Source organism: Nycticebus coucang, unplaced genomic scaffold (assembly GCF_027406575.1).
Source record: "Nycticebus coucang isolate mNycCou1 unplaced genomic scaffold, mNycCou1.pri scaffold_43, whole genome shotgun sequence".
NCBI lineage: Eukaryota > Metazoa > Chordata > Mammalia > Primates > Lorisidae > Nycticebus > Nycticebus coucang.
In genome coordinates, this window is record NW_026515577.1 from 143,056 (window position 1) to 284,052 (window position 140,997).

Genomic DNA, 140,997 nt, shown 5'->3' on the forward strand with positions numbered 1-140,997 from the left:
ATAACGGTAAGTAGCTGGATTCATCTCTTGGTTCTCTATTCTGTTCCAGACATCTACATCTCGGTTTTTGTGCCAGTACCATGTTGTTTTGATCACTATCGATTTGTAGTATAGTCTGAGGTCTGGTAGCGTGATTCCTCCTGCTTTGTTTTTATTTTTGAGTAATGTCTTGGCTATTCGAGGTTTTTTCTTATTCCATATAAAACGAAATATTATTTTTTCAAGATCTTTAAAGTATGACAGTGGAGCTTTAATGAAGATTGTGTTGAAATTATGTATTGCTTTGGGTAGTATGGACATTTTAACAATGTTGATTCTTCCCAAACATGAGCATGGTATATTTTTCCGTTTGTTAAGATTCTCAGCATTCTCTTTTCTTAGAGTTTCATAGTTCTCTTTATATAGATCTTTCACGTCCTTTGTTAGACAAACTCCCAAGTATTTCATCTTCTTTGGCACTACTGTGAATGGGGTAGAGTCCTTAATTGTTTTTTCAACTTGACTATTGTTGGTATATATAAAGGCTACCGATTTATGAATGTTGATTTTGTAACCTGAGACACTGCTGTATTCCTTAATCATTTCTAAGAGTTTTGTAGTAGAGTCCCTAGTATTTTCCAGATATACAATCATATCATCTGCGAAGAGCGAAAGTTTGATCTCTTCTGACCCTATGTGGATACCCTTGATCGCCTTTTCTTCCCTAATTGTGGTGGCTAAGACTTCCATTACAATGTTAAAGAGCAATGGAGACAATGGACAGCCTTGTCTGGTTCCAGATCTAAGTGGAAATGATTCCAATTTAACTCCATTCAATATGATATTGGCTGTTGGTTTGCTGTAGATGGCCTCTATCAGTTTAAGAAATGTCCCTTCTATACCAATTTTCTTAAGTGTTCTGATCATGAATGGATGTTGGATGTTATCAAAAGCTTTTTCTGCATCGATTGAGAAAATCATATGGTCTTTGTTGTAATTTTCAATTTTTCAGAGATTTTTTCATCTTTTCAAATATTATCTCTACTTTTCCCTTAAAAAATTCTTTTGTTGTAAAAGAAATAGAATAATCTGCCAGTCAGTGCATTAATATAGAAAAGGTCAAACATTTTTCCATGAAAATGTTCAGTCATTGTGTTCTTTGTTCCTGAGATTCTTCTGAGCAACAATGAATTCAGTTAAAATAACTCTAAAGCTGTGGATTTTCATAGATCATAACCTTTCTTTTTTCTTAATTTTTTTATTAAACCATAGTTGTGTACATTACTATGATCATGGGGCACCATACACTTGGTTCATATATCGTTTGACACATTTTCATCACATTAGTTAACATAGCTTTTGTAGCATTTTCTTAGTTATTTTGCTAAGACCTTTACATTCCACATTTACTAGGATTCACATATACCCTTGTAAGATGCACCGCAGGTGTAATCCCATTAGTCCCCCCTCTTCCGCCTCCCTCCCCCCTCTCTCCCCTCCTTTTCCCCTTTCTCCCTATTCTTAGGTTATAACTGGGATATAGCTTTCATGTGAAGGTCCTACATTAGTTTCATAATAAGGGTGAGTACATTGGATACTTTTTCTTCCATTCTTAAGACACTTTACTAAGAAGAATATGTTCCAGCTCCATCCATGTAAACATGAAAGAGGTAAAGTCTCCATCTTTCTTTAAGGCTGCATAATATTCCATGGTGTACATATACCACAATTTATTGATCCATTCGTTGATCGATGGGCACTTGGGCTTTTTCCATGACTTAGCAATTATGAATAGGGCTGCAATAAATATTCTGATACAAATATCTTTGTTATGGTGTGATTTTTGGTCTTCTGGGTATATGCCCAATAGGGGGATTACAGGATTGAATGGCAGATCTATTTTCAGATCTTTAAGTGTTCTCCATATCTCTTTCCAAAAGGAATGTATTAATTTGCATTCCCACCAGCACTGTAAAAGTGTTCCCTTTTCTCCACATCCACGCCAACATCTCTGGTCTTGGGATTTTGTGATATAGGCTAGTCTCACTGGAGTTAGATGATATCTCAAAGTAGTTTTGATTTGCATTTCTCTGATGATTAAAGATGATGAGCATTTTTTCATATGTCTGAAGGCCATGCACCTGTCTTCTTCAGAGAAATTTCTCTTCAAGTCCCTTGCCCAGCCTGCAATGGGATCCCTTGTTCTTTTCTTGCTAATGTGTTTGAGTTCTCTGTGGATTCTTGTTATTAAACCTTTGTCAGAGACATAGGAAATATCTTCTCCCATTCTGAAGGCTGTTTGCTTGCTTTACTTACTGTGTTCTTGGCTGTGCAGAAGCTTTTTAGTTTGATCAAGTCCCAGTAGTGTATTTTTGAAGCAGCTTCAATTGCCCGGGGGGTCTTTCTCATAAAAAACTCGCCCAACCCAATTTCTTCAAGGGTTTTCCCTACACTCTCTTCTAGTATTTTTATAGTTTCATGTCTTAGGTTTAAATCTTTAATCCACTGAGAGTCTATCTTGGTTAATGGTGAGAGGTGTGGGTCCAGTTTCAGTCTTCTACAGGTTGCCAGCCAGTTCACCCAGCACCATTTGTTAAATAGGGAATTTTTCCCCACTGAATTTTTTTAATTGGCTTGTCAAAGGTTAAATAATGGTAAGTAGCTGGATTCATCTCTTGGTTCCCTATTCTGTTCCAGACATCTACTTCTCGGTTTTTGTGCCAATACCATGCTGTTTTGATCACTATTGATTTGTACTATAGTCTGAGGTCTGGTAGCGTAATTCCTCCTGCTTTGTTTTTATTCCTGAGTAATGTCTTGGCTATTCGAGGTTTTTTCTGATTCCATATAAAATGAAGTATTGTTTTTTCAAGATCTTTAAAGTATGACAGTGGAGCTTTAATAGGGATTGCATTGAAATTATATATTGCTTAGCCGGGCATTGTGGCAGGCGCCTGTAGTCCCAGTTACTTGGGAGGCTGAGGCAAGAGAATCACTTAAGCCCAGGAGTTGGAGGTTGCTGTGAGCTGTGTGAGGCCATGGCACTCTACCGAGGGCCATACAGTGAGACCCTGTCTCTACAAAAAAAAAAAAAAGAAAAAAAAAGAAAAAAGAAATTATATATTGCTTTGTGTAGTATAGACATTTTAACAATATTGATTCTTCCCAGCCATGAGCATGGTATGTTTTTCCATTTGTTAATATTTTCAGCTATTTCTTTTCTTAGAGTTTCATAGTTCTCTTTATAGACATCTTTCATGTCCTTTGTTAGATAAATTCCCAAATATTTCATCTTCTTTGGCACTACTGTGTGAGGCCATGGCACTCTACCGAGGGCCATACAGTGAGACCCTGCGTGGCTGTATTGTCACCAAAAGACAGCTGTCGCACTGTGCCTCAGGGAACTGCCACTCCGGTGCAGTCCCCTCTCCGCCTACCGACTGGGACTGGCCTCCAGACCCCAGTGTGAGACCCTGTCTCTACAAAAAAAAAAAAAAGAAAAAAGAAATTATATATTGCTTTGTGTAGTATAGACATTTTAACAATATTGATTCTTCCCAGCCATGAGCATGGTATGTTTTTCCATTTGTTAATATTTTCAGCTATTTCTTCTCTTAGAGTTTCATAGTTCTCTTTATAGACATCTTTCACGTCCTTGTTAGATAAATTCCCAAATATTTCATCTTCTTTGGCACTACTGTGAATGGGATAGAGTCTTTAACTGTTTTTTCAACTTGACTGTTGTTGGTATATATAAAGGCTACCAATTTATGAATGTTGATTTTGTAACTTGAGATGCTGCTGTATTCCTTTGTAGTAGAGTCCCTAGTGTTTTCCAGATATACTATCATATCATCTGCGAAGAGCGAAAGTTTGATCTCTTCTGGATACCCTTGATCGCCTTTTCTTCCCTAATTGCAGTGGCTAAAACTTCCATTACAATGTTAAAAAGCAATGGAGACAATGGGCAGCCGTGTCTGGTTCCTGATCTGAGTGGAAATGATTCCAATTTAACTCCATTCAATATGATATTGGCTGTGGGTTTGCTATAGATTGTCTCTATCAGTTTAAGAAATGTCCCTTCTATACCGATTTTCTTAAGTGTTCTGATCATGAAGGGATGCTGGATATTATCAAAAGCTTTTTCTGCATTGATTGAGAGAATCATATGGTCTTTGTTTTTTAATTTGTTTATGTGCTGGATTACATTTATAGATTTATGTATGTTGAACCAGCCTTGAGATCCTGGGATAAAACCGACATTCCGGGAAGGAGACAACATGGCTGATTGAAGCCAGCTTTCCACAGAGGCTCCTGTCCAGAAGGAGATTTAAAGGACAAAAATTCAGCAAGTAACCTGGTGGATTTGAGCTGCACTAAGAGAGAAGGTTGTAGAACACACGTCAACCCCGCTGAGGTGAGCTGCGACCACAAGGATACAAACCAAAGGTACAGAATCCATCACCAAGTGTACGGGAGTCCCCTCCCCCACAAGAATGGCTCAGAGTGCCCCACAAACAACCGGGCAGAGATCAAAAGTCCTCCCACTACACTCTACTGGAGAGACCCTCTAAAAACTGGACCTACCTCCCCTACTAGGGTGCCACGGCATCCTCCTGCCAGGCATAAAACTGTATAAACTTTATATAGTCTCTACCTGGAATTCTGAGCTCCCAGCGCTTCCCTTCGCTCACACTGGGGTCTGGAGGCCAGTCCCAGTCGGTAGGCGGAGAGGGGACTGCACCGGAGTGGCAGTTCCCTGAGGCACAGTGCGACAGCTGTCTTTTGGTGACAATACAGCCACGCATAAAACTGTGTAAAGCTCTGTGTGTTCTGTGCCCACAACCCCAGGCTCCCTGCACTCCCCCGCACTCCCCTCTGCTCTCGCTCCAAGGTCTGGAGGCCTGTCCCCCAGGGGTCCAGACTCTTGGGCGATTGCTCAAGGGTTGTATACAGTGCTGTGCTGCAACCTGTCTGTGCAGACTCTGGGGTACGGGAGCGGAGAGAGGACGGTTGGCCGGAGGGGAGCTATACTGGAGCGGCCGTTGCCTGAGCCATAAAGCAGCAGCCCTCTTTTGCTAGCAATACGGCTTACTACCAAATATTCTGAAGCCACACCACCTGTCTCCCTGGGCAACCAGAGACTCTGAGTTTGCCTGAGGCAACTCCAACTTGCAAACCAGGGAAACTCCCAGGGCGGGGCTGACCCAGAGTTCCGCTTTACTAAACCTAAGACGCACCTGGCCCTCAGGGGATCGTCAGCCTATACACAATACAAGAGCAAAGACAAGCTGATTTGGAGCTCAATTCAGCTTCTCTTCTGCAAGGGAACCGCAGAGTTGTTCTGTCCTGTTCTGTCAGTAACATTAATCAGGGGCGAGACTGGACCTAAGTGAAAACCCCTCAACCTTCATCAAGCGCCTGAGGTTTTTTTTTTTTTTTTTTAATTAACAAAAGGATAAGGGAGAAATAGCTGAAAGATATTTACCTTCAAAATGGGTGTCTTTTGATTATTGGATTATTTTGCATTGATAATGCCATTTATTTTACTCTTATTGCTGGTGAAAGATAATCTTCATTCAGGATCCAGTGCATTCATCATATACTACTAGATTATTTTGAAATAACTAGAGCTCCGGAGCATGATTAAAACATTGTTAATATAGTTTTCTTGCTTTAGTTTATCTAACCTGCTTAGTACATTCTTTTCATTATAGAAATGTTTTGTACAATAATGTTTTTTAAATTTTTAATTAAAATCATAACTGTATACATTTATGGGGAACAATGTGTGATGATTTGATATGCAATGTAGAAGGCTTAAATCAGACTGATTAACCAAGGAGGAAGGGAGGGGAGGGCAGGGAGTAGGATGGGCGGAGGGAGGGTGATTGGTGGGATTACACCTGCTGTGCATCTTACAAGGGTACATGTGAAACTTACTTAAATGTAGAATATAAATGTCTGAACACAATAACTAATACCAGAAAGGCTATGTTAACCAGTGTGATGAAAATATGTCAAATAGTATATAAAACCAGTATATGGTGCCCCATGATTGCATTAATGTACACAGCTATGGTTTAATTAAAAAAAAAGAAAGAAAGAAAACCCCTTTGACCCCCCCCAAAAAAAATCACAATTACCTCACTCACTTATTTTTTGTGGTAAGAAATTTTAAATTTTGTACAGTAAATTTTTATTAGAAATTATACTTCTGAAATTTTGTAGTTATAAAATTTTATATGCATGTTAAATTCTAATGAAGTCAATTTTTCTATGATTATAAGGGACAATCCAATATTACAGAATTTTGAAAGATTAAAAAGAAACCCGTATTTGTAAGCTTGCCTGCAAAATCTAAAATTATAGTTTTTTAGTCATTTATCAAATTTTACATATGCTGGTATACATTTTGATGTGCAAAAAAAGATCATGTAAGTGTGTTATATTTATTTAATTATACTCCTGTCGTAGATTATTTTACTTTTTTCACTATGATTACTCAGCAACAAGCATGTTTCTTCTTATAACCTCACTCCCCATCCCCACCATATTTTGAACTATTTACTTGGAAATGATTCTTTGAGGTAAAATTTGATGGGTGTTGCTATATGGGAAGATATAATTGCAACATTGAAGAAGAGGCTGTCAGTTATTATTACCTATTAATCATGATCCTATGTATTGATACAGCTGTGAGGACATTTGATTTATTATATTTTTTCTATTTATCCATTTATCTTGCCTATCTCATTGTTCTTATCAAGCATAATATCTGAAATGTAGGTAGAGACGAGACTGTTCCTACCATAGGCAATTTCCATTACATTTCTTCAAATAAATTGTCACATTCCATTTTTATTAAAATAAATAGCTTTATATGTAGTGTTGCTTATGAGTTGAATTCTATTCCCTTAATAGAAATATTGAAGTTCCAATTTTTGGTACTTCATGATGTGAACTTATTTGGAAATAGAGTCATTACACATAGATAACTCCTTAAGAGTGGGTTAGACTAAAGTGATGTGCTTACAAGAGGTGAGATCGAGGTAAGCATGCAGGTTCCGGGCACCATGTCATAACAAGGACAGAGACTGAAATGCTGCAGTTAGTTACAGTCAGGCGATGCCTACCGTACCTTGCAAAACCCAGAAGCAAGAAAGGGAAAACATTGGAGATTTCAAAGGGAGCATGGTGCTATTGATGCCTCTATTGAAGACTTCTAGCCTCCAAAACTGTGAAACAATAAATTTCTGTAGTTTTAAGACACCAGTCTGCAATAATTTGTTATGGTACCCCTAGGAAAATAAATTAACAAAGACTAGGGCGGCGCCTGTGGCTCAAGGAGTAGGGCGCCGGTCCCATATGCCAGAGGTGGCGAGTTCAAAACCCAGCCCCAGCCAAAAACCACAAAAAATAAATAAATAAAGTAAAAATGTTAAAAAAAAATTAACAAAGACTATATTGTAAGTAATGGCAAGATGTTATAGGGAATATTGATGTGTAGCAGATGAATAATGTGAGAAGCTAAAAACCTGCTTTATTCTCCTTCCCGACTCTCCCTCCGCATCCCTTTAAGGATTAATGAACAATAATTCAAATTCTTACCTGTCATGTTACAAAGCACCTAGCACAGATATGAAAGTAATGTGAGCCAAAGGACTCACCAGCAACAGTAAGATTCTTTACTTTGATTTTATATTTTTGAAATGATTTTTTTTTAAATTCAAGTTATCATCGGATAACAATTTAAACATCTTGCATTTACATTTAGATGGCCTGGTTGATGTTAGGCATGATGATTGGCCTTGGAAGCATTTACTCCCGTGGGAGCGTGTATAACAACAAGCTGACGAAGATCATTTAGCCTGGTGACGGTATTTGTAAAAGCAGCATCTTATGTGTGATGCTTTTTGCCATGCATACGTCTGATGCAGTTGAGGAGCGCGTGAACATGACTCATGAGCTGGCCAAGTCCCTTGTGTTTACAGAGTAGTGAAGCGTGACAATCCACGTGCTATCTTAGCCTTTTTCTGTTATCTTTAATGACAGCATCACACAGCTTGTCTAGGTTCAACCATTCCCCTGAAGAAGGGCTGAGTGGTAATGATGCCTTTCCAATTTTCCACCAACCAATTCTTTGGTAACTTGAGTTTACTTTTATTAATCTAAAGGTTTCTCCATTTGTTTAATTCTCCCAAAGTGTGTCCAACTTTCTGAATTCAGCAAAATTGATGGAATGCAGTCCTGTACATAGTACAACACACTTTGTAAGATATCCTTAAAAGCTTCTTCACCACTTAAGGAAAATTAATACTGCTTGATGTGGTTTTGTGGTTTTCAGTCTTTTAAGCAATAAATTTAACTTGATCCATTGCTATCAGTAGTTTAGAGTTGTGGTTCAGCCATCTAACTTGGTCCATCACCTGTTAGAATTGAGGCGACCTGGGGTCCGATAGCCCTCTGAAAGCAGTGTGTCAGAATTTTGGTGATATTTGGGAAATTTTCTTTTATAATATTCTCTAGTATGGCTTCCATTCCTCTGGGGCATTCTTCTTCCCCTTCTGGAATTCCTATAACTTGTATGTTGAAACACTTCATAAAGTCCCATAATTCTGACAGTGAACGTTCTGCTTTCTCTCTCTTCTTTTCTGCCTCTTTTACTATCTGAATTATCTCAAAAACTTTGTCTTCTACCTCTGAAATTCTTTCTTCTGCATGGTCTAACCTGTTGCTGATACTTTCCATTGCATCTTTAAGTTCCCTGATTGACTGTTTCATTTCCTTCAGCTCTGCAATATCCTTTTTATATTCTTCATATCGTTCATCTATGATTTAATTCTGTTTTTGGATTTCCTTTTGGTTATTTTCCACTTCATTAGCAGTTTCCTTCATTGTTTCCATCATTTCTTTCATTGTTTTCAACATGTGTATTCTAAATTCCCGTTCTGTCATTCCTAACATTTCTGTATAGGTGGAATCCTCTGCAGTAGCTACCTGATGGTCCCTTGGCGGGGTTGTTCTGGACTGGTTCTTCATGTTGCCTGGAGTTTTCTGCTGATTCTTGCTCATGGGTGATTTCTTTTATCTGTTTCCTTGCTCTAATTTTCCTTTCACTTCCTCTTGCTCTTTAAGTTCTCGTGCCTGTGGACTAAGGGTTACAGGACCAGAAGGGTGAGAAGGTTGAAGAGCAAAAAAGGGTGAAAGAAAGGAGGACCGAGTGATAAGGAAAAAAAAAGAAAAATAGAGAAAGGAGATGGGGTGGGTAAAAGGAATATTGACAAAAAGAAGAGAGGCACAGAAAGAGGGAGAGAGAGCAATATAGGTGTACAGTAGGGTACTTTGATACAACCTTAAAAAAAACCCACCTTCTGGGGGTGCCCAGTTGGGTGGTTCCCATGAGGTCAGCAGCTCTTTGCTAACCTGATCAGACACAGTACCCCACCTCCACCAAGTAGAGAGGAAGGACAAAAATGCTATAAATCAAACCAAAACAAGCAAACAGAAAACTTTACCGGATAAAATTGGCTGGAAAAACCAAATAATAGTGGTAGAAACACTAACAAAAATGAAGTTCTAATTATTGAAATAGGCAGCAATGGGAAATTATAATTAAACTAGAAAAATTGAGAAAGAAAAAGGATCTGTATGGAAAAGGTTGAACTTAAAAAACAAAACAACAATCCACAACATCAAAATAAACAAAAAAAACAACCAAACCAAAAAAAAAAAAAAAACACAACCAAAAACAAAGCAGTATGTATATGTTATTGAATATTGTCTGGGCAACACGTGGTCTTCTGGGGTATGTGATGTTAATCACAGTTCTGATACGACTAGAGGCTGCTAGTTTCTCAAACCCCAGCAGGTAGACACCCTAAATCTCTCTTCAGCCCACTTAAAAGGCACTTTGAGGGCAGCGCCTGTGGCTCAGTGAGTAGGGCGCTGGCCCCATATGCCGAGGGTGGCGGGTTCAAACCCAGCCCCGGCCAAACTGCAATAAAAAAATAGCCAGGCGTTGTGGCGGGCGCCTGTAGTCCCAGCTGCTCGGGAGGCTGAGGCAAGAGAATCGCGTAAGCCCAAGAGTTAGAGGTTGCTGTGAGCCGTGTGACGCTCTCTACCGGAGGGCGGTACAGTGAGACTCTGTCTCTACACACACACAAAAAAAAAGGCACTTTGAACTTGTTCACTTACTGAGCAGAAGCTTTCTCAGGGAAGTGCTTGTCACTGGAATCACTGCTGAAGTGGCTATCCACTTACCCTGTGTGTCAAAACTGGTCTCCCTCTGCCCCAGAGGGTTAGGGCTGCAAGGCGGCTCAGACCCCACCCTTAGGCTACTTGGTTGCTGGGTTACCAGCTCCCACCCAATTCCAGCTCTGCGACCCTGAGGGCGGAGCTTGCCGGGGCAGATCGCTCACAATGTCTGCCTGTGACCCAGAGCCAAGCACTATTAGCTCCGTCTGGCTCAACGGCTCAGACTGGGGCCCTAGAAAAAGGCCAAAGTTCTCCGCACTCCCACTCAGGCTCTCCCCAAGGAAGTTCAGCTGAGTGCCAAGTCCAAAGAAACCAAAACAGTTCACAGGTAAGGCCTTTCTGGTTTGCAATCTCGCAGCTACTGAACTTACAGTTGCAGGCGGGTTTAGACGGATTAAACACACGCGACCACTTGCCGGTTTTCCACTGTTTTAGTCCTCCTCTTGGGGTCCAGAAGTCTCTCGCTGACTCCCTGTATCCTCTCAGCGGTGATGATAGGCAGATCCCACCAGCCAGAGATGCCTGGAGTCCTATATCCCCAGACTCAGGTGCCAAGATGCAAGGAAGCTGTTACTCGGCTGCCATCTTGCTCCGCCTCCCTTAACTCTGTTATTTCCCCTTTAATCATTTCTGATTGAGGTTACTAGAGATTTTACTTTTTCATTTCTAGTTCGTCTAACTAAAGGTTTATCTATTTTATTTATTTGTTCAAAAAACCAACTCTTTGTTTCATTAATTTTCTGAATGGTTCTTTTGTTTTCAATTTCATTAATCTCTGATTTAATTTTGGATATTCTTTTCTAATTCTGGGTTTAGGCTTAGATTGTTCTTCTTTTTCCAATTCCATCAGATGGCTTGTGAGTTTGTTGATGCGTTCTCTTTCTGTTTTGCAAATGTAGGCTTCTAAAGAGATAAATTTTCCTCTCAGGACTGCTTTTGCTGAATCCCATAGGTTTTGGTAACTTGTGTCTTCATTGTTGTTATACTCGAGGAAGTTAATGATTTCCTTTTTTATTTCTTCCCACAACCAGCCGTCATTCAGCATAAGTTTGTTTAACTTCCATGACTTTGTGTGGTTGCGCATTTTTTTTGGAGTTGAGTTCCACTTTTAGTGCCTTGTGGTCTGAGAAGATGCAAGGTAGAATTTCAATTCTTTCGATTCTGTTGAGGTTTGTTTTGTGACCTAGGATATGATCAATTTTGGACAATGTTCCATGGGATGATGAGAAGAATGTATGTTCTTTATCTTTGGGATGGAGTGTTCTATATACATCTCTGAAGCACAATTGTTCTAGGGTCTCATTTAAATCTCTAACATTGAAGATGGCGGCTGAGTAACAGCTTCCCTGCAACTGGGCATGGTGAGTCTGGGGAGATAAGACTCCAGGCATCTCTGGCTGGTGGGATCTGCCTATAATCATCCCTTTGAGGATACAGGGAGTCAGCAAGTGACTTCCGGAACCCAAGAGGAGGACCAAAACAGTGGAAAACTGGCAAGCGGTTGCGTGTGTTTGATTGACCTATTCCCGCCAGCAACTGTAAGTACAAGCAGCAGTGAGACTGCAAACTGGAAAGGCCTTACCTGTGAACTGTTTCAGTGTTTTTGGACACGGCAGTCAGTTGAACTGCCTTGGGGAGAGCTTGAGCAGGAGTGCAGAGAACTTTGGGCATTGTCTATGGCCCCAGACTGAGCTGCTAAGCCGGACAGAGCTAATAATATTTGGCTGTGGGCTGCAGGGAGCCATTGTGAGAGAACTGCCCTGGCAAGTGCAGCCCTCAGGGTTGCAGAGCAAGTATTGAGCGGGAGCTAGCAACCTAGTGACTGAGTAGGTGGGGTCTGAGCTGCCTTACAGCCTTTAGGTGGGGACTGAGCTGCCTTACAGACTTTATCCTCAGGGGCAGAGTGAGACCGGTTTTGGCACACTGGAGCCTCAGACAGTTGCCCTGGGTAGAGGACTGTGGCATCACAGCTCATAGCAACCTCAAACTTCTGGGCTCGGCACCGCCCAGACCTCCATTACAGCTGCACCAGCTGGGCCTCTGCATGCCCTGATCAGGAACCGTGGGAACTGCACAACCCCGCCTCCTCCCTCCTGTACCCTCCCTGTCTCCACACCGGCTCGCTCATCTGGCCAGGGACACTGGTAGCCGCGTGCCCTCCGGAGCCCTCCCTGTCTCTGTGCAGAGCCCTTCTCCTGGCCAGAGACTGCTGGAGCCTTGGGATCTCTGTGCCAAAATCACTGGGTGCCAGGTACTCCCAGAACTGTGCGCACCACCTCCCACCCTGTTGCTGGATATGGGTGTGTCACACTCTGGAGCTGCTTCCACAACCAAAACTCCCTGGCTGGGGCAACTGCAGAGGAACTACACAGGGTAACTCCCCACAAAGATCCAGCAACAATAGGGTGATCTCGCTGGGAGAGACACCTCCCCAACTCTGAGGAAGGCCACAGGCAACTGTGAAAAACAATCATGAGGCGAAATCAACAGAAAAACTCTGGCAATATGAATAATCCGAGTAGATCAACTCCCCCAAGGATCAATGTGGCAGACACAGCACAAGATCCCATGCACAAACAAGTATCTGAGATGTCAGAAATCGAATTCAGAATCTGGATAGCAAATAAGATCAAATTAGAATTCCAAGCAGTAACCCAAATGATATCTCAAGAATTCAGTGAATTCAAAGACCAAATGACCAAAGATATTGACACATTGAGACAAGAACTTGCAGCCCTCAAAGATCTGAGAAACACAGTAGAATCCCTCAGCAACAGAATGGAGCAAGCAGAAGAAACAACTTCTGGCATTGAAGACAAAGGTTTCAAATGCTCCCAAACTCTCAAAGAGGAAGAGAAATGGAGAGCAAAAACAGATCACTTTCTCAGAGAGCTCTGGGACAAGTCAAAGAAAATCAATATTTGTCTTATAGGGATCCCCAAAAGCGACAAAGTGACTTCACAAGGTACAGAATCTCTTCTCCATGAGATTATGAAGGAGAACTTTCCAGACATGCCATGAGATTCTAAAGTTCAGATAGCAGTTTCTGAACTCCAGCATGAATCAACCCAAATAAGACATCCCCCAGACGCATCATAATCAATTTCACTAAAGTTAATATGAAGGAGAACATTCTGAAAGCTGCCAGATAAAAGAAAACCATCACCTACAAGGGCAAGAATATTAGAATAACTGCAGATCTCTCTGCTGAAACCTTTAAAGCTTGAAGAGGATGGTCATCGACTTTTAATCTCCTAAAACAAAATAACTTTCAACCCAGGATCCCGTACCGAGCTAAACTGAGTTTCATTTATGATGGAGAAATTAAATACTTCAATGACATTCACATGTTGAAGAAATTTGCCATAACTAAACCAGTTCTCCAGGATATTCTCAGACCTATCCTCCATAAAGACCAGCATAATCCTCCATCACAAAAGTAAACCCACCCAGAAAATTTTGAACAAATTCCAACTTCCATAGTCACAAAAGGATTAGAAATGTCCACCAGACTCTCAAAAGGCTTATCAATATTCTCAATTAATGTGAATCGTTAAAATTGTCCTCTAAAGAGGCATGGGTTCGCTGACTGGATACAAAAACTCAAGGCATATATCTGCTGCATAAAAGAATCTCATCTTACATTAAAGACAAATATAGACTGAAGGTGAAGGGATGGTCATCTATAGCCCAGGCAAATGGAAAGCAGAAAAAAGCAGGCGTTGCTATCCTATTCGCAGATGCAATAGGCTTTAAACCAACCGAAATAAGGAAGGATAAGGATGGACACTTCATATTTGTTAAAGGTAATACTCAATATGATGAGATCTCAATTATTAATATTTATGCACCCAACCACAACGCACCTCAATTTATAAGAGAAACTCTAACAGACATGAGCAAGTTGATTTCCTCCACTTGCATAGTAGTTGGAGATATTAACACCCCTTTAGCCGTGCTGGATAGAGCCTCCAAAAAGAAGGTAAGCAAAGAAACTTTAGATTTAAACTTAACCATCATAATGGTGGTTAAATATTCATTTAGTTAATATTTTAGAAATCTGGTGCATAAATATTAATAATTGAGATCTCACCATATTGAGTATTACCTTTAACATCTGAACTTAACAGAACAGAACTCTACAGAACATTTCATCCCAACAAAACTGAATACACATACTTCTCATCAGCTCACGGAACATACTCCAAAATCGACATCCTAGGCCGCAAATCTAACCTTAGCAAATTTTAAAAAATAGAAATTATTCCTTGCATCTCTCAGACCATTATGGAATAAAAGTTGAACTCAATAACAACAGGAACCTGCATACCCATACAAAAACATGGAAGCTAAACAACCTTATGCTGAAGGATAGATGGGTTATAGACCAGATTAAGAAGGAAATCACCAAATTTTTGGAACAAAACAACAATCAAGACACGAATTACCAGAACCTCTGGGATACTGCAAAGGCAGTCCTAAGAGGGAAATTTATAGCACTGCAAGCCTGCCTCAAGAAAACAGAAAGAGAGGAAGTTAATAACTTAATGGGACACCTCAAGCGACTGGAGAAGGAAGAACACTCCAACCCCAAACCCAGCAGAAGAAAAGAAATAACCAAAATCAGAGCAGAATTAAATGAAATTAAAAACAAAAGAATTGTATAACAGATCAATAAATCCAAAAGTTGGTTTTTTGAAAAGATCAATAAAATAGATAAACTTTTGGCCAACCGAACCAGGAAAAAAAGAGTAAAATCTCTAATTGCACCCATCAGAAATGATGACAATGAAATAACAACAGACCCCTCAGAAATTCAGAAACTCCTTAACGAATACATGACACTCTACTCTCAGAATTATGAAAATCTGAAAGAAATCGACCAATACCTGGAAGTACGTCACCTACCAACATTTAGCCAGAACGAAGTGGAAATGTTGACCAGGCCTATATCAAGTTCTGAAATAGCATCAACTATACAAAATCTCCCTAAAAAGAAAAGCCCAGGACCAGATGACTTTACGTCAGAATTCTACCAAACCTTTAGAGAAGAACTAGTGCCTATATTACTAAACCTCTTCCAAAATATAGAAAAAGAAGGAATATTACCCAACACATTCTGCGAAGCAAACATCAGCTTGATCCCTAAACCAGGGAAAGACCCAAGAAAAGAAAATTAGAGACCAATATCACTAATGAATATAGATGCTAAAATACTCAGTAAGATCGTAACAAACAGAATCCAACAACGCATCAAAAAAATTATACACCGTGACCAAGTGGGATTTATCCCAGGGTCTCAAGGCTGGTTCAATATACGTAAATCTATAAATGTCATTCAGCACATAAACATACTAAAAAATAAGGACCATATGATTCTTTCAATTGATGCAGAAAAAGCTTTTGATAATATCCAGCATCGCTTCATGATCAGAACACTTAAGAAAATCAGTATAGAAGGGACATTTCTTAAACTGATAGAGGCCATCTACAGCAAACCCACAGCCAATATCGTATTGAATGGAGGTAAATTGCAATCATTTCCACTTAGATCAGGAACCAGGCAAGGTTGCCCATTGTCTTCATTGCTCTTTAACATTGTAATGGAAGTTTTAGCCACCGCAATTAGTGAAGAAAAGGTGATCAAGGGTATCCACACAGGGTCAGAAGAGATCAAATGTTCACTCTTTGCAGATGATACGATCGTATATCTGGAAAACACTAGGGATTCTACTACAAAACTTTTAGAAGTGATCAAGGAATACAGCAATGTCTCAGGCTACAAAATCAACACCCATAAATCTATAGCCTTTGTATGTAGCAACAATAACCAAGCCGAAAAAAGAGTCAAGGACTGTATTCCTTTCACAGTAGTGCCAAAGAAGATGAAATATTTGGGAGTATACCTAACAAAGGATGTGAACCATCTTTCCAAAGAGAACTATGAAACTTTAAGGAAAGAAATAGCTGAAGATGTTAACAAATGGAAAATCATACCATGCTCATGGCTGGGAAGAATCAACATTGTTAAAATGTCTGTACTACCCAAAGCAATATATAATTTTAATGCAATTCCTATTAAAGCTCCATAGTCATACTTTAAAGATGTTGAAAAAATAATACTTTGTTGTATATGGAATCAGAAAAAAATTCAAATAGCCAAAACATTACTCAGCAATAAAAACAAAGCAGGAGGAATCATGCTACCAGAACTGAGACTATACTATAAATTGATAGTGATCAAAACAGCATGGTATTGGCACAAAAACAGAGAAGTAGATGTCTGGAACAGAATAGAGAACCAAGAGATGAATCCAGCTACTTAGTGTTATTTGATCTTTGACAAGCCAATTAAAAACATTCAGTGGGGAAAAGATTCCCTATTTAACAAATGGTTCTGGGTGAACTGGCTGGCAACCTGTAAAGGATTAAAACTGGACCGACACCTTTCACCGTTAACTAAGATACACTCTCACTGGATAAAAGATTTAAACTTAAGATATGAAACTATAAAAATACTTGAAGAAAGTGCAGGGAAAACTCTTGAAGGATTTGGCCTTGGTGAATATTTTATGAGGAGGACTCCCCAGGCAATTGAAGCAGTGTCAAAAATACACTACTGGGCCCCGGTCAAACTAAAAACTTCTGCACAGCCAAGAACATAGTAAGTAAAGCAAGCAGACAGCCCTCAGAATGGGAAAAAATATTTGCAGGTTATACCTCTGATAAAGGTCTAATAACCAGAATCCACAGAGAACTCAAACATACTAGCAAGAAAAGAACAAGTGATCCCATCTCAGGGTGGGCAAGGGACTTGAAGAGAAAGTTCTCCAAAGAAGACAGTCACATGATCTATAAACACATGAAAAAGAGCTCATCATTCTTAATTATCAGAGAAATGCAAATCAAAACTACTTGGAGACATCACCTAACCCCAGTAAGAGTAGCCCACATCACAAAATTCCAAAACCAGAGATGTTGGCGTGGATGTGGAAAAAAGGGCACACTTCTACCCTGCTGGTGGGAATGCACACTGATACGTTCCTTCTGGAAGGATGTTTGGAGAATACTTAGAGACCTAAAAATAGACCTGCCATTTGATCCTATAATTCCTTTACTAGGTTTATAACCAGAAGACCAAAAATCACAACATAACAAAGACATCTGTACCAGAATGTTTATTGCAGCCCAATTCGTAACTGCTAAGTCATGGAAGAAGCCCAAGTGCCCATCGACCCACAAATGGACTAGCAAATTGTGGTACATGTATACCATGGAATATTATGCAGCCTTAAAGAAAGATGGAGACTTTTCCTCTTTCATGTTTACATGGATGGAGCTGGAACATATTCTTCTTAGCAAAGTATCTCAGGAATGGAAGAAAAAGTATGCAATGCACTCAGCCCTACTATGAAGCTAATTTGTAGCTTTCACATGAAGGCTATAACCCAACTATAGCACAAGACTATGGGGAAAGGGCCAAGGAAGGGGAAGGGAAGGGGGAGGTTAGGGTGGAGGGAGGGTAATGGGTGGGGCCACACCTACAGTTCATCTTAGAATGGGTACAGGCAAAACTTACTAAATGCAGAATACAAATGTTTACATACAATAACTAGGAAAATGCCATGAAGGCTATGTTGAACATTTTGATGAGAATATTTCAGATTGTATATGAAACCAGCACATTGTACCTGTTGATTGCACTAATGTACACAGCTATGATTTAACAATAAAAATAAATAAATAAAGTGAAAATAAGAAAAGTTGAACTCATGTAACAAATCACAGGGTAACTTATTATAGTGCCCCAAATTATTCAAAACATAAATGAATACTTTTGATTCCAGTTCAACATATTAATAATATACAATTACAAAATATTTTAATATTTCATATTTGCAACAACTGTGGTTGTTCAAGAATAGATCAAGGGTGATACATCAAGGCACTCTTGTATATGTATCTATTACATGTGTAAAATGATTAAATCAATAATAAAAATTAATAATTGATAAAAAAAATCTCTAACATCTTTGTTTAATTTCTGTTAAGAGGATATGTCCGTCTCTACGAGAGGTGTATTAAAGTCCCCTGTTACTGGGATGTTAGAGGATATCATATTGCTCAAACTAAGCAAGGTCTGTTTCAAGAATCTGGAAGCATTTAAACTGGGTGCATAAATATTTAGAATTGAAATATCTTCTTGTTGTGTTTTTCCCCTGACCAATATAAAGTGACCATCATTGCCTTTTTTGACTTTAGTTGCTTTAAATCCATATGTATCTGAAAAGAAGATTGCAACTCCTCTTTTCTTCTGAATTCCATTTGCCTGAAAAATTGACCTACAACCTTTAACTCTGAGTTCTAATTTGTCTTTTGATGTGAGGTGTGTTTCCTGCAGATGGCAAGGAGACGGCTTGTGTTTTTTAATCCAATCAGCTGATCTATGCCTCTTCAGTGGGGAATTCTAGCCATTGACATTTATTGAGATAATTGATAAGTGTGGTAGCATTCTATTCATCTTGTTTTGTGAAAGTCCATTGCTTAGTTTTGTCTTTTGCATCATTGTGGAAACTAGGTTCTGTCCTTTAATTTCTGGGTGTTTACTTTTCTGAAGGTCCATTGTGATAGTCAGTGTGTAGAAAAGGTTGAAATATTTCTTGTAAGACTGGTCTTGTTGTGGCAAACTTCCTCAATGTTTGCATATCAATAAAAGATTTGATTTCTCCGTCAATTTTAAAGCTTAGCTTAGCCGGATGTAAAATTCTGGGGGCTGGAAGTTGTTCTATTTAAGTACATTAAAGACAGATGACCATTGTCTTCTGGCCTGAAATGTTTCATTAGAGAAGTCTGCGGTGACCCTGATGGGTTTGCCCCTTGCAAATTCTTTAATTTTCTCTTGACTTTAGATAGATTCATCACAATGTGCCTTGGATAAGCTCTATTTGAATTGAGGTGACCAGGGGATTGATATCCCTCTGAAAGGAGTATGTCAGAACATTTGATGATATTAGGGAAATTTTCATTTATAATATTCTCTAGAATGGCTTCCATTCCACTGGGGCATTCTTCTTCCCCTTCTGGGATACCTATAACTCGTATGTTTGAATGCTTCATAGAGTCCCATAATTCTGTAAGTGAATGTTCTGTTTTCTCTCTCTTCTTTTCTGCCTCTTTAACTATCTGAGTTATCTCAAGAGCTTTACCCTCTACCTCTGAGATTCTTTCTTCTGCACGATCTAATCTGTTGTTGATACTTTCTATTGCATCCTTAAGTTCCCTAATTGACTGCTTCAGTTCCTTCAGCTCTGCTATATCCTTTTTATGTTCTTCATATCTTTCATCTCTTATTTGATTGTTTTTGGATCTCCTTTTGGTTATTTTCAACTTTCTCAGCAATTTCCTTCATTGTTTTCATCATCTGTATTTTAAATTTCCCTTCTGTCATTTCTAACATTTCTTTGTAGGAGGAGTGCTCTGCTGTAGCTACCTCACGATCCTTAGAAGGGGGTTACTCTGAACTGACATTTCATGTTACCAGGATTTTTCTACTGATTCTTCTTCATGAGTGCTTTTTTGTATCTGTTTCCTTCCCCTAATTATTCTTTCACTTCTTGCTCTTTAAAGTTTTTTTTTTTTATTATTAAATCATAGCTGTGTACATTAACGTGATCATGGGGCAACATACACTGACTTTATATAACATTTGACATATTTTCATCACACTGGTTAACCTTTCCACACTGGAAAAGCCTTCCTGGCATTTTCTTAGTTATTGTGTTAAGACATTTATATTCTACATTTAGTAAGTTTCACATGTATCCTTGTAAGATGCACCGTATGTGTGGTTCCAACAATCACCCGCCCTCTGCCCATCCTCCCCCCTTCCCTTCCCTCCCTCTCCCCATTCCCCATATTCTTAGGTTATAACGGGGTTATAGCTTTCATATGAAAGCCATAAATTAGTTTCATGGTAGGGCTGAGTACATTGGATACTTTTTCTTCCATTCTTGAGATACTTTACTAAGAAGAATATGTTCCAACTCCATCCATGTAAACACGAAAGAGGTAAAGTCTCCATCTTTCTTTAAGGCTGCATAATATTCCATGGTGTACATATACCACAATTTATTAATCTATTCATGGATCCATGGACACTTGGGCTTTTTCCATAACTTAGCAATTATGAGTTGGGCTGCAATAAACATTCTGGTACAAATATCTTTGTTATAATGTGATTTTTGGTCTTCTGGGTATATCCCTAGTAGAGGAATTGTGGGATTGAATGGCAGGTCTATATTTAGATCCCTAAGTGTTTTCCAAAGATCTTTCCAAAAGGAATGTATTAATTTGCATTCCCATCAGCAGTGTAGAAGTGTTCCCTTTTCTCCACATCCACACCAACATCTCTGGTCTTGGGATTTTGTGATATGGGCTAATCTTACTGGAGTTCGATGATAACTCAAAGTAGTTTTGATTTGCATTTCTCTGATGATTAAGGATGATGAGCATTTTTTCATATGTTTGTAGGCTGTGCGCCTGTCTTCTTTAGAGATGTTTCTCTTAAAGTCCCTTGCCCAGCCTGAAATGGAATCACTTGTTCTTTTCTTGTTAATACATTTGAGTTCTCTGTGGATTCTGGTTATTAAACCTTTGTCAGAGACATAACCTGAAAATATCTTCTCTCATTCTCAGGGCTGTCTGCTTGCTCTACTTACTGTGTTCTTGACTGTGCAGAAGCTTTTTAGTTTGATCAGGTCCCAGTAGTGTATTTTTGAAGCTGCTTCAATTGCCCGGGGGGTCCTCCTCATAAAATACTTGCCCAGACCGTTTTCTTCAAGAGTTTTCCCTACAATTTCTTCTAGTATTTTTATAGCTTCATGTCTTAAGTTTAAATCTTTAATCCAGTGAGAGTCTATTTCAGTTAATGGTGAAAGGTGTGGGTCCAATTTCAGTCTTCTATAGGTCACTAGCCAGTACACCCAGCACCGTTTGTTAAATAGGGAGTCTTTCCCCACTGAATGTTTTAATTGGCTTGCCAAAGATCAAATAATGGTAAGTAGCTGGGTTCATCTCTTGGTTCTCTATTCTGTTCCATACATCTATCTGTCTGTTTTTGTGCCAGTACCATACTGTTTTGATCAGTATTGATTTATAGTGTAGTCTGAAGTCTGGTAGCGTGATTCTGCCTGCTTTGTTTTTATTTCTGAGTAATATCTTGGCTATTCAAGGTTTTCCCTGATTCCATATAAAACGAAGTATTATTTTTCCAAGATCTTTCAAGTATGACAGTGGAGCTTTAAAAGGGATTGCATTAAAATTGTATATTGCTTTGGGTAGTATGAACATTTTTACAATGCCGATTCTTCCCAGCCGTGAGCATGGTATGTTTTCCCATTTGTTAACATTTTCAGCTATTTCTTTTCTTAGAGTTTCATAGTTCTCTTTATAGAGATCTTTCTCGTCCTTTGTTAGATAAACTCCACTCGTTAAAGTTTTAATAAGTTCTTTTGGTAGGGGACTAGAAGCATGAGAAAATTGAAGAGTAAGAAGGGAAAAAAGATTTAAGAAAACAGAGAAAGAAGAGGTGGTGAGTAAAAGGAAATATTGACAAAAAAAATAAAGGAAAGCACTGAAAGAAACAAACAGGAGTAATATAGTTGTATAGTAGTGTACTATGACACAACCTTGAAGACCCCCAACCTCTGGGGGTGCTGGGTTGGGTGATTCCCTTGAGGTCAACAGCTCTTTGCCAGCCGGATCAAAAACAGTACCCCACCTCCACCTGGTAAAGAGAAAAGCCAAAAATACTGTAAATAAAACCAAAACAAACAAGCAAGAACCCTAATGGGGTAACATTGGAGGAAAAAAAACCAACAACAAATAATAGGGGCAGACACACTGGCAAAAATGAAATTCTAATTGTTAAAGAAGGCAAAAATGGAAGATTGTATTTGAACTAGGATAGTGAAAAAAAGGAAGAATATATTAAAAAAAAATTGCAATCAGTGTAACTGGCTTATTGTACCCTCGATGAATCCCCAGCAATAAAAAAATAAATGAAAAAGAAAGAAAAACACCAGGGAAAAATGTTGGAATTAAGAAAACAAACAAATAAAAAAAGAAAAACCCCAACAACACCCCCCCCAAAAAAAACCCCTAAAGAACCAAATACTATATATATTTTACTGAATATTGTCCGGGCAACAGGTGATCTTCTGAGTTATAAGATGTTAATCACAATGTTGATACAGCTGTACAAGATGGAGACTGGAGGTCTCTGCTGACCTCTCAGACCCTGCAGGCTTGGGAGCCCAAAAATGTCCTCAGCCCACTTAAAAGACACTCAAAACTATGAACCTTGGCCAAGCAGAAGCTTTCCAGGGAAAGCACTTATCCCTGGGATCTCTCCCAGTGTGGCTGCCTGCTTATCCAGTGCACCACGTCCAGACTCCCACTATGCCCCTGAGGGCCAAGGCTGTTAATCTGCCACACTTGGAACTCCACACTTCCCCAGTGTCTCAGTGCCCTCCTTTGGGCAGCTCAGTCACTAGATTTCTCGCCCAAGGTCTCCCGGCTGATCTCCGCGCTGCAAAACACAGGGGCAGCTCTCCCACAGCAGCTGTGCAGGCAGTCCAAAGCTGAACGATATTAGCTTCCTTCCGGCTCAGTGTCTCTGACCTGGGCCCCAGACAAGGCCCAAAGTCATCTTCACACACAGCCCAAGATCTCCCAAGGCAGTTTAATTGAGTGCCCAAGTCCAAGAAAACCCAAACAGCCCACAGGTAAGGCTTTTCCTGCGTGCACTCTCGCTGTTGCTATGGGTGCAGCTGCAGGCAGCCTCTGATTGAACAAACGCACCTACCACTTGCCAGATTTTCCACTGCTTCTGTCCTCCTCATTGGGTCCAGAAGTCTCTCACTGGCTTCCTGTGTCACCAAAGGGAAGCCTCTGGGCAAAACTCACCAGCCAGAGATGGCTGGAGTCTTCTCTCGCCACTCTCACTGTGCCTGGCTGCACAGAAGCTGTTACTTGACTGCCATCTTTTTTCCCTCCTCAAGTTCTGTTTTCTTTTAACTAGCAACTGGCATGCTGTCTCAACAGCCACCAGGTCTGTCAGAGCACAGCAGTGAGGATGCCACAAGAGAAAAAAGAAGAGAGGAAGAAACAGCTGAGCAGGGTCACAAGTGAAAACAGTGCACTCCGTGGATTAAGAGGTGTCCCTGTTAGTGCAGACGAGCTGCACTAAGCTGTGGTTTGGGAAAGTCTTCTTTTTTGTTCTTGACGGTTCTAGCACTCTGGGAGACTAGGTGGGAGGATTGCTTAAGGTCAGGAGTTCTAGAACAGCTGGCGCAAAATCAAGACCCTGTCTCTACAAAATAAGAAAAATTGGCCAGGAATGGTTGAAGCCAAGATTTGAGAGTAGGCTGGACATCATAGCAAGGTCCCAGCTCTATAAAAAGTGTAAAGAAATTAGTTGGTCACAGTGGTGAGTGCCTGTAGTCCCAGGTACTCAGGAAGCTGAGGCAGGAGGATCACTTGGGCCTAGGAGTTTGGGACCGCAGTGGGCTATGATTTAGTCAGTGCACGCCAGCCTGGTAGTGGAGTTATGCTCTGCCTCTAAAAAAATGAAATAAAAATGAAAACATGAGGAGACTTTTTTGAAGGTTAAAAAAATCGTTTTATATAAATTGTGGTATAAGGAAATAGATTATGACAATACTTTTTATTTTTGATAGGGTTACAGCAAATAACAAAGAGAGAAACAGAAACAAAACCCAGGACCTTGAAGGACCAAATGATTATCTTCGAACAGTGTGGGTTTAAATTTTTTTTCATTTTTTGTTTTTGTTTATTGCCAAACTTCTAAAACATGGATCTTCACCATCATGGAGAAAAAGCCCATTTGAAGGTGTCACTGTGGTCTAGTGAAGGTGATTTTTAAAGAGGACAAATCAGGTTTCCTCAGTTGCTGAAATCAAAATATGAGGTGGTTTTACTTTGTGAGCAAAAAGTATTTGAAACCAACTCCACTCATTGCATAAACAGTAATAAGGAGACCAAACATTTTGTTTTAAAAGTTACTTTCCAAATTTCAAATCTTCTCATATACCAGCAATTCAACCTGTGGGTCGCAACAACCCCTTGTAACAGTGAAAATACATCCTGCATATCAGATCTTTACATTATGATTCATGGCAGTAGCAAAATTACAGTTATGAAGTAGCAATGAAAATAATTTTACGGTTGGGGGGTCAGCACAACATGAGGAACTGTATTAAAGGGTTGTGGCATAAGGAGGCATCAGGAAGGTTGAGAACCACTGTCATATACAGACATGATATTCAAGAGCTAATCTAGAAGAAGGGGTGTCTTTGTATGTTAATAAAAATACAACAGCTTCGGGATAATTTGCTCTATTTTGCACATAGTACTTCTATGCCTCTTCAGCAAAAACTCGTTTATGGCAGATTTCAACGAGGCTGTGATTGAATTAGAGAGGCAAGGTGATAATACGGTAGGAGGGACCATCTGTGTAAAAGCCCCTGGCAGGTGGATCTCCACATCTGAGCTACCTTCAGAAGCAGCTGGAGGACAGAGAAGACTCTCATGGAAATGAGGCCAATCATTTCTTTTTTTACATCTCAACTTTGTATGAGAGGTAAATGTAAAAGAGTGAGGTTTCAAGACTGGAGTAATTGATATGGCAAGTGCTGACTGAGGCCAAGTCAGTGCCAGGCACAGTGTGTGCACGTAGGGCCACTAGGCCCTCTACTCCAGAGCCGTAGGCAGGACTAGATCCTTCATGTCAATGACCAGGTGCAGAATAGTCTCAGGGGGACTTCACTTCCTTGATATAGAAAACCACTTGAAGCCAAGGATGCTGAAGTTCAAAGTGAGGCTCTGTCCTACCCAGCCCTCTCCATGAAGTCCCCAGAAAACGCAAAGTACAAAAGGCTCTCCATTAAATATAGGAGTTAGCTGATTCCTGGCACCTAACACTCTCCAAGCAACACTAGTTCTCTGCCCTGAGTATAGATTAGAACCACCTGGATATTTGAAAGGAACTATAATATTTAGGTCCTGCCCTATATCTGTGCTGTCCAAAATGATAGCCACTGTGGCTAGTTAGCACTTGAAATGTGGCTATAGCCAGGTAGGAAAATGGTAATATTTTTAATGCATTGGGTCAAATGAAACATTAAAATTAGTTCGTTGGTTTCTCTTTATGTTTGATAATATGGCTACTAGGAACTAAAATTACACTTGTGGTGGCATCATGTTTCTGTAATGGGAGCACTGCCCTATGGCTTTCCAGGCCTGGTGTTTGTTAGATGACCCTGGCTCTTTTGAAAATGAAGATTCTGATTCCACAGCACTGGGCTGGCCTGAGCATCTGGGTTTCTGACCCAGGTACCCAGGTGGTGCTGCTGTAGCTGCTTCCTGAATACCTGCTGGGTAGCAAGACCTACACCAGCTGCATCTGGGGTTCTCTCTGGCTGCAAGGCCCTGAACGTGTAAAGGCACCTGGGTGGATTTTAACCCAGAGTCCATCCTGAGAACCAAGCAAAGGCTGGTAAAAGTGCATGTGACTGTTGATCCTGTAGACTGAGGTTGGTTGTAGATTCTGGCACTGAACACCCTATCGTGTGCCAAGCTCTAAAGTATATAAGTGCCTGATTCAATGTCACAACTGAACTCTACCCCATACTTATGACCTGATTTTCAAAAGGTACACAGTGAATTGCTAGAATGCAACTGTATCGCCATTGTGCTAAATGTAAGGAGACAGGCCTCACCTGCCAGAGTCCTGGATCCAGACTCCGCTGAATGTGCCAAGTCCTCCTGCTCCGTCTTTTCCCAGTGTCTACTATAGGATGCCTCATAGAATCAATGGTGGCTGTGCTGGGTTTGCTTATGATGAGATATACTTTAGCTTATATGATAGTACACAGAATCAGTCACGAGGAAAACAAAATACTATACTTTCTAAGTGAGCACACTTTCATTTGGGGTGATAAAACACTTCCCAAACATTTTTGGTCCTTTGCAACCCTTGTATGGGCCAGGACAGACTCAGAACCTTCCAAGGTGCTAATTGAAAAGGAATCCTGGGGAAGTAATTGGTACTTGGTCCAAAGGGTTTATTTCTGTGGTTACCATTGCATCCATCCACTTGGCCTCATCAGAACAAGCAGCTCTGTGCTGTTATCCCAATAACTAAGAATTACTGGAAATGTTGGCAACCCAAAAAGTCACTGGTTCCCAAGTTCCCCTCAACTCTAAACAGTACTACGTGTAAGTTCTGGATCTCAGTGCTGCCAAAATCCAAAGATATCTCAACTCATGCCCAAGGGACTCTCTTTGTCTATCGGGACTTGTGCAATGGTAGCCCAGCTCATCTTAGAACTCATTTTGTTATCACCCTAGTAAAAGGAAGCTTTGCGTGCAACTGTCTAGCCAGCAGGATGAGATGGAAATGCAAGGAAACAAGTGTTAAATTTCTATATTATTCTGCAATAAATAAAATTTTGTTTTCTTCAAAGTACATATGGAATGTTTATATTTTGATAGGATGTATATCTGAGCCATCATATATATTAAATTGGAAAGCAAACAATGTCCATAGTCCCTGCCCTATGGATCTTACATGTTAAAGAAAAAAAAAAAAACTTTAGATAATGTCATTTGCTATAAACAGAAAGCCTTGCTATAAAGGAGACAAATGTACAAAATCTTTCTGGTAGGATAATGGCCCTAGTCAGGAGTTCAGGAAAGATTCACTAGGAAGATTTCTGATTTAGGAGGAAAGAATTAATGAAGTTTAAGTGAATGAGATGCTGGAGCCTTTGCAAAATGAAGAGTTCATCTTCAGTCTGCCCGTTTCCTGAGCCATTCATTTTTCTTCCACAGCAGATAGGACCTTGGATGTTGACAAAGCTAATGAGGTCCTCATCATTTCTGATGACCTTTGGAGTGACCACGATGGGTGTATCAAACAGGATCTGAAAGGCTACGCTGAGAAATTCAGCTTCCGAATTTGTGTCCTGGGCTCCCCTAGGTTCACTCTGTCAGCCATTATGAGGATGCGGATCTGGGAGTTTGCAAAGAATCTGCTTCCCAGTGAGGACAGATCCAACTGGCTTTAGAACTTGGATTCTGGACACTGAGTTCGATAAAGGGAATTCAGCCAGCACTGTGCCTCCACCTGCACTGTGGGTGAATCTCTGGTTACACGGAGTAGGGATTTTGCTGGATATGGGCATCACAAATATGACTTTTTGTCACCTTAGTAATGGACCCACGTCTTCACATTGAGCAACATCTCTCCAAGCATCTTATTTCTCTAGCATAGCCCACAATGGGCCAGTTAAACCAAGAACACCAAAAACTATTATTGGAAATTACTTTTTATTCATGTTTATGAGCTTTTCCACTTAGTAAACATTTTCTTCAAAGTAACCACAGACAATTATGGGGCACTTTATAAATCACAAGCATAAATAAATAAGAAATTAAATTATATTATAAATATTAACTAAAATCATATTCATACTCTTTTGGTCTCAGGCTTATATTTCTTTTACTGTTAATATGTTTAAGCTCCCAGATTAATTTTTATTTTATAATAATAATAACAATAATTTTTTGGAGACAGAGTCTCATTGTATTCACCTTGGGTAGAGTGCTGTGGTGTCATAGCTTATAGCAACTTCAACTCTCGGGCTCAAGTGATCCTCTTGCCTCAGCTTCCAGAGTAGCTTGGACTATAGGCTTCTACCACCATGGCTAGCTAGTTAGTTTTTCTATTTTTAGTAGAGAGGGTTCTTGCTCTTGCTCAGTCAGTTCTCAAACTCACAAGCTCAAACAGTCCACCCACCTCAGCCTCCCAAAGTGCTAGGATTATAGGTGTGAGCCAGTGTGCCTGACCCCAGATCAATTTTTAAATAGTTTTCTATTTCTGTAAGATAAACTTAGTTTGTTTGGGAAGTTATGAATTAAACTAACATTAGGATATCAGATTATGTAATTTTCTAAGTTACAGGGAAACAGTAACTTTTATTTATAGCAAGAAGGTATGAATGCATAAACAGTAGAGACATGGATCAATCCCAGTATAATATCCACAATTGAAAAGACAACACCCATAGCCGGGCGTTGTGGCGGGCGCCTGTAGTCCCAGCTACTTGTTAGGCTGAGGCAAGAGAATCGCTTAAGCCCAGGAGTTGGAGGTTGCTGTGAGCTGTGTGAAGCCACGGCACTCTACCAAGGGCCATAAAGTGAGACTTTGTCTCTACCAAAAAAAAAAGAAAAGACAACACCCTGCATGAAATATCTTGGGCTGCATACAACTTCGTAAAGGACCCAACGTTGTTGCCCCAAACAGCCTCCTCCAACCATCTGCCGACGCAATAAAACTATTTATCAAAGAACCCCTACAACCCCTAACATCCTCATCCCTACTATATGTAATTGCCCCAACCCTAGCTTTATCCATTGCCCTTATCATATGAACCCCACTACCAATCCCATACCCCCTGATCAACATCAACCTGGGCGTACTATTTATCCTAGCCACATCCAGCCTAGCTGTATACTCAATCCTGTGATCGGGATGAGCATCAAACTCAAAATACGCACTAATTGGAGCACGACGAGCAGTAGCACAAACTATCTCATATGAAGTAACCCTGGCCGTCATCCTACTATCCATCCTCCTAATAAGTGGAACATTTACACTATCAACCCTGATCCTAACTCAAGAACACTCATGACTCCTACTTCCATCGTGATAAATGCAGCAGTAGCACATGTGGGTGTGTGGAGGGTGACAGAGGCTGGGCGGGTGTCAGGAGGGTGGTGGGACTTGGTAGGCTGCAAAATGGGCTAAAGCCCAGTGACAGATGGACTCCATTCTTTAATCCTATGTAGCATGTATTTTACTATTTCATCTTTGGAGATTGATTATTTCTTATTGCTTTCATATACCTTTACCTGGAGAGCCAAAGACTTGTTCTCGCTGCTCTTCTCTTCCTTCCTTGGTCCATGAAGGAAGGTGGGGCAGAAGAAGCTGCCTCCATGCTTGTCAAACAGCCACATCCATCTACTCTATTTTTTTTTTATTAAATCATAGTTGTGTACATTATTGCGATCATGGGGCACCATACACTGGTTTTATACACCATTTGACACATTTTCATCACACTGATTAACATAGCCTTCCTGGCATTTTCTTAGTTATTGTGTTAAGACAATTTCATTCTACATTTACTAAATTTCACATATACCCTTGTAAGATGCACCGCAGGTGTAATCCCACCAGTCATCTCCCTCCACCCACCTCCCCCCCTCCCCTCCCTTTCCCCCATTCTTAGGTTATAACTGGGTTATAGCTTTCATGTGAAAGCCATAAATTAGTTTCATAGTAGGGCTGAGTACATTGGATACTTTCTCTTCCATTCTTTTTTTTTTTTTTTGCTTTTTTGTATATGCAAGTAGTTTTAATATAGTCCACAAGCTCTTTGATTCTTCTTTCTCCGAAAGGTGAAGTCTAAATTCCCTCCCCTTGAATGTGGGCTGCATTTAGGGACTGACCTCTATTCATGTTATGTGGCAGAGGTCTTCTGAGGCTAGGTCATGAAAAGGTTAACTTCTGCCTGGCTCTGTCTCTGTCTCTTAGACCACTCACTCTGGAGGAGGCCCACCATCAAGTCATGAGAACCTTCAATCAAATAGCGTGTGCACAGGCCCGTTGGAGGAACTGAAGCCTCCGAGAACTCACCAGTGTGTGAGTGAGTGAACTACCTACAGTGTGTGAGTGAGTGAACTACCTAAAGACGGATCCTCCAGCAAAATTCCATTTTCTTCAAGGATTTTCCCTAGGCCATGTAACCTTCTTTCTTCCGAACCGCTACATTTCTTTTCCGTATTATTTTTGCTCTAATCATATATTGCCTCATTTCTTCATCTGTTATAAAATTTCTCATTTCTCTGACAGTTTTCATAGGAATCAGTGAGGATTTTCATTCATTTAGTAGCTGTTGGCCTTGTGTCCCCCTCTCTCTACCTCTCAGGTCTCACTGAAGAGCTGGGCAAAGTAGAATCTCACTTTGGGGAGTTTTAATTTAGAAGTACAGTAGGGGGTGCGCCAGCCCCATATACCGAGGGTGGAGGGTTTGAACCCGGCCCCAGCCAAACTGCAACAAAAAAACAGCCGGGCATTGTGGCGGGTGCCTATAGTCCCAGCTACTCGGCAGGCTGAGGCCAGAGAATCGCCTAAGCCCAAGACCTGGAGGTTGCTGTGAGCTGTGATGCCATGGTACTCTACCAAGGGTGACGAAGTGAGACTCTATCTCTAAAACAAAAAATAGAAGTACAGTACGGTAGCATTTGAGGTTAACAAGTATTGTACAAAGTTGAGATAGTGTTTTACGTAAGTCTCACTTTGTGTACCCAATTGGAAATAATGTAATTGTGACAAAATAGGAACCTGGATTTGCCTGGAATCCTGGCCCAGAGTCTGGGAGGCCCAGCAGTACAAGATCTCTAGTCTTGGTTTACTGTTAGCTTCCTGTTTATGTCCAACACTCATAACACCCCACGCCCTTGCAGAGTTTGAGCTGGCATGTGGCGTTTTGGTCCTTGTGACTTAACAGTGTAACTAAAGAGCTTTGTATTATGCTGGCCCAAGCTGGTGCCTAATAAACCGTAGCAGCCATCATCCCCAGTATTATTGTCATTGTTGACTCTTCACTGGCAAGCACGGGTTCTACTTCTCTATCTCCCTAGACCAGGCGTTCTCAAATTGCGGCCCGCGGGCCACAAGAAGCGGTGTGATTGTATTTGTCCCCGTTTTGTTTTTGTACTTCAAAATAAGGTATGTGCAGTGTGCATAGGAATTTGTTAAGTTTTTTTTTTTTTTTAAACTATAGTCTGGCCCTCCAACCATCTGAGGGACAGTGAATTGGCCTAGTAGCTATCCAAGGGTTGAGATTTTTAAAAAGAAAAAACCAACAAAAAAATTTTTTTGAATTTTCCACCAGATTTAAAGGGTAAAGGACACACATTCACGCATGAATTTGGGAGCATGGGAGAAAACAGAGGACTTGATGCAACAGTGCAGGTCGGCTTAGTGATCCAAACATTTCTGGCAACCCCACCCACCCTCTGAGAGGTGGCAGCAGGTGGAAGGTCCCCTCAGGGCAAGAGGTCAAGTATGTTGTAAAGGACTGGTTCTTAATGGACAAGGGGAGAGAGCCCCAGAACAACTGTATTTGATTTAGAAATTGGCTCCCTCTCTCCAGGATGATGTATTTTCAGCTTCCCGGAGACTGACTAGACTGGGAAATGAGGTGGGAGAGCCCCCGTGCGTCCTCTGCCCACAATGCCGCTTGTGGAGGTGTTGGCCAGCTTGACAGTCTCTGGCTTCAGTCCTGCTTTTCTTTACTCTGGCCCTTGTTTTGCGTGTATAAATATTTAACTATTAACATTTAAGTTTCTTACCAGCTGGCTGGAATTGACAATAGACTGTATACATTTTTTGTGTGTGAATAATAAGTATCTTACAAGAAATGCCGAGATACCAACATTAGAAAGTACAGTTTGCAGGCGGCCTTAGGCAGGCTGGATCACTCTTCGTCCTCCCCTTCTGGCGCGGTCTCACTTTCCTCACCACCTTCAGCAGCCGAATCCACAGGTGTTGCTGTTGATATGCGCTCCCTGGTATAGGAAGACAATGGCAAGGCTTTTACTCTTAAAAGGAGCAATTAACTGGGTTATAGCTTTCATGTGAAAGGGAAAGGGAGGGGAGGGAGGGGCATTAATGGGATTACACCTGCGGTGCATCTTACAAGGGTATATGTGAATCCTAGTAAATGTGGAATGTAAAGGTCTTAGCAAAATAACTAAGAAAATGCTACAAAAGCTATGTTAACTAATGTGATGAAAATGTGTCAAACGATCTATGAACCAAGTGTATGGTGCCCCACGATCATACTAATGTACACAGCTATGGTTTAATAAAAATAAAAAATAGAAGAAATAGGAGCAATTAAACTTCTCATTATCCCCTCATTTTAGATAAGATTTTTTGTTGAGATGGAGTCTGGCCTGGCTAGATGTTGTGAGCAGCTCATAGTAACCTCAAACTATGGGGTCCAAATGATTCTTCTGCCTCAGCCTCCCAAATAGCTTGGACTACAGGCACCTGCCACAACACTCGGTTAATTTTTCTATTTTTAGTAGAGCTCAGGATGGCTTTGAACTCTGAGCTCAAGCAATCGTGCTGCCTCAACTTCCCAGAGGGCTAGGATTACAGGCGTGAGCCACCGTGCCCGGCCATTGTAGATGAGATTTTAAATTGTTCCCAGTCATTTACCCTGCATCCCTCTTGTAAATCTCTTCCTCATCAGAAGACTCCTTGTCATGAAGCTTCTGGGCCATGTTTTTCTTGCGTGTGGCATTGAGAGGTCTGTACATATCCCTAAGCCAAAGTGGACACCTTAACCAGAAAAAGCCCTCCTAGAAAAGAGAAAGGCAGGTATTAATTCTGCATTTCTCCTGTTTTCTCTGGCCACAGCACTGAATCTTCCTCAAATTTACCTGGCTTTCACTCTGCGATGAGCATCGCCTATGCAGAAAGTCAAAAAAGCCCCTTGGGAAAAAACACACACACGAGACAATTAGTGATTCCTGCCATTTCCCAGGTCTCCCACGATGTACACCTCTCGTTTTATTGGGACTAAATCTGTGGTTCGGTCCATAATCACAGTGGGCAACATCATTATGGACCTGGAATCCTGAAAATCATTTCATGGAGAGACCTCCAGAAGCTCTCCACGTCTGTTTAAGAGGGCCCCGTAATGTCACTGGGGGGACCTTTGCGTAAGGCTTGGTGGGAGGTACAGGGAGGATTTTCAGCCCCACTTACCCCATTACCAAGTTCCCTTGTACAGTGAACAAAGTGTACAAACACACAGGCCAGAAGTACTTCACTCTCCAGAAGCATTTTACATCAGTCCCTTTCAAACCTAGTACCACAGATAGCCTTTGCTGGTGGGTGAAGGATAAAGTGCTTCTATTCTCCTAGAAGCTTTATCCTATCAGGCGAGTCCCGTCAAGCAAATGCCTGGGTCCAGCTAGAAAAATTATTTTCATACTGCAGGCTATTTCATACTGCAGTAGTTGTAAAATCAGTTTAAAGGACAAAATATCCTTTTTGAATATGAGCAGAATAGACAAAAAATCAGACTGTTTCCACATCTACTCATGTCTACACAGCATGTGCCTATTGAATTGTGATATAAAATGTGACTCACAGCCCAAGTAGAGAATAATCAATGGAGAAGTTCCCAGCTGGAAAGGGACCACCCTCTTTCTGACACTAGCACTGGGACCATGGAGCAAGGTAATTTCCTTTTCTCTGTCTCCGTTTTCTTATTATAAAAGGAAGAGGCAAAGTATTATTTAAGGTCTCTTCTAGTTAAAATTCTCTGACGTTTGGATAAATAGAGAATGGAGACCCCAAAGCAAGTAGAATGAGAAGGTAGGTTTTCCTGCCACTCTGGAGGAAGGATTCATATATTCTTGAAGGAGCCTTGAAGGAGACTAGCTCCCTTGCCCCTTCCCCAGAGCCTCCAAAAAGGCCTCTGGCCTGGCCCGATGCCCGCCACCGGAAGGAACAGGCACAACTACAACCCCCGCCCCTGCCTTCCCTTGAAGGACTGGTGGCAGCAGATTCGTCCTTGCCACTCCTGTCCAACTCAGCTTTGTCTGGGGAGCTAATTTTGCTGGATCCAGGCAAAGCACTAAGGCAGGTAAGTATTCTTCCTGCCTCTGGCAGTTTCCTCACTATAAAACGGAAGGATTGAAAGAGATGAGTTCTAAGTTCTCTAGTTCTAAAATTCTAATTTAAATCGCCAGACCAGTATTTACCTCCTTGGGACTGAGCCTGATTCTACATCTGCCATTGCTGCTCTTCTATGAGAATAAATCTGTTTTGGAAGAAAACAATCATGATTATCCATCATAATGACCAGTATCTCCAAATCTTTATTCATTCCTTTCAAGTCTTACCTACCCAGTGAGACAACTTCTATTTATCTATCTTTCCTTTCCTTTTTTTTTTTGAGACAAAACAAAAGGTGTCACCTGGGTAGAGTACTGTGGTGTCACAGCTCACAGCATCCTCAAACTCTTCGGCTTAAGTTTTGTGGCAACCTCAAACTCTTGCCTCAGCCTCCCAAGTAGCTGGGACTACAGGTGCCCACCACAATGCTTGGCTATTTTTTGGTTATAGTTGTCATTGTTGCTTGGCGAGCCTGGGCTGGATTCGAACCCCCTCCCAGCCACCCCCACCCCCACCCCCCAGCTCTCCTGTATGTGGCTGGTGCCCTGGCCGCTTGAGCTACAGGTGCCGAGCCAGCTATCTATAATTTTTTATTAGAGATAGGGTTTCACTCTGTCACCTGGGGTAGAGTATACTGGTATGATCATAGCTCACTGTAGCCTCAAATTCTTGGGCTCAAGTAAGCCTCCTGCCTCAGCATCTCAGATGCTCAAGGCAGCATCTCCTGCCTCAGCTACTAGTTCCTAGTAGCTGGAACTACAGGTATGCACCACCATGTCTGGCTAAAAGATATATTTTCTGAAGACATAAATTATTTTTCTGAGACAGTCTCACTCCGTTGCCCTGGCTAGAGTACAGTGCCATCACTATAGCTCATTGCAACATCAAATTCCTGGGCTCAACCGATCCTCTTGTCTTAGCCTCTAGAGCAGTGTTTTTCAACCTTTTCACAGCACACTCGAACCTACAGTTAAACTTTGGCAGCACACTTAAATTATGGTGATCAAATAAAAGAGTAAAAAGAGAATATACTTACTGTGCTTTGAGCTTCTTTTGAACATAATTTAATAACGCCCTTTAAAAAGTTTTTCACGGCATACCTAAGATCCTGCCATGACACACGTGTTGAAAATCATTGCTCTAGAATACCTGGAACTTGAGGTGCACACCATGACCCCTGGCTAATTTTTCTTTTAGTAGAGACGAGATCTCGCTTTCACTCAGGCTGGTCTCCAACTCCTGAGCTCAAGCAATTATAATCCTCCCTTATAATCCTTAGGATTATAAGCATGAGCCATCGCACCTGGTCTGAAGACAGAAATCCTATCCTGTTTAATGGTTCTTTGGCTCTTTCCTTGGTATCTGCAGGCAACTCATTCCAGGATCCACTCCCCTCAGCCTAGCATACCCAAATCCAAGGATGCCAAAGTCCCTGTATTAACAGGTTGATTATCCCTAATCTGAAAACCTGCAATCCAAAATGCTCCAAGATCTGAAACTTTCTGAGCACCACAATGACACTCAAAGGAAATGCTCACTGGAGCATTTTGGATTTTAGATGTTCAGATTAGGGATGCTCAGCTGGTTAAGTATAATAAAAATATTCCAAAATTTGAAAAAAAATCTGATATCTGAAACACTTCTGATCCTGAGCATCCAGATAAGGGCCACTTAATCCGTATATCAGCCAGGTTCTGCTCCCATCTGATAGACCAGGAGCCACTTGGTCCACACAGCTCTCCTCTGCTTCATTCTGTCCTGATCTTGGGGTTCTTTCTTGGATAGCATCTTTAAGAAAATGGTTTGCCACATTTTTAAGTTCTCAGGGGAGGGAAATTGCTTCACCATATCCTCCAAGAAATGGTGAAAAACCTCACAGAGAGACTAGGCCCAGGCAGGCTGGAGTATTCAGAGAAGGCATCAGAAAGAAAGACGAACTTGAATTTGAACAGAGTCACAGGATTTCCATGGGCAGAGTTTAGTAAGAGAATTCTGGATGGGTAAAGGCACAGATGAAAGCAGGGATACGCATGATGTGACTGGGATATGGTGTGGGCTGCTTTGGCTAGAACAGAGGGTTGCCACAATAGAAAAAGTAAATCAAATAAGGTAAATTAGGTTGGATGGTGGGGTAAAATCATGATTGTCAGCTTATTAAACCATTCTTTTAATATGCTAGCACCTACATGTTGGGTAAAGTAATAGGCCATTATGAAATGGCCTATTGAACAAAAGGTAAACACAGGCAAGCGCCAGGAACAGGCCACTGTAAATATGACACACTTTGGAATAGCCAGGTGCAAGGTTTAGCTGAGGTGCTTTAACTGAACCTGTGTAGACAATGCCTTGCACAGTGGAGAAGGAGGATGCTACCTGAATCTAATGAATCTATAAGATGACACCTCTATCTCTTGCTGTGTCCTTTCTCCCCAGGGTGATGACAGCTCCGTGAGGGTGGAGATAATACATCTCTTGTCATTTCAGCAACAAGGAAAGAAATCAGTGGTAGAATGAGAGTGATTGGTGAGTACATAAAATTATTGACAGTTTTGGGTTGGAAAAACTTTCCTATCACTTCAACTTTGGCTTTCTTAAACTTAATTTCTCCAAATAATCTAGTGGTTTGTTATCTTGGTTTCAGTTCTATAGTGATCTCCTTGGAGAGGGGTTAATTTAAAAAAACCCTTGGTATATATTACAGTAAAGAACAATGCATACCTTAGTCGTAGTGACTGAAGAGGAATGTCAAGTAATAGTAGGTGGGATAGTGGCTTTGATTTTCAGTTCATGAGTACTGAATCTATTAGCAAGGATGTTATTCTGGAAACCTGAATGATTGTCCTTACCTCAATAAGACAGAAAATTATAATCAAAATCATCACTATTACAGTCACAGATATCGCCAAGATGAGTTTGTTGTTATAGCCATATCCTGGAACTCCTTTAGTGAGCTAAAAAAGGGAAAGAATAATTAAAAAACCACCAAAGAGATGGAAAGAATGAGATCTAACTATTCAAAACTCCACCCTCCCAAGTAAGTAGCTTATAGGTTCTTAAAGAACAAAGCAAATCTAATGTGTTACATAATCTTACTATTAAGTATTTTGTTCTACATCTTCTTTATCTTGAGTGTTCTGTCTGCTTCATTCTCTAAATGAGCAAAGTGGGAGATCACTGTCATGGCCAAAATTACATGGCCAAGATAAAATATGGACTTGTCTACCTGGGCCTTGCTGCATGGATGCTTTCATGGTATATTCTAAACCAAGGGTATCCAACCTTTTTTTCCTCTGCCACACATGGGAAGAATAAGAGTTGTCTTAGGCCACAGAGTAAATACACAAATACTAATGAAAGCTGATTAGCAAAAAAAAAAAAAAAAAAAAAGGAGGGGGTGTCTGTGCATACTTTTCATGATATCTGACACCACATATAAGTGAAAAAAAAGTCCTCACAAAATCATCATGCGGCCCACAGGCTGTAGGCTGGACACCCCTGAACTGATGGAAAAGTCCAGGTCTCATGTTCCCGTAGTCATCCTTACCTCACTTGACTCCTGCTCTTTCTGTTCAGCCTGGGCTTCTGTGCTCTCCTTGATGTAGTTCTCACTCTTCCACTGATCCGTATCCCATTCTGCCTTGGATACTTTTACTTCTTGCTGCTCACTCAGAAGCTTCATCAGGAGACCTGTTCTAGAGATGAGCTTGGCACAGGCCAGTTGCACATGGGTCTCAGAGCAGTCCATTTTCAAAGTCCGGATAACGTGAGAAATGAGCCTTCTCACGTCGTTGTTGGGGATGAGGGATCGGAGCTGCTGGTTTAGCTGCATTTCAAATTGATCACCCGGGGACGCGAGCAATGGGTAAGTGAAGCTTTTTTCCATGTTGGGTAAGTCAGTGCCCGTGTTGTGGTATTCCCACAGAGTTTCATTGATTTGTTTAACAGTCGGTATTAAGAACGCAGTCCCAGTGGAATCTATAGCGGAAGGATTCTTATCATTTGTACTTTCAGAGATAGTTTCTTCAGGTATAGCAGTGTTTTCCATAAAACTGTTTTCTTCAATACCATTTCCTAGAGGGGATACAGTAGTGATTTCTGTAACAGATTCTGAAGGAGCAAGTGATTCTGGAAAAGGATTCTCCTGAGGACTCAGCTCTTCTGAAGGTGGAAAAACCCCATGTGACGGGGAATTTATAAGGCTCCTTACTGCAGAGAATGGAGGCCGCTTTACAGGCATCTGTCCATGGAACACTGTTTCTTTTCTAAACTTTTGACTTAGTTTGGCCGCAGGTGTTCTGTGGGCCACATGGGAATGAGGTTTATGAAAGCGGTATTTTCTTCTAGAATGTACAATTGGTTTACCAGCTTCCATACTTTTAACTCTAGCATTTGCATCTTCTAAAACAAAAATGGTGTCGCTCATGTCTTTTGATTGTTTTTTAAACTCAGGTAGGGATTTTGAGGTGGCAGAAGTAGAAGGCATGCCAATATACTGTTTGAAGACAGAAGAGACCGCAGCCTTGTGCGTCTGCGTGAAGGAAGGCTCGGTGTGGAAGGAGCTTCCCACAAACTTCCGAGGCCTCTGCACCACGTCAAACTGTGTCATTTCACTCGGGATTGGTTTCCCAAGCATTCTTTCTTCGGCCACTTTCTTCGCTGTCAGCCAGGTACCCTGTTTCCTCTTGATTCTTGCCACCTGTAAGAGCTTTCTCCGTAGGCGCTTGGGCCCTTTGAGGAATAGCGTCACTTTCTTCAGCCCCCTGTCTCCACTCTCACTCTCTGTCAGGCTATTTTCCTGTGATTCAGCAGTTGCCACTTTTTTGGGAAAGATTTGGCGTTTAAGTTTGGGACCTAAAAGGCCAGACTGCATAAGCATGGCAGTTTTTTCTTTCTTTTTAACCTCATAGATTTTTTCTTGAATTTCTGCATCTAACAAATTTTCCAGGAAATAGAGCTTCCTCAGTTTATTTTTGTAAGCTGAATTGCTGGGCCCAGGTTCAAGAGGCTGAGCCTTTGTATTGTTTTTCATATGACTTAGGGGCTTCTCTCCTTCCTGCACATTTGAGAAAAGCAGTTTAATGAATGGTAATAATGTTGATTCTACATCTTCTAGATTTCCCTCTGAGAAATAAGGCAATATGTAATTAAGTGCACTAATGACATCACTTTCATCATTGAAGTCCATCTGGTCACTCGTGAAGCCTGACAAGCCGACGCCATTTTTATTTGCGGATACCTCTGGCTCAATGGTCAGCTCGGTGCTCGTGTGCTTCTTCCGAGCCTGTAATACCTTCATGAGCGCTCCCTCCGCATTTCCTACACTTGCTTCTTCAACTGTCAAAAAAGAAGAGACTGCTTTTGACGATGGAAGGCTGATGGCATAGCTTTTTGCCAATCCACAGCCATATAACCCAGTCAAAGAAATTAGGAGTCAGCAAACAGAAGAGTGCCACTTAGAGAGGAAAAAAAGAAACCCCAGTTTAAACCTATACAATGGAATAATAAAAGGAGAAAAATATCTTTGGGAAAAGTGGCTACCTACTCAGAACATTCCATAATGTGACATACAGTTACTCTACTTGGGCTTATTCCACTGGTCCCTCAAATCCACTTGCCCAGCACTCAGTAAATGCCCAAGATGGGAGACCCTTGCTCCCTGCTCCTCGCTGAACCAGCCCTTCTGCAGCCCACACTGTCCTGCCTCAGATGCAGAGGGGGCATGCTTGTAGATGACTCTGATGAAAGACAGTTCCCTAAGGGGACCAAGAGAAGAGATGCTAATGTGGAGGCCCCAATCCTATTGCTAAGACATCCTTATCTGGACATGGCCTTGTCATCTCCCCACCAGTTCCTCTTCTTGGCCCCTGCTCTCATGTATCCTAGACCGGATAATAGGAGGTTCTGCACAGAAAAAACACTAGGTAGATTCTGGTTCTTTCCTCAATTTGGGCTGGGATCTGGGATGGAGGTTAAGAGGTTTTTAATTTCCAGATTACATGCTTATGTGGCATGTTCAATGAATCTAAGGAGTAACAACAATTTTAGATAAACATTACTTGACTTCCTAAAATGCAGAAAGGAAAAAGCAACTTTTGTCAGATGCCCACTTTGCTTTCGTTTCATGTCTATAATTCCCAGCTTTACTTGTGGAACCATCCAAAGCTTCTAACTGCATGAAAAACAAGTGTACCATCGTGTAGCTGGGTTCCTGTCCAGAATTAAAAGTTTCTGTGGTAGTGGTTAAAGGTCAGAGGAGTAGGTAAGCATCATGAGAAATGAGGAACATGGGCTATGGAGAACCCAAATTTGGGGATAGAAGGCCTGAGAATAGGCTACAGCACTTAACGCCTCTGATCTTGTTTTTCCTCATCTGTAAAACAAGATTAAAAATGTTTGTTCTGCCTACTTTCAGGGGAGAATAGACAAATACAATATAATATAATATGTGAAAAATTGTTTTGGAAAGTATGCAACTTTAGTATCACGGGTAGAGATCTGTATTCAAATTGTCTGGACATGAAAGCAGTCACATTTTGATGAAGTTAGTGCTAATAAACGTAATATGAGAAAAACACTTAAAAAAGCACCCGAGTGTTTGTTCTGTGGATACAAATGCTTTAGATTTAGAGCAAGTTCAGAGTTGGAGAGTCTAAGAATGGAAAAGCCCTCTGTTTCTTTAGAAGGGCCAGGTAGCAATTTCTGCTCATGCAACTGGAAACTCTCAGGCTCCAAATATCACTTATACTCTTTGTAAAAACAAACGAACCAAAACCCGATCTATACCTGTCCTATAAGGCAAAGAGCTCTTGAGACATAATGGATATAAAACCAGTTACAAACTTTGAGGAGCTGTAGAGACAAGTTATTGGTGGGGGGCAAAACACCAAGCAGAGACACAGTACAGAGTATGTGGCCGCTAATGTTATACTCTCCCCCTTCCGTTCCTTCCTCTCTGTCATTTATGGATGTGGAACAGTTACATTATTAAATTATGTAATAATAATTGAGAACCTGACTTTCAGCCAGGGAGTAGTTCAGAAATACAGGGAGTTTAACTCTGAACGAATAAATGAGAATAAAGCAATTTCATCATTAGCTTAAAAATTCTCAAATTAAAAACTTAAAAAACAAAATAAAAATTAAAACAATTTATCATTAAGCAATTTAAACTCACAACAATCTTCTGTGCTGTTTCCTATACATGCATCACAATGTAGCTTCACTGTCTTGCAGACAACCTCAATATTATTTTTAAATTGGCAGAGGCAGCAGGCCATATGGCTAGGTAAGATCCTATAAATGGAAACACAGAGAATTAAATTAACGGTAAAGGGATGACTTCAGTTGGTAGAAGAGGGAGGTTGAAACTACCGCAGGGCTAGGCAAAAAGAGTTCTTGAGGCAAATGGCCTGGTCAGTTGTTGGGTAGGAACCAGAAAGCCCAAAGGAAAGGAGACAGAGAGATGGGTGAACATGGCAGTGGTTATGGTATGCCTAGAGTAAACGTGATAGATTAGAGGTGCCAGGTATGGTAGCTTTCACCTGTAATTCCAGCTACAGGGGAGGCTAAAGCAGGAGGATTGCTTGGTGCTAGGGTTTGAGACCAGCCTGGGCAACATAGCAAGACCCTGCCCCCACAAATTTTTTTTTTTTTAATTAGCTGGGCATTGTGGTTGCAGCCACTCAGGAGAGTAAGGTGGGAGGATTGCTTGAGGCCAGAACTTTGAGACCAGCCTAGGCAAGATAGCAAGACCTCATCTCTTAAAATAATAAATTTTTAAAAAAGGAATTAGAATTGGGTGACACTGATTTGTAGTTTCATTCAGAAATTATCTTCTCCCATAGAAGACAGAAGAAGAAAATCTGTCTCACTTTGGGTTGAGAGGACGCAGGAGGCAGACTTCTAAGAAGAGTCTGGAGGCCCCAAATTTCTAGAATTCCTTTCTCAATTACTGTTGGGAGCGGTAAATATTAGAAATTACTCTGGGCATAAATGATAGCTTAGTTTAAACCACTTTATAGGGTTGAACAATAATGAAGATTACATTGGCCAAATGTGGACAATTTCAGCCTTCAAAATAATAATGATGATAATCAGGTACAACATAATTACTATAAAGAAGAATCCATGAATTCACAGAAGAAGAATCCATGAATTCACAAAAGGGAAAGAGGGCCAGCTCTTCTTTAATATTAATAGAATAATGCCAGCTATGTAGAAGGAATGATATAATTAGAAAAGTGTCATTTTGCAAACACAATAATAATGGATTTGGATAGTGATTATCACTGATGCACAGTTGGTTGGTTTGTTTGTTTTTTAAGACAGAGCCTCAAGCTGTCGCCCTGGGTAGAGTGCCATGGCGTCACAGATCACAGCAACCTCCAACTCCTGGGCTTAAGCGATTCTCTTGCCTCACTGATGCACAGTTGGGTAAAAACATGTTTTGAAAGCAGGATTTTCACTGATCTCAAAGCATCACCCTGGAGATTATTTATACTTATTATTGTTTCTTCTTGGACTTTTGTCTAAGATCAAATGTATTTACACATATTAATTAACAATGGAAAAAATAACTTTATAATGGAGAGCTCTAGAAGATATCACTTTGTAATCAAGTGATCAAACTTAGCATTATGGGCCATCTGAAGTCATGAGGTAGGAAGAACACATCGTCTATTTATTAATAGTATTCTTCCTCAAAATGTTTTACCTGAATCTAATCATGAGGAAATAGACAAATCCGGATTGTGGGAGAATTTACAAAACAACCCTGTTAGACTCTTCAATGCATGAAAGACCAAGAAAAAGTAGACAAATGTTTTACACTAAAGGAAACAGAGACATAACGAGCAATGCCTGATCTCTGATCGGATCCTGGATCAAAACAAAACAGATTTAAAGATTATTATTAGATTCTGGCCAAGATGTAATAACAGGGACATTGCACCCCTGGCCAGAAACAACCAAAATACCAGATAAAAGAAACAAAACAACAGTTTTAAAGACACTGGACATCAGGCAATGAAGGACAGTGATCTCTGTAAGATGTGAAATAAATGAAGTGAGCCCCGTGGCTGCCCTAGCTTACTTCTTTGAGAGAGTTTCCAGGTCATGGTGCTAGGAAAGGAAACTGGTGGACTCTTCGATTAAGGAAATGGAGCTGAGAGTCTGGGAAAACCAAGGTGGCTAGAAGTCTCAAAGCAGAGTACTAGAGAGAAAAGAGGCACACAGAACATGAACTCAGGAGACACACAGAGGGAGCTCTTGAGTGTTCAGCAAAGTACTGATTGGTGCACGTGTATGAGGAAACTACTTGAGGCTAGGAAAAGAACCACCCAAAAGTATCAGAAAATAATTAGATGTTGCTCAAGATTAGGAAGACTGCCTGTTAGCATAAGCTAGATAGGACAATCTCATGATTCATGGGGCAACACGTACCAAGATCCAATAGAAAATTACCAAACATGAAAAGAAGCAAGAAAATATGACCCATAGTAAAGAAACAAAGCAATCAATAAGAACCAACTCAGAACCTACATGGATAGAATGAGCAGGCAAGGACATTAAAATCGTTATTTCAAAAACTTAAAACTTCCCAAAATGAAACACAAGGAGAAACAAAATAAAACATGAATAGAGCATCAATGAGCTATGCAACAATATTCTGGGCCATAAAACAAATTTGAATAAATTCAAAAGAATTCAAGTCATTCAATATGTGTTCTCTGATCATAATGAAATTAAATTAGAAACCAACAGAAAGATCTGAAAAATCGCCAAATATTTGGAAACTAAACAACACCTACGGTTTTCTTTCCTTTTCTTCCTTTATTTCTCTTTTTGAGACAGGGTCTCACTCACACAGGCTAGTGTGTGGTGGCATCTTTATAGCTTGCCGTAACCTCAAATTACAAATTACAAAACCTGTGCTGTAACCTCAAATTACAAATTACAAAATCTGGGCTCAAATACTTTTAACAGCATGAAAAGACAGGCCAGGCACAGTGGCTCACGCCTGTAATCCTAGCACTCTGGGAGGACAAGGTGAGTGGATCGCTTGAGCTCAGGAGTTTAAAACCAGCTTGGGCAAGAGCAAGACCCCGTCTTTACTAAAAGTGGAAAAAGTAGGTGGGTATGGTGGTGGGTACAAAGCTACTTGGGAGGCTGAGGCAAGAGGATCAGCAGATCCTTATATTTCAGTTTTCTGGTTTTGAGCCCAGGAGTTTGAGGTTGCTATGATTTATAACACCATGGCAATCAACCCAGGGTGACAGTGTGAGACTCCTGTCTCAAAAAATAAATACATACATACATACATAAATACATACATACATACACACATACATAAAATTTAAAAAGAATGAAAAGACAAACCACAACCTGAGAAAAGAGAAAAGATAGTTACTAAACACATACCTGAAAGACTTGTATCTAGGGTATAAAAAGTACTCTTAAAACTGAACAAGAAGATAAATATCAATTAAACTACAGGATAGGATTTGAACAGATAATTCAGTACAGAAGATATTTACACATGAATAGATATTCAACAGCATTAACTATTACATAAATGCAAATTAAAACCACAATGAGATTCCACTATACATCTACTAGTAGATTTTTCAAAAAAACTGAAATGAGGATCCGCTGAATACCTGTAGCAACTGCAACTTTCACATTGCTGGTGGGAATACAAAATAGTACAGCCGCTTTAGGAAAGAAGTTAGCAGTTTCTTAAAAAGTTAAATATGTACTTAGGATGTGATACAGTAGTCCCACCCTAGGTACTTACCTGAAAGAAATGAAAACGTATGTTCACACAAAGACATGAGTATGAGTGTTCTTAGCAGTTTTCATAATTGCCAAAAAAATGAAAACAACCCAATTGTTCATAAATTGGTGAAAGGATAAGCTGATATAGCCGTACGACACTGTCCCTTGCTATCTGTGGGGAACTGGTTCCAGGACTCTGCAGATACCAAAATCTGTGAATGCTATAATATTTGCATATAATCTCTAGTATACTTGAAATCATCTCTAGATTACTCTTAGAATATTATGTAATACAGTGTAAAGGCCATGTACATTGTTGCTATACTGTATTTTAACACATATTATTTTTTATAGTTTATTTTCCCCCCACCCGCCCACCCCACACCAAATATTTACCATCTGTGCTTGGTTGAAGCTGTGAATGAGGAGAGAACTAACTGCACTGACAGATACAACAAGAATAGTAATATAATATCAAAACAATTATGCTAAGTGAAAGAAGCTTCACACAAAAGGTTACATACTACATCTGATTTCATTTCTAAGACAGTCGGGAAAAGGCAAAACTATGGGGATGTAAATCAGATTGTAGTTGCCAGGGGCTGATGGTGGGAGGAGGGGACCGACTGCAGAGGAACATGAGAGGCTTTTTTTAGGGCACCAGAAACATTCTATTTGGGGAATGTGATGGTGGTTACATAATTATACATTTGTGAAAATTCATTGGTTGGTGCACCTAAAAAGAGTGAATTTTACTGCATAAAAATTATACCTCACAAAAACTGACTTAAGAAAATATAAACCTAAAAAACGTACTAAGTGAAAATAAAGCTAAGAAAAAAATAACTTACAGTTTTTCCAACTCAAGAGTTGTCATGAGGATGTTCTCGACTGTTGTAAGTGGGGCTTGTGTTGTTCCCATGTCTCTGAAGGAGAAAGTCCGAAGAGTCAAGATATTAACCCCAATAGAAAAATTCTGTACTTAAAAACATATTTCAAGGACATGTCAGCACTTCAATTTTTGTTTCTATATAAAACAAGCCAGCTCAAGAGTTTGTCATAGAAGATGATTACAGAGCTTTTACTGAAGAAATGTAATTATCTTCATTTGCAGCATCAAATTAATGACATCGAATAATGGAATGTATACACTTTTTAACATTTATCTTCCCATTTTCTTATTGGATTCACCTCTCAGGATTACTTTTTTTTTTTTTTTAGGGGGGAGGTGTTTTTTTTTTTTTTTGCAGTTTTTGGCTGGGCTGGGTTCGAACCCGCCACCTCCGGCATATGGGGCTGGCGCCCACTCCTTTGAGCCACAGGCACAGCCCTTTATTTTTTATTTTTAAAATAGAAGCATCTATTCTTTTTTGCTTTCTGGGATAAATGATATTCCTACATGCATCTATATATATTATATTTATATACATTCCTCAATACTACTGTTCTCTTTCCCTGCTGGCTGTCTTGCCCATTCATTACACATCCATTCTTAATCTCTTTTCTTTGCCAATAACCTTTTTTTAATAACCAGTTAAAGTTTAAATTATGACTTTTTAGCCTAAATTCAACATACTTAATCTTTGATGAAAATAAAAAATAACAGCAGAAATAATCTCATGATTCATAAGATGACCGCAATACTTACAGATATTTTAATGCTGGCAATTTATAAAGATATGAATCTTCAACAGTTGTCAGAGGATTACGATTGAGAATTCTGAAAAATGCAATTGAATTAAAAATACCTGCATTTCAATGTACATGTAACTCCACAAAGAGTTTATAGTCGTTTTTTAGTATGAAACTTGTAGGTAAAAAAATAAAAACATTTTCTGTTTTTCCCTTAAATCATCCTAAGACTCTGCCAAGCACTTTTCCTTTGGGAACAACCCAGGTTTATTATGCCAGTTACCCTCCATAATCTGAGGTGTTTGTCTTTCATCTTTTGAAAATTTTTTTAAATCCGTGGTTTAATTTATCTGATTAAGAAAAAAATGGACCAAATCCTTGGCTTTAGAGCTAAAGAAAAAGGGATAAATCTGAGAGAAGGGAATTCTTGTCACACACTTGCACTCACATCACAGCCTTTGTTACTGTGCTTGTAATCACCTGGGCACTCGTCAGTCTCCTGGACTGTCAGCCCGTCGAGAGTGGGGACCACAACTTAGTGACATTGTCATACCTGTGCCTGGCATGGTGCCTGAAAATTACTAGATATTTAATCAATGTTTGTTGAAAAAATCATTTTATTTAAATATCAGTAAAACGAATAAATTAATTTTGATGCAAATTTGTATTCCAAAATGCTGGAACAGAGTTTTTTTTCCATTCTTAAAAGCAAACAAACAAAGCAAAAGAGAGAAATAGCGAGAGAGAAAAGAAAATCTGCCTTTAGGTTAACTCTACTCAACAATTATTAGTGTACTTCTGCAGAACATTATAAAAATAACAATTATATAGCTAATATCTATTGGGCTGCCGGTCGTTTGTGATCAGCATTTTACATTTAGTCCTCAGAATAAGCTTACGTGGTAAATATTATCTTTTATAAATGAGGAAACCGAGGCACAGAGAGTTTATATAACTTGTCCTAGACCACTAAGCTAGTTAGAAGCAAAGCTGAAATTTAAAGTTAGTTCTGATTGCAAAGCCTGTGTTTATCTTCTCTGAAGAAAAAAGGTTTAAAATAGCTGTTACTTTAACCTTAATTCTGTGGCAACTAAATATAAAATACCTTTCTAAACTTCATCTATTCATCTGGGAGAACCTCTTGAGAATGACATTTCTCTTTCTACTCCTTTTCCCAATCACTTCCCGTGATTAAATATTTAATTAGCCCATGGCCATGGAGACTTTAGAGATTTAAAACCATATTGTAGGCTGGGCGTGGTTGCTCACACCTGTAATCCTAGCACTATGGGAGGCCAAGGTGTGTGGATTGCTTGAGCTCACAGGTTCACAGGTTCAAGACCAGCTTCAGCCAGAGCAAGACCCTGCCTCTAAAAAAGAAAAAAAAGAGCTTGTGTTGTGGTGGGCACCTGTAGTCCCAGCTACTCGGGAGGCAAGTACTCTTGTCTGAGACAAGAGAATCGCTTGAGCCCGAGAGGTTGCTGTGAGCAATGACGCCAGAGAACTCTACTGAGGGTAACAAAGTGAGACTCTGTCTCAAAAAAAAAAGGGGAAGAAAACCATGTTGTAGGTGACAGCAGTGAAAATGGTGGAGTAAAGACATCTGAAAATTCATCCCTTCATGAAAACAACAACAACAACAACAAAAATATGGCCAAAATGTCCAGAATCAATGTTTTCAGAACTCTAGAAATTTAATCAAAGTCACAATGCAGCAACCCAAGGAGTGTTTATTCAGGAAAAATGGCTAAATTTCAGTAAAAACAATGAGATTTGTGTTGTTTTAGCCCACCCTAGACCATCTTTTGCTCCCAGCTCAGTAGTAGCCTTAAAAATAGCACACATCTGGGTGGCACCTGTGGCTCAGTGGGCAGGGCACCAGCCCCAGATACCGACGGTGACGGGTTCAAACCCAGCCCCAGCCAAATTGCAACAAAAAAACAACTGGGCATTGTGGTGGGCGCCTGTAGTCCCAGCTACTTGGGAGGCTGAGGCATGAGAATCGCCTAAGCCCAGGAGCTGGAGGTTGCTGTGAGCTGTGTGACGCCACAGCACTCTACCAAGGACAATAAAGTGAGACTCAACAACAACAACAAAAAGTAGCCCACATCTCTAGTACCAAAAGTAGGGAGCAAAATGGAGCCAGAGCTCTTTCAAAGCCACAATTCCAATGAACTGTCATTATTTGACCTGTTTGTTACATGGAAGACCTTCCTGGAAAGGCTTGCTTCTATTTGACCTAAAAGGGTGTTTGTGGAAGACAATTATAAGAAGTGTCTTAACATGGCAGCTACATGAGGCGATGGGTAAAAGTTGGCACCTTTTACCAATAGATGGCTTGGCACCTGCAGCTCAAGCGGCTAAGGCACCAGCCACATACACCAGAGCTGGCGGGTTCAAATCCAGCCCGGGCCTGCTAAACAAAAATGACAACTACAACCAAAAAACAGCTGGGCGTTGTGGCGGGCGCCTGTAGTCCCAGCTACTTGGGAGGCTGAGGCAAGAGAATCGCTTGGGCCCAGCAATTGGAGGTTGCTGTGAGCTGTGATGCCACAGCACTCTACCTGGGGTGACAGCTTGAGGCTCTGCCTCAAAAACAAACAAACAAACTAACAAAACTTAATAGAAAAGGCCTAGGAATGAGATATCCATAGGAACTCTGAAATACTCCAACATTTCCTTGTTAAACTGGAAGACCATGAGTCACATTCCTTGAAATCTGGAAGGTCATATACATATTTAGGACTGTGAGCATGGTCAGGAAACATCAGAGAAGTCCCTAACCTCTCATCTATGTCTGATTCTGAGGTTCTGCACAAAGCAGGAAATGAAAGCTAAGGCAGAGCTATAAAACCATCTTGCTGAGTGCTGAAGGTACGCCCTAACACGCACACAAGCCCCTTGGGAAAATCTCGGAGACTTACTGGTTCTAGACTTTTAAGGAAATCTCTGTTCATTCATCAGCAGACTAACCTAACCTAGTAGAGATTTCAGTGGCCACACATGACAACAAATACAAGCCTTTACCAAATTAGTTCCAAAAAGTTACTAAATAAATTAATAACTACTATAATAAGCAGCAGTACACACCAAACCCTGGTGGCAGGGATCTGATTTCTAGAATTGTTACATTATACATAGCATTATTTAAAATATCCAATTTTCAACAAAATTTATAAGGGACACAAAGAAACCATGCACAGGGGTGGGTGTGGGGGTTGGCAATCAGTAGATACTGTCCCTGAGGAAGTCAAGATATTGGGCTTACTAGACAAGAATTTAATTCAACTATTTGAAATATGTTCAAAGACATAGGGAAAACGTTTAGTTCTATAGATTAAAGTAGATCAAGATCAAGGATAGGTACACAGAATCCTAAACAAATACTAAATGAGAAACTTTGCCTTTTTGGGCCATGTGGTCCAAACATCCATCCTGAGCATAATTGTCCTCAGGATGGGGTTTATACAAAAAGAGATGTAACAGGAAATTTATTAGCCACCTTAGGACAAATCACTAAAGAGACTAAAATAAGGTGACACAACAAAAGTCTCTAAATTCCTTAGCTTAAGTGATTAAGTTTCTAAATTCCTTGGCCTTTTTGTTACAAGCCTGCAACTAAACCTCAAAATATAGTAGCACAACACAGATCAATTAATTTTGTAGCCTTGCCTTTAACATTTTGATTTTTACCTTCATGTTGTCTAGAAGGTTTAAAAGCCTCCATGAGTACCTGTCCACCTCCAGTCCCATCTGGCCTAAAACACTTCATGGATGTAAGTCCTTTTGGCTCTTCAGTTCTCTTAGCCATGAGGGTCCCACCAAGGGCCTAGATGGAACCAGGGCAGGGGCCATACCATCCCAGCTGTTGGAGCCTAACATAGCCACACACAAACCCTTCACCCTCCTCCTCCTCCTTTCCTCCTAAGACAAAGACACAAAGGGTCTAGTTACCCACACCCCCTCAGAAATTCACACCAAAGGACCCTAACATTCTTGGCAAGCTGTAGAATTTGCCTACCAGCTACCCTACACCCCTGTATTTGAAAGAGTTCTCTAACTGCCCCTGAGCACAGACTTTTGCACTGCCCAGGTGAGTCACCCTTCCCTTCTAACAAACCTGGCCCGAACATCCAGTCTTGCTCTCGGGATGGGACAAAATAAGAGTCTGGCCATCAATGGTGCCTCTGGTCGATCTTGGCCAAAAGGGAAGAATTGTGAACCAAAATAAAATCTTAAGCCGGGGGGTGGGGGTGGGGGCACAGATCTTGGCCAAAGGGAGAAATTGTAAACCAAAATAAAATACTTAAACCAGGCGTGGTGGCTTAAGATTTTTTTTTTCAAGTTTCAAATATTTTGTTTTCTTATTCATACAGTATGAACTTTTCTAAAGATCCCACAACATGATGTACCATGCAGAAGAAAAACTAAACATTCAACATAAACCACCCCTCCCCTACCCAACCCACACACAAACTAAAACAAGAAAGAAAGAAAAGGAAACAAACCCATTCCCCAGTAAGGAAATAATGTCTGCACTATTTTTCTGTAACGCCAGCCAAGATATGCACAAGCAAGAGAAATAGAAAGCATTTGCTAAAATATTTGTAACAAATACTAACGTACAAAAAATTCACAAAAGACCAGGTTCCCCCTTGAAGCAGAGCACATGGCAGTTGACACTGGAACAGATTAAACCACTGGCTGGGATTATAAAGCAGAGGAAGATGTTACACGAAGTGGAGATTTTCAGTTTGAATATTAACATTTCCAAAGTTTGGCAACATTGTCTTTTAAAATTATGCAAATTATGTAAACAAGAGGTACATTTTAAATTGATCTACATGCAAAATTCCATGTCATGCAGGGACACCAAGCACCGGGATTTTTCTCTCACAGGCAGAGCCCATGATGTGCAGCACTCAGTTGAAGGAACAGCCAAGGCAGGAGGTGCACTCAGCTTAAGATTCAGTCACCTCTGGGCGGCGCCTGTGCCTCAGCTGGTAGGGCGCCCGCCCCATATGGCGAGGATGGCGGGTTCAAACCTGGCCCCAGCCAAACTGGGCCAAACTGCAATAACAAAAAAAATAGCCAGGCATTGTGTTGGGTGCCTATAGTCCCAGCTACTTGGGAGGCTGAGGCAAAAGAATCGCTTAAGCCCAGGAGTTGGAGGTTGCTGTGAGCTGTGTGACGCCACGGCACTCTACCAGGGTGATAAAGTGAGACTCTATCTCTACCAAAAAAAAAAAAAAAAAAAAGATTCAGTCAACTCGTTCAACCTGCCCTTTTCCACTCATGATTATAAAACCAATTTTTATAGAATAACTATATCAGGAAATACTGTCATACAAAGCTAACCAAAATGTTTTTCTTTCAGCCAATAGTACCTTTGCAGAAAAGGGAAGGGATAACATCAAGTGGTAGAACAGGATATACTACTTTTATATCACACACATCTATTAAGTTATTACCCATTACCAATTATATGGGCAAATCAAGGAAAACCATTATGCATTCTCTATGCCTTACAGTAAAGAGAGGTACAAATTTGAATAGAATTTTGCTCTTCTGTGACATATAATTAGCAAGATTTCTCCCATTTTAATCACAAATATATATGGGTGTTTAGTACATATATGCACATTAAATGTTCCCAGTTTTTATTTGCTGCAAGTCTTTTGAAACATAAAGGGAAATTCATGGTTCAAACACAAGTTTAATGACAAATTATCCATTTACTGAAACAGATGGATATCCAAAGCAGTTACACGATTATTTCAGGTATTCTTCAGTAAGTAATGCATATAATAAATCATGACTGCCTAAGCTAGCTTCTGGCCTTTATGTATAAAATCACAACTGGTAACTTACACTTACTCAGGGACATTCAATAAATGCAATGGCTCCTAGTTGTAAAGTAACAGAATGAAGCAGCCATAAGCACTGTGCAGTTATCACGTGCACACAAGAACTAGCTCTTGGCAGTAGCGCTGAACTATACTTTCTCCTCAAGGAGAGGCATATTAAAAGCTGCTCAGCAGTGAGACGTAGTCCCTGGAAATATATTCTTAAGTATAAATAAAGTTACAGACTCCTTTGTTACAAAAATGTAATTAAGGTAAATAATAAGACATGAACAAATGCTTTGTCAATCTCTCAAAGGAGAAAGCACAGGAAAAGGAAAACAGCTGGCCTAACACCGGGCTCAAATTGTACAATCTCCTATCTATATATAAAACTGTGTGAAATAAAAACATAAACAAACAAACAAAAAAAAACTGTGTGAAATAAAAGGATGTTTTATGTTCTGCTTGACACTTTTACTCTATTTTGTTTCTGAATCAAAGTATATTAAAGCCAACATACTACATACATAGAAAGCTACATATATCACATATAAATATTTACATATGTATATATACTTTCTTGTTATAAAACATGAAGAAAAATAAATTAAAAACCCAACCCCTTCCCTTTCTCCACCACACTGATATGCTCTTTTCATGTTGCTGTTCTTCAGACTTTAAAGTGCTACACTGAGTTATTCAGAGAGCAAGAGTTCAATAACACTTGGTTGGCTTCATGAGGCTCATGTTGGAAAACGTGGCTTCAGAGAGAAAAATGCTTCCATTTGAATACACAGAGAGCATTGCTGGGCATCTTGAGCAGATCTTCAGAGATGGATAAGAAAGCAGAAGTGTTGGGTGGTACTCTTTAAAAAGAGCCACACATCTACCACCATCTTTTTGTGGATGTCTAGGCCACCTACAATAGCACAGAATTCTTCAAAGGATATTCTTCCATCTCCATCCTTATCTGCATTTATTATGGTTTTGTCTACGATTTGCTGTAACTGTGTATCTTTCAGATTGTTCCCCACCATCATCTTCAACACCTGGAAGAGTTCTCCATTGGAAATCTAGCCATCCTTATCCATGTCATAGATAGGAAAAGCAAACCTTAACTTCTGCTCCTTATCTCCTTTGACACTGAACTGAGAGACTCCCTCGATAAATTCTTTGAAATCTACTTCTCCATTCCCATCTGTGTCGAATCTATCTATTACTCGCTGTACTAAAGAATTCTGTTGTAACTCAGGCAGAGACATGAACTCTTCCACACTCAAAGAACCAAAACTGTCAAATCAAGCTTATTAAATCTTTTTCCTAACGTTTTAATTTCATCTGCACCAGAGTTTGAGCACATTTCCAAAGGATGACTTGCCTCATTTCCCATTTTGCTCGGCGGGTCGGAGGCTCGCTGGAGTGGAGAAGTGTCGGCGCTGAGACGGGCTCCAGGCCAAGGAGGCCCAGCTGCGGCCCCGTGTCGCCTGCGGGGAGGGGGTGGCGTTTGGGGGAGGGGAGGAGGAGTTGCAGGGCCCACGCGGCCTGGTGACTGGGCACGCGAGGGACCGGGCAGGGCGGGGTGGAAGAAATTAAGGTCGAGATTCACAGACGAGAGCGCGGGAGGAAGAGACGGCGACAGGGAGGAGAGGCAGACAGGCAGAAAAGAGGGGCAGAGGGCTGGGTGGCCCGGGGCTGCAGCCGCACGCTCACGCTGGAGGCTCTTGCTGACCGCAACCTCAGGCGCGACAAAGGCGGAGGGCGGGAGAGGGAGGGGAGGGCCGAGCGCAGCAGCCGCGGGGCGGAGGTGGGGGGCGCGCGCGGGCCGGCGGCGGGGGCGGGGCTTCCGGGAGCTCCGTTCATCCGGGACCCGCGTGCCCGGCTCGGCTGCGGCAGGTGAGGCCTTCTAAGGAGCCGTGGTTTGTAAGATTTTATTTTAGTTCACAACTCCCCTTTTGGCCAAGATCCGCCAGAGGCAGCATCGATGGTCAAACTCTTACTTTGTTCTATTCGTTGCCAGTGAAAGGTGTAAGCGGAGATGAGATGACACCACAGCACTCTACCAAGGGGCGACAAAGTAAGATTCTGTCTCAAAAAAAAAAATAATAATAATAACTAAAAATAAAATCTTAAGGCTCCCCCCTCCAGCTGACTAATTGGACCCCCCTCTTGGCCAAAGGGCTGAGTTGCTAGCCCTAAGAGCGGAAGTCAGAAATGCCTCATCAAGCCCCCTCCCTTCTGGGAGACTCATTAACAGGCCTGAGGCTATAGAAGACAAACCTGTAGGTCCTCTGCTTACTTAACAGTTCACTGGAGTCTAGGTATCTGTCAGGTGTGTTGTCTCTAACTAACAGATGTCCTTAACTTAAAGGATCCCAAGCCTTTAGCCCCGGGGTCCTTAAACTGCGGCCCGCGGGCCACATGAGGCCATGTGATTGTATTTGTTCCTGTTTTGTATTTTTACTTCAAAATAAAATTTGTGCAGTGTGCATAGGAATTTGTTCATAGTTTTTTTTTTTTTTTTTGAACTATAGTCTGGCCCTCCAACGGTCTGAGGGACAGTGAATTGGCCTCCTGTTTAAAAAGTTTGAGGACGCCTGCTTTAGACAAAGCTTCATTTCTTTAACAAATTACAAATCAAAGAGTTTTAAAACCCACCTATAACCTGTAAACCTCCATTTTCAGATGTCCCACCTTTTTAGGCCAAACCAACTTACACCCTGCCTTGTATTGATTTATGACTTTACATGCAATTCCTGTCTCCCTGAATTGAATAGAAGAAAACTAATCCAGTCACAGTCAGTCCACTTGCTCAAGGTTTCTTGGGCATGGGTCCAGGCCATGGTCCTCAAATTCAGTTCTTAGAATAGACCTCTTCAAATTATTTTACAGAGTTTGCCTTCTCTTCTGTTGACAATGTTCAGTGAAGGTGGTGAGTTCAATACATTCGTACTGATGCCATCTAAATCTCTTGGTGGAGGGATCTAATGAATCTGGTTCTTTGGTGTGAGGGCAAAAGAAAAACAGACCCTTGTGTTCTTCCTCTATGCAAGGCATCAGTAAATTAACAAGGGAAGAGAAGAGGTCCCTATAAGACCAGCCTCTGTAGAAACTGTTAATCAGTTCCACACACACCCTAAACCCCTCCCTCTAACCCAAAATGAATGGTGTGAAATTAGACTTCCAAACCTCAAGACAGGTGGACAGTCTTTTCCAAAGTCAAGTTTAGAAGAGGATCATCACCTTGAGTCTAAAATTTCCTTCAGGCCATAGATCATATATACCTACCATGATCTGCTTGTGTCACAGAGAAATTATTGAATTTTGAGCTGAAAGAAAATAAAACCTACATAGCTTTTTTTTTTTTTTTGAGACAAAGTCTTGCTTTGTTGCCCTTTGTAGAGTGCCATAGCAAGACAGCTCATAGCAACCTCAAATACTTGGTCTCAAGTGGTCCTCTTTCCTCAGCCTCCCAAGTAGCTGGGACTACAGGTGTCCACCACAACACCTTGCTATTTTTTTCTTTTTTGGAGAGAGGGTCTCATTCTTGCTCAAGCTAGTCTCGGACTCCTGAGCTCAAGAAATCCACCTGCCTCAGCCTCCTAGAGTGCGAGGACTACAGTTGTGAGCTACTGTGCCTGGCCCCTCTACATTACTTGTTGAAGGGTTGTCAGGAAAGCAAGTATATGGAATTAGGCTAAAGTAATGTATTTTCTTTCTGAACATTTTTTGCACTATAGCTTAACATGAACACCATTTTCCCCCACAGTGCAAAGATGCCCACAGATCATTCTTCACAGGTATGTATTTTTAAGAAAAAATAAGGTTTGGTGTGACAGGGAGAGAAGTGCCCTATGGCAGATTTTCTGGAATTCTTTCTGCTTTACCATTTATTTATTATTATTATTTTTTTTTTTTTTGGCCGGGGGCTGGGTTTGAACACGCCACCTCCAGCATATGGGGCCGGCGCCCTACTCCTTTGAGCCACAGGCGCCACCCTGGTTTACCATTTAAAAGAAACTGACTCTGGGTGGCACCAGTGGCTCAGTGCGTAGGGCACGGGCCCCATACACCAAGGGTGGCGGGTTCAAACCCAGCCCCGGCCAAACTGCAACAAAAATAAAGAGCCAGGCGTTGTGGCGTGGGCCTGTCGTCTCAGGTACTTGGGAGGCTGAGGCAAGACAATCACCTAAACTCAGGAGTTGGAGGTTGCTGTGAGCAGTGTGATGCCACAGCACTCTACCGAGGGCAATAAAGTAAGACTCTGTCTCTACCAAAAAATAAATAAATAAATAGAAAACTAAAAGAAACTGACGCCGAGAAAACATCCTTCCCCTTTTGCACCCTGGAGGACTTTGTGTTACGCTTCCTTCTTTGTGGCTGTATGCTGTATACATTTCAGCGGTTAGAAACTGTACATGAGTAGGAATCAAAGTTATATTCAAACGTAGGATTTCAAGGACAATTCACAAATCAAAGCAGCATTGCTAGGGCTCCCAAGACAATGCTAATTTGAGCATTACTTGCTTGACATCTTTTATCACCCATACCAAAGATCATTTCTAGGGAAAGCAGAGCTTGTCATATGGAAGTTACACAAGTCTCCTGGCCCCTTTGTCCCTTAGTTTCCTCACCTGAAAAAAATGGATGGATCCTTTCTCTGAAATATAAATATAACTTTAAAAAAAATTAAAACAGAAAAATTGGATAGATCTTAAGATATGCTATTCAGAGTTCATAATGAGCTTATACCTAGTTAACTGATAACTGAATGATGCTTTTACACATAGCTTTTTATGTGTTCATCTATTTAACTTACACCTTGTGTAAAAATTGCATTCCATGCCACGCCTGAAACGTTCCGAAGCTCAGTTCAGTGATTAAATTGCAACCAAGATTTCTACAAAAAACAACAAGAAAAAGGAAAGACATAAGCCGATAAAGAAGAAGAAAAGATATTCTTTCAGAGCATTTATCATTTGGCAGTGATTCTAACTTATATATGACAAAACATAACCTCAGTACTTTCTCCGTACATGAAGGAAATTTTGCTGTAGAAGATATTGGCTCATGATTTATACTTTCCTATTTACTATACATGCAATGTGTAGATACAAACCAGTGAATGCTCAGCCAATACTTGTGTTAAGAGATCTTTATTTCTCTACGACAGAGTTTTGCAACTTCAGTGCTATTGATATATTAGCTGTATAATTCTTTGGGGGATTTGTCCTGTACATTGTAGGTCAACAACATTCCTGGCTTCTGCCCACCAGGTGTCAGTAACATACCCACAGTTGTGACAACTGAAAATGTCTCCAGGCATTGCCAAATGTCGTCTGGGTACAAAATCCCACTAGTTGAGACCATTGTTCTATTATGATCCCCTCTGATCTGTGTAATAATTCTCACACTAATCTTTGCTAGAGATTAAATGAATTTGCTATATAATTTCAGTAACTTTCTACTAGTAAAATTTTAATCATATTTCAAAATGAATAGCAGAGGGTTTATAAGCTTAATAAAAGTTCCAAATGTAATGAAGTTCTATTTGTAACTTACACATACTGCAGAAATGGTAGTGATTCAAAGGTACGTCTTTCAATAAATTGGATTTTATTGCAGGATAAATCTCTAGAAAAAGTGAAAGGAAGACATTGCCTTGATTCGATACCAAATTAGTAGGAACAACTAGTAGAGTTTAGAATGATAATAATGAATATGTAGCTTTTGTCTACATTCTAAACTTTTGGACTTGTATTTGAACTTTCCATAGCCTCCTAATACTCCCTGTATTTCATGATTTTCACCAATAAAATATGCAACTGTAGATCTTAAAAGATTTTGGATGTAATCTTTCCCTGGGCAGCAGGAGACTTGATTAAACAACCTTTTGTAGCCTCATCAAATTCTAGATTAGAAGCTTCAAGTTTTTATTTTTCTATATAATTTCTAATATGAAAAGGAATAACCTCACTTTTACACCTTTCTGGTTTAATTCTGTTTTTCTAAGCTACTTCAATACCAAAAGAGATAAAAGCTATCCCTTCACATCCTTTGAAAGGAAGTTACCCTTCTAATTAATACGTAACTTTGAACTAATTCAGAATTATACCATATTAATAGAAATTCATTTTGGTTTTATATTGCCTTAATATTCCATGAAAGCAGTTTTTTCGGTGGTACAGTGATGGGACGTACCAAAAGGCAACACGGAACTGGATTTTTATTTGAAAACACCCGTTAACTATAGTTGACTATTTCTCTTGACTCCAGTTTATCCCTCGCTCTTCACCTGGCTGTTGTCACTCTGTTCTGACTGGTATCTCTTCCTTCTAAACCAGTGGTTTTCAACCTGTGGGTCGCGACCCACAGGAACTGTGTATTAAAGGGCCGCGGCATGAGGAAGGTTGAGAACCATTGTTCTAAACTATCCTGCACACAATTGACCAGATGAACTCTCCAGAAGTGATTCTCAAAGACCAGCATATAGGAATTTATGAAAGATGCAAATCCTTGGCCTTACTCTGAACTGACTGAATCAGTAGCTGTGGAGTTGTAGTCCATAACCAAGGCCTAACAAGACCTCCAAGTGCTTGTGGTGCAGACTTAAGATGGGCGTAAAGCATGGTGGTATAGCATGGTTCCCTGCGATGGCTTTTGCTTGGCATTCAAAGCCCTAGAAAGTCTGGCTCCAGTCTCCTACTCTCTCTCCTTGCACTCTACAGGTACTCAAAGCATTCCTCAAATACTTTGCTGTATTTTGCTTTTCTCCCATTTCCCTTTTCCAAGTTTAGAGTATTTCCCCCAAAATCTGTCCCAGGAAATCTGTCTAAGGATATCTGATGGCCTTCTGATAGATCCTGTTCTAGCAGCATTGCTCTAGGAACATCTTCTCTGATCCAAACTCAAGTCTTTTCTCCTCCTTCTGTGCTCCAGAAGCAGTTTGTCCCTCTTAGTGCCCATAGCTATGTCTTCTTTTCAATGTAGTTATTTTTGCTCCCATTTCTTTTAAGTATAAACTCCTTGAAAGCAGGGATTAGGTCTTGCTCATCTGCAAGCCCACTGTGTTTAAAATTGACACATGAGAATACAGTAGAACCTCTCTAAGCTGATCACTTACTGGACTATAACAAACCAGGCAACATACAGTGGTGGTCGGCATAAGGAACTTCCACTGAGCACATGTGGCGCATGTCTGGTCTGTGAAAATGAGGTAAAATTATGGAGGTGGTCAACCATGGAGGTTCTACTGTATTTATAAAATGAGTGAAAAGCTGAGAACGAGGAGAAGAAGAAAAAAAACTATTTTAAAAGAAATGCAATTTTATTACTTTGTATCCTTCTTCTGGGCCTTTGCAACCAGCCCTTTGTCATCCTCTTAGTGCTTCTGGCGTTATGGTTGATGCTTACATGTTTGTTTCCCCTGTGAAATGTTAAGTTCTTAGAAGGGTAGGAATCCTGTCTTACTCATCTCTCTGACTCTAATATTAGGCAAAGTGGTTGGCATATTCTCTTTGTTTTTTTAATTGGTTGGCATTTTTTAAATGAATGAGAATATATCCTAACATGAAAGATTAGCTTACAAAATATGCATATTTCATTGTGGAAGTAAGGAAGGGCCTACTCCATTGAGCAATTACGTCATTTACTTTTTTTCCGAAATGTGGCAGAGGTGCCTAAGAAGACCAGTACCAAAGTGGTCATGCCTTTAAGGCCTAGAAGGTTAGATCATTCAAAGGACTATTTTTAGTGTCATGTACCTACTTCCCTTAAGTCTTCTACATTTGAAAGAAGAATCTATTTGCTAAAGAGCAACATTAGTGAGCTTAATAAAGATTAATGATGTACACACTAATTTTTTTTTTTTTGTAGAGACAGAGTCTCACTGTACCGCCCTCGGGTGGAGTGCCGTGGCGTCACACGGCTCAAAGCAACCTCTAACTCTTGGGCTTACGCGATTCTCTTGCCTCAGCCTCCCGAGCAGCTGGGACTACAGGCGCCCGCCACAACGCCCGGCTATTTTTTCTTTTTGTTGCAGTTTGGCCGGGGCCAGGTTTGAACCCGCCACCCTTGGCATATGGGGCCGGCGCCCTACTCACTGAGCCACAGGTGCCGCCCGATGTACACACTTCTTGACCACACTTCTTTGCCGTGGGAAAAGGATAAAACTCAGACTTTCATAGCAAGGGATATAGTATCTTCTTAGAAATAAATACTATGCAAGTATTTATTGGCGGGTTCAAACCTGGCCCCGGCCAAACTGCAACAAAAAGAAAAAATAGCCGGGCGTTGTGGCGGGCGCCTGTAGTCCCAGCTGCTCGGGAGGCTGAGGCAAGAGAATCGCGTAAGCCCAAGAGTTAGAGGTTGCTTTGAGCCGTGTGACGCCACGGCACTCCACCCGAGGGCGGTACAGTGAGACTCTGTCTCTACAAAAAAAAAAAAAAAAATTAGTGTGTACATCATTAATCTTTAGAAATAAATACTATGCAAGTATTCCCTCCTTGGCAATAAGGCAGGAGAAATTTTCATTTTGTAATTTGGGAAGAATTAGGAGCATTGGTAATATGCTTATTCATTGTAAACATTTCTAGCTATACCATTTAACCATAATTTAAACAACTTTTTTTTTTCTTTTTGAGGCAAAGTCTCATTCTGTTGCATCAGGCCAGAGTGCCATGGTGTCAGCCTAGCTCACAGCAACCTCAGACACCTGAGCTCCAAGCTATCCTCCTACCTCAGCCTCCCGAGTAGCTGGGACTATGAGCACCCACCATAATGTTTGGATAATTTTTCTAATTTTTAGTAGATACAGGGTCTCACTCTCAATTAGGCTGCACTTGAACACATGAGCTCAAGGGATCCTCCTACCCTGGACTCCCAGAGTGCTAGGATTACAGGTGGGAGCCACTGCACCTGTCCTTTTTTTTTTTTTTTTTTGTAGAGACAGAGTCTCACTGTCCCGCCCTCAGGTAGAGTGCCGTGGTGTCACACAGCTCACAGCAACCTCTAACTCTTGGGCTTACGCGATTCTCTTGCCTCAGCCTCCCGAGTAGCTGGGACTACAGGCGCCCGCCACAACACCCGGCTATTTTTTTGTTGCAGTTTGGCCGGGGCTGGGTTTGAACCCGCCACCCTCGGCATATGGGGCTGGCGCCCTACTCATTGAGCCACAGGCGCCACCCTGCACCTGTCCTTAAACAACTATTTTCAATAAGAATATAGTAATTTCTGCTATGAAATCCTCACTGCCAGCCTATTCTCTTAAATATATATATATTTACTATATGATTAAATTAAATCGTATCTATATGATTTTAATATAATGTTCTTATATTAAATATTTAATATTCTTTAATATTTTATATTTTTAAATATATTTATTCTTTATAATTCATCTGCTTATTTAATAGTTAAATGTTAATTTAATTTAGATTAAATTATCAAAAAATTCTGGATTAATGGCATTCAAACTAGTGTAGATGGTCTATATTTTCCTTTCCTTTCCTTTGAGCAACAACTTAAAGTTTAATTCTTCTCATGCTACTAAACCAACTTTTTCAAATCCTTTTCCTTTCTTTCTTTTTCTTTTTTTTTGCATTTTTTTCTCCAGGGCTGGGTTTGAACCCACACCTCCAGCACCTAGGGCTGGCACTCTACTCCTTTGAGCCACAGGCGCCACCCAAATTTAGCCTTTTCCTGAAGGCTAAATAGTAATATTTCAGGCTTTGTAGGTCACATATGGTCTCTGTTGCATATTCTTGTCTTTCTTTTTCTTTTACAGACCCTTTCAAAATGTAAAAAGCATTCTTAACTTACAGGCTGTAAATAAAAACAGACTGTGGATTAGATTTGCTCTATGGGGTGTAGACTAAATATAAATATAAGCAGATGATATATAAAACTTATAAAACAAGGTTCAATGGGTGTCAATAATTGCTCAGATGTTATTTACCACTTTTTCCTTATAAGCAAAGTTTTTTTCTATCCGTATTTTATCTATATGATTTTTTTTTTTTAATAGAGACAGAGTCTCACTTTATGGCCCTCAGTAGAGTGCCGTGGCGTCACACAGCTCACAGCAACCTCCAACTCCTGGGCTTAAGCGATTCTCTTGCCTCAGCCTCCCGAGTAGCTGGGACTACAGGCGCCCGCCACAACGCCCGGCTATTTTTTTTTGTTGCAGTTCGGCGGGGCCGGGTTTGAACCCGCCACCCTCGGTATATGGGGCCGGCGCCTTACCGACTGAGCCACAGGTGCCGCCCAGTATTTTATCTATATGATTTTTAAAACTAAAAATGCACAGAGATGGGCTAGAGACGGGCTAAAACTCTACACGGATTTAGAGAACTGCAGCATTTTATTGATGAAAGAAGTTTTAGAGATTATCTAATTTGAACCCCTTATTCACTTTACAGATCATATCACTAAAAGCTCATAAATAAATATGATTAACTAACTAACTTACAAATACTGGAGGGATAGCAGGCCTTCAAATGAATCTTTATGTAATTCGGTCAAATGATTTTCACTGAGAATTCTGAAAAAGGATAAGGTTATTTGTTATTTCTTTTTTAAGATTTTATTATTGTTTCGGGTTAATCTGAGGGCACAAAGAAATAGATTACAATGTTTGCATTAGTTAGGTAGAGTTCCTCTTATAATTGTGTACTGCCCCCAAGAAGTGTGCCATACACTCGAACATTGGGCCCATTGAGTGGGAGCACCTCCATCCTCCTCCTTCCCCTCTCCCTGCTCCCTCTTTCCCCATCCCAGACCTTGAATTGATTTGAGTTTTTCTCTTATGTGGGAATGTATCAGATTATCTACTGGCCTCATGTTAGTATTGAGTACATTGGATTCTTGCTTCTCCACTCTGTGATACTTTACTAAGAAGAATGTGTTTCAATTCCATCCAGATTAATACAAAAGATGTAATGTCCCCATCTTTTTTAATGGCTGAATAGTATTCCATGGTATACATATGCCACAGTTTGGTATATCCATTCCTGGGTTGGTGGCATTTAGGTTGTTTCCACATTTTGCCAATTGTAAATTGAGCTGCGATAAACAACGTAGTACAAATGTCTTTATGATAGAATGATTTTTTTTCTTCTGGATACATGACTAATAGTGGGATTGAGGAATCAAATGGGAGATCTAATTTGAGTTCTTTGAGGATTCTCCATACTTCTTTCCAAAGAGGTAGAATTAGTTTGCAGTCCCACCAACAGTGTAAAGGAAGAGGTTATTTCTAAATAAAAATGCAAACTATTTGCCATATAGGACTAACTCCTATCTGTGGAGGAAACCTGGGTAATGGTGCCAATTGAATACACTAATTCTTATTTAATTTCAAGGTGGCAACATCTGCTTTGTTTTCATTCAAACCTTTTTCACATTTTCCTTTTTGTGTCCAAATCTCTACACACACACACACACACCTACCCACTATTCCCACCAAATTGTATATTTAATGCCTACTCTCTAGATCACAAAATCCCTGTTAGAACCCAACACTGGTTCTAATCAAGACCAGCAGAACTGCCATTTCCTCATCTCTTTCCCCCCAATTTTTTTTGTTGTTGTTGCTTTTTTTGAGACAGAGCCTCAAGCTGTCATCCTGGGTAGAGTGCTGTGGCGTCACAGCTCACAGCAACCTCCAACTCCTGGGCTTAAGAGATTCTCTTGCCTCAGTCTCCCAAGTAGCTGGGACTACAGGTGCCCGCCACAACTCCCAGTTATTTTTTGGTTGTAGTTGTCATTGTTGTTTGGCAGGCCCAGGCTAGATTTGAACCTGCCAGCTCTGGTGTATGTGTCTGGCGCCTTAGCCGCTTGAGCTACAGGCACCGAGCCCCACAATGTTATTATTAAAGCACCACATGGACCTATGTCAGGTTACAAGTGAAGTCAGTAGGCTTTTCCTCCCATTTAAAAAATGTTTTTTTTTTTTTTTGAGAAATACAATGTGCATAAAATGCATATAACTTAAATGTTCCGTTTAAATAATTGTAAAGCAGGTACCCATGTAATATCATCATGTCAAGAAAGAGTACCATGAGCATCCAGAAGCTCGTGTGGCCCTTTCCAATCACAACCCTCTCTCTGACCTCTGAAGATAACCACTATATTAACTTTTATAGTAATTTCCTTGTTTTCAAAATATAGTTTTACCTGTTATATGTCAGTCATACACAACATACTTTAGTTTTGCCTCTTCCTGAACTTTATATAAATGGAATCATATTACAAGGGGACAAACTTTAATGGAAAATAAAACGACATCTCTATTTTCAAAAATGAAAACTCAGAGATCACCTATACAAGTTGAACTGATGACACAGAAACTACTACAGTTATTTTTCCAAAATAACTTATGTATCTAAATTGACTGCTTTAATAAATTAATAAGAAAATGATAAAAACAATTCAAAAGGAAAATGGATAAAGGACAGAAAACTCAGAAGAAACACAAATGTTCACCAACTTTTAACAAATAAAGGTATTTAAATTCAAGAGTAATCAGAAAAATTCAAATTCAGAGGGTGGCGCCTGTGGCTTAAGGGGTAGGGCGCCGGTCCCATATGCCGGAGGTGGCGGGTTCAAACCCAGCCCCGGCCAAAAACCAAAAAAAAAAAAAAAAAAAAAAGAAAGTTTAGGTAATTTGGGTGGCGCCTGTGGCTCAAGGAGTAGGGCGCCGGTCCCATATGCCGGAGGTGGTGGGTTCAGGCCCAGCCCCGGCCAAAAAAAAAAAAATAAAATAAAGTCAAATTCAGACAGGACCCTTTTTGTTCACCCATCATATCAGCAAAGAGTTGGAGAATACTCAGTGGTAAAATGCTGTCATATTCTGTTGAGTATAGTATAAGTTGGCACAACTTTTTGAGGACAATTAAAATTTAATACCTACATTGTTTTCATATCAACCATTCCATTTCTAGATATCTGTTCTACAGAAATATTTGCCCAAGTTTACAAAGAAGCAGCAATGCACCTAACAAGAAAACTGGACATAGGAGGGTGTCGCCTGTGGCTCAGTGAGTAGGGTGCCAGCCCCATATACCGAGGGCGACAGGTTCGAGCCTGGCCCCCACCAAACTGCAACAAAAAAATAGCAGGGCATTGTGGCGGGCGCCTATAGTCCCAGCTACTCAGGATCCTGAGGCAAGAGAATTGCCTAAGCCCAGGAGTTGGAGGTTGCTGTGAGCTGTGATGTCAGGGCACTCTACCGAGGGTGACACAGTAAGACTCTGTCTCTAAAAAAAAAAAAAAGAAAAGAAAACTGGACATAATCTAAACATCCATCCATAGGGGAATTATTAAATAATTCATGCCACATCCATAGTATGGAATCCATAATATGGAATGATGCAAGAGTTTAAATGAATAGGGTAACCCTCTAAGTGCTGTGAAAGAAAAATCTAACATGTATCATGAAGTGAAAGAATCAAGTTGTAAGATGTTACCATTTCTATAAAACAAAAAACGTAAGGCCACACAAAAAATTTCTTTTGCTATATGTAAATATGTATGTAGGCAAATACTTGGGAAAAGGTCTGGAAGGATATACACCAAACTTAGGAGTAGTGGTTACCTCAGGGACCAGGCATCAGGGCACAAGGAGGGTTTCCATTATACCTGTTATTTTGTTTTTATATATTAAGAGTATAATGTGTATTACTTACATAATAAAAAATACATTTAAATTGACTCTTTCGTTTAAAGAGAGCCCACCAAATTTAATTTTTAAATAATCATAGAATTATAATCAACAGACATTGATTTGAGATGTGGAGGAAGAAATACCTTTCCTTAAAAGCGTTGACCTCAAAATTCTGGACCAGGAAGGATCTTACAATGCAACTAAGTTTTTGTACTCATATCTGGAGAGAATATACTCACAATTTCTCAGTCCAACGGTATGATTTCCATACATTCTCATCAATGTAAGAAATAGCGTTTCCTTGGAAATTTCTGTGAAGAAACACAGGAGATATTCAAATACAGAAAATACTTCCAGTTTTCTCATTTCCAGAGCTATGAGCTTCCTAGTTTGCACAATTAATCAAGAAATAATGTGGGGATTCCTGGAGATTCCAGGTGTCTCTGCAGCAGCCTCTGTCACCCTGTGACCTGCAGGTACTGGGACATCTTGGGAGCTGGGAAATGATGCACAGCCAGAAAGAAGAAGGCGGAACCGAGGATTCTGAGCAGCGTTTGTCTCTGGAGTTGGGCTCTGAGCTAGGGCCTCCTCTTCAGCTGTTCCCTTCCCTGGGGATCCTAAGTGTCTCTGCAGCAGCCTCTGTCACTCTGATTCTGCAGAGAATTGACCTGCAGGACACCGGGACATCCCGGAAGCTGGGAAATGCCCAGAGCTGTCTGAGCAGCTGTCTGCCTGCAGCGCCCAGCATCCCTCCCTCGTGGTGACATTCAAAAGGTCCTCAGGGAAGAATCCAAAGGAGTGTTGACATTCAAGGACATGTCTGTTGAATTCTCTACGGAAGAGTGGGCCTACTTGGACCCTGCTCAGCAGCATTTGTATGGGGAAGTCATGTTAGAGACCTACAGAAACCTGTTCTTCCTGGGTCTTACTGTCTCTAAGCCAGAACTCATCACCTGTCTGGAGCAAAGCAAAGAACCCTGGAAGGCGAAGACACACCAAACACTAGTCAAGCACCCAGCTCTATATACTCATTATACTGAAGACTGTTTTCAAGAGTGGGGGACAAATATTTTATTTCCAGAGATGATCCTGACCAGATATCAAAGCTATGGCTCCGAGAATTTAAACTTAACAAAATATTGGGAAAGTGTGTATAAGTGTGATGAGCAGAAAGTAAGTTACAGTGGACTTCACCAGTGATTAACAGCTACCTATGGCAAAGTATTCCAATGTAGTAACTCTTTGAACACCTTCAGACAATTGTTAAATCTCAATGGACAAATAATGATATATACCTTAGAGAAAACTTTTAATTGTAAAAGCTATAGGAAAGCCTCTAACTTCTGGTCACATGTTACAGAACATAAGATCACTCACATTGGAAAAAACAGTCCAAATGCAAAGAAGGTAGCCAAGGTTTTCAGTCTTGCTCAAGATTTGATACTGGAGAGAAACTAGACACGTGTGAAAATGATGGCAAATGTCTTAGCCACAGTTCAAAATATCGTAACCATGAGAATTTTGATACTGGAAGAAAAACCTACAACTAGAAGGAATGTGACAAACTTACCAAGCAACACTCACACGTTTCTGGACAAGAAAAAGAATTGATTCTGCAGAGAAACCTTTCAAATGTGAAGAATGTGGCATAACCTTTAACCAGCACTCTCTCCTCTGTAGACATCAAAGAATTCATTCTGGAGATAAACCCTACAAATGTCAGGAATGTGGCAAAGCCTTTAACAAGTACTCAAACCTTTCTGTACATCAAAGAATTCATTCTGAAGAGAAACCCTATGGATGTGAAGAATGTGGCAAAGCCTTTAAACACCACTCACACCTTTCTAGACATCAAAGAATTCACTCTGGAGAGAAACCCTATAAAGGTCAAGAATGTGGAAAATCCTTTAAGTACTACACAAGCTTTTCTAGACATCAAAGAATTCACTTTGGAGGGAAACACTACAAATGTCAGGAGTGTGGCAAAGCCTTTAAATGTGACTCAAACCTTTCTGTACTTCAAAGAATTTACTTTGGACATAAAACTTACACATTTAGAGAATGCACTAAAGCCTTTTTCCTTAGTTAAACTCATAGTGAACATAACAGAATTTCTTGTGGAGAGAAACTCCACAAATGTGAAGAAGGGGGCAAGGCATTTACACTGTACTCAACCCTTTCTGTTCATCAAAGTAGTCATTCTTGAAAGAAACTACAGTGGTCAAAATGTGGCATAGACTTTCATTAGTTTGTGAACATTTCTAGACATTGAAGAATTTATTCTGGAGAAAAACCTTTTAAATATGGACAGTATGGCAAACTCTAACTCAAATTCAATCCTCACTGTACATAGAGGAAATCACACAGGGAGAAACCCTCCATTTGAAGATGGCGGCAGTGCCTTGACCTGGTGTTGATAGCATGCTAAGCATAGAAGAATTCAAACTGGAGAGTAATCCTACAAATGTGAACAGTGTGGCAATGACCTTAACCAGAGCTCAAACCTTAACATACGAACATTCATATTGGAGAGAAATCTTCCAAATATCGATAATGTGGCAAAGGTTTTCAGTGGTCCTCAGTCTTATTAAACATCAGAGAAACCATAGGAGGGAAAATGGAAACGATGTGAAGATGTGGCAGAGCCTCATGCCAGTATGCACTGTTTTCTGTACACAATAGAATTCATGTGGAAGAGAAAGTCTAAAAAGAAAAAGAAAGAAAGAAAGAAAGAATGTGGGGCTATGGGCTCAAATAATAAGGCATCTCCTCAGAAGCTTAACTTCCTGTCTGTCCAATCTCTTGGAAGATAATATCAGTTATGAATGAATAAATGGATAAAATCACTTATGTGTCTAAATTATCATATATCAACTTTTGCTCTTCGCAGATGATATGATTGTATATCTGGAAAACACCAGGGATTCTACTACAAAACTCTTAGAAGTGATCAAGGAATACAGCAGTGTCTCACGTTACAAAATCAATATTCATAAATCGGTAGTCTTTATATATACCAACAGTAGTCAAGCTGAAAAAAACGTTAAGGTCTATATTCCATTCACAGTACTGCCAAAGAAGATGAAATATTTGGGAGTTTATCTAACAAAGGATGTGAAAGATCTCTACAAAGAGAACTATGAAACTCTAAGAAAATAAATAGCTGAAAATGTTAACAAATGGAAAAACATACCATGTTCATGGCTGCGAAGAATCAACATTGTTAAAATGTCCATACTACCCAAAGCAAAATACAATTTTAATGCAATCCCTATTAAAGCTCCACTGTCATACTTTAAAGATCTTGAAAAAATAATACTTCATTTTATATGGGATGAGAAAAAACCTCGAATAGCCAAGACATTACTCAGAAATAAAAACACTGCAGGAGGAATCACTCTACCAGACCTGAGACTTTACTATAAATCGATAGTGATCAAAACAGCATGGTACTGGCACAAAAGCAGAGAAGTAGATGTCTGGAACAGAATAGAGAACCAAGAGATGGATCCAGCTTCTTACCATTATTTGATCTTTGACAAGCCAATTAAAAATATTCAGTGGGGAAAAGATTCCCTATTTAACAAATGGTTCTGGGTGAACTGGCTGGCAACCTGTAGAAGACTAAAACTGGACCCACACCTTTCACCATTAACTAAGATAGACTCTCACTGGATTAAAGATTTAAACTTAAGACATGAAACTATAAAAATACTAGAAGAGAGTGCAGGGAAAACCCATGAAGAAATAAAAATAATAAATTATCTTATATCATATATATACATGCACACATATACATATACACATATATACACACATGTACTTCCATGACTTTTTTTAAAAAAGTGTAAATATATCCATGAATGACATGTTTGAAAGCAAACTGTTAAATGCCTTACAATCAGTTTCAGCTCTGTGGATAACTTTAAATCTTTACCTTTAACACTGTTCCCTATTCCTCAGCAACAATTATTTTTTTTTTTTTTTGAGGCAGTATCTCACTATGTTGGGTAGAGTGCTGTAGCATCACAGCTCACAGCAACCTCAAACTCCTGGGTTTAAGCAATTCTCTTGCCTTAGTCTCCCGAGTAGCTGCGGCTACAGGCACCCATAACAACGCCTGGCTATTTTTTGGTTGCAGTTATCGTTGTTTAGCTGGCCCGGTTAGGAATCGAACCTGCCAGTCCGGGTGTATGTGACCAGGGCCCTACTCACTGAGCTACAGGCGCCGCCCCTCAGCAATAATTTTACCTATTAACTTTATAGGTGTATTTTTCCCAGTTGGGGGCAGGGGTAAAAATAAGACAGTCATCTGCCTAATGCACATTTCCATTTAACCAGAAGCTTTCTGGTTGTTTAATGCTCAGAAATTTAAAAAAATGCCCAAACTGATCTTCTCTCCCTCAAATTGGCTCTGACTGCTGCACTTGTTATATACCACCATCATTATCTTTTTTTTTTTTTATTAAATCATAGCTGTGTACATTAATGCGATTATGGGGCACCATACACTGGTTTTATAGACCGTTTGACACATTTTCATCACATTGGTCAACATAGCCTTCCTGGCATTTTCTTAGTTATTGTGCTAAGACATTTACATTCTACATTTACTAAGTTTCACATATACCCTTGTAAGATGCACCGCAGGTGTAATCCCACCAATCACCCTCCCTCTGCCCAACTCCCCCCTCCCTTCCCTCCCTTTCCCCCTTCCCTCTATTCTTGGGTTATAGCTTTCATGTGAAAGCCATAAATTAGTTTCATAGTAGGGCTGAGTACATTGGACACTTTTTCTTCCATTCTTGAGATACTTTACTAAGAAGAATATGTTCCAGCTCCATCCATGTAAACATGAAAGAGGTAAAGTCTCCATCTTTCTTTAAGGCTGCATAGTATTCCACCCCCATCATTATCTTCATCATGCAGGACAGAAACCATGGAGTCACATTTGATTTCTCCCTTCCCTATACACATCCTCTCCCAACTCATTAGTTGGTCACTAAATCCTGTCCTTCCTTTGTAGTATCCCCAGGACTTTATTCCCACTTCTATCACAAGCACTCAGCTTTAGTCCTTTCTCACTTTACTTCTAAATTTTGCTAGACAAGTTTTGCATTTGGTCTCCCTGAGTTAAGCTTCCCCCTCTAGAGCATGCTATGTATGGATTCTAAAATAATCCTTTTGTCTTTTATTTTTTTTTGTAGAGACAGAGTCTCACTTTGTGGCCCTCAGTAGAGTGCCGTGGCCTCACGCAGCTCACAGCAACCTCCAACTCCTGGGCTTAAGTGATTCTCTTGCCTCAGCCTCCCGTGTAGCTGGGACTACAGGCGCCCGCCACAATGCCCGGCTATGTTTTGGTTGCAGTTTGGCCGGGGCCGGGTTTGAACCCGCCACCCTCAGTATATGGGGCTGGCACCTTACCGACTGAGCCACAGGCGCTTAATCATTTCTTTCTCTTGCTTAAAAACTTTCCATGGCTCTCCATACCTCACTGCATATAACTTTCAAACTCCCATATCTGATGTTCAAGGTTTTTCATAATCACGTTTTCCATTGCTTCCTAACCCAATTCTTGGAAGCAAGACTGGTCTTCTAAATCCCCATCCTTCCTGCAGCCATGCTGTTGCCTAGGCTTTCCTCCCAATGTTTCTCTTTAACAGATTATAGATGCTTTTTAAGCCCCAGGCAAAGTTTCAGCTTATCCAGGGAGCTTTCCCTGACCTCCACACCTCAATGATTATAGATTCTGGTGAATTACAGCATCTATGGTCTCTATATCTCTTTAGTACTTAATTAAAAACCACCTCCCTCTTGATGCCTATTTCTTTTCTTCCTACCTATCATTTTCATATTCTAGAGATAATGTCATACTCTGCCCTGAGTTGGGCACAAAATGGGCACTACATACAGGAAACCAGGTACAAAGATGAGGCCTGGACATAATTAAAGGACTGAATAATGATAATAATAGTTAACATTCATATATATATGCTAGGCACTGATACACATGTAAGTACTACATGTACTCCCACCCCTAAATCTCACAACAATCCTATGAAATGATAAGCATCACAATCCCCATTTTAAAGATGAGGAAATTGAGCCACAGAGTGGAATGAATTGCCCAAGGTCACAAAACTAATAAATGACAGACCTGGGTTGTTGTTTTTTTTGGCCGGGGCTGGCTTTGAACTTGCCACCCTTGGTATATGAGGCTGGCACCCTACTCCTTGAGCCACAGGTGCCACCCAGAGGAATATGCTTCTGTGAAGAGAGTGAAGCAAACTCAGAAGAGTAGAGGGTAAGCAATGATATGATGGGACTAAAGAGAAATGGATAAAGAAAAAAAGAGTCATCACAGGTAAAAGTTTGGAGAAGGGGCACAATAGTACAAAGGAGAATGAGGATAAGGAAAATCTGACAAGTAAAAGGTAAAAGCAGAAAGTCAACCAATGAAGAAAGCCCACAAGTGTCTCAAGGAAAAGGCTTCCATGTGAGGCAGGATGCAGAGAACGAATGAGGATAAGTGACTTACAAGACGGTGAAGGTGCCATTATAGGCTTCAGGCTCCTGCACAGGCACTCGGCGGAGTCTCTTCTCTGGGCTGAGACCAACACACGACAGTGTCTCATCTCTGCAGGTACAGAGCTCACATATGCTGGTGTTCATGTCGGTGTTGATATTGGCAATCTCTTGTTCCATGTTGTAATTTGGCAACGAATTTTGAGTTACGGTAATGTCCGAGTCGGATATTTGAATTGTAACTTCAGTCGGGATTGGAGGCTGAGTCTGAATCTGGTCTGGATGGGGAGCTGCCATCGTTTCCAGAGCCACAGGATGTTCAACCTCTGATGTAGTTGCTGAAGTTACAACAAATTCCAGGCTCAAAGGTAAAACTGTGATCGTGACACCAGGGGATGCTGTATGCTGGGCTTTATCCTGACCCGGTGTTGGAACTGTTATTTCATAATAGGCTGGAGCTACTACATCCCTTGGTACCTCTAGAGGTTGAGTTGGAGTCGCTTGCATGGTTGGAGAAGGTTTAACCTCTCTAGTTTGTTCCGAAGTCATGGTAAGTTCCTGGTCCAAAAGCTTAACTGTGACCTCAGCTGGGTTTGTCTGCTGAGTCTCCATCTGGTCTAGATGTGGAAGTGTCACATCAAGATGCTGAAGTGTCACCTCAGGATGCGGAACTGTGACTTCAGGATGTGGAAGTGTCGCCGCAATCTCAAGATGTGGAAGTGTCACCTCAGGATGCGACAGTGTCACCTCAGGATGCGGAAGTGTTACCTCAGGATGTGGAAGTGTCACCTCAGGATGCTCTGAAGAAGAAGCTGTGCTTGTTAGGACTGTAGAAGGTTCAGCCTCTGTAGTGGACACTGGAGTTATGGAAAGCCCCGTAACTATGGGCGATGTTGAATGCTGAGCTTCATCCTGACCTGGTGTTGAAAGTGTCACCTCTTGATATACTGGGGGTCGAATTACAACTTCCTTAGGTGGCTCTGGAGGCTGAGTTGGGGTCTCTGGCATGTTTGGAGGTTTAACCTCCATGGTGTGTTCTGGAGTTACAGTAGATTCCTGGTCCAAAGGTTTAGTTGTGACCTCGGTCAGGTTTGGCTGCCAAGTCTGAATTTGGTCTGGATGTGGAGGCGTCACCTCAGGAAGCTTTAAAGAAGGAGCAGTACTTATCTGAGCTGTAGAAGGTTCAACCTCTGTAGTGGACACTGGTGTTATGAGAAGCCTCAGTTCCAAATTTTTACCTGAGGCACTGGGTGATGTTGAATGTTGAGCTTGATCCTGACCTTGGTTTGGAGGTGTCACCTCTTGATATACTGGTAGTTGTACTACAAGTTCCTTAGGTGGCTCTGGAGGCTGAGTTGGGGTCGTCTGCACAGTTGGAGAAGGTTCAACCTCTGTATTGGACCCTGGAGGTGAGGTTGGTTCCACAACATAAGATGGAACTGGACCTTCAGTCACTTTTGTATTCTGAACCTGAACCTGGTTGGGAAGTGGAAAGGTCACCTCAGGGAACTTAGGAGGAGGTGGAGTCTCCGTCAGGGTTATGGGATGTTCGACTTCCACAGTGGGTTCTGTAGTTATGGAAAATATTGGGCCTAAAGTCGGAAGTGTGATAATGGGTAATGCTGGAGGCTGAGCTTGATCCTGACTTTGTGTTGGATGTGTCACCTCTATGTGCACTGGGGGTTGAGCTACAACTTCCTTAGGTGGCTCTGGAGGTTGAGATGTGGTTTCCTGCATGATTGGAGAAAGTTCAATGTCCGTAGTGGGTTCTGGAGTTATGGAAAGCTCCAGGTCCACAGGCTGAAGTGGATTTGGATTTTCAGCCTGAACCTGATTGGGATGTGCAAGTGTCACCTCAGGGAGCCTTGGAGGAACTGTAGTCATTGGAGCTGTAGAATATTCAGCCTCCACAGTGGGTTCTGGAGTTACAGTAATTCCCAGGTCCAAAGATTGAAATGTTTCGCTGGGTGATGTTGGATACTGAGCTTGATCCTGACCTTGTGTTGGAACTGTCACCTCCTGATATATTACAGTTTGAGCTACAATTTCTTTAGGTTGCTCTGGAGGTTGAGATGGGGTCTCTTGAATGAATGAAGAATGTTCAACCTCTGTAATGGGTTCTGGAGTTACAGTAAGACCCAAGTCCGCAGATTGAAGTGGGACACTGGGCAATGCTGGATAGTGAGCTTGGTCCTGACCTGGTGTTGGAACTGTCACCTCCTGATACATTACAGTTTGAGCTACAACAACTTCCTTTGGTGGCTCTGCAGGTTGAGGTGGAGTCTCTTGCATGAATGACGAATGCTCAACCTCTGTAGTAGGTTCTGGAGTTACAGTAAGTCCCAGGTCCCCAGATTGAAGTGGGACACTGGGCAATGCTAGATAGTGAGCTTGATCCTGACCTGGTGTCATAACTGTCACCTCCTGATATATTTGGGGCTGACCTACAATAACTTCCTTCGGTGGCTCTGGAGGTTGAGGTGGGGTCTCCTGTATGAATGAAGAATGTTCAACCTCTGTAGTAGGTTCTGGAGTTACAGTAAGCCCCATGTCCGCAGACTGAAGTGGGACAGTGGGCAGTGCTGGATAGTGAGCTTGATCCTGACCTGGTGTTATGACTGTCACCACCTGATATAGTTGGGGTTGAGCCACAACTTCCTTAGGTAGCTCTGGAGGTTGAGGTGGCGTCTCCTGCATGAATGAAGAATGTCCAACCCCTGTGGTGACTTCTGGAGTTACGGTAATCCCCAGGTCCAAAGGTTGAAGTGTGACCCTGGGCAATGCTGGATAGTGAGCTTGATCTAGACCTGGTGTTGGAACCATCATCTCATAATTCATTGGAGGTTGAGCCATAACCTCCTTAGGGAGCTCTAGAGGCTGAGCTGGAGACTCCTGCTCTGTTGGAAAAGGTCTGACCTCTTCAGTGGACTTCGGAGGACGACCTAAGGCTTCCTGATGGCTCCCAGATGGTCCAACTTCCTTAAGGGGCTCTGGTGCCTCAGCTGGGGCCTCCTGTTGGACTGAAGAAAGTTCTAGCTCCTTAGGGGGATCTGGAGTCTGAACCACAGCCTCTTGCTGGACTAGAGAAGATGCAAACACTTCAGGGGGATCTGGAGGTAGGGAAAGGGGATCAGACTGGGTTGGCAAAAATTCACCCTGTTCAGTGGGAACTGCAGGCAGAGTGGCATCTTCCCACTGCGTTGAGGAAGATTCGCCTTTAGAAGTGGGCTCTGTAGATACGGTAACCTCCAAATCCACATGTTTAACTGTGGTGGCAGGCAATGTTGAAAGACTTCTGAAAATTGTAGACAGATCTAGAGGTGAAAATACCTCATCTGACAATGAATGTTCAGCCATTGTAGAGAATCCTGGAGGCTTAGGTGTGTGGAACAGTGAAGGTTCAACACTCACAGTGGGTTGTTGAGAAATTGGTGATATTCCTTGCTGGCCTGAAGATGGTTCCTCAGGAAGCTCCTCAGGCTGAATTGGGACTCCTTGATGAATTGGAGAATGTTCATCCTTTCCAGGGACATTTGGCTGCTGTTGGCCTTTCAAAGGTTCAAACTGCTGAGGGGGCACTGGAGCCTCCAGTTGGGATGAAATGTCAACCTCATTAGTGACTTCTGGAGTCGGGGTAACCACATGATCTGAAGGTTCAACCTCTTCAGAAGGTTCTAGAGACAGAGGTTGGGCCTCTTGCTGGGTTACAGAAGGTTCCATATCACTGATTGGCACTGAGAGCTGATCTGTAGCCTCTGCAGTAGGCTCTCCTGATATGGTGACCTGCACATCTGCAGGCCTAACAATGTCATTGGGCAAGTTTGAATGTTGAGTTTGATGGTGCTCTGGAGGTGAAACTGTTACTTCATGATGTTCTGGAGATAGGGTTGATTGCTCCTGCTGGGTTAGAGAAGCTTCTACCTCCTTGGGATACTCTGGAGGTGAAGCCTCTGGCTGGGTTTGAGAAGATTCAGCCACACTGGTATGCTCTGAAGTTATGGTAACCTCCACATCTGGAGGTTTAATGGTCACCTCATGATTTGGTGAAGTTTGAGTTATACTTTCCATAGGGGGTTCGGGAGTTTGAGCTGTGGCCACCTGCTGGATTTGAGAAGGTTCGAGCTCCCCAGGAGACACAAAAGGCTGAGGTGGCTGCTCCTGCTCGCTGAGGGAAGGTGCAGTCTCCCCAGGAAAGCCTGGAGACTCGGCTGAGCTCTCTTCCTGGGTGGCAGAAGGTTTCACCTCCTCAGGATGCTCTGGAGGCTGAGTTGGGGTCTCCTGCTGGGTTGAAGAAGATTCAGCCTCTTTGGTAGGCTCTGAAGTTATGGTAACCTCCACATCTGAAGGTTTACCTATAACATTGGGGAAGTAATAATGATGAGGTTGATTCTCACCTGGAGTTTGAACTGTCACCTCATGATTAGGTGGAGTTTGAGCTATATTCTCCATGGTGGTCTCTGGAGCTTGAGTTGTGGCCTCCTGCTGGGCTGTAGAAGATTCAGCCACACTGGTAGGCTCTGAAGTTATGGTAACCTCCACATCTGGAGGTTTACCACTCACCTCATGATTAGGTGGAGTTTGATCTATATTCTCCATAGGGGACTCTGTAGCTTGAGCTGTGACCTCCTGCTGGATTTGAGAAGGTTCAATCTCTCCAGGAGACACAAAAGGCTGAAGTGGCTGCTCCTGCTCACTGGTGGGAGGTCCAGGCCCCACAGAGAAGCCTAGAGACTCAGCTGGGGTCCCCTCCTGGGTGGCAGAAGGTTTTACCTCAGGATGCTCTGGAGGCTGAGTTGGGGTCTCCTGCTGGGTTAAAGAAGATTCAGCCTCTTTGGTAGGCTCTGAAGTTATGGTAACCTCCACATCTGGAGGTTTAACTGTAACATTGGGCAAGTAATAAAGATGAGGTTGATCCTCACCTGGAGGTTGAACTGTCACCTCATGATTAGGTGGAGTTTGAGCTATATTCTCCATGGGGGACTCTGGAGCTTGAGCTGTGACCTCCTGCTGGATTTGAGAAGGTTCAGTCTCCCCAGGAGACACAAAAGGCTGAGGTGGCTGCTCCTGCTCACTGGGAAAGCTTGGGGACTCAGTTGGGGTCTCCTCCTGGATGGCAGGTGGTTTCTCCTCCTCAGGATGCTCTGGAGGCTGAGTTGGAGTCTCCTGCTGGGCTGAAGAAGATTCAGCCTCCGTCACAGGCTCTGAAGTTATGGTAACCTCCACATCCGGAGGTTTACCTGTCACCTCATGATTAGGTAGAGTTTGAGTTATACTCTCCATAGGGGAATCTGGAGTTTGAACTGTGGCCTCCTGCTGTATTTGAGAAGGTTCAATCTCCCCCGGAGACACAAAAGGCTGAGGTGGCTGCTCTTCCTCACTGGGGGAAGGTCCAGCCTCTGCAGGAAAGCCTGGAGACTCAGTTGGCTTCTCCTCCTGGGTGGCAGAAGGTTTCACCTCCTCAGGATGCTCTGGAGGCTGAGTTGGGGTCTCCTCCTGGGTGGCAGAAGGTTTCACCTCCTCAGGATGCTCTGGAGGCTGAGTTGGGTTCTCCTCCTGGGTGGCAGAAGGTTTCGCCTCCTCAGGATGCTCTGGAGGCTGAGTTGGGATCTCCTGCTGGGTTAAAGAAGATTCAGCCTCTTTGGTAGGCTCTGAAGTTATGGTAACCTCCACATCTGGAGGTTTAACTGTAACATTGGGCAAGTAATAAAGATGAGGTTGATCCTCACCTGGAGGTTGAACTGTCACCTCATGATTAGGTGGAGTTTGAGCTATATTCTCCATGGGGGACTCTGGAGCTTGAGCTGTGACCTCCTGCTGGATTTGAGAAGGTTCAGCCTCCCCAGGAGACACAAAAGGCTGAGGTGGCTGCTCCTGCTCACTAACGGAAGGCTCAGCCTCCAGAGGAAGGCCTGGAGGCTGAGCTGGGTTTCCCTGCTGTGTCGCAGAAGGTTCAACCTCCTCAGGGTGCTCTAGATTTTGAGCTGGGCCTTCTTGTTGGGTTGGGGACAGTCCAACCTCCTCAAAAGGTGAGACCTCTTGTTGGGTTGAGGAAAGTTCCACCTCTTCAGGGTGCTCTGGAGGCTGAGCTGGGGCCTGCTGCTGGCTTAAAGTAGGTTCAATGTTGTTACTTGGCTCTGAAGTTAGTGTAAGCTCCAGATCTACAGGTTTAACTGTGACTTTGGGCAAGACTGAATGATAAATTTCAGCCCGAGTTGGAGATGGAACATTTACCTCATGATGTATCACTGGCTGAGACACATCCTCTTCAGTATTAGTTGCCTGCTGAGCTGAGGCCTCCTGCTCTGTTAAAGAAGGTTCTACCTGCTCAAAAGGCTGTGGGGCCTGCTGCTCAGTTAAAGGTTCTACTTCCTCAGGGTACTCTTCTAGGGTTTCTTGATGGAGTAAAGAGGATGGGATCTTCTCAGGGGTCTCTGGATTTCGACTTTCATCTTTTACATTGAACTGAGAAAGTTCACCTTGTGCAGGGGTGTCTTGAGCCACCTCTGGGTTTCTCGCAAATCCCAGAGGTATGCTGCCAGGGTAAAGTAAATCCATACTTTGATCTGTATTATCGTCATTCTGCAGAATTTGTTTGTAAGACTGAGATTTTGATTCAAATTGGTCTAGAGCTCCAACAACAACTTTAGTGAGCTGTGGATGTTGAGCTAGATCTTCCTTTAGGTTCTTTGGTGAAACAATGAATGTTGTTGGTTTTGAACTGTGACTATCTAGAGGTGGAACAAGTATTTCAAATGCCTGCTGACCTGTAACCTCATCTGGACTTACAGTTTGAATCTTCCTTATGAGTTGAGGACGCAGGACTTGATTCTGATCCCAGCCGGGCGTTGGAACCACCTCTGGAAGCCTTCGTCGTCTCCTTAGCTTATTCCTCAGAAGCCGACGACGTAGAATAGTAAGCCTATCTGGCCCTTGAAGTAGCTCTTGAGCTGAATCCCTGTCCAGGAATGGAGCCAAATTCTCAGGCAACTCCTGAGGTGAAGCCAACAAGTGGGAAGGAGCAGAAGACCCCAGGTAATCAAAGTCCCCAGGATCTGCTGGGGGTGTAGGCACATGAGGGGATTCGGGTGAGAGATCGGAAGAGAGGGAAGACCAGGGCTCTTTCGGCCCTGGAGATTCGGAGGTAGGCTGGACCCTGTCCCGGGGCCACCTCCAAACAGGAGCTGCCTGTATCAGCAGCCACAACAATTGCACCGTGAGAAGGACCCGTGGGGTCCACAGTCGCAGTAGGGACATAATGTCCAGAGGCTCCAGCGCCAATGAGAGCCGGAACTCTTATGGCAGCTCCGCAGAGCGAGCAACCAAGGCAACTGCGTGCCCCGCCCCCATCCTTTATCTACGACAACCTTTGTTTACGCAGCAACCTTTATTAAGCTCGGGCTGGCTCCATGCCACCAGGGTGAGCTTTTGCCCACAGTCCCTGAGCCCAAACCCCTCCCCACAGAGACACAACTGTCTCACATCAGAACATCCCTCCCGCCCTTAGCAGAGCAAGATTTCGGCCACAGACTAGGGTAGCCCCAGGACTCCAGCAGCCCATTATGGTAGGGGCGCCGGAGCTTCCCAAGGACGACACAGGGCCTTGCCTCTTGGCACATTCAGAAGTGCTAGCTCGGTTCTGGCAGCCTGAACTCGTCTTCCTCCAAGCTGAAATCCCAGAGATATTCTTCTTCCCCCCCGCAGTACTGCTTCCAAGAAACACAATTGACCTGCAAAACGATCACCAGTTGGACACCAGGGCCGGGAGGCTGCTGCGGGGTGCGCGGACATGGCTGCAGCAGCTGCGGCGGGCTGCGCTCTGGCTTGAGAGCCCAGCGCCCAGCGCCCTCCCGCGGGGCTGCCGGCCTGTCTGCACTGTCCTCAGGTGCACTGGCCAGGCACCTCTTCGCTTCGCGGACACCTGGGGCTTCCGCCTGTCCAGCCTTCCTAGGCCCAACTGCTGGGGAGTCCGGCGTCAGGGGGCGCCACGGAGCCGGGGGAACGGCGAGGCGCTGGCGGGAGCCTCCTGGCGGTGCTCCCCCTACCTCCCACCTCCCTGCGCCCGGCCCCGAGGCTGGGGCTTTGGAGCAGGTAGCCCGGGAAAACTTTAACTTTTGGGCCACGTGCAGAATAGCATCATCTACATGGACATTCCTTCCTCCTACATCTCAGAAAACCTTTGATAACAAATTGAGAAAATGCAGATGATCTTTCCAACAGATGAAATTGCCAATACTCAAGCTTTTAGAAAAGGAAAGAGGAAAAGGACAGACAATGAACTCACAAAATGCAAATAATGACCTGGATAAAGGACAGAGAGACCCATATTCGGGAAATGACTTTCTGCCCGGTGAGATCTCCAGTGAGGATGAAGAGTCCTTAGCAGAACTGTCTAAAGAGGAATTGTGCACCAAAATAAAAAGCCTGAAAGAAAAACTAACCAACACGAAAAGAAAACAGCAGACTTCGACAGTCTTTGGTCATACTTCAAGTGTTACCACAGGCAGTCACCCAGTTTGAGGAGCTGGTTGGTATGGCAGAAGCCCTGCTTAAAGGTGTAGGAACCACGTCTACGTCTGCGTCCACCCTCTGGAGAGCAACAAACAACTCCTCCCCAGATTCATTTACTTCAACATGCAGTAACTCTAATGCTAATTGCAGTTCACCAGTTTCCTTGAAGGCTGAGGAAGAGCATCAGGCTGATAAGAAGCAGTTCAAGATTGAGAAATGGCTGATTGCCCATTCTAATAAGAGCAAACCTCTGAAGTTTATTAATGACTTAATGCAAGTGCTATACACAAATGAATATATGGCCACACACAGCCTGACGGGAGCAAAATCCTGTACTTCAAGGGACAAAGCCGGAAAACCAGCTATGAATCAGAATGAAGTTCAAGAAATCATAGGAGTAACAAAACAATTATTTACCAATACGGATGATGTTTCAATTAGGAGAATGATAGGGCAAAAGCTAAACAACTGTACCAAGAAGCCAAATTTAAGCAAAAATCCTAACTCTCAGGATATTAACTAGATTATTTTGGTATTACAGGTATCTGTAACAAAGCTCCTTCAGTTCTAAATTTAGCATTGGATTTTGTGGAGAATCTGCAACCTTCCTGGCAGTGAGCAGAGACAGACATCTGCAGTGACAAGCTGTAAGACATCGTATCATCACTGGGCTCCCTGAGGGACCAACAAGCTCGCTGAAGAAGCTGCATGTAGGTAGAATCCCTCCTAAATACCAGTGATGCATCAGACCAGAGAATTTCTCCCAATCAAATAAGCATGCAATATCATTTTTTGGAAATATGCATTTCCTGATCCCCCCATACTACTCTGTACAGCTAACTTAACTGGATAGTCAGAATTCTTATCATAGCAACAAAAATTTCAATCTTTAAGATTATTCATTGTCCCAACTGATCATTATACATTTATTATTATCAATGACTCCTCTTTAGAGTTTTTGAATCTTAGTGTAAGTACATGTTTGGAAAAGTAAACAGTGAAATAATCGATGTTCACAAATATGACAGCAACAAATTCAGATAATAATGAAAATCTGATAATCATGAGTAACAAGTAATAAGATTTTAGCAATAAAATTATAGAATTATTCCATTATCTAAAAATGTATAAAATAGGAATATGAAAAAAATCTTGCAGGTGTCAAGATTTTTTTATTTTAATATGACACTAACATACACACACACACACACAAATCCAGGTTTGGGGGATTGTTAAAACAATGCATTGATTTTCAGAATTTTCTTTTTGTTTGTTTACCAGACATGTTTTAACTTTTTATTGCCCAAAGTATATTAACTACATATGTGTAATATAAAACATCAATATCGCCTAAGACATCCTATAGAAGATATAACGTCATATCTATTTGATTGACTATGTTGCTAAACTGCTTAGTTTTAGCTGATTTATTTTAATCACAGCAGAAGAAAAATGAATTGAAACAATCATATGGGTTGAATAATCACACACACAAATCATTTTCTAAATCAATAGAAGATTAAACACCCAAAGCCTTCCTGCAGGTCAGGTTGTCATACATGATAACTCTACAATGAGAAGCCATGCTTCTTCACTGCACAAGGTCATGTTTAAACTTGGAAAAGAGAATGCTACAATAGTTACAAAGTTCAATATCCTAGATCCAGGGCACATTCCATAAATGTTGCTTGATAACAATGTAGTTGTATAAATTAAATGTTCTTAAAGAAATAACTTATGTAACATTTGCTACTTTTACTTAACCGTAAATAAATCCCACTGAAAAGATAAAAAAAACATGAGCACCAGTTAGGGCGGCAGGCAGAACACACATTTGTTCCATTGGTTAGTTACTCCAAAATGTTGCCATTTCTGCTCAACTTTCAGTATCCTTTCTTCCATGTTTGACAATTAATTCACCACTCTATCATGTAGGGGCTGCCATGGAATCAGAGATGACTCTGAAATTTCTGTAGGAAGGGTTTTAAGAGTTGAGCAATTCAACTTAGCAGAGAAGGTATTGCTGCAAGTGAATAGCCCTTTAGGTCAGCAATGGGCAAACACAGTCAATAATCTAGAAGTAAGTAGGCCGCTTTTCAGAGGTCTATCCTGTACGCACACATGGAGAAAGACACATAGTGTGTTAAAGTCAGCATGTTAAATAATTATCTTCAAATACTACTATAACAGAACCCAAGTGACTTATTTCACAACTCTTCAGTGTGTATCACTCTTAGGAAAATGTGGAACTCTGAGAGTATTTCTGGTGCTTTTACTAAAGTCCTGGCTCTTGGCTCTGACCCCTTATTTGAAGTTTGGAGAGCAGAAGTGAGGACTGTTAGAATTCTAATATGGTTGCGGATACAGGAGAGAGGTTTGTCTCTCTCACTTGGAGATAAAATAGTGGTTCGTCTTTTTCCCAGAATCTAGCATATGACTTGGTACACAGTAATGGTTTTAAAGTTGGAGGTGATTCCAAGATTTACCTCATTTAGAGATGACCTGTTGTTAGAATCAGATTTCTGAAATTGGTGCTGACTTTCTTCCTTCCTCTCACATTTCACAGGAAATGAGTATTCTTTTTTTTTTTTTTTTGAGTCAGAGTCTTACTATGTGGCCCTCAGTAGAGTGCCATATGGCATCACAGCAACCTCAAACTCTTGGGTTTAAGCGATTCTCTTGCCTCAGTCTCCCGAGTAGCTGGGAAGAAACTAGTATTCTTAAAGTTTGACATTTTCTTTACTGGTTTTATTTAAATAGAATTATAATAATTTACCCTAAATAGAATAAAACTTCAAATACTTTTTCAGACTTCAACCACTTTCTCTTTCACTCCCTTCTTCAAAACAAAACACTTTGCAAAACTCTGAAGCAACTTAAATAATCAAAAATCTAGCCCCAAATTAAGTTCCCCTGACACAAAACACATTTTTGGTTCCTTAAAAAAAAATCTCATACATAGTAAATAATGATAACTTTAGAAATTACTTTAGCAACTTAATCCCTAATTAAGGGATTTCACATACAGTTATGCATTGCTTGCCATGTGAGGAGGAGCTTGAAACTGCATCATTAAAAAAAATGCAATTATGGGGAAAGGGCCAAGGAAGGGGAAGGGAGGGCGGAGGTTTTGGTGGAAGGAGAGTAATGGGTGGGACCACATCTAGGTGCATCTTAGAATGGGTACAGGTGAAACTTACTAAATGCAGAATACAAATGCCTATATACAGTAACTAAGAAAATGCCATGAAGGCTACGTTGAACAGTTTGATGAGAATATTTCAGATTGTATATGAAAGCAGCACATTATACCCCTTGATTGCACTAATGTACACAGCTATGATTTAACAATAAAAAATAAATAAATTAAAAAAATGCATTAGGCAATTTAGTTGTTGTGGTATAGGTGGTATACGTGTATCCTGTTATATACCCAGGCTATATGATATGGCCTATTGCTCCTAGGTAACCAATCTGTACAGTATGTTATGGTACTAAATATGGCAGGCAACTATAACACAGTGGTGAAGTATTTGTGTATCTAAATATAGAAAAGATACAGTAAAAATATAGTAGAAAAGATTTTTAAAAGGTACACCTGTATAGCCTTGTTATATTTTTATGAGATTACCATGACATATGTAGTTTATTGTTGACATAAGCTTGTTAGGTGGCACATGACTGTAATTGATTTACAGAAAGGATCTTCAGCAAAATATTCCATCTAAGATAAGTAGATGTTGAACTCTAGGTAATAAGCTACATTAGAAAGGCATAATAGTTTTTAAAAGCTATAGCATAATCACACTTAGGTCAATAATTACTTTCTGCTCAAATTCCTGGGATCCTGTTTTAGGGGAGTTAAAAAGTCTTCTCTTCAAGTAGCCTAGAATCCCTAACCCCAGGTGGGAGAGACTAACTGAGACCTGCTCGTCACACTTGGGGGGGGTGGGGGACAGGGATATCGAGCATCAGCAAAGAAGGCCCAGATCGGGGCGGCACCTGTGGCTCAGTGAGTAGGGCGCCGGCCCCATATGCCGAGGGTGGCGGGTTCAGGCCCAGCCCCGGCCAAACTGCAACAAAAAAGAGCCGGGCGTTGTGGCAGGCGCCTGTAGTCCCAGCTGCTTGGGAGGCTGAGGCAAGAGAATGGCTTAAGCCCAAGAGTTAGAGGTTGCTGTGAGCCGTGTGACGCCACAGCAATCTACCCGAGGGCAGTACAGTGAGACTCTGTCTCTACAAAAAAAAAAAAAAAGAAGGCCCAGATCTGTCAGCAAACTGTGAGTTACCTGGGATATACCCTTAAGGATGGACAGAGATGGCTCACTGAGGCCAGGGAGCAGACTGTACTTAAGATCCCAACCCCAACAAACCCCAGGCAAGTGCGAGACTTTTTGGGGTCTGCAGGGTTCTGTTGACTTTGGGTACCAGGCTTTGCTGAAATTGCAAAACCCCTCTATGAAGCCATGAGGGAGGGACACCCCTTCAAATGGACAACAGAAAGAGAACTTAAGACTGCTCTGCTCTCTTCCCCCACTTTGGGACTCCCTGATATTACAAAACCATTTCATCTCTATGTAGATGAACATAAAGGGATAGCCCTGTCTCCTGGGATGTGTCCCTATCTCCCGGAGTGTGTCAGAACCCTCCCCACCCCACCCCCCACCCTTGTGGCCATTGAGATTGGCGGAACCCTATCAGCTTTAAATTCTAGTATAGGCATAGAGATAACCAATCCAAAGGCCACGCTTTGCTTCCCACGCCCCTCACCCCATATCCACTGCATAAAAACCCCCACCCACGACGAGTACACGGCTCTAGGCTCTAGGTCTCACCAGCTGCATCTGGGGGAAGGCCGACCGCCTTGGCTCGAGCCTGAATAAATGCCCTCATGTGATTTGCATTGGTGTCCAGCTCTCTCTTGGGGATTCTGATTCTCGGATGCAACACCATAATGAGACATTCTTTTGGTTTCTAAAAGCAGAAAATAAGGGCATTTTCCTGGAAATTTCCTCATCTCACATTTTAATTTTTAACATAACTGTAAGGACCAAGTTAACTCCATTTTCTTTTCTTTTCTTTTTTTTTTTTATTGTTGGGGATTCATTGAGGGTACAATAAGCCAGTTACACTGATTGCAATTGTTAGGTAAAGTCCCTGTTGCAATCATGTCTTGCCCCCATAAAGTGTAACACACACTAAGGCCCCACTCCCCTCCCTCCATCCCTCTTTCTGCTTCCCCCCCCATAACCTTAATTGTCATTAATTGTCCTCATATCAAGATTGAGTACATAGGATTCATGCTTCTCCATTCTTGTGATGCTTTACTAAGAATAATGTCTTCCACGTCCATCCAGGTTAATATGAAGGATGTAAAGTCTCCATTTTTTTAATGGCTGAATAGTATTCCATGGTATACATATACCACAGCTTGTTAATCCATTCCTGGGTGGGTGGGCATTTAGGCTGTGCCTTGGATTCTTTAAAGGAATTATCCACAATGTCATGAAAGCTCTGATTTGGCTCCTAGATGACTTGGGCGACCCCTGCTGGCAGCCTGTGAAATCAGGCGTGCCCACCACTAAACCAAAAGACAGACCCTCACTCCTAGATCCTGTATAAATGCCCTGTAGACTGTGTGGTCTGTGGGTGGTAGGCTATGATCATGGCTGTGAAGGCATGGAGTTTACTCTTATTGTTATTATTTTCTTTATTATTGTTATTTAAATGGAGGTATTAGAATGCAGGGATGTATCCTACTAGCTAATAACCATTTAAGTTGCATTTGGGAGCTTTCAGGACTTGACAACAGCTTTTCAAAACCTCAGGCTGTTAAACCCCCTACTGGGTTAATGTGGCAGAAAAAGACAAGAACGACACCAGCCAATGACTTTTTGTACAGTGCTGTATCTTGAGCATCTGGAAGAGAGAAAGGGAAACAGATTGTTTCAGAAAATCCATTTAGAGAGAGAAGGAAATATGCTTTGCTGAGAGAGAGGGAGGGAGGGAGAGAGAGAACAGGTTCTCCCCAGTGGTAAAAGTCTCAATATTGACAAAGGAAAATCCTATATTACTTTGACTTAGCTCAGAAAACCAGTGTTTCTAGATGTCTTCTCAGGAAACAAACAGTGCAGGTGAACAGGAAATTGTTTTCACCCACAATTCAATTTAGACAATAACAAATATGATGGTTTTAAAAACATCATGAGAGGGAATACAAAAGCTTTTCGTGATTCCTTCTAGAAGCATGGGAGCCACATTCTCCCTCTGACTTGTTTATCGATTTTGAATGAACTGGGGAATCTGGAGTGATTTGGGAAATCACCCTTCACTTTTAGGGACCACATCCTGTATGAAAAATAACCCCTACCCTTAGCTGTACAGAAGCTTTTCAGTTTAATGAAGTCCCATAACTAGTACAACCTTTCTGGAAGGAAGTATGGAGAAACCTCAAAGCACTCAAGCTAGACCTCCCATTTGATCCTGCAATCCCATTACTGGGCATCTACCCAGAAGGAAAGAAATCCTTTTATCATAAGGACACTTGTACTAGACTGTTTATTGCAGCTCAATTTACAATCGCCAAAATGTGGAAACAGCCTAAATGCCCACCAACCCAGGAATGGATTAACAAGCTGTGGTATATGTATACCATGGAATACTATTCAGCCATTAAAAAAATGGAGACTTTACATCCTTCGTATTAACCTGGATAGACATGGAAGACATTATTCTTAGTAAAGCATCACAAGAATGGAGAAGCATGAATCCTATGTACTCAATTTTGATATGAGGACAATTAATTACAATTATGGTTATGGGGGGGGAAAACAGAAAGAGGGAAGGAGGGAGGTGGGTGGGGCCTTGGTGTGTGTCACACTTTATGGGGGCAAGACATGATTGCAAGAGGGACTTTACCTAACAATTGCAATCAGTGTAACCTGGCTTATTGTACCCTCAATGAATCCCCAACAATAAAAAGAAAAGAGAGAAAAAAAGAAAAATAACCCCTACCCTAGTTGTTGCTTAGCATTTCATCACACCTTGACTTTGTCTGTTAATCTGTTAAGTTGTCTCTTGTCCAGACCAAATACACTCTTGTGTATTAATAGCTCTTTGTGACACTATTTGTACAATTTACCTAGATTTAGAGGATTATAAATAAAACAACCTCCCCCTCCAGTTTTCCTCAAAAGGGGATCATATTGTATTAGAATATGCATTTCATTATGACATATTAGGTTTTATTGTGTTTATAACAACTCCAAGGGGGGGCATTCTCACAGCACTCGTGGAGGTAGTGTATTCCTGTATCTTCTTCAAATGCCCGGGGGGTCCTCCTCATAAAATACTCACCCAGACTGATTTCTTCAAAAGTTTTCCCTGCACTCTCTTCTAGTATTTTTATAGTTTCATGTCTTAAGTTTAAATCTTTAATCCAGTGAGAGTCTGTCTTATTTAATGGTGAATGGTGTGGGTCCAGTTTCAGTCTTCTACAGGTTGCCAGCTAGTTCATCCAGCACCATTTGTTAAACAGGGAATCTTTTCCCCACTAAATGTTTTTAATTGGCTTTTCAAAGATCAAATAATGGTAAGTAGCTTGGTTCATCTCTTGGTTCTCTATTCTGTTCCATATATTTACCTCTCTGTTTTTGTGCCAGTTCCATGCTGTTTTGATCACTATCGATTTATAGTATAGTCTGAGGTTCGGTAGCATGAGTCCTCTGCTTTGTTTTTATTTCTGAGTAACGTCTTGGCTATTCGAGGTTTTTTTCTGATTCCATATAAAATTAAGTATTATTTTTTTCAAGGTCTTTAAAGTATGATAATGTAGCTTTAATAGGGATTGCATTAAAGTTGTATATTGCTTTGGGTAGTATGGACATTTTAACAATGTTGATTCTTCCCAGCCAGGAGCCTGGTATGTTTTTCCATTTGTTAACATTTTCGGCTATTTATTTTCTTAGAGTTTCATAGTTCTCTTTAGAGAGATCTTTCACGTCCTTTGTTAGATAAACTCCCAAATATTTCATCTTCTTTGGCACTACTGTGAATGGAATAGAGTACTTAACTGTTTTTTTCATCTTGACTATTGTTGGTATATATAAAGGCTACTGATTTATGAATGTTGATTTTGTAATCTGAGACACTCCTGTATTCCTTGATTATTTCTAAGAGTTTTGTAGTAGAATCCTGGTGTTTTCCATATAGACAATCATATCATCTGCAAAGAGCGAACGTTTGATCTCTTCTGACCCTATATGGATACCCTTGATTGCCTTCTCTTCCCTAATTGCAATGGTTAAACTTCCATTACAATGTTAAAGAGCAATGGATTGGGAGGCTGAGGCAAGAGAATCACTGAAGCCCAGGAGTTGGAGGTTGCTGTGAGCTGTGTGAGGCCACGGCACTCTACTGAGGGCCATAAAGTAAGACTCTGTCTCTACACAAAAAAAAAAAAAAAAAAAAAAAAACAATAAAGAGCAATGGAGACAATGGGTAGCCTTGTCTGGTTCCTGATCTGAGTGGAAATGATTTCAATTTAATTCCATTCAATACGATATTGGCTGTGTGTATGCTGTAGATGGCCTCTATCAGTTTAAGAAATGTCCCTGCTATATTAATTTTCTTTTTATTTATTTATTTATTTTTATTAAACCATAGCTGTGTACATTAGTGTGATCGTGGGGCGCCATACACTTGGTTCATAGATCGTTTCACACATTTTCGTCACATTAGTTAACATAGCTTTTGTAGCATTTTCTTAGTTATTTTGCTAAGAAAATGGATCTTTACATTTCCACATTTACTAGGATTCACATATACCCCTGTAAGATGCACCGCAGGTGTAATCCCATTAATGCCCCTCCTTCTCCCTCCCTCCTCCCTCCCTCCCTTCCCTTTCCCCTTTCTAATTCTCTTAAGTGTTCTGATCATGAAGGAATGCTGGATATTATCTAAAGCTTTTCTGCATCAATTGAGAGAATTATATGTTCTTTGTTTTTTAATTTGTTTTACGTATATTGAACCATCCTTGAGACCCTGGGAGAAAAGCAAATTGATCATGATATATAATTTGTTAGATGTGTTGCTGGATTCTGCTTGTTAGGATCTTGTTGAATATTTTTGCTTGTATATTTATTAGTGATATTCGTCTATAATTTTCTTTTCCTGTTGGGTCTTCTTCTGGCTTGGGGATCAGGGTGATGTTTGCTTCATAGAACGTGCTGGGTAGTCTTCATTCTTTTTCTGTATTTTGGAACAGGATGAGTAATATCGATACTACTTCCTCTTTAAAGGTTTAGTAGAATTTTGATGTGAAGCCATCTGGTCCCGGGCTTTTCATTTTAGGGAGATTTTGTATGGTTGATGCTATTTCAGAACTTGATATAGGGCTGTTCAACATTTCCACTTCATTCTGGCTAAATTGTGCAAGGTGAGGTGCTTCCAAGTATTTTTCAATTTTCTTCAGATTTTCATATTTCTGAGAAGAAAGTTTCTTGTAATATTCATTAAGGATTTTTTGAATTTCTGAGGAGTCTATGGTTATTTCCTCTTAGTCATTTCTGATTAATGAAATTAGAGATTTTACTCTTTTCTTCCTGGTTAGGTTAGTCAAAGGTTTATCTGTTTTATTGACATTTTCAAAAAAAATCTTTTTGATTTATTGATCTGTTGTATAATTCTTTTTTTTTTTTTCAATTTCATTTAATTCTGCTCTAATTTTGGTTATTTCTTTTCTTCTACTGGGTTTTGGGTTGGAGTGTTCTTCCTTTTCCAGTTACTTGAGATGTCTCATTAAGTTGTTAACTTCCTCTCTTTTCATTCTCTTGGGGAAAGCTTGCAGTGCTATAAATTTCCCTCTTAGGACTGCCTTTGCAGCATTCCAGAGGTTCTGATAATTTGTGTCTTCATTGTTGTTTGTTTTAAAAATTTCAGGTTATCCTTCTTAATCTCATCTATGACCCAGCTATCATTCAGCATAAGGTTATTTAACTTCCATGTTTTTGTATGAATATGCAGATTCCTGCTGTTACTGAGTTCAACTTTTATTCCATGGTGGTCTGAGAAGATGCAAAGAATAATTTCTATTCCTTTAAATATACTGAGGTTAGACTTGTGACCTAAGATGTGATCGATTTTGGAGTATGTCCCGTGGGCTGATGAGAAGTATGTGTATTCAGTTTTGTTGTGATGAAATATTCTGTAGATGTCTGCTAAATCCAAATGTTGGTTAGGTTTAATTTTAAAATTTCTTTGCTCAGCTTCTTATTGGAGGATCTATCCAACAATGTCAAAAGAGTGTTGAAATCTCCGACATTATGGAGCTGGAGGAAATCAAGTTGCTCATGTCTGTTAGTGTTTCACTTATAAGTTGAGACGCATTCTGGTTGGGTGCTTAAATATTAATAATTGAAATCTCATCATATTGAGTATTACCCTTAACAAATATGAAGTGACCATTCTTATCCTTCCTTACATTTGTTGGTTTAAAGCCTATTGTATCTGCTAATAGATTTGCAACATCTGCTTTTTTCTGATTACCATTTGCCTGAAATATGGACGACCATCATTTCACCCTGAGTCTATATTTATCTTTTAAGGTAAGATGTGATTCTTGTATGCAGCAAATATCTGGCCTGAGTTTTTGTATCCAGTCAGCCAACCTTTGCCTCTTTAGAGGACAGTTTAAGCCATTCACATTAATGGAGAATATTGATAAGTCTGGTAAAATTTTGGGTATTGAGTTTTTCAAAAGTCCAGTAGACATTTTTAATCCTTTCACCACTGTGGAAGTTGGAGTTTCATCAAAAGTTTCTGAATGAGTTTACTTTTGTGGTACAGGATTGGGCTTATCATTATGGAGGATAGTTCTGGGAATATCCTGAAGAGCTGGTTTGGTTATGGCAAATTTCTTCAACATGTGAATGTCATTAAAGTATTTATTTTAACCATCATAAATGAAACCCAGTTTACCTGGATATCGGATTTGACATTGAAAGTTTGTTTGTTTTAGAAGATTAAAAGTCGATCATTTATTTATTTTTTTGAAAACCTAGACCTAAAATCAGCTTTTAGCACAGCTTCTGTCCCTGGCAATAGCTTCTACAGGACTTTCTTAGGCCTTCATCTCCCAAAGGATTGGAATCAACCAGAGCCAGTGGTAGAGACCATCCCTCAGCCTGAATCTCAGGGAAACATGATGACAATGAATCTTGCCTACCTCTAGTTCAGCAGAGTGGCCCTCTTGTTGGACAATCTTACTTCATGACTTTACGATCAATTACATTTCTTCATACATGGGCCATGTCTCTTCTTCAACAAATCCTGATTCAGACATTTTCAAATAAATATCACTCAAAAAAATGGAGAACTTGATTTATTGTCATGTATTCAGTTTTGCAAAGGGTTTGTACTTATTCTTCCATCCTAGAATATAATACAGACATACATGGTCCTTTAAGCAAATTATATATGCCAAGGATATGAATATTGTGCCTGTACATTGGCATAATAAATGTTTTTCATGAAATCAGGTTTTCTTCCATCTCTTTTTTTAAGAAAATCAAACTATCTTCTCAGCATGCTGTTTTTCATAAAAATACACTTCTCAAAATGTACTAAATTGCTGAGGCTATTGCAAAGAACAATGGTATTTTAAGTGTTAAATTGTGATTCGAATGACAAGAATATTATTTTTTTTAAAGGGGCAACCAAAAAAGAATCATAATGATTGAAGAATCTGGTTAAATGGATTTTGGGTAATTGAAGTTTTATTGTACAACTGCGTTTTACACCCATTTTCTCTAAGTGGTTGTGAAAAGGGACATATTTTTCACCACAAAATTGTAAACTTCTGTTTTCTTATTTTTAAGTCTGTTTTGAAATGGTACTTAAGTATTCTTTTAATTTTTCACTCATGTTCTTTTTTTTCATTAAGTCATTTGTACACAAATCATGAATACAATTTTGTCATGATGGGATTCAATGTCTTGATTATCTGTAGAAATTGGAGTGCTTACATGCGACTAATTAACATAGTCTTCTGGTTTTACTGAAATAGAAGTGTAAGTCTTCCCAGTGTGATTGGACAAAAATTGTTTGAGATTTGCTAACTTGGATACATCTGACTTTTCAGGAGACATTGCTCTTTAGTCCTGTGAAATCTCAGCTCAAATGAATTGTGAAATTCTTCTGAGGCCTAGGTTCTGCTTTGAAAGACAAGAGATGTTTAGTCATGTGCTGGGGGTTCATGACTGCAATTCAAAACCTCTCCTAAGTTGTTATTCCAACTGTGGCAGAGTTAGTTAAGATGGTTCCAAGTTATTTTCATTCAAGGGTAGTTGTAAGATTTAATGTTGTTCTTCAAGAGCAATCATGAGTATGTTCTCTATGGAGGTTTTTAAAAGAATTGCCCTATTTGAAATCACAAATTTTCCTCTTCTCTATCTGACTTTTATAATGGGTGCAATAGTTCAAATTAGTTTGGAATTAGAAAACTCAATAGCCTAACCCCCAAATGGTCAGCTTTTGTGACAATAAACCTGAATCACAATCATCCAGGCACATGTCTAGTAGAAGATACGATAGAACAGGCAATGCCTTGGAATCGATCTATTTTTTTTCTTATTACATCTCTGACAAAAATAAAAATATAATACTAGAGTGACATGAGGACATTGGTGTTTTTTGAAATACCTTAGATTCTCACTTGAGGTTGAGTGGTGTTCTCTGGTCCTTTAATGGCACCTTTAATAGCAGGTGTCAATTAAAAGGAGTGGGCTAGTCTTTATAGGCAGTGAAAGGAATCAGAACTCCTTTTAATACGTCTGGATTTCTAACCAGTCATCATTGCCATTCCGGCAACAACCCTGTTGCCTGCATAAGAATGGAGGCTTACAGGAAATGTGATAGGCTGACAAAATACATGTACTAACAAGTCAACAGGATGGAAATTTTGGAGCCAACAGGGGATGATAATATTATAAAAACTACACAATTCCTCTCTTGACTGATGGGAACCAAGAGTACCACAATGGGGCAAATGCTAAGAGTGAGAATCCTGGAAGGAAAGACACTCTGAGTAACAATTCTAATAGTGGGAGAATGGAACAGACAAGTCTCCAGGGTCTTTATGTAGTTCAAGAGTGTCATCACTTCCTGCAATAGAGACCTCCCTAGACTAGGAAAAAGAGAGGGCCTCATGTCGAGAGCTACTGCTATGATGGAAGAGTCTTCCCCAGGTGATAGAAAAAAGAGGGACCCAAAGTCTGGTGAGGATGAGGCATCAACGAGCTAGGGAGATGCAGAAGAATTAGAACTAGCTGGGAAAAATACACTGGGTGGGGACAGAAGTATGAACAAGGTCGCCACAAAGAGATAAAACAAGTAGTCAGAGCCACACACCATTTGGAGGACTACTCTAGAGGGGCAGCACTACCAAGCCAAATAGCAATAATACGGATGAAGAGACCAGTGATTGCCAGGTCAAAGGCACACCAAGTGGTGAGCGTTGTAGGACACATAAGAGCAAGTAGGTAAAGAAGGAGATCTCAGAAGGAGCAAAGTCTTGAAGGATCCCTTGAATGAAAAGATCTGCAATCCACTCACAAATGTCTCCAAGACTGTTTGTTTCAGGCCGAGACCAATTTTCCCATGAACCCTGAACAAATGACATAAAACAACAAGACAGACAAGGGCCTGACATGAACTATGTCTATTAGTCCACACTTACTCTCACATTTCTATACGCTCAGAACCAATACACACACTCATACACCACTCAACAGACTCAGAGGTTGATCAGACCCCCCACTTCCACCCAAATTGTGGGAACCCCAGATGGATCTTACCTTGTCTTGGACGTCTGCCTGTGTAAGTGCCTGTTCCTGCATGCCAGTTCCTCCCTGTGTTTGACTCCCTGAAGACTCATCAAAAACCAAGACTCAGCAGAAACCACCAGGTGCATCTGAACTCTCCCTCCCAAGGTGGTCTCATCCATCTCCACCAATCATCTTGACTAGATTCTCTGAGGCTGTTTTCTAAACTGTTAAAGAAAAGGCTCAAAAGCACCTGTGAATGGATAGGGGGGCATCCCACATGAAAAGCTCATCACTCAAGTTCAGAAAGGGTCCTAAGGTGTTCCTTGGAGAACTCTCTCTGTGGAAAAATATCCTTCAAATGTTTGAAAAGACAGATTAGGGGTGAGTCTGGTTTTGGTGATGAAAACACTATGTTGTAAAAAAGCAAAAGTACAAACTAAAATATATTAACTAAATGCATAAGACATAAATGGAATAGGAATGAACTAAAATATGTAATTTTGTGTAACTGTGGTTAGGGGTCCCCATCAGCATCCCAGTGTTCTGTGGGAGCCCCCAATGGGCCAATAGCTCAGTAACCCAGGGTTACTGCTTCTGACAGGCCCAAAGCCCAGGAGTATGAGGTTACTGTCTCACAGGTTTACAGGACCAACCTCAGGCATCATTCTTGAGGATAGAAATCAAAGTCCCTTTTCACCTGCCCTCTGAACCCCAATTTCCCTGTGGACTGAGGCCACAGCAACGATGTCTCAGCAGCAGAAATGTCTTGCTGTCTCCGGCTGGGCTAAAACTCACCATTGGTTTTTCTTCCAGCATTTTCAGGGGTGGGATGCTCTACTGACACAAGCTTCTGACAGTCTCTGACAGGCCAATAGCCCAGCAACCTGGGGTTCCTGTCCACAGCTCCATCCCCTTTGGCTTTCCCTCAGAGGTTCCTAAAGGCTCTACACAACTCACAACAAACAAATACAACAAACAGTTATATATTTTCACAGTGGCCTACAAGAACAAATAAGCACAACAAGAAATGTACACAACAAGTTGTTATACTCATGTTTGCAGACACTTGGCAGATACAGGTGTTTAAATTTCTTCCCTCCGGAGGGACTTTGGCAGAATTTATGAGTGATTGTCAGCTTTTCTCCTGATTGCACTGGGTACTATAGGTTCCCTGGAAAGTTTCCAGGGGGCTTCTAACGAAAGCTCACCCTGCAGGCCGCCTAAGTAGCGGCAGTGTCAGTGTCTGGAGAACCTCCCTGGAATCTCTATTATGTTATGTCCAGAAGTCCCCTCAAAGACCACACCACCAGACAAGTCAAATTAAAGAGGAGAACTTTTATTGAAAAGCCGGCTGGCAACTGCCCCAGTGTCTTAAAATGAAGTTTTTTCTAGGGGTCAAGCATGCATAATTCCAGAAGCGAAAGCAACAGAGAGTGAGGTGTGTTAGTCAGTTTATTAGGCTATGATCACAAGAGCACTTAGTAATTTATTTTCACAAAAAAATACAATCTACAATCTCCTAAGGTAATGTAGGGAGGGGGACTCGCAGGTGAGGGTCAGAAACAACATGATCAGAAAAAGGGATAATCACCAAGGATATAATCACCAGTGTAGTTAGTAACTTACATCACTAACAATTTTAGAGGAGTGCATTCATAGTTATACAATGGAGGGACACAGAAGAGGAACCGGTTTTGAAGGTAATGGAACATAACAGAAAAAGAATAAACAGTAAAGTGGAGTCAAACTTGCTCTTTTAACATTCCCATATCATATACTGATGGCATGAAGACCACCTTAACACCAGAACATAGGATGTCGTACAAGTCTGCTAAAATGTGTACACAGAGGAGGTTCCACCCAAATAGAGAGTCCTTTAGCTTTCCCACAGTTATTCTGACTTTAGTTATTCCTACGGGTTTATTTGGGAAAAAAAAAATCAAAGCATTCATTTCTTTGTTGAAAAGTCAGTGGTGAATTGGCACAGAATTCTGTGTAGGTCATGGAAGGGAGGACTTCACTAAACTTTGAAACAAGTTGTATTCTTTCTGACTTCTCTAGCATATACTTGATATGAGAATAATGCCTTAACACATTTGCTTTTCCTCTGTGTAAGGATTTTCTAAAAAACATTCCGGAAAGCATTTTTTTATCAAGGCTCTACCATGAGTGGCTGTCCGTAATGGAGAAAAGCAGCGACAGACAGAAAATTGAAAAAATTAAAAGGTAATTATTTTAACATTTATGTCTCAAAAATTAATTTTATACCTTACATTTTATAATTTGTCTACTAAAAGTCAAAGTTATATTCATGGGCACCAGGTTAAAAGTTGGCTTCTATTAGCTTGTCACTGTCATTGTTTTCTCACTAATCCTATAAGCATGGAATGCTTGAACATTGTGCCCCTTCTGTGTACCTGACTTTTAATGAATAAAAAGAGCTATTATTAATTAATTCACTAGCTGTTATGTGGGTCACTATGAAATTTTTGAGAGACACAAAAATGAAGAAATGTAAAATATCTAGAGACACAATCAAATGGAACCCTGCCAGAAACCCCAATAAGACTTGCAAATTGAAACTTGCATGGAAGAGTCAGAAAGGGGAGTCAACTGTGGTTTTTGGAAGTGAATTAATGCAGCATAACACAGGCTAAATTTATGATGTTAATTTTGGTAAATATCAAAGTAATTAAACAACTCTATTAATTCATGAACTGAAGTCATAGAGAGAAAATGACTTATTTCCTCTTCTCAAGAAATTCAGTTTGGGAAAGATAGATAAACCAAGAAATTACTGTCAGTGCAGTATAATCTGTCCTATAAAAGAGATATTTAGAGAATATTGTGGGAACAAAGCAGAGAATCACTCAGCTCAGCTTCTTGAGACATGTCAGTAAAAAAGGGAGTTGTACAGTGTCAGTATGATCACAAAAAGTAAATTGTTTCTTCTCATGCCAAGGGAAATTTTGGGACCAATTCAATAGTCCTTTCTTGGATATATCCTACATGATAAGAGAATAGAAAAGAAATGTTTATTTACTCTGACTAAAGAGTGTGCGTTCTGTGAAAATTCAGGACACTCATTATCATTTACGTGCATGTTATTGTTTAGTATAGATATTTTTCCTTGAACATCTTTTAAATATGAATTATATGCATACTTTTGGGGATTGTTGGAACATAGTACAGATATTGAAGATACCAGAAACTAAGCCATGTGGCATAATCATAACTCCACTTCCATTAGGGTTTGGTGTAAGCCATTTAGATAGCATCAAATTCTACATATTTGTTTGGTCATTGTTCACAATATCACTTATCTATATTTATAATACACATATCATTCATATATGTATTTATCCTATGTACCATTAAAAGATAAATATTTTTTAAAAGGCTATGTTGGCTCAGACCCTGTAGCTCAGAGGCCAGAATGATGGCCACATACAACGGGACTGGCAAGTTCAAACCTGGCCTGTCCCAAACAACAATAACAGCAACAACAACAAAAATAGCCCAGCATTGTGTTGAGTGCCTGAGGAGCTTCTTGGGAGCCTGAGGCAAGAGAATTGCTTAAGATCAAGGCTGTGCAGTTGCTGTGAGCTGTGATGCCACAGCACTCTACTAAGGGCGACATAGTGAGACTCTGTCTCAAAATAAATAAATAAATACATACATACACAAATAAAAGAAAGTGAGATAAAATAAAATATTATGTCTCTCATGAAAATATGAAATAAATGCATATCAATGCTTCTGGTTAAATTAATAATAAGGAAATCAGTAAGATAGTGTAGCCATCTTTATAGATTGCACATTATGAAACCTTACGTATTTGAACCAAATGGAGCCAGAAATACTGAAATAAATTTACAAAATGATGCAAATATCCCCCTTTCTACCAGAGCAAGGGTTCAGAGAAATCTGTTGACTCTCTACCACACAGATTTTTCAATTCTATTGCCATGTTTTATGTACACTGCTAACAGTTATCTTCAAATGACAGACATATAAACAGTCCTATTTGTGAAAAGGCTTAAGGATCCCATAGTATCCCCAAAGCGTTTACTAGATGCCTTATTTTATATAGAATACACCCAGTAATCTTTTGGTCCATTTGAAAGTCCTGCATAATTCCTCATCAGAGGAATTATACTTCTATTCAGACTATTATGCTGAAGAAAGTCTTTTCTGTGATTTGTACAACAGGAGTCAGACCAGCTTGTTTTCCTCAGGTTGCAGATTCTTTTATTAAAAAAGCAACAATCATAAATATCAGCTTGTCCATGTTTTCTGAGTAGGAGTAATACATTATTTTGGTAAATAATCAGGTAAAACACAACTGTAGCCCAGAATGAAAGAGGGAAGAGGAGAGTGAGGAGAAGGAAGGGAAGAGGACGTGTGGAGGGTGGGTAATTGGTGGAACTTCACCTAGGGTGTATATTGCAAGGGTACATGTCAATCAATTAAGAGTAGAGTATAAATGTCTTAACACTATCATTAAGAAAGTGAGGTGAAAGTTATGTTAACCAGTTTAATGTAAGCATTCCAAATTTTACACAAAATCAGCACATTGTACCCCATAAACGCATTAATGTACCCAGTTATGATTTAATAAAAAAAATTGTTAAGAGATAAAAAGAGAGAGAAAAAGAAAAGAAAAAAAGAATCTTTTAGCAATTACCAAATGAGAATAGTAGAAAAGAAAGTAAGAAAACGTGACACATATGTAAAAAGTGATAGAAAGGAGGTAAGATTTGGCTCGGCATCCTGTTGCACAGTGGTTATGGAGCCGGACACACGCACTGAAAGATCCAGGTTTGAACACGGCTTGGGCCAGCTAAACAATGGCGAAACACCTGCCAAAAGAAAAGAAAAAATGCCTGGGCATTGTGCCAGGTGGCTGTAGTTCCAGCTGCTTAAAGGGCTGGAGCAAGAGAGTACACCCTGAGCCCAAGAGTTTGAGGTTGCTGTGACAACTGACAACTGATACTGCAACACTCTACCCAGGGTGACATAGTGAGGCTCTTTCTCAAAAAAAAAAAAAAAAAAAAGGAATGAGGCAATATTTGGAACAAAATCAACCAAAGAAGATGGTGGAGCAGACAATGAACTCTCAGAATGGACCGGGTGGTCTTTACAGCTGGGATTTGGTTCTTCACCTAGAGACAGCATTTCTGTGTTGCCAGTTAAAAATAAAGGAGCAATTTAAAATTAATTACTGTTTAATTTCATCAGAAAGGTTTTGGTGGGTTGTGGTTGAGAGTAATCTAAATGTTGCAAGATTTACCTAAGCTTCAACATATTGAGCTAGTTTCAGGGAAGTATTTCATGAAGAGTATTCGTTTTTAAATGACACTTATCTGAATTCTACTAAGTTTTCATTGTGTTGTGAAGACAGTGTAGAAATATGCCCCCCTCCCCAAATCTCCAGTGTTTCTTTTCTCATTGTCTCCCTGCAGTTCTCACTTCATTGGGTTCCACATTAACTGAAACTTGGGTATCTGAGCTGGGTTCCTATTTGCCTTGTACCTCATGCAAAGTTGGTGTTGCCTGCCTTTACAAGATTAAAATAAATTGCCTTGCTTACCGAGTACATTTTTCTGTATTTAGGCTATTAGACCAGCTACCAAGAGGAAACGTTGTGCTCTTAAGGTACGTGTTCCTGGTCTTAAGTAATATCGCTGAACACTCCGTGGCAAATGAAATGGATGATTTACACTTAGGGGTGTGTATGGCTCCAAGTATTATTTGGCATCCTTCTGCAGGCAGAGAAGAAATGGCCTCTGCAGAAAAGGTAATGAAGTTTTTGTATTATACTTGCTGGGGAACTGAATCACCATTTGTAAAGGAAATGTCTTAAAGACAATGTCTTATAGAAGTTAAATAGAATACACTTTCTTAAATTTCAGTTTACTATATAAAATGCAATTTATCAACATGTTATATGAAAATAAATGCTTCTTTTTTTTATACGTTAATCAGCTTGTGGAATTTGTGATAAAAAACTGCCGCAACATCTTTGGAGGACACGTCACTGCCCTGTTTGGAGAGTCATCCAGAATATAAAATACTCAAGAAAAACCCTCAGGTACTGTCAATAATTGGGTTGCTTTTTGTGAAAAACGGACTCATGTCTATGAAGATGCTGGCACAGTTGTTTTCTTCAAAGCCATGCAAGCTGAAGGAAAGCAAGCCTGGTATGTGGCTCAACAGAGCCCTGGGTTTCCCATCATTTCTTAGAAGGCCTGCTAACAGGTCAGGGTATTTAACAGGATGGTAGGGTTAAATAAGGTGTGTGATAAGTTCTTAGTTTTCATAAGTTATCAGAGGCAGCATGCTACAGTAGGATGGTTTGAACATTTTTTTTGAAAAATTAAACTTTATAAGAAATTTTTGTTTTTGAGATAGTCTCTCAATTTATCACACTCAGTAGAGTTCTGTGACATCACAGCTCACAGCAATCTCCCACTCCTGGGCTTATGCGATTCTCTTGTCTCAGCCTTCCAAGTAGCTTGGGCTACAGATGCCCACCACAATGCCCAGCTAAGGAATTCTAATATGTGTAGTATATATTGTTGAAACTGGAATAGAAATCTCAGAAGTAGTAGAGGCAGGACTGATGTTCTTATTTTTCTTTTTTCCGCTCCCTGATTCTTGAGACACTTCTCAGCATTTTACTGTGCTATGAGATCATTTGACAACAATTTGCATTATTGGCAGATAGGCAGATGTTAAAATCAAAGACAAAAGAAACCTCCAGGTTATGAATTCCTATATCACTAGCTGCTAGTTATGTTATCTTTGGCCAATTGTTCTATGCCACTGAGCATCAATATCTTAATCTAAAAAATGTGGATGAAAGTTTATGATTACTGTAAATATGAAATGAGGTAATGGATATTACAGAAACTTGAGCAAAAGAAACTGATAGACTTAGTCAATGGATTTCCCAAGAGTAAGCTATGTTTAACATCCAGCAACCCATGTTAGAAGGTACATTATTATGCAGTACTACGTATATGGAATTATTTTTTTTACTTTTATTTTGTTATTACCACTTAGTCTAATGACATTTTCATTGTTTGGGAAAATTTTGCATAGAGAAAGACCATTCATCAGGACCTAAGATAAATCTAGTACATCTCAACAGGCATTTCCCATTTTAACACCTGTGGTAATATTGTAATAGTTTCTTTATTGGCAGTAGGAATTGAAATACATTACCTAAAAAGACAATAAAACTAAGCATTATAGTTCATTTCTAAGGAAATGTGGGTTTATTTGTGCTAAGTACGAGTGTTAATCCTGTTTGATTTTTTGACAGATACATCTAGCATTCCAGAGAGCAATGCTTCCTCATATGAGAGCTTGAAGAAAAAAGCGACTGTGCTGCTGGCCACAGTGTGATGAATCAAAGAAAATGCGTCCAATTGAAGGGAAGCATTGACTCGCTTATAATGTCTCTGGACTCGGCCTTGATGCCCTTGAATTCTAAATGAGCTTCAGAGCCTCCTGTATGACTTTTAGTTCAGGTGGACCAGCCTCCTAAAGACAAGCCGATGGATGTAACAATGTGCAGAGATATTCCACCACAGAATCCTGCCAAGATTCTGTCTGGCACTTGTCCACAGCTGCATCATATGTTAAGAAAAAAAAAAAAAAAATAGAAAATAGAAAATGCTGTCAGCTGTCCTGTATAAGCTCCACCTGATTTACAAGGCTAATTCTATCATATTAACAGCTGTGGCTCACCTGTTGCCCTAGTTACTTGGGAGCTGATTTCCCAGCAGAAACTTTGTAGGCCAGATGAAGAGTTCCTATCTTTAATGCACTTCAACAAAATTTCTGACAATGTAGCATTCTTTAACCTGCAAACTACAGTTCGTATTTGATGGAGGAATCAAATCTTCTCCAGATATGCAAACAAAAAGTGAAGCTGAATAGCTCCTATCTTGAGAAAATACATCTAACTTCCATGAAGAAATCAAGACTTAACAATAGGGGGAAGTGGGAAAGGGGGGATGGGTAGAGGGAGGGGGATCGGTGGGATCACACCTTTGGTGCATCTTACAGGGGTATTTGCGAAACTTGGTAAATGTAGAATGTAAAGGTTTTGGCACAGTAACTGAGATAACGCCGGAAAGGCTATGTTAACCACTGTGATAAAAATGTGTCAAATGGTCTATGAAGTGAGTGTATGATGCCCCATGATCATATCAATGTATACAGTTATGATTTAATAAAAAAAAAATGCAGTGTAGACCAAATAGAAAGACAATGTAAACAAAGGCGTGCAGGTGGGGGGGGGAACTCTTACAACAAGTTTCACGATTGGTGACTAGATTGGTGCAGCTGGGATGCAGGCCTGAGGGAAGAAAGGGGTGGCGAGGTTGGAAAGGAAAGCATGCTCTAGGAGAAACCAGAATAAATCCAGGAAGAGAGAATTAAGCCATTTCCCCTCCACAACCCTATAAAGAGAGATAGGCTTTGGGGGAAATAAGCACTTTGGGTTTGTGATTTAGGGAGGCAATGAACTTGCCTCGGTAGGGGAATTCCAAATGGGTCTCGACTGAAATTTGATTTAACGCAAGGGAGTGGAATTGTTAACCTCACAACCAAAGCAACACATAAGATGAGCTCATGTTTGAGGGGACAAGAAGATGCCCCCTCATATTCTTACCTAGAATTTTTTCCTCTTTTTTCCGTAATATAATTAATTAGTATTGACTTTAAGTGATAAAAATCCAACCCAAACCAGCTTAAGTCCAGAGAGCTATAAAATTGGCAGGAAACCCATCTTAGGCATAGCTAGATCAATGGGCTCAAACAATGCAAGAGGACCTGGCTTCTCTCCACCACACCCCTGCAGTCCCTTCTGTTGGCTTCAATCTCATGTAACATGTGGTGGCACTTGGTAGCTCTTGGTTACTTTGGGGTGGCAGAACAGCTGCCTCGGTGGCAGGCTGACATCTCTGTGGTTCCAGTCACCTGGTCCAGAGAGATGTCCTTGGACCAGAGGAACTGGTTCAAGGACATGCATGCAGCCCAATGGAGCCACTGAGAAGCAGCAAAGCATCTCAGTGCTCCATAGTGGTTCCCAGTGGGCTCCATGCTCATTCTGTTCTCAAAACAATTACTGTGGACAGGAAGAGTCAACACTCATCTCTGCAAAGACCAGTTTTGCATCTTCCAATCCTTAAGTAGGAATAAGGTCTCACCCAGACCATACGTACTAAGAATAGGATTGTAATAAAGACCAAAGTTAAAAGGAAAAAGGGTATGGGTATTTTTTTTTTTTTTGGGTTAGGCAAATAACCCATATCTGCATACTCTCCTTTTCCTATCATTAGAAAAATAAATAGAGAATTAGCTGTTAGTCTCACATGCACTTGTTGGGAACCTGGGACAGAGACTGGCTAGTTACTTGCCAAACTCATTTCCTTTCCTCTCAAGCGCTTGGCCAAACTCCACTTCTCAGCTTCCCTTATAGCAAAGAATGCCCTAGTGACTGAGTTCAGCCCAACTGAGCATGGGCGGAAGTCATGATAACCCCTCTCAGGCTGGGCCTGATACATCGTCCCAGGAGACCTCTCTGCTATTACATCCCCCAGGAGACCTCTCTAAGTAATTTCTCCCCTCACATTCTTTACCTTGGCTGAATGATGAGGACTCTAGGGATGAAGGGGAGGACAAAACCACAGGAGTATAAGAAACTTGATTCCTTGAGTGACCACACAAAAAGCCACTCCGTCAGGAAGTGTGCTGTGGAAACAGAACTACCCCACATAAGCATGAAGTAAAGTTATTTTAAGTCACAAAATTTAGAGTTTGTTCCAGCAGCTCTTCTTAGCTTGTTAAATGGCCTTGTGGAACTTGGCTTGTTGGGTGTCTGAAAACATGATACTGTGTTAAAACATCTCTCTTCCTCCACATTAAACAAATCATAAAGGGGATCGACACACAGGGATGTATATAAATGGCATGGAAGTAAGGAAAATTGGAAAGACAAGGAGCTTGGGGAAAAAATAAGGTAGATTTCTTATGACCCAAGGTTCAAGGAAAGTCACGTAGAAATGAACAGGGACTTTTGGAAAAAGGTGATTGATAAATACACAGTCCACATGCCCACCTCCATGACAAGAAGATGGGTGCCGTTAATTAATTATCAAGAGGCCACAAATACAACACCAACAAGAAGAAAAAAATAGCTAATGAAAAAAAAAAAAAGAAAAAAATAGCTAATGTTGCAGTAAGAATTGCCTTGACAAAAGGTGCTCTCTTGTTGTTGACCACATTTCCACTATAGCCACTGGGAATGAAAACTATAATTGGCACTTTTATAAAAGGCAATACATAAGAAAGGTGTGATGAGTGTACTAGGGTTGTGGATACAGGTCCCTGTAGTTAGGAAGGAAACACTTTTTTAAAAAAGAAGAAAAACGTTTGCAAAACATAGAGAACAAGAGGAATTAGCTGGTATTCTCACATGCACTCATTGGGAACCTGAGACAGAGACTGGCTAGTTACTTGCCAAACGTGAGGGTTAGTGTAGGATAATATTTAGAAATAAACTTATCCTACATCAAGCACACAAAGTAAATACAGTGTGAGTTTAAAATGACATGCTTTTCTTCCAGAGGCTTAAGACGCTTGGACCCCCCTGGGTTACTCACAGAGTTAGGCTCTTTGGAAAATTCCTTAGGCCTTTTCTCTGAAGCAGTACACCCCGTGAAGCCTGAGATCCAAGGGCATGCCGCCCTTCCTCAGAGATATGGGCCAGAGGGTTGACATATGTTAACAACACACTGTCAGAGGTCTATAGGTGCTCTGCCCTGAAGGAAGGTCACAGTCGTTACTTCATACTGAGTAAACTGAGTGAATGCTTGAAGATAACTCTGTTCCCCTATAGCTGTTTTTGTCTTTGTGCCCTGCTCGGAAAACTAGTCACTGTTTAGAGGAAGAGATTTACTACACAAGTGGTCACATTGATATGGTAAATTTCCCTTCAAGTTCAAATTCAGCTAATAGATAATGGATTAGGTGTGTACGTGACTGGAAGAGTATAAAACTTAAACGTGGAATAAAGAATTTTGCTATATGCCATCAAACGGTGTATAGTCTGTTTCTTGACTTAATAATTACAGGAGTGAGTTTACACCTACAGCAAAGCTGCTGCTCGTTCGCATCTTGGTTCACGCAACAGTTAGTGGTATTGATGAAGAACAATGCCTTATCTGGCAGGGCCTGTGGCTCAGTGAGTAGGGTGCCAGCCCCATATACCAAGAGTGGTGGGTTCAAACTCAACCCCGACCAAACTGCAACAATAACAACAACAAAAATGCCTTATCAAGGGAAAAGTTAAGAGAGATTATCTTAGCTGTGAATTTAACAGGAAGGATGTTTGATTATGTTGAGAAGTGGAGAGGAATTTATGCTCACATACTGCTTCAAGGAAATAGTAGCACAAGACTCCCACAATGGAACCTTATGAGAAAGGTAATACTCTGAAGCATGGATCATGACAGTATGTTTATTAGAAATGAAAGAACATCACAGTGGGGGGGGTAGGGCTTTACCTTAAATATCTGTTCCTGATTCTGCTAGGTATTCAGGATAAATCTATGTTATCTGTAATTCTATACCAGTATGTTTAAGAGTAGATGTGATCTTTTTTTCTTTGATTTTTTAAATTCTCCTTACTTTTATAATATAGACAAACAGAAACTTTAAGTAAGCTTAAGTAAGAAAAGATTGAGACAGGAACAAAAAATCAGCGGTTAAAAAAAAAAAAAATCAATTCTGGAGTCAAAGAACCTGGTTCAGATCCCAAGTCTGTTACTTACCAGCTAAGCTGAACAAAGGACTGAATTTCTATTTGCCTACATACAATAGAGATGAATAATACCTATGTAGGAGGGTAAGATGTTTAGCAAAATATCTCAAGAACAGTGGCCACTAGGAATGTATTAGCTTCTTCTACTATTATCTTATTTCTTATACCTTTTCTAGTTTTTCTTCCAGGAAAACCAGCAGGAGGGGGGCAAAAAGGAAGTCACATTTATTGAACAAGAAAGAAACATCACACATAGTCACAGAATGTTAGAGAATGCTAGATATTCTCCCAATCGTTTCTTCTCCTTCCTGGAAAATATAGCTAGACTATATTTCTTAACCTCCTAGCCTCCCTTATTACAAGATATACCTATGTACAACTGAGTTCTGGGCAGTGGAATTCACACAAAATAATATGTACCACTTCCAGGTATGGGCAATCAATACCTTCCCAAGCCCTCTTTCCAAGGGCTCGATGCAGGTAAGCTCAGTGACCCTGCTGAAGATGGCGAGGGCACAGGATGGATGCACGCAGGGTGTCCAAATTACACCTTGAAGGAGTGCTGCCATGAGCACACATTTTGGGACTTCACACAAATGAGAAATAAATGTATTTCACATCTAAGGCAGTATATTTTTAGATTCATTTTTTATAGCTGTTAAGTGATCCAATCTAATACAGCCAAGCTTTTTACCTATGATCTCATGTTTAATCCTTATCACGACGTCTTGAAATAGATGTTATCCCAATTTTACAGCTAAAGGAACTAAAGCTCACAGAAGTTAAGGAACCATCTTACCCAATATCGTGAATGCAATAAATGATAGGGCCAGTTTTGTATCAATCTGCTCCAAAACTCATGACTTTCTAGTCTGCACACAGCCCTGACATGTGGAAAGTGGCCTCCCCTTCCTCACTCATTTACCCCTTCACTTCCCAACTGGTGATACTTGAGTCCTTAAACCCAAATTTCTTTTTTTTTTTTTTTTTTTTGTCCCCCATCTGTATATCTACTTTGGGTGATCTAGGCTGATGTCTCCCAAGCATATTTATCTTTTATATCTCATTCCATCCACATATGAGTCCATGACAGGGAAACAGTTCAACTTAGTCCACCCATTATGGGAGATGGAATTGTAGCAGTTTCGCAACTGGCCACAGAATCAGAGATAATGAATAGTAGAGCAGAGGAAAGGAGAGGGAAAAAAAACTCCAACCAGCAGGAGCTGTACAACATAATCCACTAGAATACGTAAAAACATCAGAACTTGTTTCATAATTATTTGCTTTGTCCATCCTTTAGTTTCTTTTTCTGTGTTTTATAAACATGTAAGATGATATGTTAATTTATAAACAAATGTTATTGATGTATTGTCAGATTTTTTCTGATAGTAAATAATAAAAACACGAGTAACATTAAATTTGGGCAGTAAATGGGGCGGTGCCTGTGGCTCAAGGAGTAGGGCGCCGGTCTCATATGCCAGAGGTGGCGGGTTCAAACCCAGCCCCGGCCAAAAACCAAAAAAAAAAAAAATAATAATTTGGGCAGTAAATTCCTACTTCTTTGCTTCCTTCTCCAAATTTAAAACACTGCATTATGGAAAACAAAATGACAAAAACAACAAACAAGTCTGTAGAGACATCTCTCTGCCATCACAGGAAATGGATTAATTCAACTAAAATCAAGTGAAACCAAGTTTTTACAAAAGATTAACCCCTTTTGATAAAAATGGAGATTTAAACTAATGTATATTATACCTGGGTCACTACAAAAGTGTTGAGACAGACTTGTGTTATGGTCCATTATTTCACTTCAAAGAAACACAGTCAGAGTCCTTTCTGATTCACCTGTGCAAGCTTCAACTTGGTGGCTTACTGGCGTTCCTGGCAGGGATTCATTCCTTTCTGTCCACACAGATCTTATGTATCTGTATATCTCAAAACTTTTGTAATGACTCAACATCTCTGTCTTCAGATATAACAAAAAAGAATCCAACAAGTTGTAACCATTGTCAGACATACTTTTGTAGAAAAGCCAGAACTATAAAGGGAAATTTTCTGCTGAGAAGCTTAAACAAATTACTTACATATTTTTTAAGACCTAAATTGAAGTAACAAATACCCTGTGTACATTTCATAAGAAAAAAAACATGCAGCCAAAAGATATAGTGTTCAGAAGGGGGAAAAAACCAGAAGACCTACTTCTGTCAATTCTTTTGTTGTTGTTGCAGTTTGGCTTTTGCTGAGTTTGAACCCCCCACCCTCTGTCTATGGGGCCGGCGCTCTCCTCACTGAGCCACAGGAGCCACCCAGAAGACCTACGTCTGAACAAAAAGGACAGAGAAGCAGGTAAAATAAATGGATGATAAAAAGTCTAACAACATTCAAAATGCTTGTTGGCTGATCACTTTTAATCACCTGCCAATATGAAAGGACTAGGAAGAGTTGTGAACTGACTCCCCAACGACATGAAGGTCCTCTAGTCTCCACACAGCACTGCCATGAAGGAAAGGAACTGAAGTGTTGTCATAAAGGCTGCAAATAAAGAAATCTACCTCTGTGGAAATTTTCATGTGGCTCTGACAGGCGCCTTTAACAACAATTCACTTCTCTTAGAATTTTAGCCCCTAATTTAAAAGGTCAGTTTGCTCATCCTTTCCAGCAATCTCATAGGGTTCAGACTGAAAAATAATGAGGTTTATCATCAGGATCTCTCCTCACCAAGACAGGGCAGCTGAAGCCAGTTTAAACAAACAAATCCACAGTGATTTTTATAAGGCTGCAAAAATAACATTCTCATGGGAATTGCCTTTGCTCCTTAGCAATCTTATCTACTTCAGTAATCCGTTGCAGAGTTTTCCACAAAGTCTTGAATGAAACAAGATGAAGATAGCAAGAATAAACTTACGGGCAAAATGTTAACCTTCCCGTGACTGTGAAAGACTTGGGGCAGAACCCCCCACTCTGCCCGGAGCTCTGACCACCCCAATCAACCACAAGAGACGTCGCTTGATGCAAAAACGCAAGAGGATTTTTATTCCTGCATGCCAGGGCTTGACCCACAACTCTTTTAGAAGCCGAGGAGTCAAGCCCCGCTCAGCAGTTTTTACAAGCTTATAAAGGCAAAAACTACAAAGTAGGCGGGAATAGCAGACATGCCAGGGGCTCTAACAATAAAGTAAGAGGGAATAGACACAGCTGGGGCTCTAACCAGATAAGAAGAACTCTGGTTCATTATTCAACTGTCTTAAGACAAGACCAACAGTCAAATATTTGCTTAATAGTAAACATTTGCTGCAGCTTCTGGGGCTATCTCCTGGAACAGTTACAAAAGGTCACATTCCTATGGTAGGGAGTGAGAGGTGGTCACATTCCTATGGTAGGGAGTGAGAAGTGGTCACATTCTCATGGTAATATTTTCTTTCAACTGCTGCCCAAATCACCTCAAGGTGGCTGCCCCAGGAGGCACACCGTTCTTTTTCACTATCTCAGGAACAAACTTGCTAATCAGCCCGACTTGAAATGCTACTGGGTGGATCTGCTTGCTCGAAAATTTACGGTCTTTTCTCTCCTGCCCCACTCCCTAAAGGGCATGAACCATAAACTTCAAAATGCAAAACTGCAAGCGTCACGTCGCAGGTTTGTTTCCAACAAATCAGGTACATGGCGTTATTTGTTGAAATACTACAGCTCCCACCACAGTAAACTAGCGGGTCTTCCCGTGCAATTAAACGACAGTTATACTGACAAACATGTCGCCGCCCCTATGTTGACGTCAATAGGAAAACTGGAAAAAGTTCCACAAATATTCCTCTCAGGAATTCCTCCTTACAAACAAATCTCCAGCCACACCTCAAGATCCAGCCCACCGTCCTCCAAGCCGACCGCACACCCGAGGGGATCCGTCCCATTGATTCGCCCTTCACAACCTCCGCAAGCCGAATTTCGCTCCAAATCTAGAAACCCGGGGCAGCGACCAAAAGCCTGATCTTCCCCTAGCGCGAAGCTGCCTCCTCGCAGGAGTTCCGCTCTGCTGAAAAAAGCACCAGACTCCACTCCCCGACTGGTTCAGAGAGATTCAGGAGCCCACGTCCTCCTACCCTCACCTCCACACCTTTCATAAATAGTAAAATGTATACACGAAGCACAAAGAGGAAAGGCACGACGGTTTTGAGTCCTCCGTTCGAGGAGAGCGAGCGAGCGGACTGGTGTCTGCAGGGAGCCCGGCGCACAGCTAACAGTCAGAGTCCGGGGAGACCAAGAGGTTGTCGTTGCCTCTCCCAAGAAAATGGAAACCCCTGCCCTCCAGAAGTCGTTGGAAATGCATGCCACCCCTATAAACTTCCTCCACAGGGTCGGGAGAAACCCGGTACAAGAGCGGGAATCCGATCCCTGCGGCTAACCCCTGTACCCCCGCGCTTAGCACCGAGCCTGCCACCCGGTGAGCACCCCAAAAACCAGTCTGCTTCAACGTGCCTCCTTCCAGCACGGCTGTGGGCTGCTGCCTCCCCACCCCCAAGTCCCGTCAAACCTCAGCCCAACTTCGCCCTCCTCTATTGAGAGGTCAGCCGGGCTATCAGAACCCCGGGAAACCTTAGAAAGAACGCCCGCAAAGAACCGCGCGCCAGGGTTGAGGGCTCACAGAGAGGGAAAAATAGCCGGGACCAGTTGGAGGAGCTGATTTTAAGGGTTCCCGAAGCATTCTGGGTTCTGGGTTCCTTGTTTTGTGACTGCCTCGCAGTGCAACAAACTTATTTTCTGATTAAAAAGGAAAAGAAAGGTCGCAGTGGGTGACTGTGGCGATGTTGGGGCCCTGCCTCCTCCTGGGTTCAGGGTGCCCATCGACCCATCTTAGCTGTGGGGCTCAGGGTGCCACGGCCCCACAGCCGCTGTCCAGCGCTGTAGGAGGCAGAGCCCTGGGAAGTCCCCTGTCCTTCTGGCAGCCCGCTAGGACCAGATCCTTTACCCCAAATCCGCAAGCCGGGGCGCCCGGGGCACCCGCACCGGTGCCGAAGCTGACTCGGACAGCGCGCCTGACTGACCTCATCACCTGAGCACCGGGCCAGGGAGAGCCTCTGGCGCGGCACATGCATAGTCCGAGGGTCCCAGTGTTGTGGCGAAAGCTACCTACTTGCGACCAATCCCGGTGTTCAACCCAGTGCTCTGTCTAGTGCGGCGCTCCCCTCCCCTCCTGGAGCTCGCGGCGGCTCGAAAACACAACGCGCCCAAGTTCAGGCTGCCGGCTCCTCGGCCGCAAGGAGGGGGAGACACGTGGGGAGGGGGAGCGGCTCCGGGAGGGCGGGAGCCCGCGTGCCTTCGAGCTGGGCATGCTCAGTGCGCGCCCGAGGGAGGTGCCTGGGCGCTGCACCTGCCAGGCGCGGCTGGGGGAGGCGGACCCCCGTCCCCACCCGCGAAACTGGAAAAGGGCTCCTTGTTGATCCCCAGGCTGGTGGCGACCATCAGCCTGTTCCCGTACAGGGACGTAGAAGGTTCCGTAGAGGGTGCTGCTTCAGCGTCTGGGGATAATATTGAGAAGATGTCGCCTTCCTTTGCAACCTGAGTATGGGCACAAGGAGGCGCGACCTGCCCGGGTACCTAAATCTCTGGCCTCCGAGAGACGCGGAATTCCGGAGATCCTTCAGGCGCTCTCGCCAGGGAAACAAATATTTCTGCTTCTAGGCTGCCAAGGCTGAGCCGGGGTTTGGGTGGGCGGGTGGCACTGAACTTGAGAAGCCTGGAGAGGGAGCTTTCGAAAGGTTTTACCTGCCTGTAGTCAGGCAGAAGACTCTGGTGAAAGAGACCGCGTTACCGAGGCAGAGACTCACACACAACACAACTGTACTTTCAAGTTGGAATGTGTGTGCGCCAGAGGAAATGGTTGCGATAGAATAGGTACAAGGATCAATTTGTGGTGTGTGTGGGCATATTGAAAGCCTTGTTATTGAAAAGTATGTGCTTTGGTTGAAGACGTTGCCACGGACATTCTACAGTATGAATCTGTTACCTTGCAGAAATGGCTCCCTTCACCCCAACTCCAAAACTCAGGGTAATGGTAGAGATTGGCAGCGATGCCACAGCCCCTCACCAGCGCTGTAATAAGTGACTCTGACAGGCGGAGGAAAGCCAACCCAGTGGAACTCATCTGGAATGCATTTCCAGCAATCCCCAGAGGAACCGGGGCTTCTTTTCTCTGGGAAAAAGCCCCAAGGGTTTTGCTGAACACGAAGGTCTTCCTGCTCATCGCTCAGCAGTTCAGAGCTACATAAACAACATCTGACCATTTACATAATCATGTAAACCTACCCTGACATCTCCATTATGCGGAAAAGATGTTAACTGGAAAACTATTTTTCAACTACTGTAGTAATCAAACCTCCAACTCCTACAAATAATGTATATGCAGTAGTCTTGTTAGTTCACACAGTGTCAGCTTTGTTTTGCGTTTTGCCTTCTGTGTGTTTATTTATTTTTTAGTTTTTTATTTTTTTGTAGAGACAGAGTCTCACTGTACCGCCCTCGGGTAGAGTGCCGTGGCGTCACACGGCTCACAGCAACCTCCAACTCCTGGGCTTAAGCGATTCTCTTGCCTCAGCCTCCGGAGTAGCTGGGACTACAGGCGCCCGCCACAACGCCCGGCTATTTTTTGGTTGCAGTTTGGCCGGGGCTGGGTTTGAACCCTCCACCCTCGGCATGTGGGGCCGGCGCCCTACTCACTGAGCCACAGGCGCCGCCCCTGTGTGTTTATTTTTAATTAATTAATGTTTCAAAATTCCTATTCGAGAACTGGGCAATCACTCTGTTTGATCAGACGTGATGATAGGTATTGTTGAAATGACTCTCATGACTGCTGAGATTAGTGCTAAGGAGAGGTGTGTTGTCATTTTATTTTCCAGATTTCCAGATTACTTAAACTTGAAGATTTTAAGGTTTTTTTCCCTCTCCTTGTCTGATGTGTTGCTCTAATATAAGCAATTTATAAAACTGGAATGTTGGTAATATGAGAGTTTTCCATGGTAAATAACTTCTTAAGATAAATAGTTTCCACTCCATTTGAAGGTTTTTATGCTCATGCCAGAACCATGACTTATACTATCTGCACTGTGACATTTTTTAGACTGATTATTTTTCTGCAGCTAGTTAATTATAAGTAAGTATATATATAATTTTTTTAAAAAAGTGTATTAAAAATGCCTACCCAAGAGTTCTCCATAAGATATTCCTGGGGAATAGTCACACTTTTAACATACTCAGGGAAAGGGTGGTATTTTAGACTGGACACAAAATTTCAAAGAATAAAGTGAATACAGTAGGCTGTCACATTCTTTCACTAGAACTATAAACTGAAGCAATTTTCAAAGTTTTATGAAGATTTCAAGCAAATTCCCTTAACTGTATTTCTAATTTTTTAATATAAATATTTTCTTTTCATTCTTCCCATTAACCTTTATTTTGTATTTACTATATTCCAGATACTGTATTCCGGTAGGTTCTGGGAAACTAAAGATGACCAATATTTGCTCCACAGTTCACCAGGGAGTTAGAAAAATTGTGTATCTGGAGAGAGATTTTGGTTGTGTTGAGGGGATTTGAGTCAAACATAATTTGGGAGGCCTTTTTTTTTTCTTTTCAGTCACACTCCTCCACAGATCAGATGCAAAACGTATCAGTACTCCCCCCAAATTTCTCCCAGAACAGACACCAGTTTAAAATGCAACCAATAATCCAGTCCCTTTCTTCCATCCTGCAGGGAAGAAGCAATGCTCAACTGTCACCTCTGCCAAGAAAGAGAGGCTCTCATTGAAGCTCGCAGGATTGGAGAGTGTTCCTAATAGAATCATCCCCTGCCAGAGGATGGAAATGGTTTATTTTGAGAACACTATCCTTACACGTGTGTCCTGACATATCTGGGACCCCGGCTGGGTGTCAGTTTCTTGCTCAGAGAACCTATGATTGGGATTCTCTGGAGGAAATGTTCCAAACGAATTAATTAACGCCACCAGCGGCAAGTTCAATACCACTGCACTGAGACCCAGCTCTGTATCAGTGCATGAATGAATTACCAGTACTCATGTAATTTGCAAATAATCATCATTATAATGCCATAGAAAATTTCTCTAGCCCATTTAAACTGAATAATAGCTCAGCAGAGAGCTGCAGGAAGCCCACCACACCTTCCAAAGTATCTATTGACAGACCTATGTGAAGTTTTACCTCCAGGTCTTTTAATAAGAGAGTATCTGTGTGGACACAAGGTCACCTCTTTCATGCATTAAACCAACCGAATGAGGTCTGCTAACTCTTAAGGGAAATCAACGCTGAAAATGCTTTTGACTTTGGGGAGACATGGATGGAATACTTCATCAGATTTTACTCAGCATGCAACAGTTCTACACACTCCACAAAGGGCATGTCTCAATCCCTTCCCCTTCCCTTCCCTTCTTTATTCCATCTCCAAACAGCCTGGGGATTTAGTGGATGTGGATTTAATATAAGAGGTGGAAAGAGGAAGAGTATCATAGAAAAAGAAATATGCCTCTTCTGATCACAACTAACTTGATTCGATTTTCTCCCTATTCCTGGCATGCAGTGGGATTGAACCAAATCCATAAACACCACCCTCTTTGTTCTAAATAACTTGAATAAGGTCATGGACTGGCAGGGATGACTGTCAGATAGTCTTATATTAGCTATATTATATATATTCAGATATATATATATGTATATATATATATATATGTATCTTCAGTTGTAAGATACATGTTCCTGTATCTTATCCCCATTTTTTAAACATAGCTTCAAATTTGCTTTAGTCAAGTCGATAAAGCAATGATTTTATAAAATGTGTCAAGAAAACTTTGCATTGAGATTCGAAATGGAGTACAATACAATAGAACTTAAGTAGGGATTCCAGATCAGCCTTCCAAAGCTCCTCCCCTATGCAATTGTTTTAGGTGACTTATTGAAGCTTGAGCTTCAAACTAAGGACATCAGAATCATAATGGCCGCTTAGTGGGATAATGATAATTAGCACACAGAAGCACAGTTAATTGCCATGAAGGTTGTGACACAGACTGACAGATTGAGTCAAAGTAAAATAGAATTATGATGCCTCAGCCAAGATGCCTTTATAAACAAGGCTGTGAGACTCCAATTCAAGTATAATAAGGTGGAATTAGGAATCAGTTTTTCTCTCATCCACCTTTTTCCAGATATATTGGATTATTTACACAAAACCTGAAAATAATAACTCAAATGGTCTTTACTTTGCAGAAGTATTTACAGTTGATATTCCTTGTTCTCACTAGTTAAGTTCTATAAAGTCACTTCAGACACAATTGCTCCAGGGAAATTAGAGGGTTAGGTTCCTAACAGCCTCTGGGTGACAAGATTTTTTTGTCAACCAATAAAGACAGTTTCTTCAATATATATTTTTGATTGATTAACATTGAGCTCATGGCTTACAGCATTGTAAGTAACCCTTGCCTGAAGAAAACTTATCTAAGATACGCGTTTTCACTGTAAGGCACATCACAGCTTTTTGTGGTTAGGAACACTAGACAGCACTCCAGTACTATGCATGAGGACATTTTAAACATCAAAATCTCAAATAAAACAAAAAAACCCACAAAAATTGGATAACTGCTAGATATCCTGCAAAAAGCAAACTTTTTTTTTTTTAATATGTCTAAAGCAAACTTAACAGTGTGAGAACTGAACAAGAGAGCAGACAATCACTCTGTTTGATCAAAGCTGGGAACGTGTGTATTGGGCAGCTTAAATTTGTAATTTCTCTATGTGTGTCTACAAGTGTCTACTCTGGAGCCTTCACCATTGACTTTGAGGTTAGAAATAAATTTGAGCAAATGGGCAAATTCACAAAATACGGATCTCCAAATAATGAGGATCAATTATACCAAATGTCTCCTTTACATGGCTAGCCACCTCAGCCCAGATCTGACAGGGATTCATTTATGTATACACAATTTACATGCAATCATTTTAGGAAGACAGTATTGTGGGAATAAAAGGTATCTTTTATACGGTCTTCTGCCAGCTTCCTCATATAAATTGCCTGCCACAATCACATGAGAATTTTTTCTACTTCAGAAAACCTCAAGCGGATTTTGGTGATTTTGTTCTCGCTGATCAACTTTGTAATTCATGCACTTGTTCACAAACTAGGACAGTTTCAAGAACTAAAGAAAGGATTATAAAAAAAAAAGAGAGGACTTAGTAAAGTAAGAAGTGTTTTTAGGAATTGAGAAAACTTGAGTTCTAATCTTGGCCCCCAAAACAACATGATCTTAGATGAAAAATACAGATTGACAATTACCTGTACAGAGGAAATCAAGCTATGGATTATAAAGAGTCAGGTTCTACATATCAAATTTTTTAGTCTGTTATGAAGACTTTGAAATTAAATGGTTTGTATATGCATTCTTTAAGCATATTGTTAGAAATTCAGATTTGAGTGGCTCAGCCTGTGTTAGGAGGTCGATAAGATACCCTCCTACCCTGCCCCAGGCTGGACTTGGTGACTGACAGCTGTAATCAGAGCACTCTGGGAGGCCAAGGTAGGTGCTTTGGTGAGCTCACAATTCAGCCTGAGCAAGAATGAGTACCTGTCTCTCCTACAAGTAGAAAAACTAGCTGGTGTTGTGGCAGGTGCCTATAGTCACAGCCACTCAGCTGAGGCAAGAGGATCACTTGAGCCCAAGACTTGCGATTGCTGTGAGCTATCAGAATGCCACGTTACTCTAGCCTGGGCAACAAAGTGAGAATCTGTCTCCAAAACAAACAAACAAAAAAAAGGTGCTCCCCAACCCCAGTGATTTGTGGCTTCTGATATTTGTGCTCTTATTTAATTTCTTTCCTTTTATATGTTGACTAGACTTATTATTCACTGAAGGGATGGATATCACATCCACGATGGGCTTGCACAAAGACTGTGACTTCCATTCTGGGTGCTGTCTGTTTCTCTCTTAGAATGGCAGCTACCATGTTGGAAACATGCTCCAGTAGCCACATTGCAAATACCAAGGCCTGCCATGGTATGGCATTCATCTTATGAATGAGATTCAAAGTAGATATTTTGAAGTCTACCAACAGCTCACAAGGAAGCAGATTTTATAGTCCCAGTAAAGCCTTGAGGTGATTGAATCATTGGCTGAGTGCTTGATTGTAACTTCACGACTGTTAGCCAGAAGCACCCCATTAAGCATAAATAGTATGCATCCTCCAGAACAACAAAAGCATTGCGTAATTAATGCTTGTTGTTTTAAATCCCTATATTTCATGGTAATTTATTTACATAGCAATAGATAATTTATACTTCCCCCAAGATATTCTGATATGGACATTTTACAAATAAGCCAATTGATTTTGACTCAGCTGGTTCATAATCTACTCTTTATTAAGCCCTGGAATTTGGAACTACAAAGAAATCAAAGAATTCATCAAATCATATATCTTTTAATTTTATCTCAAACAACTGATGCCTCTATTTACATAATAATAATTACATATTTTAATATTTTTCATTTTTATATACTTTTGGGGGGCACAGAGTCTCACTATGTCACCCTTGGTAGAGTCATAGCTCACAGCAAACTCCAACTCTTGGGCTTAAGAGATTCTCTTGTGGGTGGCGCCTGTGGCTCAAAGGGGTAGAGTACAGGTCCCATATGCCGAAGGTGGCGGGTTCAAACCCAGCCCCGGCCAAAAAAAAAAAAAAATTCTCTTGCCTCAGCCTCCCAAGTAACTAGAACTACATATATACAGTTTTAGTATCATTTTTAAACACAATGTGTCCTGCTTTTTTCCCCATCACTAAATCGTTTTCTATGCCCTAATTTTTTAAAACTGCTGAATATTTCTTTTCAGAATATACTTCAAATTACTTAAGAATTTCTATTATTGAGCATTTAAATTGCTTGTGTTCTGTGACAAATAACTCACTGATAAATATAGTGAAATGAAATTTTACATATATCCTTAATTTTTTCCTTAGAATAAATTCCTATAATTTGAGCTCTTAGGTCAAAAACAATTTTGCTTATTCTTAATTATTAGATTCATTTATTATAAACAGCTGTAATCTTCAACAATTAGAAGAGATAGGGGAGGGTTCTAGGCATTATTCCCAATACCCTCAAAATAATGTGGTAAATGTTAATAAAAGAAAATTAAGGGTAAATTCTTCACATGTAACAACATAGCAGACAGTTTAAAAAAAAAGAATAGTTATTCATGCTCTAAGCCCAATAAAGTCCCAACTCTGTTATTATGGAATTTACAGTAGTGCTTTGAAGGAAACATTCACCAGAGGCAAGAATGTTGCAAGGGCAGGATTGAATTAAAGTCTTAGTTGGAGTCAGGTAACAAAATCCTCTGGAAATTTCTCAACACAAATCTGATTAGAATCATAAGCGCAGAGCAGCGTTTCTAAGAATGTTGGGCTGTTGCACTGACAAGATTCTCATGCTATACTTTGCAAAGCCCAAACTCACTGAGCCACAGTGCTGACCAAACCTTTGTCTTAAACACCAAGCGTTTCACTAGTGAAAATAATCATTCACCAGCAATAATAATCATCACTGTCTTCAGTTATGCCAATTAGCAAAGCTTCCACCCTTCAGTTCTATCCAGTAGATCCTTGATATTAAATACAGTGAATTTAATCTTAGGGGAGTTTTTGATAAGAAGCCTATAGATGCAAACCGTAATTCTGACCTCTGAAATATGTATTCTGGATTAGAGAATTGCAAATGTTAACCAGTAGCAGCACTAGTATAGGTTAAACCCAACACACCCAAAAACACGCACACAGCCATCATCCATACTTCACACTAGATAACAGTTTTAATTAAAGTAAACATTATATGGAAATTTATACACATTTTAAATATGAGATCTATTCATTTTGCCAAAGTTTGCACCAATTTGCTCTTTCATCACCGTTTTCATTGCCTACTTGCTAAATGAGTATTATAATTTTACTTATATCTTTTCTCATTTGTGGCCCTGACATGTTTTTCTTTTCCATTTCTTTTATTACGAGTGAGATGAAAGTTTTTTGTAAGTTTTTGTGTTACATGCATTTTATGAATTACCTCTCTGCATTCTGTGTTCATTTGTTTGCGTGTTCATTTTCATACTACAGATTAGTCGAACTTTTCAGTATATTTAAGATAATAAACTTTTATCTATTGCAGATTTTCTTTGTATTTTCCTTAAACTTCAGAAATATTTGGGCCTGGGCACAGTGGCCCATGCCTATAATCCTGGCACTCTAGGAGGCCGAGATGGGTGGATTCCCTGAGCTCACAGTGAGATTCTATCCCTAAAAATAACCGAGCATTGTGGCCAGCACCTGTAGTCTCAGCGACCTTGAAGGATGAGGCAAGAGAATCGCTTGAGCCTGAGGGTTTGAGATTGCTGTGAGCTGTGATGTCACAGTACTCTACTGAGGGCAACAAAATGAGACTCTGTCCCAAAAAAAGAAAATATATATATAGACCCATTTTACATTTTTATGTAATTAAATTTATCAGTTTTTCCTTACATTTCTCTTTGATGTCATATTTTTAAAGTATTTTCTTAGGTTTGACATCCAGAATGGTAAAGCAGGGCATTCAACAGATTCACTCTTCAGGAAAACAAGAATAACTGGAGATGAAAATTATTTAAACACACATATTCAAAGCCTCTAGAACTAGTTTTAAGGGGACATATCAAACAAAGAAAAATTCTGGGGGTCAAGGTCTCACACTGTTGCCCCAACTAGAATGCAGTGGCACAATTAGAGCTCACAGAAATCTCAAACTCCTGGCTCAAGCAGATTCTTCTGCCTCAGCCTTCCAAGTAACTGGGACTACAGGCACATAGCGCCACACCAAGCTGAGCTAATCTGTGCGTGTATGGGTAAGAAGAAATGAGGTCTTGCTATATTGCTTATAAAGAAATATTTATTTTTTTATTTAATATATTTTAAATGGAACTTATTCTATTAATTGCCTGAAAGGGCACAGTGGGGAAGGGGCTTAAGACCACAGCAGGAGAGCCCACTGCCCACCTCAGGGCGAGGGGAAAAAAAAAAAGAAAGAAAAGAAATGTTTATTTGAGTCCTGGGCCTGGGGGCTTAGGCCTATTATCCTAGCACTTTCGAGGCCGAAGTGGGAGGATCTCTTAAGCTCTGGTGTTCCAGACCAGCCTGAGCAAGTGTGAGACCCATCTCTACTACAAAAAAAAAAGAAAAAAAAAATAGCCAGGCATTGTAGCAAGGGCCTGCAGTCCCAGCTACTTGGGAGGTTGAGGCCCGAGGACCACCTGAACCTAAGAGGTTGAGGTTGTGGTGAACTACTCCAGCCTGAGGAGACAAAGTGAGACTCTGTCTAAAAAAAAAAAAGTAATTCCATAAAATCTGCTAAAACTCACCAAGAACAGTGACAGTCTGTAACATCTGAACCATGAACTTCTCCCAGCTCAGCAAGACAGAAACTCCTCTCCAGGTGAATACAGCCAAAAACGCAGTGCTTCCCCAGAGTTCCCAGTGGAGGGAATGAATATATGTGAGCATCCCTTGGGGAGGGGCACACCTTTGCCATTTGTTATCCCCTCTACAATTACCTGTTGCAGAGGCTAAATACTAGGGGAGTGTGGCCAAGAGATCAGGGTTACCTCCCAAACAGCCCCCAATCATTGAGCAGAGGCTGTTCCTCTAGGACAGCAGGCAGAAAGTACTGGGATCCCAACTATATACTATTTTAAATTACACACAAACTTTATGGCCACCCTGTACAGGAAGCTACTATCCCCAAGATCCCTCCTAAATCTAAGGATGTCGTTCAAACATATCCCACTGTCCCCACAATCAGTTCCAAAACCATGGCTCAGAAATTTTGTCCAAGGAGAGAGGTTAGCCATAAGGAAAAGCAAAACAAAACAAACAAAAAAATCTTTGACTTTACTTGAAACAGAGTTGGAGACATTCATTCCTATTGGGTGCTTTCAAATACAACGGAGATTTTGGAGAAATGCAATTAGGAAGAAGATGGTAGCTTCATGAGGGATATTAACTAGATCACAAACCAATAGGCTTACCAGAGAGAAAATCGGGGGAAAAGTGAGTCAAGGAGAGCTTTCTTTGGGTCAGAGAAAAATGCAGACATTGATCTCAAAATTACTCCATAAAGGAGGCCAAATTTAATTTGAATGGTCTCAGTCTAGGGAGCAATTTATGCTCCAGGGTATTGTCAAAAACAATAGATCAATCAGTTGGGAATTAGTAGAGCTTAACAGCTGGTTGTAATCATGGAAAAAGAGAGGGGAAGACAATCCTTCCACAGTTATCCCAGGATGACTGTGCACATGCCAGCCTGCCGCTCCCTTGGAGGAGCCAATTCAGAGTCTTCACAGTATGAGGGAAATAGACTTCAATATAATAGCCCAGCAAGTGACTATACAAATAAACAAGCAAACAAAGATAAACACTGGAGGCAAGAGGAAACAAGGAACAGCTCTGCACATTTGTAACAATGTATTATCTAAAACATCCGGTTCTCAACAACAATTACAAGACATGCAAACAAGAAAGTGTGAAGCATACAAGAGAAAAAAAAAAAAAAACTTCCAGGGAACCATTATAAATATGTTTACACCACTAAAGGAAAGAATGACTGAAGAAGCAAAGGAAGACATGACGACATTGCCACTTTTATCACAGAATGTCAATAAAGAAAAATTATTTTTAAAAAAGTCAGTGGAGGGCGGCGCCTGTGGCTCAGTCGGTAAGGCGCCAGCCCCATATGCCGAGGGTGGCGAGTTCAAACCCGGCCCCGGCTGAACTGCAACCAAAAAATAGCTGGGCGTTGTGGCGGGTGCCTGTAGTCCCAGCTACTCGGGAGGCTGAGGCAAGAGAATCGCTTAAGCCCAGGAGTTGGAGGTTGCTGTGAGCTGTGTGAGGCCACGGCACTCTACCGAGGGCCATAAAGTGAGACTCTGTCTCTACAAAAAAAAAAGGTCAGTGGAATTATTTCTGGAGTAACAAACAACAACAACAAAAACTCCCCTTATACATGGATATCCAGAGCAGCATTACAGCGTTATTCAAAGTAGTTCAAAAGTGTAAAAGACCGTGGTGGCTCATGCCTATAATCACAGCACTCTGGGAGGCCCAGGCAGGTGGATTGCTTGAGCTCATAAGTTCAAGACTAGCCTGAACAAGAGCAATACTCTTAAAAACAGTTGGGTGTTGTGGCAGACACCTATAGTCTCAGCTACTCGGGAGGCTGAGGCAAGAAGATCATTTGAGCTCAAGAGTTTGAGGTTGCTGTGAGCTATGATGCTACTGCAGTCTACACAGGGTAAAAAGTGATACTCTGTCTAAAAAAAAAAAAAATGGAAAAGACCTAAGTATTTATCAAATATTTTCATCTCATGTGGCATATACATAAAATTGAATACTATTTGGCCATAAAAAGTAACAAATTAATGCTACGTCATGCATAAATCTTATAAACTTTATGCTAACTTGAAGAAGGCAGTCAAAACAACACATTTTCTATGATCTCGTTCATATGAAATAACCAGACCAGGAAAATATATAGAGACAGAACGTAGGTTACTGGGCACTTGGGCATGAGAGGGTTGGAAGATAAGGAGATAGAGGAGTGATTAAAGGTACAGGGTTTATTTTGGTATGATGAAAAAATTCTAATTATTTTCCTAATGGTTACATAGCTATGAGACCATACTAAAAAACAAGTGCCTGATATATAAATTAAATAAAACTGTTACAAAAAATCCTTTTCATTTCAAAGGAATATAAACATGCACTTACATTTCTCCTATCATGGTAATGCTTTATTCTTAAAATATTGGTCTTTAATTATTCTAGCATTAATTTTATTTTATGGGTGATTTTTATTTCTTTTAATATTGTTTTTGTTTACTAAATGGTTAGCCAGTTGTATCAATATCTTTGCATGTGGCAGTTCAGCCATAACATCATTAATTCTACTGTGGAAATAAGGGTCTATATTGAATTTTATGGGAAAACGTGCTTAATTAAAAGAACACAATTAAGATACTAAAGGGAAAATTCAAGAAATAGCACTTGGCTGGAAACATTTTACTCAGAGATCCTACTTTGAGGAAGCTTAAGTATGAAATTAAAAGGTGACTATCTCTGGGAAGAGAAGAGTGCTCCTACAAATCAAGGGTATAGTTACTCTTGTGAGAGTAAAAAGCTTATTCAAAGAAAAGAAGCTTAGGGCGGCGCCTGTGGCTCAGTGAGTAGGGCGCCAGCCCCATATGCCGAGGGTGGCGGGTTCAAACCCAGCCCCGGCCAAACTGCAACCAAAAAATAGCCGGGCGTTGTGGCGGGCGCCTGTAGTCCCAGCTGCTCGGGAGACTGAGGCAAGAGAATCGCGTAAGCCCAAGGGTTAAGAGGTTGCTGTGAGCCGTGTGACGCCATGGCACTCTACCCGAGGGCGGTACAGTGAGACTCTGTCTCTACAAAAAAAAAAAAAAAAAAAAAAGAAAAGAAGCTTATTCAAAGAAAAGCTTATTCAAAGAAATAATAGCAGAAAACATTTTAAACCTAGGGAAAAATATAAATATACATGTACAGGAAAATCAAATGTCACCAATCAGATTCAAGCCAAATAATAACACCGCAAGACATGTATTAATATGAATGTCAAATACAAAAAGAGGATCCTAAAAGCATCAAGGGAAAAGAAGCAAATAATTTAATTCCATTCAAAAGAATTGAAATTCTACCTTGCATCTTCTCAGACCACAAGGCACTAAAAGTGGAACTCAACTCCAACAAAAATGCTCAACCTCACACAAAGGCATGGAAGTTAAACAATCTTATGCTGAATGACAGTTGGGTGTGGGAAGAAATAAAAAAGAAAATCATTAACTTCCTTGAATATAATAACAATGCAGACACACATTCTATCCCACAAAACCTATGGGATGCAGCAAAAGCAGTCCTGAGAGGAAAATTTACCTCTTTAGAAGTCTACATTTGAAAAACAGAAAGAGAGCATATCAACAAACTCACAAGCCATCTGACAGAATTAGAAAAAGAAGAACAATCTAAGCCTAAACCCAGCAGAAGAAATGAAATATCCAAAATTAAATCAGAGATAAATGAAATTGAAAACAAAAGAATCATTCAGAAAATTAATGAAACAAGGAGTTGTTTTTTTTTTTTTTTTTGAAAAAAAATAAAATATATACACCTTTGGCTAGACTAACTAGAAATAAAAAAAAGTAAAATCTCTAGTAACCTCAATCAGAAATGACTGAGGGATTGATCCCTATGAATGGAGTAGCGAATAATTCTCACATCAATTGGATTTAATTCTGACCAAAGTATATTATTTAAACATTAATTTTTAATTCAACTTGTTAATATATTGTTTAGGATATTGCATCCTCATTTATAAGTGACATATGTTTGTAATTTCCCCTTTATAATAATATATTTTCTTCAATTTTCATATCAGTGTACCCAGATCAAGTAGAATGATTTTGAAGCATTTTCTCTTTTTCTGTTGTCTATAAGATTTGGCATGATCTTTTTTTTGAAATTATTTGTTACTTTTATTTATAAATATTAGTTGTCTATTTTTGAGACTTAAAAAAAAAAAATAAGTTAACTGATGACTCCATACTGAACCTCAGAGTCAAAGCATTCTATAATAGACATACTCTTATTTGACAATGTGAATGTTACTTTCTTTGCATTATTATTGCCTAATATTCTGATGTAGTAATTGTCTGATTCCTTTTCTGAATGTATTTATGTTCATTTGTTCTTTACGAGGTTTTTGTTTCTAGTCCTTATTTTAAACATTGTTATTGTCATTAAAATTTAAGCCTTTTTAATTTTGTGAAGGCAAAGAAAAATGGAAACCTAATAAACACATGTATATGTAAAAATAAAAAAATAAAATAATAAAAATTCTAAAATAATAATTTAAAAGAGAGATCCAATATGGCTGGCATCGGACTTTTCACCAAAAATCTTGTAAGCCAGGAGGGAATGGGAAGATATATTCAGAGCTCTGAAGAAAAAACAAATTTCAATAAAAAATACAATATCCAGCAAAGTTATTCTTCAGAAATAGGTAAAATTTACCATACAAACAAAAGATGAAAGAATTCATTGCTACCATACCAGACCTATAAGAAATGCTAACTAAGGAAGTCCTTCAAACAGAAAGGGATGGTTATTACAGAAATATTGTAATTGTGGTGCTTAAACTAATTATACATATGTATATCATTAGTAAGAAGTTCAAAAGAGAAAACTATTACAAACAAAAATAACTATAACAATTTGTTAAGATATAGGTAATATAAAAACATGAACTGTGATATCAAAAATTAAAAATCTGGGAGTACAAGAAAGTTAAGGTATACCATGTGTTGTTTTCTTTTCTTTTTTTTTTTTTGGTTGTGTGTTACTTTTCCTTTTTTTTTCTGGTTATCAAAGTTAAGTTGGAATCAGGTTTAAATATTGTTAAAACAAGATGTTATTTATAAAATGGTTCATGGTAACCAATAAACAAAAATCTATAATAGATACACTACAGTGGGTGGAACAAAATGAAGGACCAGAAGTATCGTTAGTCTGAGCACTTCTGGTACAAATGGGGAAATAAAAGAGAATCCAGCCAGAGCTGGCATGGGGACCGTACCTGGAGTCATAGCTTGGGGTGCACAGTGAGGTGGTGATGTATAGGAGAAAACATGTGATATAGCTACACTGGAGAAATTATTCAAAAAAATTGAGAAGGAAGGAATCTTCTCCCAACATGTTCTATGAATCAAATATCACCCTGATACCAAAACCAGGAAAAGACTCAACCAGAAAGGAGTACTTCAGACCAATTTCACTAATGAATGAATATAGATGCAAAAATTCTCAATAAACTCCTAAAAAATAGATTATAGCTACACATGAAAAAAATCATTCACATGATCAAGTGAGTTTCATCACAGGGATGCAAGGCTGGTTTAACATACACAAGTCCATGAACTTCATTCAAAATTTCAATGGAAGCAAAAACAAAGACCACGTGATCCTCTCCATAGATGAAGAAAAAGCATTCAATAAAATTCAGCATTCTTTTCTAATTAAAATATTTAATAATATAGGCATAGGTGGCACATTTCTTAATCTGATTGAAGCCATCTACAACAAACTCGCAGCTAGTGGAGTAAAACTGAAAGCTTTTACACTTAGAACTGAAACCAGACAAGGTTGTCCACTATAGCCACTACTATTCAATACAGTGCTTGAAGTTCTACCCAATACAATCAGGCAAAAGAAGGTAATAAAGGGCATCCAAATGGGGGCAGAAGAGGTCAAACTCTCACTCTTTGTTGATGATATAATCTTATACTTGGAGAATCCCAAAGACTCAACCACATGACTCCTGGAAATGATTAAAAAATATATATAAACAGTAATGCTTTATGTGGTAAAATCAATGTCCACAAATCAGTAACCTTTGTATATGCCAATAATAGCCAAGATGAGAAGTAAATCAAGGACACAATTCTCTTCACAGTAGTTTCAAAAAAAAAAATGAAATACCTAGGAATATACCTAATTAAAATAGTGAAGGACCTCTACAAAGAAAATTATGAAACACTAAGAAAATAAATAGCAGAAGATATTAACAGATGGAAGAAAATATCATGCTCATGGCTGGGAAGAATCAACATTGTTAAAATGTCTATACTTCCTAAAGTGATCTATAGATTCAATGCCACTCTATCAAAATATCAACATCATACTTTCAAGATTTGGAAAAAAAGAATTGTTCATTTTGTGTGGAACCAGAAAAAAGCCCATATAGCCAAGGCAATTCTTAGTAATAAAAACAAAGCTAGAGTCATCATCCTATTAGACTTTAGGCTATACTACAAGCCAATAGTGATCAAAAAAGCATGGCATTAGCACAAAATTAGAGACATAGACATCAGGAATCTAATAAAAAACCATAAGATGAAACTAACATCTTATAGCCACCTGATCTTTGATTAATCAAGCAAGAACATACACTAGGGAAAAGAATCCCTATTCAATATATGCTGCTAGGAAAACTTGATAACCATATGTAAAAGACTAAAACTGGACCTTCATTTTTCAACACTTACAAAATTGATTCAAGGTGGATAAAAGATTTAAATCTAAGGCATGAAACAATAAAAATACTGAAGAAAGTGTGGGGAAAACACTAAAAGATACTGGCTTAGGGAAAGATTTTAAGAAGACTTTCATGGCAATTGCATCAACAAAAATAAACAAATGGGACTTAATTAACCTGAATAACTTCTGTACAGGTAAGGACACAACAACAAAAGCAAATAGACAACCCTCAGAATCGGAAAATATATTTGCATATTATGAATCAGACAAAAGCTTGATGACTAGTATCTACAGAAAACTCAAATTAATCAATGGAAAAAGAGCCAGAAATCCCATAAATCAGTTGGCAAGAGACATGAATAGAACCTTCTCAAAGAAAGACAGATTAATGGCTAACAAATATATGAAGAAAATGCTCATTGTCCCTAATCATAAAGAAATGTGAATCAAAACCACCCTGAGTTATCACCTAACCCCAGGGAGAATGGCTCACATCACAAAGTCTCAAAGCTGCAGACGCTGGCATGAATGTGGAGAGAAGGGAACACTTTTACTGCTGGTGGGATTGCAATCTAATGCACTCTTTTTGGAAGAATGTATGAAGAATCTTCAAAGAACTCAATATAGACCTCCCATTTGATCCTCCAATCCCATTCTAGGACTCTACCCAGAAGACAAAAAGAATTTTATCATAAGGATCTTTGGTATTAACCTGGATGGAGTTGGAACACCTTCTTCTTAGTAGAATAATATGAATAGAGAAGCAAGGATCACAAGAATAGAGAAGCAAGAATCCAAGGTACTCAATTCTAATATGATGGCAGTAGATGATCTTTTACAAGGAAGGTATGGGAATGAGGGAGTGGAGAGAAGACAGGAAACAGGGGTATGAGGGAGCATGAAGAAGAGAGGGAACATGGTCTCAATGTATGGCACACCTCTTTGGAGTGGGACACTATTATAAGAGGGCCTTTACCTAACAAATGCAATCAGTATAACCTAATTCTTTGTACTCTCAACAAATCCCAAACAATTAAAAAAAAATAGATACACTAAAACCAAAATAGCAATTAGTTAAGACAGACTACCAGAGAAAATCACTTAACCACAAAGGAAGGTATTTAAAAAGGAAGAAATTTGTTGCGAAAACAACTAGAAAACAGGAAATGTAAGACAGAGAAGGTCATTATATAATGATAAAAGTGTCAATTTGTTAAGAAGATAAAACAATAGTAAATATATATTTGTACTCAACAACAGAGCATCTAACTATATAAAGCAAACATTGGTAGACCTAAAGGCGAGGATATACTGCAATACAATAATAGTAAAGGACTTTGACATCCCACTTTTGGCAATGGAAACAACATATAAACAAAATCAAGAAGGAAACCTAGGAATTAAACTATCCATCTACAACAAATGGACCTAACAGACATTTATAGAACTGTTTACCTAACTGTAGCAGATACAGATTTTTCTTCTCAGTACATGAAACATACTCCAGGATAGACCACAAAACAAGTCCTAACAAATTCAAAAAAGTTAAAATCATATCAAGTATCTTTTCTGATCATAATGGAATAAAACTAAGAAATGAATAGTAAGAACTTTGGAAACTGTACCAGTACATGGGAATTGAGCAACATGCTCCTGAATAACCAACAGATCAATGAAAAAATTTAGAAAGAATTTTAAAAATTTCTTAAAACAAATGATACTGGAAACACAACATACCAGAACATACGGGATATAGTGAAAGTATTACTAAGAGGGAAGTTTATAACAATAAATGCCTATATCAAAAAATAGAAAGATTCCAAATGAATAGCCCAATAATGCACCTCAGGGAACTAGCAATGAAAGAACAAATCAAACCCAAAATAGGGAGGAATAAAGAAATGATAAAGATTAGAGCAGAAATAAATGAAATTGGAACTGAAATTCCCCCATAAGATCAACAAAATCCAAAGCTGTCTTTTTAAAAGGTAAACAAAATCAGCAAAGTTTTATCTAAACTAAGAAAAAAGGAGAATAAATAAAATCAGACATGAAAAAGAAGACATTACAAGTGATACTGCAGAAATACAAAAAGAAAAGCATTAGAGACTATTATTACATAAACAACTATATGCTAACAAACTGGAAAACCTAGGAGAAATGGATAAATTTTTGGATGCATACACCCTACTAAGATTGAACCACGAAGAAATAAAAAACCTGAACAGAGCAATAATGGGAAATGAGATTGAAGTAGTTATTAATATAAAAGATCTCCCATCAAAGAAAATCCCAGGACCTGATGGATTTACTGAAGGATTCTACCAAATATTTGAAGAATACCTAATACCAATTCTACTCAAACTTCTAAAAAATTGAAGGTGTGTGATACTTGCAAACTCATCCTACAAGTCTATCATTACCCTGGTACTAAAACCAGATAAAGAAACAACAAAAAGAGAAAACTACAGGCCAATATCCTTAATGAACATAGATGAGAAAATCCTCAACAAAATACAAGCAAATAGAACTTAACACCACATTATCAAGATTATTCACTATGGTAAAGTGTGATTCATCCCAGAGATGCAAGGATGGTTCAACACATCAACAAAATGAATTACAAAAACTCATGAGTAAAAAAGGAACACACTTCAATACTATAAAGGCCACGTATGCCAAGCCCATAGCTCTCATAGTAAAATGGGAAAAATTGAAAGTCTTTCCATTAATATTTGGAACAAAACAAGGATGCCCCCTCTGACCACTGTTATTTATCATATTACTGGAAGTCCTGGCCAGAGAAATTAAGCAAGAGAAAAAAATAGTACCCAAACCGAAAAATGAAGTCAAATTATATTTGTTCATAAATAACATGATTTTATATCTAGAGAAATCTAAAGAGTACACCAAAAAAACTCTTAGGACTGACAAAAGACTTCAGCAAAGTTTCAGGACCCACAAAGTCAACATACAAAAATGAATAGCATTCTTATAAACTAATATGAATCAATCTGAAAAAGAAATTGAGAAAGCAATTCCATTTACAATAAATAAAAAAATGTACTTAGGGACAAATTTAATCAAAGAAGTGAAAGATATATACAAGAAAAACTACAAAACACTTATGAAAGAAATGGGAGAGGACACACAAGAAAAGATATTTCATGCTTGTGGATTGGAAGAATTAATCTTATAAAATTGTCTGTACTACTCAAAGTGATCTACAGATTCAGTACAATGTCTTTTCTGTGACATTCTTCACAGAAATAATAAAAAAAAAATTCTGAAATTCATATGGACCACAAAAGACCCTGAATAGCTAAAACAATACTGAGCAATTAGAACAAAACTAGCGAAATCACACTATCTTATTTAAAATTATCCTACAAAGTTATAATAACCAAAATAATGTGGTATGGGCATAAAAACAGATACATAAAGCAAAGGAACAACAACAACAACAAAAAAAAAGTAATAAATCTATGCACTTATAACCAACTCATTTTTAACAAAAGCACCAACAACATATATTGGGGGGAAGGACTATCTCTTTAACAAATTATGCTGGAAAAAATGGACATTCACATGCAAAAGAATAAAACTAGATTTCCCATCTTACATCATATAAAAAACACAACTATAAATGGACTAAAAACTTAAATCTAAGACCTGAAATTATGAAACCACCAGAAGAAAACATTAGGGATGTGCTACAGGACATCAGTCTCAGAAAATATTTTTGGATAAGACCTCAAAAGTATAGGCAATCAAATAAAAATAGATAATTGAGATTTTTATCAAACTAAAAAGCTTCTGTACAGCAAAGGACTCAATTAACAAACTGAAGAGACTGCATACAGAATGAGAGAAAGAATTAATAATCTAAATATATAAGGAACTCAAACCACTTACTATTGAAAACACAAATAATATTATTTTTAAAGTAGGCAAAGTACCATAATAGACATTTCTCAAACAAAGACATACAAATTGCCAACTGGTATTTTTAAAAAACGCTCAACATCACTAATCATCAGGGAAATGTGACCACAAATAGATAACATCTCAATGCAGTTAGATTGGCTATTATTAAAAATAGAAGCTCTGATGAGGATGTGAAGAAAGACAAATGCTCCTATACCGTTGGTGAAAATGTAAAGTAGTATAGCTATTATGAAAAATCGTATGAGATTCCTCAAAAACCTAAAAATAGAACTACCATATGATCCAGAAATCCAAAAGAAGGGAAAAAGAAATGAAATCAGTACATTAAGGAGATATCAATACTTCCATGTTAATTGCAGCATTATTCATATCAGCCATGACATGGAATTAATCTAAGTATCCATCAACAGACGAATGGCTATATACATAATGGAATACTATTCCACCATAAATAAGAATGATATCATATCATTAGCAGGAATGTGGATGGAATTGGAGGTCATTATATTAAGAAAACAGACCAGTCACAGAAAGACAATTATCTCTTGTTGCACACAAATGTGGGAGCTTAAAAGGTGGATGTCATGGAGGTAGAGAGTACAGTGGTGTTTACCAGAGGCTGGAAAGTGAAAGAGATGGGTAGGAATGAAAAGTACCCTGTTTCCCTGAGAATAAGACAGTGTCTTATTTTAAGGTGTGCTCCCAAAGATGTGCTAGGTCTTATTTTCAGGGGACATCTTATCTTTCCTGTAAGTAGGTCTTATTTTCAGAGGATGTCTTATTTCCGGGGAAACAGGGTAGTTGGCGAATGGCTACAAAAGCACAGTTATATGTACCAACATCATTCTTTCAAGAACTTGAAAAAGTGGTACTTGAATTCATACAGAATCATAAAAAAACCTGAATAGCCAATGCAATTAAAGCAATAAAATTAAATCTTGAGGCATGACATTATCAGATTTCAGGTTATGATACAAGTCTATAGTGATCAAAAAAGCCTGGTACTGGCATAAAAACAGAGACATCGATGTATGGAATAACGTACAAAATCTGAGGTGAATGTAGCCACATATCACCATCTGATCCTCAATAAACCAAACAAAAGCATACACTGGAGAAAAGACTCCCTATTTAATAAACGGTGCAGGGAGAACTGGTTAGCCACATGCAGGATACTGAAGCTGGGACTGCAGCCCTGAGAAAAAACAGATGTAGCAAATAGATTCAATTCTATTGAGTAAACGAAATTTTTAGTTTAAAATATGCCCAAAAAATATACAAAGAAAAGTCCAGGTGAAAATGGAACCACTAATAAATTACACCAAACATTTAAGAAAGAGGTAATACCAATTCACCACCAACTTTTACAAAAACTTCAAGAGGAGAGAGTAACTCCCAACTCATTATATCAGGCCACCATTACCCTGATACCAAAACAAGATAGAGACATTACAAGAAAAGAAAATTGGCTCGGTGCCCATAGCACAGTGGTTACAGTGCCAGCCACATATACCAAGGGTGGTGGGTTCAAACCCATCCAGGGCCAGCTAAACAACTGCATGAACAACAACAAAAAATAGCCAGGTGTTGTGGCAGGCTCCTGTAGTCCTAGCTACTTGGGAGGCTGAAGCAAGAGAATCTCTTAAGCCTAAAAGTTTGAGGTTGCTGTGAGCTGTGACATCACAGCACCCTACCAAGGGCAACATCTATCTAAATGTTTTCTTGTTTGTTTGTTTTTTTTTTGTAGAGACAGAGTCTCACCTTATCGCCCTCGGTAGAATGCCGTGGCGTCACACAGCTCACAGCAACCTCCAACTCCTGGGCTTAGGCGATTCTCTTGACTCAGCCTCCCAAGTAGCTGGGACCACAGGCACCCGCCACAACGCCCGGCCATTTTTTTGTTGTTGTTGCAGTTTGGCCGGGGCTGGGTTTGAACCCGCCACCCTTGGCATATGGGGCCGGAACTGTACCCGATGAGCCACAGGTGCCAACTATCTAAATGTTTTTTGAGACTCTGTCTTTTTTGAGATTTTGTAAGAAAGAAAATAAAATACCTCTATACATAGATGGAATAATTATAAAATTTAAGCAATCTAAATACAAGAAGATATAAAAAGCGTAATGTACAGGGTGGCCACAAAGTTCCTGTGCAATTTTAAATAGTGTGCAATTTTAAATTGCACATGAACTTTATGACCATTCTGTATAATGGCCCAGTGGGGTTTATTCCAGTAATGCAAGGTTGGTTTTACATTGTGCCACCTGACTTTAAGACATTACCAAACTATATCATCAAGATAATGCAGTACTGTCATTAAGATCATATAGATATAGATATCAATATATATTATTAAATTAATATATTATATTATATAATTATGTATAATATACAAAATAATTATAATACATTAATATTATTACATGTAATATTATATATTATATATAAATATATAATATATAGTATATGTAAATATATAAGTATTAATATATAGTATTATATATTACATATAACGTTATATATTATAATTTACCAATATGTTATATATATTAATAATATATATTATTCACTATGTTGACGAACTAAGAAGAAACAATATGATCACATATATTACTAAAAAAAAGCTTTTAATAAGATTCAAAATGCAACATCCATTCCTGATTTTAAACAAAAATAAATGTCTCATCAAATTGAGAATAGAGAGGAACTTTCTCAGCCTGATAAAGTAAATTAATCAAAAATCCATGCCTGACAGTATACTTAATTGTGAGAGACTGACTGCATTTGACCAGGAATGAGGCAATGATACCCTCTCATCGTTTCCATTCTACATTGTACTGGAGGTGCTTTCCAGTACAGGAGGAAAGAAAAACGTAAAAGTCATCCAAATTAAAAAGACAGACTGAAATGACTTTTATTCACAAATGAAATGACATCTACCTCTAAAAATCCTATGGAACCTACAAAAATGTTAAAAAACTTATAAGTGAGTTTAAAATTAAAATATTATCTTTCTATATCCTACCAATAATAAAATGGGATATGATATTAAAAAGATAATTCTACTTATAAATCGTAGTATAAAAAAAATTAAACACAGAGATGCAAAGGTAAACCTGTCAAGGGACGTGTAATGCTTACCCACTGAAAACTACAAAACTTTTCTGAGAGAAATTAAGGACAACTTAAATAAATGGAAAGTTATACAGTATCTATGAGTGAGAAAAGTATCTACAGTTCAAACAGAAATACAACAAAGAATAGCCAGCCCCACTTTGGAAAAGAAGAATATGATAAACTATGGGACCTGACTTTAAGACATTACCAAACAACATCATTAAGATAACGCAGTACTGTCATTAGGATCAACTGGGCAAAATGGTAAGAACAGAAAGAGACACAAACACATAGTCAACTGATTTTCAACAAGGAGGCAAAGGCAACTCAGAGGAGAAAAGACAGTGTTAGAACAATTAGATATCCATGTGCAATAGATGAGATTTGGCCCATGCCTTACATCATCATAGACCTAAATCTGTGACCCTAAGTTAGGCAAAGATTTCTCAGATAAAACACATAAAGCAAAATCCATTTATTTAAAAAAATGAGAGGCTCTTCTACAACTTGAACTTTACCTTGAAAGTGAGAACTATGTAACCTAAAAATTTGTATCTACATATTAATTTGAAATCAAAAGATAAATAAATAAATGATAAATTAAACTTTATTAAAATAAAAATGTTTTTCTCTTCAAAAAAAAATAATGGTTTATGGAATCAAAGAAGTCACAGACTGGCATAAAACAGTTCCAGTCAACTATCTGATAAAAGACTTGTATCCAGAACATATAATGAGTCTCAAAACTCAGTAACAGAGCTACAAATAGCCCAATTAAAAACAAATTGGGAACATTTTAAAAATTTATTTACTAAAGAAGACATCCAGGTGATAAATAAGTATACAGAAAAATGCTTAACATTATTCACTGGAGAAATAAAATTGAAAGTCCAGTAAGATACAAGTACAAACACAGAATGCCTAAAATGTAAGATTTGCCATTCTAAGTGTTGGCAAGAATGCAGAGCAACTAAAACTGTCATCTACTGCAGGTGGGAATGTAAAATTCCACGGTCACTTTGGCACCTATTTGGCAGTTTCTTAAAGAGTTATACATGTGTTTACCACACAACCAAAGCCATTTCACTTCTAGGTATTCACTTAACAGGTAAATGTATTAAAAAAAAAATTGTGTTCTATCCAGATAATGAAATACTACTCAGCAATAAAAGAGAATGAACTATTGATATACACAATAACATGGATCAATCTCCAAATAAACTGAGTGAAAAAAGCCACACCACTCCCAACAAAGAGCACATACTCTTTTACAAATTTATATAAAACTCTGAAACATAAATTACCTAGAAGAAAAGAAATCATTTTATCATAAGGACATTTGCACTAAACTGTTTATCACAGGTCAACTTACAATCACCAAAATGTGGAAACAACCTAAATGCCCAGCAACCCAGGAATGGATTAACAAGCTGTGGAATATGTATACCATGGAATACTATTCAGCCATTTAAAAAGATGGAGGCTTTACATCTTTCATGTTAACCTGTATCAAGTTGGAGTAAAGCACCACAAGAATGGAGAAGCAAGAAGCCAGTGTACTCAATTCTGATATGAAGGCCATAGATGAGCTAACACAAGGCTAGGGTAGGAGAATGAGGCAGCAGGGAGAGGGGAGGAGGTAGGGGATGGGGGATCAGTGTATGACACCCCTCCTGGGGGCAGGACACAATTACAAGAGGGACTTTATCCAACAAATGCAATCCGTGTAACCTAATTCTTTGTACCCTCAATGCATCCCAAACAATAAAAGAAAACATAAATAACTACAAAACCAATAAATGAAACAGTATGATTTTTTTTTTTATTCTAGAAGCAAAAGCAGAGAAAACAAATGGTTGGTCAGACCAAGAGTTGGAGGTTAGTCAAGTGGGTGCAGCCAAAGGCCAAGAGCAAGACAGACCTGCAGCTGCTGCTTAAAGCGTGTTTGAAATAATTCCTCAGTTCTGACTTAATCATTCATTCACTGAAAAAAAATGTTTATTTAAGATCTGGTGAAACCTGTGAAGCATAGAAGAACAATTGTATTCAATGAAGTATATAATCAGTAGTGAAATAAATATATTTATTGATTCCTATTCTTTGAGGTGGACATGAAGCTCTAATTGAATCACAGCATCGTAGAGCCGGAAGAGGTTTTAAGGGTTATAAGTCTCAACACTGTCATTTTATTGATGAGGAAACAAACACAGAAAACATCTGAAGATTTTTCCAAAGGTAACAGGAAATTGAATGAGGCCCATCTGCCTCCCAGCCAGTATTTTAGCAACTCACCAAACCTTTCAAACTTTCTGATCAACATTTAAAGGCATTTACATGATAATTATTCCTGGAAACATTAAAACCAGTGCATGATTTAGGGAAATAATTTTGGTTAGGAGAACTCTGTTCTAACAGTGACCTTAAGCGTGCACCAGCAGTAGCTATACGACCTACCATCTTAAAGGTAATTAAATTAAGTCATTTTTACACTTGCAACAATATCAATATTAAGCAATACCTATTTTTAGCATATTCCAACGCTGATTTTTTTCTTTATGTTTATAAAATGAAAATATAAGCCTATTTCAAATAATACTATTTTACTGCCTAGTTTTTCCAGTTCTTAACTGATTTCCTAGTTATAAGGAAAGTGCCGTTTCAGGAGCAGGTTCTAAGGAGACATTCTAGGATTACAGCACAGCAGAAAGTTATTCCCACATAACAGGAGCTCATGGGTTCCCTAAATCCAAGTAATGTTTTGTTCACTGCTATGTTATCCAGCACTTAGGTTATTATCTACCATACAGCAAGTTCTCAAAATGTACTTAAAAATAAACTCATAATGCGAGCCAGGCGGGCACAGCGCCCTCCAGGGGCACGCGGGGTCCCCATCTAATTTAGCAGGTGGGGGACAGGCCAAGGAAAAGTCCAGTACTCAGTATCCCAAAGGCATCTGAGCAGTAGGTGGGAGACCCCAGGGCAGGGGAGGTAGGAGGAGTTTATTCTGTGGCTCTGAGCGTCACTGGGTCACTGGGCTGGTCCTGGCTGCACAACAGCCTCTGTGTGACATAAGGCCGAGGATGACGCGGGGTGGGGACGAGGGACTCCAAGAGTGGACTCTGGAGTCAGAGACACGGGTTCAAATTTTACCTCTCTTACTAACCAGCAGTGTGGACCGGCGGTTTGTTTAACCCACTGTCATTCTGTCCCCACTGTGTGCTGGGGGACGGTAGCCATCACCGGCCACCGGCTTTGGCCTCTGGTCCGGCTTTAAACCCTGCGGTCACGCCGTTCCAACGTTTGCTCCGCAGCCTCTGGGGGGCGCCCTGCCGCCGTCCTCTACGCTCTCTTCCGGGGCTCCTTCTGGCCAGCCTTACCCTGGCAGCCCTCTGATTACCGGTGTCCTAGATTCCCTTTCCGTTTCACCCCGTATGTTCTCTTCAGTCTCACTTTCCACATTCCTTTAGCTTCAACCTAGATACCTCTAACACCTCCGTATCTCTTACTACCTACTTCCTATCTCCTTGTGACTATTTCTCAGTCACCTACGAGCAGAGCAGAGCTCATCACTGTTTCTGCTCGTCCCCTCCCTACACCCGCACCGACCCTCCTCTGTTCTCCATGCTGGCTCACGGTTCCAGCCAGATACCCGAACCCCTCTCCCGCACCCTTACCAACTCCAGCAGGGAGTTCATCTTGTGTTTTCTGTGAATTATTTCTCACGTCTTCCCTTCTTTCCTGTGCTCACTGCTCTCCAGGTCAGGCTCACCTTTTCTTCCAGTGCGGTGATTTTCATCCGCTGTAGGTGCAAAAGCCTTTCATGGCCTGATCCCTCAGCCTCATCTCCAGCCACCCTCCCTTTGTCCCAGTCATGTTGAATTACTTGCCACTTCTGCTTGTGATCTGCTCTTGTGTGATTTTATGGTGTCAGCCACCTTCCACCTGAGTCACCGTGGAGTAGTCCCCATTCCACCTTTAAGACTCACAGCAAGGGGGCGGCGCCTGTGGCTCAACGGGTAGGGCGCCGGTCCCATATGCCGGAGGTGGCGGGTTGAAGCCCAGCCCCGGCCAAAAATAAAAAAAATAAAAAAAAAAAAAAGACTCACAGCAAGGATGTTCTGAAATACCTCGCCCAAGCTTCATGAAACCCCTGGGAAGGGAAGACCCCTTCCTCCCTTGCGCGTCTACTTCTTTTATAACAACCACTCATCATCTTCCTTTTCTTCTTTTAATTATATCTACCTATATGAAATTGTTATTCCTTAGGGCCAAGAGCTATGTCTTATTTACCTTTAGTGTCATAACGCCTAGCACTGTCCCTGGCACATAGAAAGTGCTTGACACGTGCTGAAAGGACAGATAATTGAGCTGATGAACGAGTGAGACAATCCCGGTGGGTGAGAGAACGGGAATGAGCAGAATAATGTTAAGGTCAAGAGGGTGAGCCAGCCTGGCAACATTCAAATTCCGTTAACATATAGAAGTCTTTGGTTTTTAAATATTAACCAGCAGTAAAGCCATCCTTTGGCATCACTGGATCTCACAACAGGAGAACAGGGAATCAGCTGCCTGTAGGATTCCTTTTCAAATTCAATTTTCAATTAAAACGGTAGGGAATTGACATTAAAATAATTTTTGTTTTGCTAGGTGGCAGCAACCTAGAATGAGTCATTTCTCAAAAATAAATAAATAGCTTCTCTCCCACCCACCGGGAGATGCTTATCCCTCTAGGAGAAGCCCTTGGTCTCCTCTTCCAGTGGTTTACCTCACTATTTCAAAGCTTATCCCAGGAAAATCTTTGTCTCCTTAAATACACATCAGATAAACAACACAGCTGGATTGGCCTTTGGAGACACCCAGATCGATCCCTTTATCTCCACAGATGAAAAACACATAAGGACTCCAAATTATGCTCCCTGAGAAGTGCAGCCTTCACCTCCTCCCAGTCCTCCTCATCACTCCCATTACATCTAGTCAAATAAAAGCAGCACAAATGTGGTGGGATGTACATAAGATCCCAATGCTACTTAACTCTGGTGTTGGAAATCTTGCATCATCAGAAATGCTGTCATTTTTCAAGATGCTAGTTTGAACAAAAAAGTCACATCCTTTACCATGTGTATTTCTAACAGGACTCCTTATCCCACTCCTCCAATCGATCCTCTAAAAAGAGGGGTGCCTTCTGCTTTATCCTCATTCACAAACTGAGAAATGACTCAATAAGCCCTTTGGTCTCTGCAACACTTGCTTCATATGAAATAATCATCATTATTTTAACTCTACCACTCTCTAATCTACCATCCCTTTCCCCCTTTAAAGTGATAATTGTAGTAATGACCTCACCATCAGGTATTTCTTGGGAATTAATGATCAACTGAGGTTAATGGCCCACAGAATAGCGATGGTCCATCAACTCCACCCAGCCTGTCGTTAATCCCCCGGAAATGTCTTGCTTCCCGATTGTTATTGCTTAATTTAGATTCTCTTCATTCTCATCAAGCCTTACAATATTGCTACATCCACCAAGAAGCTTTGTTTTATTTTATTAGTCTATGCCTTAATGGTTCAGCAAGAGTGGTTTCCCTAACTGATGATCAAATAAAACTAGAATGTACCTTATTAAAAGTTACCTTAAAAGCCATTAAATATCTCTAGACATTCTAGTATGTTATACTACTTTTAAATCAACGAATGGGATGGAGTATTGTGTCCTTAAGAATACAACCTTCAACATTCCCTCCAAATTCAACTTTAGCCCTCTACGTTCTTTACCACATGGAATAAATGTAACCCCTTTATTTATTTTAACAAGTTCCTCCCCCAGGCTCAAAGTGGTTTTAAACGCTAAATGGTGTCACCAGTTGCCTGCAACGCTAAATGCCACACACTCCTTCCTAGCAGTTCACAAACATGGTAGAGGCTACAGCGTCCCCACCTGTTTACTTGCTGTACCTACAATGCTACATTTCACTCAGAGAGGCACAGAGCTTCGCTGGCCCTCTTTTTGGTTCATTTCCTTCTTCAGGTAGATGAGTGGTGCAAGACTAGGGGAGGTGAGAGTAGAAT

At 40.3% G+C, this 140,997-nt stretch overlaps 1 protein-coding gene, 1 long non-coding RNA gene and 1 pseudogene across 4 annotated transcripts; 1 reads left to right on the top strand and 2 right to left on the bottom strand.

Annotated features, from left to right (window-relative positions):
• Positions 1–31,136: 31,136 nt before the first annotated feature.
• LOC128579277 (leucine-rich repeat-containing protein 37A2-like) lies at positions 31,137–95,001 on the bottom strand. 3 transcript variants are annotated; one of them, XM_053581443.1, is made up of 12 exons: positions 94,882–95,001; positions 66,238–66,309; positions 62,804–62,875; positions 57,898–57,969; positions 57,155–57,235; positions 46,509–46,580; positions 45,712–45,786; positions 41,259–41,377; positions 37,629–39,418; positions 36,931–37,035; positions 34,171–34,229; positions 31,137–31,956 (listed from the first exon to the last, which is right to left on the bottom strand). In XM_053581443.1, exons 1-12 carry the CDS (start codon positions 94,995–94,997, stop codon positions 31,866–31,868), a joined length of 2,724 nt encoding a protein of 907 aa, XP_053437418.1. In that variant the 5' UTR covers positions 94,998–95,001; the 3' UTR covers positions 31,137–31,865. The 3 variants fall into 3 exon arrangements, with proteins under 3 accessions (XP_053437418.1, XP_053437420.1, XP_053437419.1); XM_053581444.1 differs by lacking the exon at positions 34,171–34,229 and having other exon boundaries at positions 31,849–31,956; XM_053581445.1 differs by lacking the exons at positions 57,155–57,235; positions 57,898–57,969; positions 62,804–62,875; positions 66,238–66,309; positions 94,882–95,001 and adding an exon at positions 50,186–50,204.
• On the bottom strand, positions 53,166–54,059 carry LOC128579272 (calcineurin subunit B type 1-like; annotated as a pseudogene).
• Positions 95,002–96,961: 1,960 nt separating the features above from the next.
• On the top strand, positions 96,962–102,221 carry LOC128579285 (uncharacterized). The gene is made up of 4 exons (XR_008378113.1): positions 96,962–97,077; positions 100,468–100,509; positions 100,840–100,945; positions 102,182–102,221. It is a non-coding gene; the product is annotated as an uncharacterized LOC128579285 (long non-coding RNA).
• Positions 102,222–140,997: the final 38,776 nt, after the last annotated feature.

Bases quoted from the DNA above. Each gene is read 5' to 3' on its own strand.
- LOC128579277 (XM_053581443.1), bottom strand. From the start codon at position 94,997: ATGCACCTGGTGGTTTCTGCTGAGTCTTGGTTTTTGATGAGTCTTCAG. The intron at 62,876-66,237 runs GTGAGTATATTC...ATCCTTTTTCAG, and splicing joins TACCGTTGGACTGAGAAATT to AATTCTCAGTGAAAATCATT. The intron at 45,787-46,508 runs GTAAGTATTGCG...TTTCTCCTTCAG, and splicing joins TTGCCAGCATTAAAATATCT to AGACATGGGAACAACACAAG.